The sequence below is a fragment of the Nuphar pumila genome, chromosome 4 (genome assembly GCF_984573655.1).
Source record: "Nuphar pumila chromosome 4, dmNupPumi1.hap1.1, whole genome shotgun sequence".
NCBI lineage: Eukaryota > Viridiplantae > Streptophyta > Magnoliopsida > Nymphaeales > Nymphaeaceae > Nuphar > Nuphar pumila.
The window spans coordinates 144516371-144660549 of record NC_143252.1 but is presented as its reverse complement, the minus strand read 5'-3'; the positions used below and the strand labels follow the sequence as shown (position 1 = coordinate 144660549).

The 144179-nt window shown below is 38.3% G+C and overlaps 5 protein-coding genes and 1 pseudogene across 5 annotated transcripts in view; 3 read left to right on the top strand and 3 right to left on the bottom strand.

The window, feature by feature from the left end:
• The first annotated feature begins 67159 nt into the window (after nt 1-67159).
• LOC149841485 (transcription factor TGA2.3-like) lies at nt 67160-76735 on the top strand. The gene is made up of 11 exons (XM_090003873.1): nt 67160-67546; nt 67803-67903; nt 68022-68077; nt 68175-68345; nt 68488-68565; nt 68654-68713; nt 73572-73649; nt 73787-73838; nt 75383-75654; nt 75802-76050; nt 76179-76735. Exons 1-11 carry the CDS (start codon nt 67521-67523, stop codon nt 76323-76325), a joined length of 1290 nt encoding a protein of 429 aa, XP_089859999.1. The 5' UTR covers nt 67160-67520; the 3' UTR covers nt 76326-76735.
• A 979-nt stretch (nt 76736-77714) lies between these two features.
• LOC149841484 (uncharacterized) lies at nt 77715-78425 on the top strand. The gene is made up of 2 exons (XM_090004812.1): nt 77715-77976; nt 78078-78425. Exons 1-2 carry the CDS (start codon nt 77823-77825, stop codon nt 78233-78235), a joined length of 312 nt encoding a protein of 103 aa, XP_089860938.1. The 5' UTR covers nt 77715-77822; the 3' UTR covers nt 78236-78425.
• A 7422-nt stretch (nt 78426-85847) lies between these two features.
• LOC149841483 (uncharacterized) lies at nt 85848-86264 on the bottom strand. The gene has a single exon (XM_090005278.1). The coding sequence runs from the start codon at nt 86262-86264 to the stop codon at nt 85848-85850; it is 417 nt and encodes a 138-aa protein (XP_089861404.1).
• Nucleotides 86265-93367: 7103 nt separating this feature from the next.
• LOC149841482 (putative carboxylesterase 17 pseudogene) lies at nt 93368-94401 on the bottom strand (annotated as a pseudogene).
• A 7531-nt stretch (nt 94402-101932) lies between these two features.
• Nucleotides 101933-124338, bottom strand: LOC149841481 (aluminum-activated malate transporter 9-like). The gene is given in 6 exon segments (XM_090003872.1): nt 101933-102857; nt 122658-122804; nt 122888-123024; nt 123160-123429; nt 123522-123659; nt 124157-124338. Coding segments are annotated over 6 exon segments (1554 nt in total). The 5' UTR covers nt 124335-124338; the 3' UTR covers nt 101933-102173.
• A 19829-nt stretch (nt 124339-144167) lies between these two features.
• LOC149841480 (dihydrolipoyllysine-residue acetyltransferase component 4 of pyruvate dehydrogenase complex, chloroplastic-like) overlaps nt 144168-144179 on the top strand; it is a 4071-nt gene continuing 4059 nt past the window's right edge. Inside the window, exon 1 of the mRNA XM_090004811.1 lies at nt 144168-144179. This exon is cut by the window's right edge and continues 1045 nt beyond it. The gene's annotated coding sequence lies outside the window, so the exon portion shown is untranslated.

The window sequence follows — 144179 nt, the reverse complement described above, 5'->3', positions numbered from 1 at the left end:
TGGCCCGATACGAGGACCCAAATCCCTGATCTTTGTAGCCTCGGATCGTTGTAACCCAAAATGTGCGAAAACAAGCAAATAAAAGCAAAGTGAAAGAAAAGAGTAAAAATGGAAATTGTGTGATTGTGTGCATTGCTCAAACAGCCCCATGTACCACCCTTGGTACCGATGGTGCAAGATACAAAACTGCATTTATGGCCCTACGAGACGCAGTTAGAGTTTCAGACACTTTGGCACTCGTTACGCCGTTTTACTTTCGCATATCGCATGGTCGGTCCGAAATGACCACCATGACCTTCACTACCTCTGTCTTGGCAGTATTGAGATGTTTAGTGTGGCGAGGGGTATGCTGCCCACGGGTCAATATATGACTCTTATGTTTTGGGTTTTTGACGTTTTGTCAAAAACCATCATTTTGGCATTTTTGAATTTTGCGTGCACGATGACACCTCGCGGATGTGCTATTGTAATTCCCCTACACATGGGATTACATTTAACTTTCTTTTCTCAACACTCGTGGGTGTTGACATCAACGAATTTCCCTAAGCGAGTGGCCTCACTACGCATAATGAGTTGATGTATGGTGTTTTAAATATACAAACTTGGGAAATTCATTTTCAAAGCTTTGGGCACTTGTTGCACATGCGATCCTGATTGAATATGCATTTTGAGCCTCGTATCACTCAAAAATACTAATATGTGTTTGTATTATTGCTTTAGCTTTGATAATTATGCTAAAGGCTTGAAAATGTGTGGCTTGTGAATATTGGCAAATCTTGGCACGTTATATTGTTTAGTGTGTACCTCGTATGGTACACTATCGCCTCATGCTCGAGACATTGAAATGCACCAAAGGCGTGCTATACACTTGATGTGACTCATGAACGAATTGGAACACCATCTGGGTATTGGCACAAAACCCCTATTGAGGGTTGCGACTCGGCTAGAGTCATTGGGCGATGGCCCCATGATCGTGAGAGAGCCCACGTACTGTGATACCCTAGAGACGAAAATGGTCGTGGTGTGAGATCGCTCTTACCGACGTGCTCTTTCTTGGGTCATGTGAGGCCGAGCACATGAAAGATATAGCTAAGTCCTCGCTGCGTACCCCATGGGGACCATGAGGCATTTGTGAAGTTTTAAATTTGTGCAAAAAGGCACGTGTTGGACACGCTTGCATTATCATAGTGCGAATATCATAATATGATCACTCGTTATTGCTTTGTTGAAAGCCACTTAGCCCTTGCACGTGTTCGCACATGAATAGTAATGAGATACACAAATATTAACATTTACGTTGATGGTTAAGCAATTATACCTTGCTTTTATTGACATGTATGTCATATGGATTGTATACGATATCGGTACACGTATGTATGCGGTAATTCACCCTCTTGGCATTAAGTAAATGCTTGTCACATCTCTGATTGTCATATATGGTTATCGCCTTCGCTGGCAAGGCTCTTCACTATGCTGGTAGTGCTGGAGCACGTAAATGTTCGAGTGTGACCTCGACAATTCTGCTTGTGTTACCCTGCAGGGAACACCGGGTCGGATGGGCCTTAGAACCTCGAAAGGAGGAATTATGACTGGATACGCAAATTATGCCTAATTGTGGTTTGGTGTTCACGATGATTTTCATCATCGTAATGGCTCCTTTAATTAAGTGCTTTACTGCTTAAATGCTTGAATCTCTTTGTGTACGTTTGCATTGGGCACACGGTTTACCCTTGATACTTGATTTGTCCCGTAAGTACAAAAGGGGACTTGAAGCACATTATAGAAATATGTATGCTTGTCTTCGAGACTGGACTGAATGCTAGAAACTCTGTGGCGAGTTTGTGTGGGCAATGGACCCATTTTGTGAGATGAGCTCACTTGTGCTAAATACGTGTGGTTACACGTATCTTCCTTCGTAGCATATCCTGTGTGCTTGAATATATAATTGATGAAACATTCATTGTTGCCCTCGAACGCAAATGCTAATTCCATAATCCTGCTAATCGTGTGATCACGATAATACCGCTTATCTTGGATCATGATGCTTGAATTATATCTTCCTTGTTCACTTACTTAGATGTTTGATATTATTGTCTAAGTGTAATAATGCTTGACATTATCGCTTATCGCTTAGTATTATTTTTACTTCACTGTTTGTGTTAGTACTGTTCTTGCGCTTGTCTCGTGCTTAGTTCCGTAGTTGCTTGTTGTTCAGCAGTGGTTTCGCTCAGTTCCTTGCTTTTGCTAGTTTCCTTGTTGTACTCGCTACTTTCATTGTTGCTTAGACTTGTAGCACGTGCACTTACTTGACACATGCACATATATCTGTCACTTTACCTGTTACATGCTATACGATTTTTCCTTGATAAAATGGATATATAATGTGGTTGTTCTTTATCAGCTCGCAAGAGTACTGGCCCCGTGTTATGGGGATACAGGTGTTTGGCTTGTCGTGGTGCGATGGAGCTCAATGTGCGGTGGAGGACTGAACCCACACTCTAGAACTTGAGATCTTGGCAGTTGTATTTTGAAAAGGGATGATGTATATTGCTCACGTATCAATTTGTAATAAATAAAATGTTTCTTCTTGTTGTTTCTTCCTATGACCCGCTCAGAATTTCCAATTGTTTTCCCTTGCTAGTTTTCCCTTTTGCGCAATGCTTTCAAAAAAAAAATTTACTCTGAAAATTTAATGATTTTCCAAGTTGGGATTTTGGGGCGTCACAGGGGCAAAGGAAACAAAGAGCTTAAGTGAGGAAGAGACAGTCGAGGTGCTCGACCCGCCGTGAAAGGCGACAGCCCGCCAAAAGGGGCATCGGCCCACTGTGAGGGAAAACACTCAATCAGAGAGGGCTTGATTCATCGGAGATCGACTGCAGCTCCGTCAGAGCGTGTCATTGCCAGAACCCAGCGCCTTTGCCGGCCAATCTAGCCACCTCCACTCTAGCGGGTCATCGTTGGAAAAACCCTCAAAGGTGGAGGCAAGAGGTCAAGGCAAGAGGGGTTAGGGTTTTTTAGTTATGAGAAAGAAGAAAGGTAGAGTCCCTTCTTCAGTTTTCTTAAAAAAAATATAATATGTTTTATTACATTTTCATTTCAGTCCAGTTTATTATCAAAAATTACATTTAAGAACCTAAGTTATTTACTGATTCTATGGTTCGGTTTCTGAAATTTCCAAAAACAATATTCTAACCTTTCTAATAATTACAAAAAAGTGGTTAAACTAAGGAAATTTCATAGTTTGCTGAATAATTACAAAAAGGCACTGATCTTTTCTAAAATTATAGAAAAGGGGTTGTATCTTTTTGTTTAACTTAGAAAAAAAAAATTTGAGGCTTCCATTTTGTTTTTGCTTAAAAAAGTCTCTGTCTTTCTAAAAATCACAGAAAAGATGTTTATCTTTTCTGTTTAACTCAGAAATTTAAAAAAGTGTTCTGTTTTATTGAGTTTTTACAGAACAGGGTCTCTAAACTTTTTTGATATTACAGAAAAGTGCCCAAACTTCCTGATTGACTCAAAAAGTTATAAAAATAGGTCTTTGTTATTGTTGTTTACACAGAACATCTAACATTACTTTTTGAAATTATAGAGAAGTGGTTCTGGATTTCAGAAAACCACTTGCTACTTATCTCTGTCAAAAAATATTTAAATTTAACAATTTTTATGAGTTTCATGCATACTTAAAGATCGTGTTGCATGCTAAAAAGGATCAAAACTAGTTATATTTATAAATATTAGTTAAAAAAAAACTTTATTAATTCTAATATTTGTTTATAATTAGGAATATGGCAAATCGAATTGTTATGGTTGAGTTATCCAAAATTGAAAAACTCAATGGGACAAATTTTAGAATGTGGAGAAGAAAAATGAAATATCTATTGACACATGACAAGGCCCTATACGCATTGAACAATGCAAAATCTTCACTAAATGATAAATCGACTGAAGAAGAGAAGAAAGTTCATAACAAGTTTATTGAAGATGATCAACTTGCTTAAGCAACTCTTCTAACATTTATATAAGATATCTCATCCAAGTATTTGAAGATTTTGACACTGCGAAGAGAATGGTGGAAGAAGTCAGGAAAAACTATGATATGACTTCAGAAACTCATATTCAACTTCTTCTATAGCAGTACAACTCCTGTAGGATGAAAGAGTCAGACAATGTGGTCGATCTTGTGAATCGAATGCTGGTAATGGCTAAGGACTTATTCATAGCAGGAAATGATATTCTCGAGTGCATGCAAATCTCCACCATATTAAATAGCCTTCCTCCAACATGAAAGATGGTGTTGATTGCATGAGGTTAAACCAGAAAAGCATTTACTCTAAGAGATCTTCCTCTGTAATTAGCTCTTGAGCAAGAGCACATGTCAAAAGATAAAAATGGAGAAGTTATGAATACTCAATAATCCTTCTCATGAACTTCTCACAAGTTCAAGCTTAAAGGCACATTCTTCAAGAAATTTATGAAGAATAAATTCAACAAGAAGTGTCTAGTGCAAATCAAGAACTCTAAGACTGCAATCAGATGTGCATGTTTTTCTTGTGAAAAAGTTGGGCATTTCAAGAATAATTGCCCAAATAGAACCAAGAAAGAGACTCCAAGAAAGCAAGTAAATAGAGAACAAGAATTAGTATGCATTGTATCTAAATCATTGATCACAGATAGTGATCTCCCAGGGTGGTGGATAGATTCAGGGGCGACGTGACGTATGTCTAAGACAAAAGAAGGACTTGTAAAAATAAAGGAGTTGAAGCCTGGAGATCATAAGGTATATATGGGAAATAACACCTATAGTGATGTGGTTGAGATAGGGACCTACAGGCTTCAGGTAGAAGGGACATGTCTCCTACTAACAAATATACTTTATGTACCTTTCATGAGAATAAATCTTTTAGCAGTGGGAGATTTTGCTAAAAAGGGCTTCAAAATCCACTTTCAGGGTGACAATGTCACTATTGGGAAAGATGGAAAAGTGAAGCTCAGGGATCGCTATGATGTTGACCATGGTCTCTTTAATCTTAATGTAACTCCTTCTATAAATAATACAATGAATATTTTTTGTTATATTGATTATGCATTTAATGTTGATGCATATTTATGATATTTAAAGTTAGGGTATGCAAATGTCAATAAAATGAAAATAATAATTCGTATGAGATTATTACCTTCTCTTAAAAATGTAGAGTTTAAAAAATGTGAATCATGCATATCAAGGGAAATAACAAGAAAATCTTTTTTCAAGGGAAGTAGGTCATGTGATTTGTTAGTTCTGGTACACACAGATATCTATGGACCTTTAATCGTAAAAACATATGAAAGAAAATTATATTTCATCACATTTATAGATTATTACTCTAAGTATGGATATATATACATAATTTCTAAAAAAATTGAAGCTCTAAAAAAATTTAAGGCATACAAACACGAAGTTGAAGAATTACTAGGAAGAAAAATTCAGGTTATCAGATCTGATAGAGGAGGTGAATATAACTTTGATGAGTTTATAAACTTTTGCATTAATATCTATACCTTATACACCATAACAGAATGGTGTAGCAGAACGAAGGAATAAAACCTTAATAGATATGACAAAATCCATGTTGGCACATGCAAATCTTTTCAAGAAGTTCTGGGAAGAAGCAATTTGCACTGTCATGTATATCCTGAATAAGGATCCTTCTAAGGTTGTAGAGCTTACTCTCCATGAATTATGAACTGATAAGAAATCAAACTTGATTCCTTTGTGAAAGTGGGGGTCACTTGCTCATGTGTTGATTCTTAGTCAAATAAGATATAAGTTAGATAGCAAGACTATCAAAATGCATCTTCATAGGATACCCAAAGGGATCAAAGGGATATCAATTATATAATCCTGAAAAGGGATTTATAGAGAGGTAGAATTCTTGAAAACTCAAGAAAATATTTTTTATCCTAAAGATGATGATGTCTTTCTCGATATCATAAGTGATCCTGGGATGCCCATTCAAGAGTTAGAGCATAAAGATCCAGTTGTGAATAATGAACAAACTTCACAACCAGTAATTGGACAGAAAAGAACAAGAACTCCTGCATCCTATTTGTATGATTATTATACATTCTTGAGTAAGGAATTATGTTATTTCATGAATTTGGATAAAACTCTTGATAACTTGAGTTTTGAAGATACAATTGCTTCTAATGAGTCTGAACTCTGGAAGGAAACAATGAAAGATAAGTTGGACTCCATAACAAAGAATGGAGTTTGTGAACTAGCTATTGTGCCTAATAGATATAGGAAAATTAGTAGCAAGTGGGTTTTTAAGAAAAAACTCAAGGCAAATGGATCTATTGATAGATTCAAGGCAAGATTAGTAGCAAAAGGTTATACTCAACGAGAATGGATTGATTATGAAGAAACTTACACTCATGTAGCCAAACTGACATCTATTCGCATTATTTTGGCATTGATAGCTTACTTTGATCTTGACATATATCAAATGGATATGAAAATGACCTTCTTAAATGGTGAATTAAATAAAATTATTTGCATGCAGCAACTAGAAGGTTTTGAAATTAAAGGTCAAGAAGATAAAGTATACAAGTTAAATAAATCCTTGTATGGACATAAGTAGTCACCAAGATAGTGGTATTTAACTTTTTATAATGCTATAACCAAATTGGGTTATGAGGCAAATAGTTTGGATCACTGTGTATATGCCAAGAATAGTGGGAATAAGTTTATTGTATTATCCCTCTATATTGATGATATATTAATTATAGAAAATGACATAGACGTGATAAATATGACTAAACCATGGTTAAGTTCTTGATTTGAAATGAAAGATATGGGTGAAGCTTCATATATTCTTGAAATTAAAATCCACAGAGATAGAAAATCAAGATTGCTATGTTTGAGTCAAGAAAAATATCTTGACCATATTCTAAAGAAATTTAGATTGGTAAGCACCAAGGCAAAAGGTACTCCTGTAGTAAAATGCCAAAAGCTAAGTAAGAATGACTTTTCAAAAGGAGGACAAGAAAAGTTGAATGTTCCCTATGCTCAGGCAATTGGAAGTCTGATATATGCAATGCTTTGTACTAGACCTGACTTAAGTTTTGATGTAAGTCTAGTAAGTAGATATCAAAGTAATCCTGGACTCTCTCACTGGGAAGCAGTGAAGATAATTTTTTGATATTTAAATGAAACTAAGGAACTTAAGCTATGCTATCAGTCAGATAGTTTAAAGCTTGTAGGCTACTCAAATGTTGACTTTGCTGGTGATAGAGATAAGCAATGTCCACTTCTAGTTATTTATTTATGTTAGGAGGTAGGGCAATTGCATGGTCATGCAAGAAACAAGGGTGTGTGGCACAACATACCGAGGAAGCTGAGTATATTGTCTATAACATAGCAGACACATTTGATGTGTGGATAAATTATTTCTTAAATAAGTTGAAATTGGACATTCTAAAAGATTTAGTTCAACTATATTGTTATAATAAAGTTGCTATAAGACTAATACAAACAGGAACTGATATCTCTAATATCAATATATTCATGATATGCTTATGAAAAATGAAATAGCAGTGGATTATGCTCCTTCAAGTGACATGGTAGTAGACCCGCTATCCAAGGCAGTCAATAAGAATGTTTTTACTGGACATGTAAGTCAGATGGGACTCAGGTATGTCTAAGTGGTAAATGAGTAAAGATTACTCAAGAAGTGTGTATGCAAGGATCCGGTTGAGAACAATCATATAAACACAGGGTGAGTAAAGATTAGTCGAAAAATGTGTATGCAAGGTTCATGTTGAGAACAAGCATATAAACACATAAAGTCCCTTATGGCCAAGTGAGAGATACAAGGTTGTATGGCCATAAGGGACTCTTGGAGGCCATTCCAACAGTCACAATACAAAGGACATGTCTTTTGAGGAATAAAGAGATTTCTCCTAGGGTTGTGTCTCCAAACTTGAACCCTTTCATATCTATAAATGCAGTGAAAAAAGAGTATGAAAATATATAAACATACATTCACAAAAAGTAACAGTGGTTACTAAAGCATTGAGATAGAACAAGGGTTCACTACAAGAAAATTGTTAATTAGCGACGGACATTTGCGACGGATTTTTTTCGTCGCTAATTAGCGACAGATTAGCTAGAGAAACCTTTCTTCATGAATCTGTCGCTAATTAGCGACGGATTAGCGACATCATTTTGTTGTCGCTAATTCTTAATACAAGAAAACTGTTTTAGCGAAGGATTTAGAGAAGGAATTTTGCCGTCGCTAATTAGCGACGGATTAACGACAGAATATATTCTGTCGCTAGTTTCATATTTTGATTTACGACGGATTAGCGACGGAATTATTTCGTCGCTAAATGTCGCGTAAATCCCAAATCCCATCCCTCTTTCTCTTTTCCTTATTTGCTGTCTTGCTCCCGCCCGCCGCCCTCTCCCTCCCGCCGCCCGTCGGCGTCTATCCGGCCCCCACCGTCCACCGCTCGCCAGCCGTCGCTCCCCGTCAACCTCTCGCCACCGCCCGACGACGCGCAGGTAATCGCTTCCGTCGGCAGGGCGTCGACCCCCCCGCATTTCCGGAAGGGGGTCGACCCCCTTACATTTCCGGCAGGCAGGGGGTCGCCCCCCCTGCGTTTTCGGCAGGGGGTCGACCCCCTGCGTTTCCGGCAGGGGGTCGACCCCCCTGCATTTCCGGCAACAGGGGGACGACCCCCCTGCATTTCCGGCAGGGGGTCGACCCCCTGCGTTTCCGGCAGGGGTTCGACCCCCTGCATTTCCTGCAGAAGGGGGTCGACCCCCCTGCGTTTTCGGCAGCAGGGGGTCGCCCCCCTGTGTTTTCGGCTAGGGGTCGACCCCCTGCATTTCCGACAGGGGATCGACCCCCCTGCATTTCCGGCAGCAGGGGGTCGACCCCCCTGCGTTTCCGGCAGCAGGGGGTCGCCCCCCCCCCCCCCCCCCTGTGTTTTCGGCAGGGGGTCGACCCCCTGCATTTCCGGCAGGGGGTCGACCCCCCTGCATTTCCGGCAGCAGGGGTCGACCCCCCTGCGTTTCCGGCAGCAGGGGGTCGCCCCCCTGCATTTTCGATAGGAGGTCGACCCCTTGCGTTTTCGGTACCAGGGCGCAGGGGGTCGCTCCCCCTGTGTTTCTGGCAGGGGGTCGACCCCCTGCGTTTCCGGCAGCAGGGGGTCGACCCCCTGCGTTTCCGGCAGCAGGGGGTCGCATCGCCCCCCTACGTTTCCGACAGGGGGTCGCCCCCCTGCATTTCCGGCAGCACGTCGCAGGGGGTCGGCCCTCCTGCATTTTTGGCAGGCAGAGGGTTGCCCCCCTGCATTTCCGCCAGGCAGGGGGTTGCCCCCCTTGCATTTCCGACAGGGAGTCGCCCCCCTGCATTTTCGGCAAAGGGGTCCCCCCCTGCGTTCTGTGAAACTGCATCTGCCTCTTGTTTTTTTTTTCGGCAGGTGGTGACTTCATTTTAACACAGTGTTTTTTGCAGATTTCTCAACGGAACTCGCTTGTGCCCCGCCACCCGTGGTAAGTAAGTGACAAAAACAATGCAAATCGGGTAAATACCCGTGGTGAGTAAGTGATGCAAGCGCATCAAATGTTATTTAATTTATTGAATGTAACACTTTATTGCTCACACACTCACTTAGTTGTTGATATCTAGGACTGCTTTGTTGGAGTTCGGAGATTATGTTGAGCATGATTTTAATGTATGAATATGAAAGTGTTCTTATTTTTGGAGTATGGAGTCCATGCTAGGCATGGTAGTAGTTAGTGAGATATTGAAGTGTGTTTGATGCAGGTACATGTTTGACATTTGTTTGATATGAATGATTTTGATGTATTGCAATGTTTAATGTGATTGTATTCATGCTTGCATGTAGTTACTTTCAATTTGATTATATCTTCCATGTGAAATTGTATACTGAAAGCATGCTTCAAATGAATGTATCGTGTCATGAATAGTTTGCACATGAAAATATGAAGTTATCAATGCATGCATCATAATTCTTGTGATTGTATGGCATTATACATTGCATGATAAATTTGATATTTTCTTCATCATAGCATTCTGATGGTTCTCTTTTAACTGGTTAGGATACTATTCGTAACATCATACGACAAAATGACTGCAAACCGTGAATGGATGTACTGTAGGATAGTGGACAATGAGTTATCGCATGAATATATGGATGGTGTTGACAGTTTTATTGAATTTGCAACGGCAAGTGTCAGTACAGTGGATCCCACAAGTTGAATTAAGTGTCCCTGCAAGATTTGTAAGAATAATCGATTTGTAGAACCTCATGGCGTTAGACATCACCTATACAGTAAGGGTTTTGTGAGTGATTATCAGAACTGGACGTTTCATGGAGAAGAATTTAGAAATGATTTTGATGCATGGGTGAATGTGGTGCACGATAATCCATATACGAATTTGATATTTGATGCCGCAGGAACAGAACTGGGTTCTGCTATGAGTTCTAGTGATGTAAGAACTGCCGTAGATGAAGAATCACCAAACGATGCAGCTAGTAGATTTTATGATTTACTTAGAGATGCTGATGAGCCACTTTGGAACGGTTGTGAGAGTCATACTATCTTGTTTGCAGATCTTCAACTAATGAATTTGAAGTCCGAGTATAATTTGAGTCAATCATGTTTTGACCGTTTGTGCATGATTGTGAAGAGTATGTTGCTCAAAGATGAGAAATTGCCACAAAATTTCTATCGTGCGAAAGTTATGGTCAACGCTCTAGGTATGGGTTACAAAAAGATTGATGCTTGTCCAAATCACTGCATGTTGTATTTCAAGGAGCAAAAAAACAACATATCATGCCCGTCATGTGGGCATTCTCGGTTCAAGCCAAAGACAAGAGGCAATGGTAGCACGAGATCAAAGGAAGTTTCATACAAGTCGCTCTGCTACTTTCCTATCACTCCTAGATTGCAGCGATTGTATATGTCTTCAAGGACAGCTAAACACATGAGATGGTATGCAAATAAAGTTCGACACGATGAAAACAAGATTACGCATCCTGTTGACGCTGAAGCTTGGAAGCACTTTGATCATACTCATCAGAACTTCGCAATGGAAGTGCAAAATGTTAGACTCGGTTTATGTACAGATGGATTTAATCCATTTGGGGGTAGATCAACTCCATACTCATGTTGGCCAGTATTTGTAACTCCATACAACCTTCCACCAAGCTTGTGTATGAAACGTCTGTAAACACCCCAAATTTTGCTCATCCATTCTCAAATAACCCTCCTCGTATAGTGTCAACCCTGTCAGGTCAGTGTAGGAGTCAAAGCCCGAGTCAGTTTCAGAAAATCATCATTTTACCCATTTTCATTAAGAAAATTACCATTTTACCCCTAGGTCATCCCAGACCCCAGTCAGTCGGAGTCAACCAAGCTCATTGGTCAGTTTAGGACAGTTAAAATATCAGTCATCTCAAGCTCATCTGAGCTCACAATGAACATACCATTTTCATTTCTGACCATTCCTGCCAAAATGGGATCATTTCTTCAAAAATGAGCTCATTTCTCACTCGAATCCAAGCCAATTGTCTCCAAGTCAGTCATTCCCAGTCAGTCATGTTCCCCAGAGTCTAACTTGAGCTTACCAGAAGTTCAAGTGCTCCAGTTTCAGTTCAAAACCATTTCCAAGTGTCTAGGAGCCCATTTTAGTCCATTTTAGCTCTTTCAGCTGAAATTGAGCTGAGTTCAGTCAATTGAGCTAGTGTTCAAGCTTTGATTTTAGTTCATATCAGTATTACTGACCTTTGTTCTAGCTCAAACCCAACTCAGGTTCGTAATTGACTTCGCTCCAGTGATCATTCCGTACCATTTCTCTAAAAATGGCAACTTTTCTTGAAAATTCAGTCGGAAAGGTCAGTTGAGTCAATATCATTGTCTGCTCATTGGAGTTCTGAAACTCTAAAACCCAACTCAATCTAGCTCATCTCAGTTCAATCCAGCTTGAACCCCAATTTTCAGTGTCACTCTGCCCCAGTAGAGTCCCGAAAACCATTTCTTGAGCTATTTTGCAAATTTTATCAATTTTAATGCTTTTTAAACTGGTACAAGTGTCAATCGGGGTCTGACATCCAAAATTTCTTCATTCAAGGTCTGCATTTCGCATGTCATTTCTCATCATTTCATATCATTTCTCATCATTTCATAACATTTCATAACATTTCATAACATTTCATAACATTTCATCACATTTCATTCCATTTTCGAAGTCCAGAACTCCAGTTTTATAAATTTCAATCCAGATCAAGTTTCAAAAGCTTTTAGAAATCAATTTCAAACCCCGGGTTTTTAAAATTAACATTTTTACCCCCAAGAGTCTAAATTTAAAAATATTTTCTCAAGAAAAATAATCTGGATTTATTTCAAACTCAAAATTTTGAATTCTACACTGGATTTGCTTCGCAACGGGGTATTGAACTTCAAAATCCGAGCTCGTTTCAAAAACTGCCAAAAATAACTCATTTTGTCTGAAAATAGATTTGGAAGCATTTTCTCGAGAAAAACAATTTGGATTTCTTCCAAAATTAAATTTTTAAACTCTACATTGGATTTGCTTCGCAACGAGGTATTGAACTTCAAAATCCGAGCTTGTTTCAAAAACTGCCAAAAATAGCTCGTTCCGTCTGGAAACTTTCTAAAAAGACTATTTTACCCCTCTAATCGTCAAAATGAATTTCAAAAGTGGAATTTGGACCCGCTCTGTGATGGCCCATTCATTTACTTTTCTATTTTATAAAAAAAAATGTTTCTTTTTATTTGTTTGTTTTTGTTTTTGTTTTTATTAATTTTTATTTATTTATTTTATTTTAGAGAGGTGGGACCCACAAGATGGTCACCCAAACCTCCAGCCCCACTTTCCATTTTTTTCTCATTTTTTCTTTCCCTTTTCCTTTTTCCCTCCTTTTCTTTCTTTCCTTTTCTTTTTCTTTTTCTTCCTTTTCTTTTTCTTCTTTTCTTCCCTTTCTTTCCTTTCTTCCTTCCTTCCTTTCCCTCTTGCCCAGCCATTCACGTAAAGGGTTCTCTCCCCCTTTCCCCTTTTCATTAAACCCTAGGTAAAAGCCAATTAAAACCTAAGTTCTAAAACAAAAAAGAAAAAAAGGAGCAAGAGGCTACGGCTGACCCATTTTCCCCTTAACGCACCTCTCTCTCTTTTTCTCTCTCTCTCTCCCTTTAGCTATCTTCTTCTCTCCTTGGCTGCTACAGCCACAGCAGCCTTCCAACCTCCAGCAGCACCTTAGCTTCAGCCACCACAGCAACCAAGCTTCCTCCTTCACCCCCATCTTTCCCAGTCGGTGCTTCCTTGGCAGCTCCTTTGGATTCAAGCTATCAACAGCAACCTCCATTGCTCCACCTTCACCACCTCCACAACAGCATAGCAGCTCCAACATCTCCACCACAGCTTCAACACCCCCAGCACTTTGGAAGCCTTCTCTGCAATCGGTTCCGGCCACCTCCACAGCAGCCATCATCGAACTCCATCTTGCAACAACCACCTCTTCCAAGAGCTCCTCTAGCCGAACCCCTACCCAACTTCAACCACCTTCACGCCCAATAGTTGGTCCAGCATATACAAGGAAGCATCCTTTTTCAGTTGGTGTCATCTTCCTTCAATTGATCCAAACTAACCCAAGGTAAGATATTCATTTTGTTTTTTTGTTTTTTTTATTATTATTATTTTCATTTGTTTTCCTTGTTTCATGTTGTTGCTATTGAGGGAAAATGATCCATCCAATCAATGGACCAGATCCTCCCTTCTCATAGCCATAAAAATAAATATGATTTGTGTCTCTCTGAATTTTTCATGTTTCATTCCATGTTTTAGATAAATTTTATGTTTTATGTATTGCATTTAGTCTCATTTCTCCGTTTCTTGTTATTTAGCTCAATTTAATTGATAGTTCATCATGTTTTATTTTAGATATCCACTTTAGCTATGATTTCATATAAAACTTTTCGTTCAAAAATCCTAAATTTTTTGTGATAGTTACAATTATCTGTCTGTGATATCCTGCAAAAAAATTGAAATCCATTTGAGCTTTACATCTTTATTAAACAAATCAAACCCTATATCGGGTTTTCTGTCCTTTTAAATTTCCAGTTTGAGCTTTAGCAGACAAGAACCTCCGACACCACCCTCGTGGGAGATCCGGATTGTTCTAAAAAAATCACATTGGATTTACAATTGAATCTACTTATGATCTGGAAATTTTGAGGATTTTCCTGACAATTTTGACCTCTGTAAAAAATCGGATTTCTCAGACCCCTGGGAAAATATCGATTTTCTTTCGTCAGGGTATAGACAGACTTTAATGCACCAAGTCCACCCAATCGGTAATCCTTCTGCAAAAACTTTCAACATAAAAGTTTTTCCTAACATAATTTCCTGTCATTTCCTAAAATTTGAGAATTTTTGGATCTGTTTCATTATTTTTCCCGAATTTTCTCTTTCTGTCTAACAGATTCCAATGTCCAGAAATTCCAGAGATTTAGGTCTCTGATAACAGTATGGGCTTTTCCAAACCGTAACCCGAATCCCAATGGTGTAAAAATATCAAATCTTCCTACTTTTGTCAGGGACATTTTCCCACAATTTCAGCCATTTTCCCATCTGTATGCTGTTTTTCCTACATTTTCTACCGAAACCTGTCTGTTTCCTTCATTTACTAGAGTCGCCGGATTCCGATCCGACTTGCCGGAGTGGCACAGCTCCGACCATAGGTCAAAAACAGAAAGTGTAAAAAGCAAAAATTCTTGCCTTACTGTCCTCTGTCACCCCATAAAATTTGGGAAATTTTTTTGGAAATTTGATATCCTAAACCCCCTTTAGAATCAACATTTTAGGCAAAAATCACAAAATTTAGGGTTTTTATTTGAATTTCTATATTTAAAAATATAAAAAAATTAGATTTTAGAGATCTATTATGTTTCTAGGGTTATTTTAGGTGTCCATGCCAAATTTGGCTTAATTCCAAGTTCATTTGCTCCATGTGTTAGTTTATCTTTAAATTCAGAAGCGAAAATCAAGTGAAAATCAGGTTAAATTTGATATTTATGATATTTTCGCCATTTTAGGGTTTTTATCATGTACATAAGCATGTAGAATCATATTAGGGTTAATTTTAATGTCATTTTCATTTCATATTTTTCAATTTTACAAAATTTATTTCAGAAAACCCTGGTTTCAAGGCCATAGTCTTGTTATCGGGGGTATTTTGGACATTTTGGGCTAAATTTCGAAATTTCAATTTCTAATTCTCCAAAATTTCATGAATATCATCATATTTTATCATATTATGTTTGATTTATTTCATTTGATTTTCAAATTTCCAAAATTTACAAAAAAATCTTTCAGAAAACCCTGATTTCAAGGTCATCAGGGGTATTTTGGTCATTTTGACCCCAATTTCGAATTTTCAAGTTTATTTTTGAAATTTATTCATTATTTATCATGTTTATATCAAAGGGGGTATGAATCTGGGTTTATATCTGAATAATATCTGATAATTTTTCATATTTTTGGATAAATTCAGAAAAACCTACATTTTTGTGCTAACTTTATTTTCCCAAGTTTTGCAGGAATATTCAAGAAAAAGACTTAGCCATTTTATTTCTTTTATTTCAATTCAATGTAAAAAATCAATATAATATTTGGAATAAGAGTTACATTTCTGCTTAGAATAGGGTTGCATTGCATATAGTTTAATTTCTGCAAAAATTAACATGTGATGTATGATTCATGCACATTATTTCAAATTCACTATGGTTTACACGAATGGCACGTGCACAAGCTTTTATGGAGTTTATAAACTCGGTGGGATTCGTATTTATGGCCATAGTCAGAATACGAAGAAAACCAAAATTTATGATCTTCGTATTAGCCACATTCAGCCTACACACTTAGGCTAACTTCAAAATGCACTGCATTTTTTAAAGTTTTAAAAGGATTTCCCAATTCCTCAATGAAATTCCCTTTTCAAATTCATATTCATTCATTCATATCATTCAAATTGCATTATTCTCAAATTCATTTTCCAATTTCAATTTCAGAAAATTCAGCTTTCTCAAGAATTCCCAAGTCTTTCTCAGGATCTGATTTTCTCAAAATCCTGAGTTTTCAAAAGAGATTTCAAAGCATTTCCCAAGTTCAAACCAAGATTTTCCAATGTTTTAAAATTCTCAAATTTCAAAATCCCAAGTTTTCAAAAATCGATTTTCTCAGATTTCCTATTTTCCTGAGAACCCAGTTTTCCTGAGAATTCATTCTCCTTTTCAGAAATCCTTTTCCAATAAATTTCCTGATTTTCCCAGCATTTCTCAAATCCATTTTCTCATAAAATCAATTCCAAGTTTCCAATCTCAAAACCAATTTTCTCAGATTTTTAAGCTTTCCTGAGAAATCACTTTCCAATGCAAATTTCTGATTTTCAATGAACTTCAATGATTTTCCCAGGAATCCCAATTTCAAGTACTGTTCCAATCATTTTTCCAGCATATTTCAATTTTCCAAAGCAAACATCATGTTTCTCAAACTTGCATTATTTTCAAAATTTCATAGCACAAGCCTGATTCTTTGTGCATTCTAGGAAAAATAGAGCATAATTTAGATATTTGAGTCGAGTTAAAGCACATAATTGGTCCTTGGTTCAATTACCCCTGGTAAAGGCGCCAGGAACGGTTGAACCTCGTACCGACAGGCGGATCCCATTCCACGGAATTTTCCCGCAAATTTTCAAAACAGAGGCGAGTAATTTTTAAAACCATTTTCAAAACTTTGGTCGAGTTTGACTCGCGAAATTCGTTTCTCTCTCGCAAGGGAGGAAAAAAATTTTGCGATGATAACAGGTTTGGCGACCGAGATGGGACCTGTCTTCGTCTGATCAATTTTGTGCTTTGACTTAGTTCAATTATCAAAATCTTGCTCTACAAAATGTCAGCTTTATTTTCTGATATCATGTGAACCTAGGAGCCTAGACTTGAACCCAGCTGACATGGATTGCATGTAGACTAGGCATGGTTTGGTAGGACCATATTGAGGAGAATTATGCACGCTCACATAGACTTAGGTCTGAAATACAACACTCCTCAATCTAGGACTTGTATGAAAACAATGTTTGCTTCTTCAAAAAATTTCAAAATTCTATCTCTTTAGGATTTAGAGCCCCCTGTTTGTCTGCATGTGATCATATTTCAAAAACCACCCCACCTATGTCTACCCGGTCTTCACGTTGCTGGGCTCTCTTCCAGAACCATAGTTCGGGACAGAGTCTCACAACTGGGCCACTTATTTGGGCTAACGCCCACCTGCCACGTACCAAGGGCCATAGTCCAACGTATATCAACAGGTGCTCAAGGATGTTGGGAAAACACAAGCCTAGAACCGGAGATGAATTTTTATGCCACGTACATCGAGCCTCGTTTCGAGTATATCGGCATAGCATGGTTGGACACAGATGATCTGAGCCTAGAGTCAGGATTAGGGTCCTACAGATCTTTCAAAATTGATGCATTTAGAGTCAGCTTCTTAGGGAATGTTGTATGTGCATAATTGTTTGTGTAGGATGTGATTGAATGCATTCTTCTTTTATTTCTCAATTCTCTTTTTTTTTTCCTTTTACAAATTTCATCTATTGTTCTTCAACAATTTTATCAAAAACCCTGGACGATTTTCAAAACCTCATATTTTTCCTCAAAAGTCCAGGCGATTTTCCTTTTCCTACCTTTCCTCTGGACTTCGAATTTCTAACCTTATTTTGATCCTGCCTGCAATTTTTCAAATGTTCAAATCTTGTCAAACTTCTCTTCTTCATATATGTCTTCCAAATTCTATTCAGAATTTTTGTCTCTTTCCAAGTCCTTAGACATCTCCTTCATCATCTCTATTTTTCCCAAGTCTAAACTATTCCTTTATTCTGCAGAAAGTATTGGCATTTCACTATAGTTCAAACAAGGTCGGGAAAGAGAACAACACCAAGCAGTATCGAAGAGATGAGTTCTTCAAGGCCAGTCAAGAAGCCAAAACATGACGGTTGGGGTTACGATCGCGAATTTACCCCTCTAGATCAGCCCCTCGAAGAGGTCCTTGAATACATGCTGAGCAAAGGAATGGTTAAACTTCCAAGAATTGCTAATCCTCCGGTCGCCCTAGGGAAATGGAAAGATCGCTTCTGTAAATTCCACCGAGCTACAGGGCATGATACTGAGCGATGTTTCGTCTTCAAAAATATCGTTCAAGACTGCGTTGACAAGAATTTCCCTATTAAAGAGGAAGACCAGTCGACCGTTCTGACCGAGCCTTTCCTTGATCATTCATGAAGACGACAAATGCCAATGCTTTCTCATTTCCATCATTTCTGCTTTTTGCTTTTCTGAATAAATGTAGTCTCCAGTTGCTTTCTTTAAATTTGTCATCCTTCCTCCAAAACATCAATAAAATCATCAGTTTTCCTTATATTTGGAGGTCATTTTCTTCATAATGTTATTTTCTGAACTCTCCTGCAATATGCCCTTTGGGATGAATGCTTTTCCCTGAAAAAATTCTTCCTTCTCAGATAACCTCCCAAGTTCATAGGGAAGCTCATTACCAATTATGCATTACTTTGTTATATTCCTTTAAAAATGTCTTTTTCTTCATGGTTGACGGCCTCTCCTAGGTAACAAGACATATCTCGGTTGTTTATTTCCTCGCATGGAATAACAATGCAATTGTCGCAATCCCAGCAATAATCCCATCCCTGGTAAAGGGATATCCTTCAAACTGTCAACCCAATTTCAGATCTTCATCCATTATTTTCATTCTATTCTCCAAGTCATTGCCTTCAAGAATTTTCTATCATTCTAATCATCCTATTTGTCTTACAGAGAGTTTCGGCATCGTGGAATGGTTCAGACCAGATCCAAGAAGAAAATAGTGTTGCTTCAGTACCCTAACAGTAGCAGCGAGCAAGAGATGGATTCTCCGCGATCTGCTAGGAACCAAAGTCAACAAGCCAATGATGATATCGATCCTCAGATGTATGCCATGTTTCGAAAGATGTTGAATAAGATAATGGCAGATCAAACAGGGGACAGTTCCGACAAGATTCCTACCAAGAAAAAGATCAAGGGCCGAACATTAGAGAAACAACTGAAGATATCCAAGAAGTGTATCCAACATGAGGATACATCTGATGAAGCAGAATCAGGAGGTGGCACCGATGAAGAGTGTGAGGCTCAGCAAGCTTTTCAGAAGATGACACAGGGGCAGGGGTCAGACAATAAGCTAAAAGATCATTATGCTAATAACTCTGACCAGTCACAACTCAGAGATGTGGTCAAAATGGTTAAGGATCTGCAAGCCCGCGACAAGGGCTAAAAGATTTTCACAAGCGAAGATTTCTATGATGGTTTAGATGGTGATGACAGCCTAGAAGATCTCCCCCATAAATTTGTCAAATTTGATGGGACTGACGATCCCAAGGCTCACCTAACTATGTTCTTTGCGGAGTGCAATCGATTCAAGAGAGACAATCGTGCTTTATTTAGATGTTTTCCTCACAGTCTGGAGGGCACCGCCGCCAAGTGGTACTCAGAGCATATCAATCCCATCGAATTGAAGGAATTTGATAAAGTGGTTAATCTGTTCATTGAACGATTCCTTTTAAACACCAAAGCGCCGCCAACGCTAAACCATCTCTATAATACAAAGCAAAGAGATAATGAGAAAGCCAGAAACTTCATCCGCAGATGGAGGGGCACTTGCAATAAAATGAGAAATCCCATCTTAGAGGAGCACGCACTCCAGATTATTCTAAACAATTTCTCACAACCTTTGAGAGGTCTTATCTCCACCTCACCCTCCAAATCTTTTATTGAGCTTACTGAACGGGCCGAGTGGCTCGAGATGGGAATAGAGAATGGGGTCTATGATGGCATCACCCTTGTCAAGAATAATCAAGATTCAAAGAAGAAGGAAAATTTCATCTTCTCTGCCAATGTCGGCCGCAGTGGCCACAAAAACAGCAAGAGCAATCATGCAGGTCAGAAAGAAAAGTCTTCAAAGAAGAATGAAAAATTGAGTCAGCAGAAAGAAAAGATAAAACGGGATGGTTGGGGTGACGATCGTCAGTTTACTCCTCTTGAGCAACCTCTCGATGAAATCCTTGAATATATGTTGACCAAAGAAATGGTAAAGCTTCCAAGAGCCACAGATCCTCCCATGATCATGGGAAGGTTCATGGACCAATTCTGCAAATTCCATCGAGCAGTAGGACATGATACTGACCACTGTTTTGTCTTCAAGAACATTATTCAAGATTGCATTGATAAGAATATCCTCGTTGAAGATAAAAAGGACTAGCCATCTTTCCTCGATTACTCAAAAAGCCGACGATGCTAGCATTTTCCCATTTCTCATTTTGCCTTCAAAGGATGATGTAATCCTGTCTATCTTTCCTTGATTTGTCATTTTCCTTCAATGCATCAATAAAATTATCAATTTCTCCTTCTCTGCACCATGTCCTTCTGCGAGAAGTGATATTTTTTAGAGTCTCTCCTGAATCAATCAAAAGTCAGAAAGTATTCTTCAAATATCAATTACTTATCCTTTCATCCAACTTCTCACTCCCCAGTTATACTGGGGCATTATTTTGAAAATTGTCTTCAAAACATCCTGTATGCAGGCAGGGTCAAATAAATCTCTCATTTTGCATGCATTTGCATTCATTTACATACATTTGCATTCATTTGCATACATTTGCATTCATTTGCATTTGCATGCATTCATTCGCATTCATTTGCATCCATATGTACCATTTTCATTTTTTCCCTTCAGGTTAAGGGATAAACCAGAACTTCCCCTTCAGGTTAAGGGATAAACCTGAGTTTCCCCTTCAGGTTAAGGGATAAACCTGAACATCCCCTTCAGGTTAAGGGATAAACCTGAACTTCCCCTTCAGGTTAAGGGATAAACCTGAGTTTCCCCTTCAGGTTAAGGGATAAACCTGAACTTCCCCTTCAGGTTAAGGGATAAATCCTGAGACCCCGACAGTTGTCCAAGTCGTCGTGAGGGTGAAGACTGAAAATCTTCTATCAAAATCAATTAGTAAATTCTCAAAAATCCAGTGTTCGTGCTGGAAAGATTTTTAAAATCCAGGGTTCGTGCTGGTAAAAATTTTCTAAATCCAGTGTTCGTGCTAGTAAATTTTCAAAAATCCAGTGTTCGTGCTGGTAAGATTTTCAAAATCCAATGTTCGTGCTGGTAAATTCTTCTAAATCCAGTGTTCATGCTGGTAAATTTTCAAAATTCAGTGTTCGTGCTGGTAAATTTTTTTTTAAATCCAGTGTCCGTGCTGGTAAATTCTTCAAAATCCAGTGTTCGTGCTGGTAATTCTTCCAAAAACAGTATTCGTACTGATCTATTTTCAAAATCCAGTACTTATACTGGTTCATTTCCAAAATTCGGTATTCAGACTGGTACATCTTTCAAAATCCAATTTTTATTGGTCAAACTTTCTAAATCTGGTTTTACTGGTTAATGTTTTCAAACCTAATTCATGCTGATCTAGTCTTCTTGCGGGATTTGAGTTCCGACTTGAATTTTCTTTCCTCTGGGATTCGAGTTTCAACTTGAATTTCTTTCCCTTCTGAATTGGTCTAGAAGATTAGAGTTCCGACTCGAATCTTCTTCCAAATCCAATTCAAATGTCCTAGAATTGGTCTAGAAGATTAGAGTTCTGACTCGAATCTTCTTCCAAATCCAATTTCAAATATCAAATTTCAAATTTCAAAGTTCCAAATTCTAATTTCGGCCCTCGGGCCACCTAATTTCCAAATTTCCAATTTTGACCTTCAGGTCAATCAATTTCCAAATTTCTAATTTTGACCTTCGGGTCAATCAATTTCTCAATTTTCAATTTCAAAGTTTCAAATTCCAAATTTCCACATTCGACTTTCGGGTCAATCAACTTCAATTTCGACTTTCGGGTCAATCAATTTCAAAATTTCCAATTTCCAAATCCAAAATTTCCAATTTCCAATTTTGACATTCGGGTCACCCAATTCTCTATTTCAACCTTCGGGTCACTCAATTTCTAATTTTGACCTTTGGGTCATTCAAATCCTCAATTTCGACCTTCGGGTTATTCAATCCTTCAATCTCAACCTTTGATTTCCCATTTCGACCCCTTGTGTCATTCGACTCCCAATTTCGACCTTCGGGTCATGTAATTCTCAAATCTTGACCTTCGAGTCATCCAATTTGATCAATCAGGCCTCTGGGCCGTCCACTCTATCAGATTCTCAATTCAAGCCTTCGGGTTACGATCTTACCAACATCAATCATTCTCCTGCCTTCGATTTACAACTTTGTCAATATTTATCACTTTCCAAGCCTTCGGGTTACAATTTCATTAATGTCTATCATTTTCAAGCCTTCGGGTCACAACTCTATCAATGTCAACTATTTTACCAAAAATAGCAAAATCCTGCTTTCGAGCTGGTCGGTCAACAAATCCTGCTTTCGAGCTGGTCGGTCAACAAATCCTGCTTTCGAGCTGGTCGGTCAACAAATCCTGCTTTCGAGCTGGTCGGTCAACAAATCCTGCTTTCGAGCTGGTCGGTCAACAAATCCTGCTTTCGAGCTGGTAGTTCAACAAATCCTGCTTTCGAGCTGGTCGGTCAACAAATCCTGCTTTCGAGCTGGTAGTTCACCAAATCCTACTTTCGAGCTGGTAAATCAAAACAAAACCTAACTTTCAAGTTGATCTCTTACTAAAGTATTTTCAGGATTCAGTTTAGTCATGGATGTGTTGCGTTGTGCTTCAAATACTCGCTTCCACAAAGGATTTCAAGAAAATTTTGCCAATTTGCCATTAAATATTTGTTGATTACAAAATTTTTATTGCACAAAAACATTACCTCAGAATACCTTCAATATTATTTTCGAAAGGTCAAAGCTTTTGTGAAAAAGGATTCAAAATTCAAATTCTTTCTATTGGCCAACCAAAAGGATGAAAAATAAATCCTCGATATGGCCAGCAAAAGGAAATTTAATGTTGTTGCAAAGCCATAAGTGATCGGTATTGATCGCAGTCAATGACACATTTTTAAAGATCATTCTTGGAAAATAAAGCAGTCAAAATATCCTGGGTGATACAGAAAAATCCATTAAATCCCTATATCTCCTCAATCACCTAAGCTGCAATTAAATATCTGCAAAAGGGATCTCTCAATTGTCGTCAAGATGAAGACGAATTAGGCGAGTAGACCCCCGGGGCCAAAGAAGATTTGAATCATCTCCAAGATGACGGAGTTTGTGACGGATCCTTCCAGGGAAAGTTCAGAGCACCGTCAAGATGAAGGCGACTGCGATGAGCCTCCCGACAAACCCTAAAGGATATTTAATTTCTGCTATCATCAAGAGATTTCCAACCAAAGAGCCAATAACCCTCAATATAGTCCCTGAGAGAAAAGAAGGATCGGAGCATCTCTGAGATGAAGGAGTTTGTGACGTACCCTTCCCCCCAAAAAAAAAAGAGAGAGAAAAAAGTCAGAACATCTCCAAAATGAAGGATGATGTAATCCCCAAAAAGCCCAAGAGAGCTCTAATTCTGCCAATAAAGAAAAAAAGTGGGCAGAAAGATCATCATGAGAAAAGAATCCCAGGATATCAGACTGCCAAATTTGCCAAAAAATCTTCTTTAATTTTGTGAAATTCTATTATCAATATTCTTTCACCAATTGCTCTCACAATATCAAGAATACTCTCTTTTCTGCTCATATCAAGGAAATTGATAGCTTCCTTGAAAAAAAGCCAATTGCAAGCAATTTGAATTCGAATCTTGATTCTATGGAGTTAAGCCCAATCGGAGGTAATACTTCAGGTAGAAAAGAGGAAAGATTTTCATACCAATATACATCAATTACAAGCATTTTGAATCAACAAACAATTTTTAACATTTTGGCAATATTTTCTTACTATCTTGACATGAAGTGAAGAGCTTGATGTCCATCTTAACACATCCTGATATCACCTTTTACCTCCTTGAGAGAGTAACATTTATCATCTTTCGCGTTGTTGAAAGATTAGCCTTTTCTGTGAAAGGATCGCCTTTGTTATCTTTCGCGTTGTCGAAAGAATTCATCTTTTGCGTTTTCAAAAGAATCGCCTTACTCCTTTGGATCGCCTTATCGTCTTTTGCGTTGTTAAAAGAATCGCCTTGTTCCTTTGGATCGCCTTTTCCATCTTTCGCGTTGTCGAAAGAATTCATCTTTTGCGTTGTCAAAAGAATCGCCTTACTCCTTTGGATCGCCTTATCGTCTTTCGCGTTGTTGAAAGAATCGCCTTGTTCCTTTGGATCGCCTTGTCATCTTTCGCATTGTCGAAAGAATTCATCTTTTGCGTTGTCAACAGAATCGCCTTGCTCCTTTGGATCGCCTTATCGTCTTTCGCGTTGTTGAAAGAATCGCCTTGCTCCTTTGGATCGCCTTTTCCCATCTTTCGCGTTGTCGAAAGAATTCATCTTTTGCGTTGTCAAAAGAATCGCCATACTCCTTTGGATCGCCTTATCATCTTTCGCGTTGTTGAAAGAATCGCCTTGCTCCTTTGGATCGCCTTTTTCCATCTTTCGCGTTGTCGAAAGAATTCATCTTTTGCGTTGTCAAAAGAATCGCCTTACTCCTTTGGATCGCCTTGTCATCTTTCGCGTTGTTGAAAGAATCGCCTTGTTCCTTTGGATCGCCTTTTCCCATCTTTCGCGTTGTCGAAAGAATTCATCTTTTGCGTTGTCAAAAGAATCGCCTTACTCCTTTGGATCGCCTTATCATCTTTCGCGTTGTTGAAAGAATCGCCTTGCTCCTTTGGATCGCCTTTTTCCATCTTTCGCGTTGTCGAAAGAATTCATCTTTTGCGTTGTCAAAAGAATCGCCTTACTCCTTTGGATCGCCTTATCATCTTTCGCGTTGTTGAAAGAATCGCCTTGTTCCTTTGGATCGCCTTTTTCCATCTTTCGCGTTGTCGAAAGAATTCATCTTTTGCGTTGTCAAAAGAATCGCCTTACTCCTTTGGATCGCTTTGTCATCTTTCGCGTTGTTGAAAGAATCGCCTTATTCCTTTGGATCGCCTTTTCCCATCTTTCGCGTTGTCGAAAGAATTCATCTTTTGCGTTGTCAAAAGAATCGCCTTACTCCTTTGGATCGCCTTATCATCTTTCGCGTTGTTGAAAGAATCGCCTTGCTCCATTGGATCGCCTTTTTCCATCTTTCGCGTTGTCGAAAGAATTCATCTTTTGCGTTGTCAAAAGAATCGCCTTACTCCTTTGGATCGCCTTGTCATCTTTCGCGTTGTTGAAAGAATCGCCTTGCTCCTCTGGATCGCCTTGTCATCTTTCGCGTTGTCGAAAGAATTCATCTTTTGCGTTGTCAAAAGAATCGCCTTACTCCTTTGGATCGCCTTGTCATCTTTTGCGTTGTTGAAAGAATTGCCTTGTTCCTTTGGATCGCCTTGTTATCTTTCGCGTTGTCGAAAGAATTCATCTTTCGTGTTGTTGAAAGAGTCACCTTATTCCTCTTCAAGAAAATTGTCTTATTCACCATCCAACTTACCATTTTCATTTCACTTCCCAATCAGGATAAGGGTACAAACCTGAGCCTCCTTTGATGAGGTATTTCATTTTCTGCCCAATCAGGATAAGGGTACAAACCTGAGCCTCCTTTGATGAGGTATTTCATTTTCTTCCCAATCAGGTTAAGGGTATAAACCTGAGCCTCCTTTGATGAGGTATTTCATTTTCCGCCCAATCAGGATAAGGGTACAAACCTGAGCCCCCTTTGATGAGGTATTTCATTTTTCTGCCCAATCAGGATAAGGGTACAAACCTGAGCCTCCTTTGATGAGGTATTTCATCAGGTTAAGGGTCAAACCTGAGCTTCGTTTCTACACGAGGTATTTCCCGTCCCATCCAGGTTAAGGGCAAAACCTGAATCTCACTTCTTTTGAAGTAAAATTTTCTTCTTTATTCTTCACTTCATATCTACCATTTTCATCAGGGCTAATTTCTTCATACCCAGTCAGATCCTTCAAACTGGGGCATTTTTATAGCCAAAATTTGGTGTGTTTTTCTTTGCCACTAAGCTCGTCTTCCAGCCGGCTTAGTAGCAAAGAGGGGCATCTGTAAACACCCCAAATTTTGCTCATCCATTCTCAAATAACCCTCCTCGTATAGTGCCAACCCTGTCAGGTCAGTGTAGGAGTCAAAGCCCGAGTCAGTTTCAGAAAATCACCATTTTACCCATTTTCATTAGGAAAATTACCATTTTACCCCTAGGTCATCCCAGACCCCAGTCAGTCGGAGTCAACCAAGCTCATTGGTCAGTTTAGGACAGTTAAAATATCAGTCATCTCAAGCTCATCTGAGCTCACAATGAACATACCATTTTCATTTCTGACCATTCCTGCCAAAATGGGATCATTTCTTCAAAAATGAGCTCATTTCTCACTTGAATCCAAGCCAATTGTCTCCAAGTCAGTCATTCCCAGTCAGTCATGTTCCCCAGAGTCTAACTTGAGCTTACCAGAAGTTCAAGTGCTCCAGTTTCAGTTCAAAACCATTTCCAAGTGTCTAGGAGCCCATTTTAGTCCATTTTAGCTCTTTCAGCTGAAATTGAGCTGAGTTCAGTCAATTGAGCTAGTGTTCAAGATTTGATTTTAGTTCATATCAGTATTACTGACCTTTGTTCTAGCTCAAACCTAACTCAGGTTCGTAATTGACTTCGCTCCAGTGATCATTCTGTACCATTTCTCTAAAAATGGCAACTTTTCTTGAAAATTCAGTCGGAAAGGTCAGTTGAGTCAATATCATTGTCAGCTCATTGGAGTTCTGAAACTCTAAAACCCAACTCAATCTAGCTCATCTCAGTTCAATCCAGCTTGAACCCCAATTTTCAGTGTCGCTCTGACCCAGTAGAGTCCCGAAAACCATTTCTTGAGCTATTTTGCAAATTTTATCAATTTTAATGCTTTTTAAACTGGTACAAGTGTCAATCGGGGTCTGACATCCAAAATTTCTTCATTCAAGGTCTGCATTTCGCATGTCATTTCTCATCATTTCATATCATTTCTCATCATTTCATAACATTTCATAACATTTCATAACATTTCATCACATTTCATTCCATTTTCGAAGTCCAGAACTCCAGTTTTATAAATTTCAATCCAGATCAAGTTTCAAAAGCTTTTAGAAATCAATTTCAAACCCCGGGTTTTTAAAATTAACATTTTTACCCCCAAGAGTCTAAATTTAAAAATATTTTCTCAAGAAAAATAATCTGGATTTATTTCAAACTCAAAATTTTGAATTCTACACTGGATTTGCTTCGCAACGGGGTATTGAACTTCAAAATCCGAGCTCGTTTCAAAAACTGCCAAAAATAACTCATTTTGTCTGAAAATAGATTTGGAAGCATTTTCTCGAGAAAAACAATTTGGATTTCTTCCAAAATTAAATTTTTAAACTCTACATTGGATTTGCTTCGCAACGAGGTATTGAACTTCAAAATCCGAGCTTGTTTCAAAAACTGCCAAAAATAGCTCGTTCCGTCTGGAAACTTTCTAAAAAGACTATTTTACCCCTCTAATCGTCAAAATGAATTTCAAAAGTGGAATTTGGACCCGCTCTGAGATGGCCCATTCATTTACTTTTCTATTTTATAAAAAAAAATGTTTCTTTTTATTTGTTTGTTTTTGTTTTTATTAATTTTTATTTATTTATTTTATTTTAGAGAGGTGGGACCCACAAGATGGTCACCCAAACCTCCAGCCCCACTTTCCATTTTTTTCTCATTTTTTCTTTCCCTTTTCCTTTTTCCCTCCTTTTCTTTCTTTCCTTTTCTTTTTCTTTTTCTTCCTTTTCTTTTTCTTCTTTTCTTCCCTTTCTTTCCTTTCTTCCTTCCTTCCTTTCCCTCTTGCCCAGCCATTCACGTAAAGGGTTCTCTCCCCCTTTCCCCTTTTCATTAAACCCTAGGTAAAAGCCAATTAAAACCTAAGTTCTAAAACAAAAAAGAAAAAAAGGAGCAAGAGGCTACGGCTGACCCATTTTCCCCTTAACGCACCTCTCTCTCTTTTTCTCTCTCTCTCTCTCCCTTTAGCTATCTTCTTCTCTCCTTGGCTGCTACAGCCACAGCAGCCTTCCAACCTCCAGCAGCACCTTAGCTTCAGCCACCACAGCAACCAAGCTTCCTCCTTCACCCCCATCTTTCCCAGCCGGTGCTTCCTTGGCAGCTCCTTTGGATTCAAGCTATCAACAGCAACCTCCATTGCTCCACCTTCACCACCTCCACAGCAGCATAGCAGCTCCAACATCTCCACCACAGCTTCAACACCCCCAGCACTTTGGAAGCCTTTTCTGCAATCGGTTTCAGCCACATCCACAGCAGCCATCATCGAACTCCATCTTGCAACAACCACCTCTTCCAAGAGCTCCTCTAGCCGAACCCCTACCCAACTTCAACCACCTTCACGCCCAATAGCTGGTCCAGCATATACAAGGAAGCATCCCTTTTCAGTTGGTGTCATCTTCCTTCAATTGATCCAAACTAACCCAAGGTAAGATATTCATTTTGTTTTTTTGTTTTTTTTATTATTATTATTTTCATTTGTTTTCCTTGTTTCATGTTGTTGCTATTGAGGGAAAATGATCCATCCAATCAATGGACCAGATCCTCCCTTCTCATAGCCATAAAAATAAATATGATTTGTCTCTCTGAATTTTTCATGTTTCATTCCATGTTTTAGATAAATTTTATGTTTTATGTATTGCATTTAGTCTCATTTCTCCGTTTCTTGTTATTTAGCTCAATTTAATTGATAGTTCATCATGTTTTATTTTAGATATCCACTTTAGCTATGATTTCATATAAAAAATTTCGTTCAAAAATCCTAAATTTTTTGTGATAGTTACAATTATCTGTCTGTGATATCCTGCAAAAAAATTAAAATCCATTTGAGCTTTACATCCTTATTAAACAAATCAAACCCTATATCGGGTTTTCTGTCCTTTTAAATTTCCAGTTTGAGCTTTAGCAGACAAGAACCTCCGACACCACCCTCGTGGGAGATCCGGATTGTTCTAAAAAAATCACATTGGATTTACAATTGAATCTACTTATGATCTGGAAATTTTGAGGATTTTCCTGACAATTTTGACCTCTGTAAAAAATCGGATTTCTCAGACCCCTGGGAAAATATCGATTTTCTTTCGTCAGGGTATAGACAGACCCTAATGCACCAAGTCCACCCAATCGGTAATTCTTCTGCAAAAACTTTCAACATAAAAGTTTTTCCTAACATAATTTCCTGTCATTTCCTAAAATTTGAGAATTTTTGGATCTGTTTTATTATTTTTCCCGGATTTTCTTTTTCTGTCTAACAGATTCCAATGTCCAGAAATTCCAGAGATTTAGGTCTCTGATAACAGTATGGCCTTTTCCAAACCGTAATCCGAATCCCAATGGTGTAAAAATATCAAATCTTCCTATTTTTGTCAGGGACATTTTCCCACAATTTCAGCCATTTTCCCATCTGTATGCTATTTTTCCTATATTTTCTACCGAAACCTGTCTGTTTCCTTCATTTACTAGAGTCGCCGGATTCCGATCCGACTTGCCGGAGTGGCACAGCTCCGACCATAGGTCAAAAACAGAAAGTGTAAAAAGCAAAAATTCTTGCCTTACTGTCCTCTGTCACCCCATAAAATTTGGGAAATTTTTATGGAAATTTGATATCCTAAACCCCCTTTAGAATCAACATTTTAGGCAAAAATCACAAAATTTAGGGTTTTTATTTGAATTTCCATATTTAAAAATATAAAAAAATTAGATTTTAGAGATCCATTATGTTTCTAGGGTTATTTTAGGTGTCCATGCCAAATTTGGCTTAATTCCAAGTTCATTTGCTCCATGTGTTAGTTTATCTTTAAATTCAGAAGCGAAAATCAGGTGAAAATCAGGTTAAATTTGATATTTATGATATTTTCGCCATTTTAGGGTTTTTATCATGTACATAAGCATGTAGAATCATATTAGGGTTAATTTTAATGTCATTTTCATTTCATATTTTTCAATTTTACAAAATTTATTTCAGAAAACCCTGGTTTCAAGGCCATAGTCTTGTTATTGGGGGTATTTTGGACATTTTGGGCTAAATTTCGAAATTTCAATTTCTAATTCTCCAAAATTTCATGCATATCATCATATTTTATCATATTATGTTTGATTTATTTCATTTGATTTTCAAATTTCCAAAATTTACAAAAATTCTTTCAGAAAACCCTGATTTCAAGGTCATCAGGGGTATTTTGGTCATTTTGACCCCAATTTCGAATTTTCAAGTTTATTTTTGAAATTTATTTATTATTTATCATGTTTATATCAAAGGGGGTATGAATCTGGGTTTATATCTGAATAATATCCGATAATTTTTCATATTTTCGGATAAATTCAGAAAAACCTACATTTTTGTGCTAACTTTATTTTCCCAAGTTTTGCAGGAATATTCAAGAAAAAGACTTAGCCATGTTATTTCTTTTATTTCAATTCAATGTAAAAAATCAATGTAATATTTGGAATAAGAGTTACATTTCTGCTTAGAATAGGGTTGCATTGCATATAGTTTAATTTCTGCAAAAATTAATATGTGATATATGATTCATGCACATTATTTCAAATTCACTATGGTTTATACGAATGGCACGTGCACAAACTTTTATGGAGTTTATAAACTCGGTGGGATTCGTATTTATGGCCATAGTCAGAATACGAAGAAAACAAAGATTTATGATCTTCGTATTAGCCACATTCAGCCTACACACTTAGGCTAACTTCAAAATGCACTGCATTTTTTAAAGTTTTAAAAGGATTTCCCAATTCCTCAATGAAATTCCCTTTTCAAATTCATATTCATTCATTCATATCATTCAAATTGCATTATTCTCAAATTCATTTTCCAATTTCAATTTCAGAAAATTCAGCTTTCTCAAGAATTCCCAAGTCTTTCTCAGGATCTGATTTTCTCAAAATCCTGAGTTTTCAAAAGAGATTTCAAAGCATTTCCCAAGTTCAAACCAAGATTTTTCAATGTTTTAAAATTCTCAAATTTCAAAATCCCAAGTTTTCAAAATTCGATTTTCTCAGATTTCCTATTTTCCTGAGAACCCAGTTTTCCTGAGAATTCATTCTCCTTTTCAGAAATCCTTTTCCAATGAATTTTCTGATTTTCCCAGCATTTCTCAAATCCATTTTCTCATAAAATCAATTCCAAGTTTCCAATCTCAAAACCAATTTTCTCAGATTTTTAAGCTTTCCTGAGAAATCACTTTCCAATGCAAATTTCTGATTTTCAATGAACTTCAATGATTTTCCCAGGAATCCCAATTTCAAGTACTGTTCCAATCATTTTTCCAGCATATTTCAATTTTCCAAAGCAAACATCATGTTTCTCAAACTTGCATTATTTTCAAAATTTCATAGCACAAGCCTGATTCTTTGTGCATTCTAGGAAAAATAGAGCATAATTTAGATATTTGAGTCGAGTTAAAGCACATAATTGGTCCTTGGTTCAATTACCCCTGGTAAAGGCGCCAGGAACGGTTGAACCTCGTACCGACAGGCGGATCCCATTCCACGGAATTTTCTCGCAAATTTTCAAAACGGAGGCGAGTAATTTTTAAAACCATTTTCAAAACTTTGGTCGAGTTTGACTCGCGAAATTCATTTCTCTCTCGCAAGGGAGGAAAAAAATTTTGCGATGATAACAACGTCCAAATCTTTTCTTGTCTCTGTTGATCCCTAGTCCGACCTCACCTGGCCAAAATCTTGATGTATATCTTAGGCCATTGATTGATGAACTAAAAGTATTGTGGGATGACGGTGTTACCACGTATGATGCCCACAAAAAACAAAATTTCAATATGAAGGTCGTTGTTCTATGGACAATCAGTGACTTCCCTGCATATGGTATGCTATCTGGTTGGAGCACACATGGGAGGTTGGCTTGTTCGTACTGCATGGAGGATTCCAAAGCTTTTAGATTGAGGCATGGAAGGAAGCCTTACTGGTTTGAGTGTCATCGTTGATTTCTGCCAAGCGATCATCCGTTCCGACGACAAAAGAATGTGTTTAAAGCAGGCACAACTGAAACAGAAGGTTCATCCTCAAGATTGTTCGGCATAGAGATTCTAAGAAGATTGCGATACTTTTCAAATGTATTAACAGATGCCCGCAGTCCTACACCCTTCCGTGGATTTGGGAAGGATCACAATTGGACAAAAAAAACTATTTTTTGGGAACTACCGTATTGGCTGACCCTATTGATACGACATAATTTGGATGTGATGCATGTAGAGAAAAATGTGTTTGATAATGTGTTCAATACAGTAATGAATATTAAAGGAAAAATGAAGGATAATCCGAAGGCTCATATGGATTTAAAATTAATATATAAAAGACCAGAATTAGAACTCAAAGAGTATAATGGCAAAGTACTGAAACCAAAGGCAAAGTACGTGCTCAGACCTGATCAAATAAAACATGTATGTCAATGGTTTAGACAATTGAGATTTCCAGATGGATATGTCTCTAACATTGATCGGGCTGTGAAGATTGACGATGGATAGTTATATGGGTTGAAGAGCCATGATTGTCATATCTTTATGCAACGATTGATACCCCTAGCATTCCATGATATGTTAGACAAACCTATATAGGGGGTATTGTCTGAGTTGAGTGGATTTTTCAGAACATTGTGCGCATCGGAGGTCGTTGTATCAAATGTAAAGAATCTCGAGGACTCTGTCATCACCACTGTTTGTCTGCTAGAAAAGATATTTCCGCCAGCATTTTTCGATGTTATGGAACATTTGATCATACATCTGCCATATGAACTAAGGGTTGGTGGCCCTGTGCAATATCGATGGATGTACCCATTTGAAAGGTATATGTTTTTTATATTTGTCTCTTTAATGTCAGATATTTAAAATTTGAAATATATATTCTTGTCAGATGCATGTTCGACCTAAAAAAAAGGGTTCGTAATAAAGCAAGAGTAGAAGGCTCTATTTGTGAGGCGTACACTTTAGAAGAGATTTCAAATTTCTCATCTATGTACTTCAAACCTCATATTTCAACACGTTACACATGCCCGCCCCGTAACGATGATGGAGAATAAGTAACTGTAGCTGACAAGCTGTCGATATTTCAACCACTTGGGCATGCATTTGGTAGTTGCCGATCAAGGCTATTGACAGATCGAGAGCAAGATGCAGCACACATCTATATTCTTTTTAATTGCTCAGCGATCGACCCATACATCGAGTAAGTATATGTATATGCAACTCAATTATAAATCCTTTTATGTTCTATATGTGGATACATGGCTCGGTAATATAAGTATTTGTGGTTTGCAGACGATTTGATCTGGAGTTGCAAAGCAAAGTTTCACATCTCACTGATGCAGAAGTACAAAAAAAAAGTGAAACTAAGTTTGTGGAGTGGTTGAAACAGTTGGTAAAGAAGCTAACATAAATTTTATACTTATAAACAACACTAAGTTACTTAATTGATCGTGATCACAATCATTGTTTATGTCTGTGCGTAGGTTCGCCATGGTGATGTTAAAGATCAAGAAATATGTGATTTAGAAAATGGTCCGACCAAAGTTGTGCAATGCTACAACGGGTATATCGTAAATGGTTATCGATTCCATACAAAAGACTACGGTATAAACAAATCAACGATAAATAGTGGCGTGTGTGTCAAGGGTAGCAGCTACGGTGAAAATGAACATGATTATTACGGTGTTATAGAGGAAATAATGGAGTTGACTTACTTAGGCATGAATAATAGGGTAACTTTATTCAAGTGTCATTGGTTTGATTCAACTGCAACAAGACTCGACAAAGCTTCAAGCATTGTGGAGGTGAATCATAAATCCAGGTTTGGAACATATGAACCATTCATATTAGCCTCGCAAGCTCAACAAGTTTATTATACTTCATATCCGAGTATAAAAAAGTCAGATAGAAATGAATGGTGGGTAGTTTTCAAGGTGAAGTCCAAACTATATCCCAAGTATGATTAGTTACAGGAAGATGAGTTAGTTGAAGACAGCGATTACTATCAATCAGATGATGTTTATGACTTCGCTTATGGTCACGATGTTGCGCATGATATGCATGTCATATCTCCATTGGCCGATGAAACATTCATAGAGGAATGTGATCCAAATGATGTACCAAGTGGATGGGCAAACAATGAAGAAGAAGAAGAAGAAGAAGAAAGTCAAACTAGTGACAAGGAAGAATTCTCAAGCTAGTGAGCAAAATCTTATACTACAAACCTCTATTTAAATGCATTGCAATACTTGATGTGAGTTGTATTGCAATACTTGGTGTGAATGATTAAAAATTTTATTTGAATGTATTGTAATACTTGATACGAATGATTCAAATGCATTGCAATACTTGGTGTGAATGATTAAAAATTTTATTTAAATGTATTGTAATACTTGATACGAATGATTCGAATGCATTGCAATACTTGATGTGAACGATTTGAATTATTTGAATGTATTGTAATACTTGATGCAAATGCATGAGTTGTATTACAACACTTGATGTGAATGATTAAAAATTTTATTTGAATGTATTGTGATACTTGATACGAATGATTTGAATGCATTGTAATACTTGATGTGAATGATTTGAATTATTTGAATGTATTGTAATACTTGATACGAATGATTCGAATGCATTGCAATACTTGGTGTGAATGATTTCAATTATTTGAATATATTATAATTTATGCAACGAATGATTTGAATGCATTGTAATACTTGATGTGAATGATTTGAATTATTTGAATGTATTGTAATACTTGATACAAATGATTCGAATGCATTGCAATACTTGGTGTGAATGATTTCAATTATTTGAATATATTATAATTTATGCAACGAATTATTTGAATGCATTGTAATACTTGATGTGAATGATTTGAATTATTTGAATATATTGTAATACTTGATACGAATGATTCGAATGCATTGCAATACTTGGTGTGAATGATTTCAATTATTTGAATGTATTATAATTTATGCAACGAATGATTTGAATTATTGCAATACTTGATGTGAATGATTTGAATTATTTGAATGCATTGTAATATTTGATGCGAATGATTTGAATGCATTGCAATGCTTGATGTGAATGACTTGAATGCATTGTAATACTTGATGTGAATTATTTGAATGTATTGTATGACATATGTTATTTGTTAGAATATGGTTCATGGAGGTTATAGTGGTCACTCATCCAGTAGTAGTCAGGCTCAGCCTTCATCTTCACGGGCTCCTGTGATAGGTATAACATATAACTAATTGGATGCTTGATTAGTTCAAATGCGCATTCTGAGAATTTCTAACGTATTTTTTTACAGATGATGTTGCGTCTGTACACGACCCACCTACACCAGTTGATCACACAAGTCAAGAGCCAACACAGGAAACAGGGTCTTCTCAGGCTGGCACAAGAAGACTCATTCGAATAGTGTATATCGATAATCGACCGTAAGTATTTTGTTTTCAATTATTGCATATCTTATAAATATTTTATATTGATATTTACTGTGTAACAATTCATGTGCAACACGAGGTTTGAGCCACAAGAAGTAGTACGGGAGATTAGGAATTCACTTCTTCAACATCTACCAGGACTGGTTGCTCAATGGAAAGAGTACCCAAAGGAGGTGTTAGACAGATTGTGGTCCTCATTCATGGTATACAGTTGTTCCTCATAGTTAATGTGTTTCATATTTAATTTATTTAAGTAATGTCTACTAACTTTCTGAAAATATTTATAGGCTTCGAATCGCTTCGCAACTACGGTGGAAGAAAATGATGCAAGGAAGGTGTGGCAGAAGGTGGCTGTCAATCGATTTGCAGACATGTTGCACACTATGAAGACTGCAGCAAAAAAAGCATCTGGCGTAGTAGATGATCCATTACTGTGGAAGGGCCATGGCCCTATTACTATCAGGAGAAATTACTAGGATGAAATATGTGATAAGTGGGCGGGAGATGCATTTAGAAATCGCTCTGCGAAGGCTGCACAAAATCGATCGAAGATGCCCGAAGCCCATCTACACACAGGTGGATCTAAGATATTTGGGAGCTACCTGAAGAAAATGATAACTTATCAATATATAATATTAATTTTATAAGTATTGTTGCAAACTTGTGTACTAAATCTTTTGTCATTTAACTTCGCAAGAAGCAGAAAAAGGAGGCAGTGTACCATATAAGGATGTGTTTGTTGAAACACATAAACGGAAGACCACGGGAGTCTTCGTATCAGAGAAGGCGAGAACGACAACGGTATGTATTTATTCTATTAATAATCATTGCAATATATATGCAAGTTATCATAATGTTATCATTAATTATTAATGAATACTTTAAACATTATTTTGTAGGAGGCATATGAGCAACAGATGGTAGAGCAATATGGCGATGACGCTACTCAGCATCCATCATTTGATCCTACAGCATGGGTGACTGCAGCAGGTGAACCCAAAAAAGGTCGCGTGTTCGGGTTTGGGAGTAATATGAACACTTCACCAGTTATTGCTTCTTCCAGTTACGGCTCATCGACTTCTTGCGCCGACATAAGCTCCAAGCAACAGACTATCCTTTCTGGTGATGATGTACGCCAGATCGTTACGGAATCACTGAATAACTACTTCCATGACACTGTCGCCCCCTTTCTTCGAAATGAGATCAACAATCTTGTTCTGAACAGGGGATCTTCGACTCCAGGTCCCTCTCAGGTATAATCACATATTCAGTTTTTTGTCTGCCTTAGAATACATATGAGCATAATCAAATCACATATATAACTTTTTGACTGCCTTAGAGCACATATGAGCATGATAGAATCAGATATAGAGTTTTTTGCCTGCCTTAGAGCACATATGAGCATGCTATAATAACATATAGAGTTTTTTATTGCCTTAGAGCACATATGAGCATGCTATAATCACATATTCAGTTTTTTGACTGCCTAATAAGAACACATATGAGCATGATAGAAACACATATCAAGTTTTTTTTACTGCCTTAGAACACATATGAGCATGATAGAATCACATATAAAGTTTTTTTGACTGCCTTAGAACACATATGAGCATGCTATAATCACATATAAAGTTTTTTTGACTGCCTTAGAACACATATGAGCATGCTATAATCACATATTCAGTTTTTTTGACTGCCTAAGAACACATATGAGCATGTTATAATCACATATTCCATTTTTTGACTGCCTTAGCACACATATGAGCATGATAGAATCACATATAGAGTTTTTTTATTGCCTTAGAGCACATATGAGCATGCTATAATCACATATAAAGTTTTTTTGCCTGCCTTAGAGCACATATGAGCATGTTATAATCACATATTCAATTTTTTTACTGCCTAAGAACACATATGAGCATGTTATAATCACATTTTCAGTTTTTTGACTGCCTTAAAATACATATGAGCATGTTATAATCACATATTCAGTTTTTTTGACTGTCTTAGAACACATATGAGCATGCTATAATCACATATTCAGTTTTTTGACTGCCTTAGAGCACATATGAGCATATTATAATCACATATTCAGTTTTTTGACTGCCTTAGCACACATATGAGCATGATAGAATCACATATAAAGTTTTTTTATTGCCTTAGAGCACATATGAGCATGCTATAATCATATATAAAGTTTTTTTGCCTGCCTTAGAGCACATATGAGCATGTTATAATCACATATTCAGTTTTTTGACTGCCTAAGAGCACATATGAGCATGATAGAATCACATATAGAGTTTTTTTATTGCCTTAGAACACACATGAGCACATGATAGAATCACATATAGAGTGTAATTTATTTCATTATATTTTGTTTATCAATACTGACTGTTCTTTTCTTGTGTAGGCTGCTAGCGATAATCAGCGTAGCGGAGTTGAAGGGACAGATAAAGACAATGAACAAGAAGACGCACAAAATCTTGGCGATGATTAGAGAACTGTGTTGAAGAAGTTCTATTTTTTTATGTTTCCTAATTGTAATTGTTGAATTGTAAATAATTAAACTTGTTAATTTTAAGGTGGAACGATTAATTGTTGTAGATTCTTGTTATATAGAATTTTTTGTGTGGTTTGTTTTTTATTTACAGGAAATATAAATTGTACAGTTCTCGGTATTTAATTTTCAAATAAATTTTTTTAAATTTTTTTTCGTGTTTGCGACGGATTAGCGACGGAACCATCCGTCGCTATTCATATAAATCTAGCGACGGCATAGCGACGGAAGTAAATCCATCGCCAAGCCGTGGTCGCCGTTTAGTACCGGCGGATTGGCGACGGAATACAGCGCTCGTTAGTCCGTCGCAATTAGCGACGGACCGGGCAACGGAATAAATCCGTCGCCAGTTAGCGTCGAAAAAATCGTGACATAATCATTCTGTCGCCTCGTTGTCGCTAATCCGTCGCTACGCCTGTTAGCGACGGATTAGCGACAGAATGTGGTCGTTGCTAATCTGCTGCTTTGTTGTAATGGTTGAGAGTTCGGATTCCCTGGCGATTTCGAGCGTAACTGTGAAGCCTTCATCCCGCTACAAATTCGGCCCCGTGCAAGGTGGCTTCCCAACACATGGGTCCATTAATTAGGTGGAAAACTTCTAAGACTAATTTATAAAGCATTTATGAAATCTTGAATTTACATTTTCAAAATCGTTACTACCCAAGGAAAAGTTTAACTCAAGGAATAAGCTCAAGAACCAAGGAAACTCTACTGCTCAGGGGACTCTGTTTTCATTCAGTTATTTCTAATTGTTTTCCCATATGTTTTAATTCATATTCTGTCGTTGCTCTTAACTATTGTTGTTCCTATTACCTGATGGGTAGTAACGATTTCGAAAATGTAAATTCAAAATTTCATAAATGTTTTATAAATTCGTCTTAGATGTTTTCCACCTAAAATAGCTTATGTGGAGCATTTCAGCCTTTGGCAAATTATTTGTGATGTGTGTTAAGAGATCTATCAACTCGTTGATTGTTTGAAAGTTTTGTGAAGTTGGAATTCTAGATTCTAAATCTTTCTAATAGTTATGGTATTCCATTTCAATTTTATCAGGTCTCAGAGGGAGAACTAGCTATTGAAAGCCATACATTTCCCAAAACAGAGAGCTACTGTGGGACTTGTGCAATTTGTTTGCTAGAGATATTGCTTGAAGAAACTGCACATGTAAAAGGTTGCGATCATGCATACTGGTTTGTCTAAGCATCTCAAACTCTGGTGACATGATGCATGCACAATGTTGCGTTTATTCATTTATTTTCCTCTTTTAATCTTTTTTTTTCTTAAAATGGAATATGGAGGACATGGATGAAATGAGATTGCATCTTAAGGTTAAGGATCATGGTTCAGCTCCCATTAACATAACAAAAGATTCTTAAATCAGAATCTTTTAATATGTAAATTTGTAAAGGAAGAGTAAATTCAGGGAAATATTGGGCAATGAATGCACAGCAGGTGCGTGCAATATGTTTCGTATTAAACTGTTTCAATACCACTTAACAGTTGTGAAGATCATTTGATTATATAGCTATTTCTGCTTCAAGCATCTCAAATAAGAAAAGGTATTAAATGCATTTTCTGTTGTTTGCACGTGAGGATTTAGATCTGTGGCTTAAAAGACGCAGGAAAATGAAAGAATCAATGGACCCATTCACCATGGTTCCCAAATTATGTCTCTTTTCTCTGGCATAATGTTCCTTTCTGGTCTATATCATCATTTTTGTCCTCACAAACCTGTAGTTGGACACATGGTGTCTGGATGTTTTTTCTGATCATTCTTTTGGCCTGTTCAGGTAACTTATATTCTTTTTATCTCTTCTAACCTGTGCGTGCATATGACATGCTTATTTTAATAAAACTATCAAACCCTGATGATCCATTTCTAAGATTGGTTAAAGTAGTTTCTTGCTCTCCTTGAAAAATAAAGCTCTTCAAGGTTGAAGTTGAACTCAAGTTGCTGTTCCTTAATTGTATTTTTTTGTGAACTGATATTTGTGTTTGTTGGAAAATCTATGATTATATTGCTTCAATCTTTAGTGTCAATTGTGGTTGGATTATTAATTGATGATTTTTTTTTTGGTACAGTTTTTTAAAAAATGAGTACAATTGCTGCTGGTTCTAAGTAGAAGTAGGAAATATCTCAATTCAAAACTTTGAAACAACAATGTGATACATGTCCCTGTTTCGTCTGCAACTAGGAAAAGGAGTAAACTAAGGACTTTCTTCTTCACTCTTCGTTTTCCCTCTTATTTTATACAGTGTGGCATCACTATGCATTTGTGCCCACCCTGACTTAAATCCCGCCCCTGGGTTGCGGGAAAGGCAGAGAGGGGACGACAGTGGGGTCGCGGGGAGGGGCGGAGCCGCGGGGAGGAAGGAGAAGGGGCCACAGTGGTGGGGGTCGCGGGGGAGGAAGGAGGGCCGGGGAGAAAGAGAGCACAAATCAGGGCTGGGCGTTGATTTGGGAAAGGGGAGGTCATCGGCCCCCTTTGGGTTGGATCGAGCACCCGTGCCCCACTGGGCACTGCCCATGTACCCTGCGGGACAGTGTGGGCACTGCCTACCCTGACCCATATACCCCTTTGTGGAGATGAGCATTAGCTTCTGACCATGATGAAACAGCGATGGCTCCGAAATAGTTATCATAGGCTTCCTCCCTACGTAAATGTGTAGCCAAACTGAGGCTTAGCTTCCTTTCATACAAAAGTTATGTCACAAACATAGTGACAAAAGTTAAAAACTGCAAAATATCGGCAGCCAAATTGCACATTTTTTTTTTTAAATCTCATGTTCTTTTGGCAAAATCTCAGCAATAAAAAATAATTTTAAAATATAAAAAAATATTTTTTATAAAGAAATAGAAATAAAAAAATATTTAAAAATAAAACCACAGTTTTTTGCATGTTGATAAAAACATAAATATCATGATTAAAATGCGATATTTATGTTTTTGATGGAAAAAACTTTCGGGTAATTTTTCACAAGATTTTCATAAATAAATCTCAGAAGATTTTGTCAAAGATACATACATGTATGATCGGACACATGCTTCGAGTTCGAGGCACTATTTTTTTTTTTTTTTTATGAAGAGGGACCCTCATCGAGAACTGTGCCACTTAATGAACCCACTCTCCAACGAGGCAAACCTCTGGTAGAGCCCACAACCACCTTACTTCGCATGGCCTGCCTTCGATATTCGCAAGCGGGGTTTGATCCTGCACCTCCATTTCAACACCTTCACAAATCACAACCACCCCGCTGGCCATGCAGGCAACCCCTACAGCGGTGATACTAGTTAGAGGGATAGTTTATAAAAAAATTAAAAAGTAAGACATGAGGGTCCAGAATTTTTAATTTATTAATGAATAAAAATATTGTTTTGATATTTTAATATGTAAAAATACATTTTGTTTGAAATACGATAAAAATTTTAAAAAGTAATTACATAATGTGTTAGGTGATATTTAGGGTTGAATGAAATGTCTGGATGGTTGGGTCACACTATCATAACCGTGGGTCTCACTCAGGTTCGACTCTTACAGGGTTTATCCTCCAGCTTGCGTATAAAATAACAAATAAATAAATAACCAGGTTGATGTTGTCAAACAAAGAAATGTTCATGGAAGAAATGCTCCATCTCATCATCATCATCAACTTGGCAATGCTTCACATGAAGCCTGAAAGTAACTAATAACCACAAGACTCTGTACTTGTTGCTCCAATGCGTGAAACTTCTGACCACACGTTTACCAAAGGTTTACCTATTGAAAAATAAGCTTGATCTTTTGTCAATTGTTGAAGCCAATAAATTTCACATATTATAGACTAAAGCTCGTCAATGTCATTGGGTAATTGCAGATTATGGAATACTGTAATAAGATGACAATTCGAGGATAAGAATATAGCTTATAAGACCCATTAAAATGTAATAAACATTTGTAATATATTTAGTTAGTTATTCTAGCTGCATAGTCTAATTAGGATTAGGTTGTCTTTTTTAAGTGTTTTTTGACCAAGTCAAAAAGCACTTACTTCATTAGAATCGTTGGAGTCCAACTACTCCCTCTTGGCTCCTTATTGTGAGCATTATAAATATGGGGTAAAACTCCTTTGTACGTACAGTATACTTTTGTGTGGGCTTTATCCCACTTTAATGAGAAATATTTTTCACTCTTTCCTGTGTGCACTCTTTTATGTGTTTTGGTTTTTGTAAGTGTGTTGTATGAACCATTGTGTTCATTGTGAAAGATCATTTGTGAGCTTCTTTTTGAAGTTTCATTTGTGAATTTGATCTTCTTACATGGTATCAAAGTGACGGCTGTGATCAAGTCATTTATCTCGGTGCATTGGAAAGCATGTCACTCAAGTTTTGTAGAAGAAGAGACGTTCTTCCTCAAGTATATATAAAAGTGTGATCAAGTAACGCTTAGAGGTGTGTTCGTATCTATCATTCGTGGTAGAGTGCATATTCTTTTTCTACTCTTATTATTATTTTTCTTTTTTCTCCTTATTAAAACCTCATAAAATAGATGACAATAATAATGTCACAATTGAATCTATCAAGCTTAATGATTCAAACTACGTCACATGGGCTTCAATTATGAAGCACCTCATATGAAAAAAGGGGTTGTGGGGATTAGTAGATGGAGTCGACTCAGAACCTAAATTATCCTCACAAAGATCGAAGGTGAGAAAGAAATACATCTTACGACGGTAGAAAAGACTATAGTTATTACCACTTACGAGAAAAAGTAGAAAGAATGGAGAATAGGACATGTCAAGATTATGTCTTGGCTCATAAGTAGTGTGGATATAAAAAAATGTTCAAGTCTTGTAAAGTTTGAACATGCAAATGATGCTTGGGACTATCTTAAGAAAATGTATTCTCTTAAAGACATTGCACATGTGTGCAATCTACAACATCAAGTTCGGAATATGGTTCAAGGGGATAAAAGCATTAAAGAATACTATAATGGTTTGTTCGAGTTATGAAAAGATCGGATTTTGAAGCTACCAAGTTCATTCTTCTTCATCGAGGAAAGGTCTTTCCAATTGAAGATACAATAAAAGAATTGAGCATGAAGCAAAATCGGCTCAAAAGTAAAATTATCAAAAGTGATGATGACTCAATTCTAGTTGTATCTAGACCGAGAAATCATGTTCGCACTTACAAACCTCCAAACTATGGAAGAACGAATGATGAAAATGATTTTGAGAAGAAAAAAGTAATTTGTTACTACTGTCATGAGCCAGGACATGTAAAAACTTACTGTCCAAAACTGAAGAAACCATATAAAAAGAAAGTTGCCTCTGTCGGACCTCCACAAACATCCAATGAATCTTCTATTTGAAGCATGTCTCTAGCACAACTAGTGGAAGCACTTCAACCACTGCTCAAGGAGGCATCTTCCTCTACTGGAGTCGTGGTTTCTTCCATTAGCACCTCAGATCCAAATAAATCTCTTTGGCTTCTTGACTCAGGTACTTCTTTTCATATAACCCCAAATATTAATGTTTTATCTAAATGTTATAACTCAAATGGGTTAAATGTGTTTACTGCTGATGGAACATCTCTTGAAATTAAAGGAATAGGAAATTTTGAAAACTCTAAAACGTTTTGTATTTCACAAGTTAGATATATTCCTAAACTTAATTTAAACCTTTTATTCGTTTCACAATTAACTGTCCATGGATGTAAGTTTCCTTCTCCTCTCATGAATGTCGAGTGCAGGATCACCAGTCAGGGAAGCTGATTGGGGAAGGTCATAGAGAAGGAGGCTTGTACTATATGAATTTTTTGGATATATTTAAGAATACATTATGTTGTAGTGTTCAAAAGTTGACTTAGACTTATGACACAAGAGACTTGGACACCCTAGTGTATCCAAGCTCCAGTTATTTTTAAAGATAATTTTTTTTTATAATTTTGAGACCTTTAAATGTGAAAAGTGTATTTTGGGCAAAATAAAAAAACTATCATTTCAAAAGAGAACCTTTGTCTCTTCTTGACCATTAGAATTAATAAACTCAGATGTGTGGGGCCCCGCACCTATTAGCTCAGAAGGTAGCTTCATTTATTATATAATTTTCATAAATGATTTCACAAGACACACTTGGATCTATTTTCTTAAACACAAATCTGAAGACTTTTCACACTTTCAAATATTTCATCAGTTAGTTAAAAATCAATTCAAAGTTGATATTTTAATTTTTTGCACTGATTCAGGGGGGAGGATTTTTGTCCAAAGAATTTAAGGATTACTTAAACTTGAATGGCATTATAGATCAAAAATCATGTTCGTATACTCTATCTTCAACAAAATGGGTTAGCAGAAAAAAAAACATGGGCACATCATAGAAACAACAAGAACCTTATTAATCACACATCAAGTACCAAAGGTTTTTGGGTTGAAGTCACGTTAACCACAGTTTATCTTATCAACAGGATGCCATCATCTTCCTTAAACAATATATCTCTGGTTGAAAAACTTTTTAAAAAAATCCCAGATTACTCCATATTAGAGTTTTTTAGTGCAAACGCTTTGTTTTTTCAAACAAAATGATAAATTCTCTCCTTGTACTTTTTTAGGATATGCAAGTCACCAAAAAGGCTATAAATGCTTTGATCTCAAAACTAGAAAATTATATTTCTCAAGAAATGTATCCTTCTTAGAAAAAGAAAGTTTTTTTGAAAACATAAACTCTAAGGAAATAGATGAATATTCTTTTCTATTGGATCTAGTTCCAAAAATTGTTGAAGATGATATCGCAACAATCCAGAAGAACAACTCGATATGACAAATTTAGAAGCTCTTAATACTTCTTATTGCATTCAGTACTCTAGGCGAGGTAATTTAGAGACACCTTGTGCTCTCAAAAAATACACTAAAGAATAAGTATCCACTAGAAAGTCATCGAGTCTCTAAAGTTCCCAGAAAATTTATGTCGTATGAGTCTTTTTTACCAAAGTATCAAGCTTATATTGCATTAATATATTCTTATATAGAACCTTCTAACTATGATACAACAAAAGAACAATCTGAATGGGTCGAAGCAATGTTAGTAGAATTAAGAGCCTTAGAAAAAGCAAATACTTGACTATCCAAGATCTTTCATTTGGAAAAAAAGTCTATCGGATGTAGGTGGATGTACAAAGTAAAAACCAATAGTGATGGTACTCTTGAAAGGTTTAAGGCTTGTTTAGTTGTCAAAGGCTATTCCCAAGAATATGGAACAGATTATGAAGAAATATTTGTTTCAATTGCTAGAATGACCATAGTTAGGATCCTAATAACCCTAGCATCTTCAAAGAAATGACATATATATCAAATCGATGTTAAAAATGTATTCCTCAATGGGAACCTAGTTGAAGAAGTATATATGGAAGCACCACCACCTGAAACTAATATTTTCAAAGAAAATGTTTTTCGATTAAATAAAGCTTTATATGGACTTAAGCAAGCCCCAAAGGCTTGATATGATAAATTTAGCCAAGTTATGATTGATTTTGGTTTTTAATTTTATCTTACTGACACTGCGTTGTTTGTTTAAAATTTTAATGCAGGTATCATCATTCTTATTCTCTATGTAGATGACATCATCATCACGGGAAGTAACAAGCAAGGAGTTGCTAACATTAAAAATTTTCTCAAAACATTTTTTGAAATTAGTGATTTGGGTTTTTTAAAAAAAAATCTTAGCATAGAAGTTGCTTATTCTTCCAGAGGCTATTTGCTGACTTAGTCTAAATTTGCCTTGAATATTATTGGCAAGTCTGGTATCATGGTTGAAAAAAAGGTTGACACTCCTGAAGTTGTAGACATCAAAATGAAGATTGGTGATGGAAAATCACTTAAAAATCCAACATCTTACATACAACTTGTTGGGGCAATGTCTTACCTCTCTATTACCAGACCTGACATTGCATATGTCGTCCACACAGCGAGTCAATTTCAGCATGCCCCTACCACTGTTCATATGGGAGTTGTGTTACACATTATTCGATATATCAAAACTTTAATTTTTCGGGGATTTTTTTTATTTGCTTCTTCTTTCTTTGATTTAACTGCCTATACTGATGCAGATTGAGGAGATGATCTCAATGATTGATACTCAACTACTGAATTTTGTGTGTTTTTAGGTGAATAATTGATTTCATGGAGATGTAAGAAGCAACAAAATGTCTCTCTCTTGTCAACTGAAGCCGAATACAGAGTGATGGCTACAACCACTATGAAAGTGGTCTGGCTAAGGCATCTATTTCATGACATGGGTGTTGGAAGTACAGCAGTATCAAGACTATGTTGTGATAACAAAAATTCTATTTATATTGTCAGCAATCAGACATTCCACGAACGCACCAAGCATATCGAAATGGATTGTCACTACGTACGAGAGGAGTTCCTTCATGACACCATTGATCTACCATATGTTACATCAGAATATCAACTGACAGATTTTTTTTATCAAACCTCTCGTTGCTCCTCTGAGGGGGAGTGTTAAAATGTAATAAACATTTGTAATATATTTAGTTAGTTATTCTAACTGCATAGTCTAGTTAGTTTGTAATTAGGATTAGGTTGTCTTTTTTACTTTTTGGACTTTAGTGTTTTTTGACCAAGTCAAAAAGCACTTGTATCATTAGAGTCTTTTTGGACTTTAGTGTTTTTGACCAAGTCAAAAAGCACTTATTTCGTTAGAGTTGTTAGACTCCCAACAGCTCTATTAAGAGCCATTGGGAGTCCAACTACTCCCTCTTGGCTCTTTATTGTGAGCATTATAAATATGGGGTAAAACCCTTTTGTACAGTGTACTTTTGTGTGGGCTTTATCCCACTTTAATGAGAAATATTTTTCACTCTTTTGTGTGTGCACTCTTTTGAGCATTTCAGTTTTTGTAAGTATGTTGTATGAACCATTGCTTTCATTGTGAACGATCATTTGTGAGCTTTTTTTTGAAGTTCCGTTTGTGAGCTTCCTCTTCTTACAAGACCAAGCAAGCTGCACTACCTTAAAGCATGTTTCAACCTTTAAACAATTATTGAACAGTATGTTGGCAGCCCATGGATTTCAACCCAATCAAAATGAAGCTGTTTAAGGGCTGCTTAGTCTAACAATATTGGCCTAAAACGAGCTGGCATTGAGTCGAAACTTCACTATATGTGGACCATTATTCCACTCCATGATGGCAAGTTGACCCGCAAAACTCTCCTACGCGCTTATAATATCTTAATTTACCCTACGTCAAGTCAACTGCATGCATGAAATTTCTTACTCTATAGTCATGGTGATGTTTGAGCCTATAAATGCATATATCAATGAACTTTATACATGTTCAAGCTTGGAGTCGCAAATTGGTGGAAGAAATGGGACGTCCCCAAGGTGACCCAAATGCAACACCAGGGAATCCATCTTATGTGCCAGACAACCTGCAGCAAAAGAGCCCAGCCCCTTACCCTCCCCCATCTCCCCAGGAACCCAGCCAACCTACCTACCAGCCTCAAGTCACACCTTTCCCACCCCCACAACCTCAAGCCACACCTTTCCCACCACAGCCTCAACCTCAACCCACACCATTCCCACCACAAGCTCAGACTCAAGCTACACCATTCCCACAACAATCTCAGCCTTACAAGTCTCCGGCAAACTACCCACCGGGTGGTGTGCAGTACAACCAAGCTGTGACGCCGGCACAAGGGGTCCCTTACCAGCAACCATATCTGCAGACACCACAAGTGGCTCCGGTGGTTCCGTATGGTTTTGCGCCATGGACGACTGGACTATTTGATTGTTTGGAAGATCCTACCAATGGTACATTTTCTTTATGCTCTCTTTGTTATATTATGGTTTTAGAACCTCTGGTCCCTTTAGACTAATACCTGGTTTTAGGTACTTGATCCTGCTTAGATGGAACTTTTGGTGTTTCAACTCATTGGTTTTGTTCTGAGTTCTGAAAACGGACCTGCTTGGCTTGATTTTTTTGTTAATTTACTTTCAGTCAGCCTATTATTGAATCCGAACGGCAAGTTTAGACCAATCCTGTCAGTATCCAACAAAATAGCAGCCTTTGATAAGATGGTTATTTCAACCAAAGTTTTGCATTGTACTAACTTTTGATGTCCTTACAGAATAAATTACTATATATATCTAGAACTGATGCAGCTCTATAAACACCATATTGAGGACAGGGATGATCAGGTGCAATATGATTGCACAGTTTTAGTGTGCTGCTGCACCTGATCACCCACCATCTTTGAGATACAGCATGTCAGCTGTGGGACCCAACAGCAGATGGTGGGTGATGAGGTGCAGCAGCACACAAAAAGTATGCAATCACATTGCACCTGATCTGCTCTCATATTGGGGATTGCTCTTGTATCCTTTGCATTTATTTGACAGATATTTATTTCATATCTTTTGAATAAAGATAACTCCCTCTTGAACAAACTCACAACTGAATCCCTTCTATGATTACTACCCTTTGCTAAGGTTTCAAACTCAAGTCCTTCTTTTTGTTTCTGCAGCTCTGATTACTGCTTTCTTCCCTTGCGTGACATTTGGACAAGTAGCCGAGATCCTGGACAATGGCCAGACCAGTAGTTTTCTTTTGAGAATTACTCATGTAATTTAACCACCAGATTTTCACAATATGCACTAAACTACTGTTTTGAAATTGTGCAGCATGTGTCAGTGATGGTCTGATGTATGGGGCAATAGCCTTCTGCATTGGCATGCCATTCATATATTCCTGCACTTACAGAACAAAGCTGAGAAGCATATATGGTCTGATGGAGTCCCCTGCTCCTGATTGGATAATTCACTTGTTGTTTGAGACGTGTGCTCTCTGTCAAGAGTATAGGGAGCTGAGAAACAGAGGCCTAGACCCTGGGATAGGTAAGTGATTATATATATGAAACAAATAAAAGCCACATAAAAATAAATTAAAAAAGACGAAAAAGGGCCGTAAGTTGATTGTCTGATGGCTAATAAAGAGAATGAATTTTTTTCATATTCATTCTTACTTGCAATTCTGGAGACTTGTTTTTCAAACTCATCATGCTTTAAGATATCATTTACTTAAAATTTTAAAAAAAAGTGCAAAAACTGGCATGTTTGTCAATCTTTTGCTGGAAATGGGGATCCCATGTGATGATCTGAGATACCTCTCCAGTACTTTATACATGCACCACGAGCACGATAGTCTTTGGAATAATTTGACATGCTGGAAAACAGTGTGTGCATGATGGAGTTGACATACGAGTATCCTTCTATATTTCTTCCGTTTTTTTTTTTGAGGGGTGTATTAGGCATACGAGTATCCTTCTAATTAACGAAATTGGCCAACTTTAAATATTTAATACTGTATGGTTGGTGCAGGATGGCAAGCCAATATGATGCTACACGCCCAACAACAACAAGTGGCCATGACACCCCCAGTGAATCAAACCATGAGAGCTTGAAATCTGCAACAAAGAATTTCGATTCTTCGATTCGTTTCCTTATTCCATGTAAGTTTGGCAGTGTGGAAGACAGAGTTTGAACCTATGGTTCAAGTACACCAATCATCCTGTACGCTTGTGATTCTCGTCAATCTTCACCAAGGAAATGACATATATGTCATGAAATAATATTGGTCTCGGATTTCAGTGTCGTGTTCTCGGTATATAATTTTTTAAATGTATGACTTCTCGTTTTCCCTTGTGGTTTAATCCATGGTTGCCAAAGATAGGTACGGGTACCTAAGACCCTCAAAAGTTTCTGCTACTTTTTCATTGAAATTACAGGCATCTAAAAATTTTGGTACCTGGTTTGTTTGATGATGATACAGTTTCTAATGAAATTGATGCGAGTTTGTGAAAATTCGATCTCATCATTGTGTTGTAAAAATAATGACATCGTATATGTTGAGATAAAAGAAATGCTAGGAATAAAAACAAAATTACCAACTTTAAAAATCAAAATATCACACAACTTCACCATGTATGGATATAGCGAGGGGTGTCAACGGGTCGGGTTGGTTTGGACCCAGGTAAAACTAGACTTGGACCAGATTTTTTGGTATGGTATCAGGTCCGGACCCAGGTCTAATCAGGTCTACTATAAGAAAAATCATACCCGGACCCGATAAGAACTACATGAACCAGACCCAAACCATACCCGGTAAAATAATATTTTTTATCATTTTACATTGAAAATTTGTGTGGAAATACAATAAAAGATAAGATTCGGAACGAAGAGATACGTAAGAAGGTAGGTGTTGCACCCATTGAAAATAAGATGCGAGAGAATCGTTTACGGTGGTTTGGACATATTCGGCGAAGGCCTAATGATGCTCCAGTTAGAAGGTTGGAGAAATGGGAAAATATATTAGTTAAAAGAGCCTAGGAAGACTTGGATGGAGATGATAGGAAAGGATATGAATGCTTTGAACCTCACCGAGGACATGGCGTTGGATAGAAATGATTGGAGGAAAAGGATTCATGTGGAAGACCCAAAATGAATTTCTTTTTTGGTTCATATCGCTGACCCCAATTGTTTTGGGATGAAGGCGTAGTTGTTGTTGTTTGTTGTTTTACATTGAAAATTTGTGGGTCTTAAATCGGAACTCTGGTCAGGCCCGGGTCTGGTATAACTTTTACAAACTATATCCGGATCCATGTATTAATCGGACCTTTGGGTCCAGACCCAGGTCTTAATCGGGTCGTCTTATTTGTCACCATACCCGGACCCTATAGGGTTTGGTCAGGGTCGGGTCTGGGTAAACCTGACACGTTGGCCCCTATGTCTCAAGCACGGTTGGCCCACTAGGTGACTCGAGTAAAAACCATGTAGGGTCTAACTTGTAACTCAGCGAGTCAACTCGGATGACTTGGAATATTAAAAAAAAAACTTAAAAAATAAAAATAAATAATATAATTGACATTTGATGGGTGTAATTGAATCCAGTTCATTAATACTCCTATTTTAGAAGTAATATAGTATGGATACCCGGATCCAGGTTTCAATGCCTGTGCTTTCACTCAACCCGAATTCACTGCATTCGCCTGCTGCTTTTGCATGGCACAAGCCCATAGCTACTCTCTCTCTCTATATATATATATATGTATGTATATATATATATACGTGCATGTACTGGGAAACGATCAATAAAACCATTCTCATGGTTTGGCCAAAAGAATTCCACATTTAATAATCCCCAAATTATTGGTCTCTCAGCTTTCCAAAATAACCATCTCTCTCTCTCGTCCATATGCACTGTACTATCTAGCAAAGCGCCATGGTTGTAGATAATATTTGTTTGTCTTGATTTGGATGGTAAAAGGCATCTTTTAAGTAAAATTGTTTCTTTATTGTCAAGTTTTGGTGCACCGTAGTCGTAGTCCAATGCTATTTTTTGTCTTGAAAGCTTGTATGCACATCAAAAACCTCTTAATTTAGTCCATGTTCTTCACTAAAAAAATAGCGCAAATCGTATGACTGTCAGATCCACAAAACATTTATTCCAAATATTCAGAAATCAATGACATCATTGGAGAGCATGGCACCCTTAGGCCATAAGGGTACCAAGTAAGATCTATCTATAAAAAGCTTTTTCTCCTTTATTTTGGACTTAAATTTCAATTTTCTAGTCGATTTCTTTCAAAAAAAATCTAGTTGATAACCTTCCACATATTTGGTCATGAAACATGTCTAAGCAACCAATTCATCGGATCTATTAGGGCATATGCTCAAATCCAATTCGGGTTCAGTATGAGCCCTATGCATCCGTGTCCAAAACCAACTTTGAATCCGATTATCTTAGAGTCCTCCTCAGTCCGACCCGTTTGCACCCAGAAGTACACAACCTGATCCACTCTCCTACATTAACGTGTTTATTACAAATTCTCTACATATTTAAGATGGTTCCAATCGGTCCTGAACTGAGACAAAGACCTTCCTAGTTCCTATGGCTTGAAATGACTGGAGTTTCACAGGTTCTATAGTATGGGTATGGGCATATTAGCCACTCCTAAATGTGAGTTTAGTGGAATTGAACATGCACTTGAAATTTGAAAACCTAAAACCAGATCTGGCCATTTAGCTATTTGGATCTAGAATGTGCTTACCCGATTCTAAAAAAATGGTGTCGGTCGGATACTTTTTCTTTTCAATAAATTGCCTTCAATCATGCCCTACATTTCAAGTTCGAATCGCAGCATATGTGTTCATGCACAAACTGAAACTGGGTGTACCTCTTGGGGTCCGGTTGGACATAGAAGGTTTTACCAGTGTTTTGTGGAGGGGTTCATCACAAAAAATAAAATATCCCATCCTTTGACATAGCCATCCAACTGAAGCATCTGGACGGCTAGGATCAGTCCACATCCAGGTGCAAAATTGAACCAATCCTAGGCATTGATTAGATGGCTAGGATGCAACTGATCCTATGTCAAATGAAGGGATCCGTGCTCCTTCATGAATGGGTTTTCTCTTAGCTTAACCCTCCCAAAAAAAATGAAAGAAATTGAAAAAGGCACATGATTTTTGGCATAATCCAAAAATGCACCTAAAGAATTAAAAATTATGAAAAAGTGAGCTGGACACGTTGATGGGAAAGGACGTGACTTATCTATCCGCACTAGTTGGATTGTTAAAGAAAAAAAAAAAAAGAATGACCAGTAAATGCATCTTTTAAAATAAAAAATGTAATAGAGAGATGTGCTTAATGGATAAGCTTAACAAAATGATGATCGAAAAGGGTCGTAATTTAGTACATTTATTTTTCACAGTTTTTTATAGAGTAATTTATAAAAAGCCACCACCCAACGTTTTAATTATTACATTTAGTGGCATGTTTCATCTAAATGCATTTCAAATAGATGGATGAAGTGTAGAATGATAGTTTTGTCCTTTTCTGATCAAATAATTCAATTATGCTCTTTCGTTAAAGCTTCAATGCAATGCAAAAATCAGCTGGTTAAGTTTAATAATCAAAACATTTGGCAGTTTTTTGTCAATTACTTTCTAAAAAAAAAAAATCATGACGAAGAGAGAGGATCAGCAACAACTGCAAAGCTATAATACGAATTCAGACTTGGTTCAGTTACTCTTTCTCCACTATAAGATAAGGGTCGGATTCACCCGAGCTTATACATCTGCCTACTCCTCAACCATAGCTTACCGATAACGAGAGACCTATGACCACGAGACCCTGCCCACCTTTGAAAGATATGTTGCATGCTCGTGCCGCAATGGGGTTTGATCTAGCGCCTTCATCTCAGCACCCTTACAGCGACCCTACAGGCCACGCAGGCGACCCTTCTGTGGTTACTCTTTCTAAAAAGTTAACCACAAGAATCAAGACATGTTAAAGGAATCAAGATATGTTGCTGCTTACGAGGAAACGCACCTTTTGAATATGATGTTCACTTTTTCTTTTAAAATTATGTTCACTTTTTCACGGTAGCAAGCATACATTTTTGTAAAACGATTGAAAGGGCACAACAATTTTAAAATTTTACCATTATCAATTAGAATATTATGTTATTTGAAGAAAGTGATAGAGCAATTTTTTTAATAATTTACAAAAAACAGCATTACTAATCCGCTATTTACTAAATCCTTTCTTCTGCTATTACATTTAGATGCTTTAAGTGTAAAATTAAAGAAAACAACAATAAGAACATTTTTTCTCTAAAGAAAGTATTAAAGCACTTTAGCCTTTCTTATCAGAGTAAAAAAAACAAAGTCAAACTTAATGATTTAAAGCAAGAAAAGCAGGCAGCTAAATGTAATAACCAAAGTATAGGATGGATTCCTATAAAAAGCTGATACTCTAGCAGCTCATAGTTGCCCATAGCCGGTACGAGAAAGCCCTCAAAAGATTCCAGTACGTTTTTATTAAAACGTGTATCTAAGAATTTTGGTATGAGTTTCTAATAGACATTAATAAAAGATTTTGCCACGTAGTTTCTTTGACAATGATACGAGTTTATGAAAATTAGATTTAATCGTTTATGTTATAAAAATAATGACATCATATATATCTTGATAAAAGAAATGCTATAAAAATAAATGCACTAAAAATGGCTAATGTATCAAGCTGCATGTAAAAGCAAAAATGTTTTAAGACAATAACCAAATAAAAAAACATAAAACAATCTCAAGCTAATATGATCAATGATTGCCTCTTGAAAGAATTTACTAAAAGTATATGCAATTATGAGCATGATATCTTGCACGTCTTCGCAAATCTCATTTATGAAATTGATATAAAAAGTATAAAAATCATATTTAGAGTGAAGAAAAAAAAAAGCAACCTCTCATTGCAGTCTCAATGAAAGTGAGAGAAGCCTGCATATTGTTATAATGGAAGTACTGTGGAGGACCTATTATACAATGTGTTAACTTATTTGACAGAAATACAATGATTATTACCACCATAAATGAAACTAAGTTTGGTACTGGTTTCACTTGTACAAGGGATAACTAGTTTCAGTATTTTTGAAACCATTTATGTACCAGTACCATGTCCTGGTACTCCTAAAAAGAAAAATGTTGGGTAAGATAGAGTTCTTATGCAACTATGCTTTAGTGATGTAAATAGAGAGGGCTTGATTTATGAAAAATTCTAATCACTATGATCATATCTAGAAAAAACTGAAAATATGAGAAATCGCTAGAAAATGAAAGAAATTAACACAAAAGTAGAGAATATATCAAATAACTGAAAATACTAAAATCAATTCTCAAATCTCAAATTTTTTTTACTGCTTCTAATTCTAGATCTTCGCTATATTCGCAGGAGAAGACTTCTAATCCTATTAGACTCCCTAAACTGATAACCCACAAAACTTATCCTAATCTATAAAACCTAAATCTTGGGTCCAAGATCCGCTCCAACATCATTCTCCCTGGGTTAGAGAAAAACTTGCCTTAAAGTCTTCATCCTGCATATGCTCCTTCTAGTTCCATTGAATCCTTTAGCAGGCACAGATCCATTAGTACTGGTGTGATCCACTCTAAAGAGTGCTCACATAAGTGCGGAATAAAGAATCGATCACCCAGTAGTAACTGGTGTAACATGTAACCAAATGGGTCTTCATGTATAACATCATTCAAACTAGAAAGATCCATCTTAAGATGCACTTGAATCCAAATAGGACCAAGCAGATCCATGTTAATCTTAATAGGTTCCAAATAGGTTAGGGTAGGTTCAGGGTCAAATGGATAGGTTAGGTCAAGTCAAACTTGATCTGATAGGATTTGGGATGAGTAAGAGTTATAAATGGAGTTCAAGGACTCATATGGGTAAAAAAACTAGATTTTAGTCAAATATTTTGAAGTAAGACTCAAAACAAGGATTTGAAACTGAAAAAGAAGAGATTTTGAGACAAGATCATGGTATTGGACCCAATATGGAGGAAGGACCTCTAGGACTGAACCCACAAGACTCGAAACTGAGGTGTTATGGGTCATAATCGGTGGAAACCGGCCCAAAACCAGAAACAAAACACCTGAATCTGGGTTGTTAATATGGGAGTTGGGTTGGAACCCAGCCCCTATCCTGAAATGGTTTAAAGAACTGGTGTGATCTCCTGTTTCACGGGATATCCATCCCGCAGCAGGAAACCCTGCCAGGGTTTCTTGGTGTGCCACAGATGAGCGGTGGACAACTTCCACCGCCACCGGCCCTGTCGGTGCCTAGACTAGGGATGGGTCCCACCGGCCTACCCCATTCGAAGGCAACCCACCAGACGACGGTAGTCCGACGATGAGAAACCTAGGCACAGGCGCAATGGGTGGTTCTCGTGCACATCTTGGGTCCATCGCTCGTAAGGGGGTAGCCCATGGTCGGTCGTTGGAGGTTGCCCCTCGCCAGATTGCCCCATCTAGTTGTGGGACGTCAGGTGGGGGTGGGCCAATGATGGATCCTCCCCACTCGAAGGGAGAGGGCAGTGGCCCTCCATCGCAAGCAAGGGGCGGGGATGGGGGACCTCCCGTTGGTGGGTCATGCTTCCACCAGTTGGCCCCATCCGCAAAAGATTATCGAATGTGTTGACGCCATATCGACTGGGTCCTGGCCTATTAAAAATAGACGAAAAGAGGAAGGAAGGGGGGGGGGGGACAATGATGGTCATCCCTTCCTCCCTACCCTCCTTCGTTGAACTAGGGAGCATCGACAGTGGGTGCGCATGGAGTGAAGGTGGTGGAAGTGGCAATGAATATTCTGGCAATGTCAATGGCAGAACAGACGATGGCTGAAGGGAGAAGATATGAGAATGATCAAGTGATGGTGGAGGAGAGGTCACTGGTGGTGTCGTTGGACTTGGCGGTGATAGGGCAGGGAGGGTCAGTTGATTCAGGTTCTTGCCATCCTTCCTATCGTGCGTGATCTTCTTTCAAGTATCTGCACGCCCGTCTTAATTATGTAATCAATTGTTTTGCCTCTAGAGATAGTTGCTCCACCTCCCTTCGTAGCTTCTCGCATTCTTGCCTAAACAACTATGTACTCATTTTCGTCATTTGTTGTCTTCAAATTGAATGCTTTAAAACTGAAGAAATCAACAGGATCTTCCCTCAAATGGGATCAAGGCGATAATCCAGATTTTGATACCAATTGATGTAAATCGATATCTCTCAATCTATGAGAAATTCTAATCAGTATAATTATATCTAGAAAAAGCTGAGAAATGCAAGAAATTAACACAAAAACAGAGAATAAATCAAATAAATGAAAATCCTAAAATCAATCTCAATTATGAATTCTCAAATTTTTTTATTGCTTCTAATCTTAGATCTTTCCTATATTTATAGAAGACTTCTATTCCTATTAGACTTCCTAAAGTGATAACCCACAAATCTTATCCTAATCTATAAAATCTGAATCTTGGGTCTAAGATTCATTATAATGATTCAAATATTGAAATATGCACACTAAATAATATAGATCTCAAATTATCCAACGAGTGATATGAGCCCAAGTATATATCAGATCCAACAAGAGATGTGAGCAGAGCTATAGATACCCGGGCCCACATCTCTCATTGGATCATTTGAGATTCATAGTATTTAGTATGGATATTTTAGTATTTGAATCATTGTAATAGATCTTGGACCCAATATTTAGATTTTATATATTAGGGTAAGTTTTGTGGGTTAGCAGTTTAGGGAGCCTAGCAGTTTAGGGAGCCTAATAGGATTAGAAGTCTTCCCTTATAAATATAAGGAAGATCTAGGATTAGAAGCAGTAAAAAAATTTGAGAATTCAGAATTGAGATTGATTTTAGTAATTTCAGCTATTTGATTTATTCATTACTTTTGTGTTTTTTTTTTTTTGCAATTTCTAGCGATTTCTCATATTTCTCAGCTTTTTCTAGATATAATCGTAGTGGTTAAAATTTTTCGTAAATCAAACCTTATCGATTTACATCATTTTAGCTAGTTTTTTTTATGTAAAGTACTTTTTTTCATAAGGCCTTTTTTGATTACTTTATGATACAAAGTCTAAGGCTCTGTTTGGAAACTAGCAGTTCGATGGAGTTTATGCATTTTAAAAGTGGTAGCTACCAAATCCTTTCTTTAATGCAAATATAAAGGGGAGACAATCTCGACAATTCCAGTTCCTCTCTCAAACCTGTAAACTCCCATCCCAACTACAAGTTTCCAAATGCCCACCAACAAAGTAGTTTGACAATGTATAGGAATGGCAATGGACCTAGGCGGAGGCAGGGGACAAGGTCTCCTCCCCCGCCTCGTCTCGAAAAGTTAACCTCCATCCCCATGGTGGGGGGTGGGTGTGGTGGGGGGGGGACTTTGGACCTCTACCCTCGCCCCGTCTCAAGCAAATTATTCCCATCCCCGCCCCTACCTTTGCCCCGTCCTCGTCCCCATCCCGCCCCGCCCCACCCCACCATGGATCTCACCACCACCCGAACTCCTCAACTTCTCCATCAAGCTCCCCACCATAGGAATCACAGTCGTCTTCGTCGTCTGGCCGCCACTAGTCCTCTTCATCCTATGCAGAAAGTTTGTCGAGGCCGCGCTTCGCTTCTTCGACGGCAACTCTGTCTTCTCCCCTCCACCAGGATTCATCACCCCCTTTGAAGTTGTCGTCGTTGTCGCTGTCGCGATGCTCCGACTGGGGTTGGAGCCTGAGTTCGGGTTATGGTGGTTTGAAGAGCTTGGTGGGTTCTTCGCCTATAGCATACTCGCACGACTCTTGTTCATCCTTGACCTCTTCTTCGATTCGGTCTCGGCTTCCTTCACCTCGGTCGAACTGGGTCTTTCTGGCTCCTCCCGAGGTGTTGGTTCGGGTTCCGCTTTAGGTGGTTTTGCGGCCTTCGATTGAGACACAGAGAGGGCACTGCGCTTTATACTGACCACGACCGGGGGGACGGGGTTTACTGGCTTTGAGTGATGCGAACCAAAGACAACCAATCTTGCATCTCATCCCTTGCAAAGCTGGTGGACGAATCTGGCACCGACGATGATGGTTGTCGATGGTGGACAGAGAGAGAGGGTTGAGGGCCAACGAACCTGGTGTTGCTGCTGCACACGATTTAGGGTTAGTAAGTTAGTATATATTAATATGGTTTTCTTATAATTTTATTAGTTAGGTTTAAATATTTTAGTAATTTTATTAACGGGGATGGGGTGGGGATGAAGCGGGGTGGGGTGGGGCGGGGCAAAGTGTAAGTCCATCCCGACATGAGGATGAATTTTGACCTTCATCCCCGCCTCCATCCTCGTTTCATGCCCTTCATCCCCGATCCATACAGGGCGGGGCCCCGTTTTTCCCCGGTCCACTGCCATCCCAAACAATGTACCTACCAAATGCATAAACTCTCTTCTCAGCAGCCAATTTCCAAACAGAGCTTACATGGTACAACACTACGACCTATGTCATATGCATACAATTGGAAAAAATATTGGCTACTAATGAAGGTAAGGAACTATTGAGCTAGAAATCATAGGTGCAAGTTGTATCTACTCAATCTAACTACATAAATGTGTTGAGCATGGTTTATTTGTTAAAGATCAAGCCTTGATAAAAATGTGATTTTTTGATGTAAAGATGTGATCTTTTGAATTGTGAAATTTTGGCACATTGTGCTGTTGATTTTTTTATTTTTTTAAAAACCTAATTATTTGTCATAATCACGTGATTCAAAACAAGATGCAGATAACATCCCTAACATTTTACTACAAAAGATTAAAAAAAAATTTACTTTCGTACCTTCATTGGTAGGCGGCAATGTTTACCCCCCCCCCCTTTATAAATTATCAACCGATACCTCGTTTGACTATGAAATGAAACAATGTGTATGTGCAAGTTGAACCTCTAGTAAAATCATGAACCATCTCACATCTGAGGACTGTATCACCGGGTCAAGACGGACCGAATCCATTTGGATAAAACTTTGACAGTCCAGATAGCCCATGATCTGCCCCCGTCAAGTCACATTCTCAATGGATCTGGATCTGGACCAACCAGGGTCCTGAAAGTCCGACCGTCATAAATTGCCTTGCATATATATTCAACACAGACAACTTCTTGATTTGACAAATTGACCTGATATTGACACTCTTGTCGTTCACTGCACTAGTAGGACAAGGAGAATCAAGATAAAGAAAAATGACCTAATTGGAGCAAGATGGGACCCAAATAAAAGAAAATGGTGAGAAGACATTTCTTCTACTAGAGAAAGTAACAAAGGACAAATTGCTTCTAGCTTGTGCAAGTCTTGTTTAATGAACTCAAGACTTTGGGGTTCTTTGGGGCCACATTCATTGTTTTTTTGTTGATAATGGATTGAGCATTAATAATAAAAATGAGAGAAAGCAAAAACTAAAAAGAAATTTTGAAAGGATTATTCTATTGAAAAATCCTTGTTGGTGACCAACGAAACGAGGACCTCTTTTTTTTTTTTTTTGTAAGGCAAGATGTGTTAGGCAGACCCTAACAGATATCTCTTAAGCCCTATGTGGTAGAGGGATTCGAACCTGGGGCACAGGACCTGCTTACCACATGGGATACCACTAGGGGTGGCAATGGTGTCGGGTTGGCGGGTCAGTATACCTAAACCCGAACCCGACCCGTTTATTAAACGGATCGGCTGTGGCAAACACGAACCCGGCCCGTTTGATAAACGGGTAACCCAACACGACCTGCCAACTCATTTAATAAATGGGTTGGGTCGGGTAAACGGGTTCTCAGGTTGGCGGGTCGGGTTGACAGGTCAGGTTGGCAGATGGGTTGGTGGGTTGACCCACCCGCCTAACCCGTTTATTAAACGTGTTGGCGGGTTGGCATACCCCTAACATGAACCCGACCCATTTAATAAACGGGTTAGGCGGGTCGACACGTTTATTAAACGGGTTCGTTTTTTCCAAACCTGAACCCGCCTAAGAGGCGGGTTGGCGGGTCGTGTCAGGTTTTGCCACCCCTAGATACCACCTCGGTGGTGAGACGAGGACCTCTTTTAAATGGAAGGATTTCTTCCCTAATACCTTCTCAAATGGCTACAGATTCCAACACCCCCCCCCCCCCCCCCCCCCCTCTTTCTCTATCTGAACACACATGTATCTATATAGGACCACTAGAATATGAAAACTTTTATATGAACTATGTATGTCTGACCTTATAGATTTATTCGTCATGATCTATTTGCTAGGAACCAACTGTTGGATGGTGTTTTCAATAAAAAATATAGTTTTAAAATGCTTGAATATTTAAAATTTTGTAAACCGTTAATTTCAAGCCTTAGCAGATGCCAAGATACCGTCGCTACAAAGCCAAGCATGTAAATCATATCTCTCTCTGTAGTTATATATAATAACTGTCAAATCGCATAAAATCCAGCTAAAACAACTTTAAAGGTTGGTTTCAAATCGCTGCTAAAAGTTGGGTGGCATCACTTGCCGCATGGTCAAAGCTGGGTTTACTCCCTGTCTGGCAGGGGGACCTCAAGGGTTTTACCAACCAGAGGTCTTCCAATGTGTAGTCAGTGATGAAAGGGTTTTTCCCTTTAACTATCAACAAAAAAAGTTGTTTGTGTATTATTTCTTTTATAACAATCCTCACTTTGCGCCAGTTCGCACTAGTTTGTACCTAATCAGGTTCACAGGGATGAATTTACACACGCTCGTTGTTTGGTGCATAGCATTGTGACAACTATAATGAGTCTTTTGAAGAATATCATGATATTTTTTAAATATCATGACCTTGTTATGATAATTATTTGTATATCAACTATATATTAGAAAAGGAAGACTTGTACTTTTTGTATACTTTTTTTTTATTCCTTTTGCATATATATTCTAGGCTTTTACATTCATTTGTTTATGCCAATATTTAGCTAAAATGTGAAAAAAATATACAAAAAAATCAAAATTGTAAGAGATTTGCTGCTATTATTTTCCAACTTTAAACTTTTCTCACTCTTGTGTAGGTGCTTTGCCTCACTTAAGCCATTAAATCATTATTCCTCTCTTTGATAGATTACATCGTTGCAAAGCATATAAAAAGAAACAATTTTTTAAAAAAAATTGATTTCTCTACTCTATTAGCATGCTAGAATTCTCTAATCTTAATTGATCGTTGTCCAATGATATTCTAGTTTTATTGTGTTAGTAGGAAGTCGGTTATTCCAACAATGGCATTGAACAGAAATTACCTCTGGTTGGGATGCGGTAAGTGATTTTTGTCTTGTAGTGGTAATTAATCTCTTATCTTACTAAAAGCGGCAATTTATTTTTTTAAATAGCTATAACGTTCATGCAATGTTTTCAATCAAGATTTCTATTTTCATTCATGAATGGAAAACTTGTTATTCATGCACAAGTTGATACATACAATTATTATCTATATTTAAATAATTAAATTATTTACATTCATTTTTAATTTAAGCATCATTTAATTGCTCTTACTATGCTTACGCATCACAAGGCTTTGTTTCAGTAACGCATGAAACATGAGTTCATGACTGCACAAAATTCACTCTTAAGCTTTGTTTGAGAGCCTTGCATTTAGGGGTGGCAATCGGGTCGGGTTGGCGGGTCGGGTTGGTGGGTTGGCGTGTCAGCATACCTAAACCCGAACCCGACCCGTTTATTAAACGGGTCGGCTGTGGCAAACACGAACCCGACCCGTTTAATAAACGGGTAACCCGACACGACCCGCCAACCCATTTAATAAATGGGCTGGGTCGGGTAAACGGGTTTTCAGATTCGCGGGTCGGGTTGGCGGGTTGACGGATCGGGTTGGCAGGTAGGCAGGTTGGTGGGTCGGGTTGGCGGGTTGGCAGACGGGTTGGCGGGTCGGGTTGACCCACCCGCCTAACCCGTTTATTAAACGGGTCAGCCGGGTTGGCAGGTTGGCATACCCCCAACCCGAACCTGACCTGTTTAATAAACGGGTTACGCGGGTCGACCCGTTTATTAAACGGGTTGGCTTAAGCCCAACCCGAACCCGCCTAAGAGGCGGGTTGGCAGGTCGTGTCAAAAATTGCCACCCCTACTTGCATTAGGATAGAAACACTGTTACCATGTGCGGCCAAAATGTGGTGTTGATGATAGAGTTGCCAAAAACATCCTCCTCTAAGGCTCTCTTGGGGATGACAGTGGATCGCAGAAAACAGGCCCCTGCCCCACCTTTCCTCGTTTGAATTGGAGATGAAGGACATAAAACGGGGAATGAACTAGGGATGAAGGTTAAAATCAAAACTCGGGGTTGAACTTACTCTTTTCCCACCCTGTTCTTGATCCCTATAAAAGAAATCATTATTATACCTTTATACATATTATAAAATCACACGCACACACACACACACACACACACATATATATATATATATATATATATATATATATATATATATATATATATATATATATATATATATATATATATATATTCTTAACCTTAACATAAAACCTTTTCTCGAATCTCTTGTATTTTCTTTCTTTAACAAGCCATGAAAACTCCCATTTCTCTCATCTCCTTCCTCTAACGACGTAAGGTGACAGTGATGGAAGGACCGGAAAATGGGTCTTGCCCCGCCTCACTCTATTTGAGCCGAGGATGGAGGACATGAAACAGGGAATGAACAGGGGATGGAGGTTAAAATCAAAACCCCTACGGGGATAGGGGCGGGAATGAATGGCAGCATTTTGAGACGGATTGGGGGTGCAGACCTTGTCTCCTGTCCTGATCCGCTGCCATCCCCTGGCTCTCTTTTGAAATCCTATATTTAGTGCTGAGATGTAAAATCATAGATTTTAGAAGACAGTAAATGGTGTTGAAATGTGGTGTGAAATCTGTCAACTCTATTCTCATTGCAATGTTTTGGCAACAAACAGTGCTCCTAATCAGTAGAGATCATTACTTAAATCGCAATAAGCTTTTAATTTAAGGCACATAAAGAGTCTTGATGAGTTTGACCATGTCAGCTTAAATGCTAAGTGAATTTCAAGAATTTAAAGGTGTCTTTAATATGTGGGACACACCCGTGCAAGAACTGATCGGCTCCTGCCCAGTTGCTGTCTCGCGTTTGATGTGTAAGGGGTGCATTGTTGAAGACAGCACAAAACCTGGGTGCGACTGGCAAGTCCAGGACAAACGCCACGCGTTATGAGCCCAACGTTTGAACTGCCATGCAAACACGACCTCAAGGTTGGCACCACCCATCCAGACATTCTGATTCATACTACTCATGGATATTCCATATTTGAAGAATAATGCGGAGTTTTGGCTCTAATTGAATAAATAAAACAAATCTAGATTAATTTTGGCTGAATTAGGACACGGATCTACTCACCCATACTTTTATGATTTTTAAAAATAAAAATGAAGAAAAAAACGGCAACATCGACTCATAATCAAATTCTAAATTGAATTGTTTTTCAAAAAATAAAATAAAAAATAAACTGAATTGAATCATTTTGACTGTTTTTTTAAAAGTTGTTTTTTAAAAGTTCTGATCCATTAAAAAAAAAAAACTACCGCAGTGATTACCCATGTGGTCAGCGGGTCCTATGTCAAGCTGAAGGCCCAGGATCGAATCCTGCTGGTGCATGGGGGCTGTCCTTGGTGCATGCCAGTCCAAGTGGTTGTGCCCTAACCACAGAGTTTTACCTTGCATGGAACTGGGGCCCGACCCTATTTTTGGTGAGGGTTTTCCTTTATCATACAAAAGCAAAAAATAAAAATAAAAGTTATCTAAAATATGAAAAATACAAATCAAAGAAAATGATGACTTGCTGGGTCCTGCCAATTCCAAAATTCACATTCAAGACAATATAATAACGAACAAATATAATATTTACACGAAAATTCTAAAAGAAATCCATTCAAACCCATTTTGCACTTAAACGATTGAAGCTGATTCAATTTGATTTTGGCAACACTGCTCTTAGCCATCTAAAACTGTTTTAGGTTGGCTCAAACCAACCTGAATCAGGTTGGTCTTTTGGTCCAGGTTTGACTTGACTCGTTCTAATCCAACCGAGTAAAAAACCCAACCCATCCCGAGCCCACTCTCCACCAACTCCGTTCTGGACCCAGTCAAGGCAAGATGATCAGAATGGTGACACCCATCACATTGACCCATCACATCTGTCCTGCCGTGTCATATGTACGGACAAAAAAAGTCGTCATCACTCTCGACCTCTTCCCCCCGTCCGTAGGAGGTGCTCATTAATTATGAGCGAATAAAACCAAATCTTTTTTTTCCTTCCTTGTCCTTTTGCTCGTGGTTATCTCCGGTTCCCCACGCCCTGGCGTTCCGTACCCTCCCTTCCTCATCAGATCAGGATATGGTTCTGTCCGGACCGGACCGATCCGATCCGCCCCGCCGAAGAATCAGCCGGACACGACTGACACGGCTGCTGACTCACCTGGCTCGCGTACTAAGCGAGCGTTCGCAGCGTCACATTACATCGGAGTTGACGCATCATCCTGACACGTGGAAATGTGGTAGACCCGGGTCTCTGGGTCCGGGTCCAATTTGGTATAGCATCAATAACTCTATCCTATTCGCAAACTGAAAACAAACAACTGGGATACGTTAGAACACTTGTTGAAACAAGCATTGGACTCGGTGGACGCATGTTTGGAATGCCCTTTCACTGTTCCTGTTACGAAAAGACCAGCCCAAAGGAACGGTGAGGTTAAAACAAAAAACACCAGGAGGGGATGTCTCCTAGGGGTGGCAATCGGGTCGGGTTTGCGGGTTGACCCGGCAGGTTGGCGGGTCAGCATACCTCAACCCGAACCCGACCCGTTTATTAAACGGGTAACCCGACACGACCCGCCAACCCGTTTAATAAACGGGTTGGCAGGTCGGGGTCGAGTTCGGGTAAATAGATTGACCCGCCCGCCTAACCTATTTATTAAACGGGTCAGCCAGGTTGGCGGATTGGCATACCCCTAACACGATCCCGACCCGTTTAATAAACGGGTTAGGCAGGTCGGCCTGTTTATTAAACAGGTTAGTTTAAGTCAAACTCGAACCCGCCTAAGAGGCGGGTTGGCGGGTCGTGTCAAGTTTTGCCACCCCTAATGTCTACCCCCGACCCTCTCCCATTTTCTCATTCTCTCTCGCACCCCCCGACGATGAGTAAAGATGACACCGGTGATGAGCGAGGTCTTGTTTCTTCACCTTCTTCGTTATTCTTTCTCTCTCTTCTCCTTCTTCGTTATTCGTTCTTCATTCTTTATATTTTTTCTTAAGGCTTTGATTAGGTTTTTTTATTAATTAAGATTTTTATTTTAATTGATTTGGATTTTTTATTTATTTTTATTGATTAGGGTTTTAAATAAAATGTCTTAAATTAGGTATTTTGTTAGTTAATTTGTTTTTTTATGATTAGGGCTTTAAATCAAATTTTTTAAAATATGGATTTTTTCAGTTATTTTGATTTTTTATGATTGGGACTTTGAATCAATTTTCTTAAATTAAGGTTTTGCAGTTAATTTGATTAAGGCTTTTTATTTGATTTTTTATAATTAAGGTTTTGAATCAAAATTTTTTAATTAAAACTTTTTATAGTTAATTTGATGAGGGATTTTCTTGTATTTGATTATGGCTGTTTTTTCTTTGATTAGGGTCTTAATTACAGTTTTTAATTTAATTTTATGTTTAATTTTTTATAATTTAGGGTTGTTAATTTATTTATGATGTATTTTCTTGCATTTTAAGGTTTTATGATTTAATAAGGTTTGATATTTTTATGATAAACTTTCATAATTAGGTGTAATATAACATTGATTAAATCATTTATATATTAATAAATATCATTTTTTTAATTTACTTAAATTTTAAATATTTTTTGTTTTTAAATCCAATCCGAGATCCATATCTAAGGTTAAAATCTATAATGAACATGTCCAAACACTCGTATGGTTGGGCAAATTGAGTCATACTATCCAAGTAAAGGTATTCAACCCATTATCCTTTAGACGGAAAGATCACATCTTCTTGTATGGTCGAAACTAACATTGACCTTAACGCAGACATAACATGAGTCATGTTTGATATGTTATCTTAGTTCTGTCCAATCTTGGACGAAAACATCAAACAAGTTCTAAAGGTCATGCCTTAATCAAACCTCGGAAGATCTCAATATAGAGGTTTTTGAGATCCCTGTTTTAGGCGCTCCCTTAAAAAAAACCACGAATTTCAAGTTTGATGCCATTGGGAGTTGGACAAAAAAACCTCGGATCTTAGGTGCGAGGTAATCAAAGGCACCCTTACGGATACGGGTTCAGAACCCTAATCCAAACTCGAAAGTTAATCTAATCGGGTCGGCCCGAGAAGAGAGGAAAAGAAATCCCTTAATCCATTACCCCTTGACAACTCAGCGAGCAGGGTGTTGCCTGACTTACCGTACGGTGGGGGGCGCTCTCGCTCATTGGGTACTCAAGTTTCCAAAAGAGGCAAAGCATGAAAAGCGAGCGTTTTTTATCCTTCCGAGTCGCGATCTTTTGTGCTTGCTTCGAAGCAATGGGTTTCCTCTCTCTTTTTTACCGCAGTAAAAATCAGGGGTGGGGGGTTAAAAAGGGATTTTACTGTTCGTCGCCGTAGAGAGAAGAGTGGAGGAGCTTCGGGAAGCTAAATTTCTGGGGAGGCGGTGTCGCGTCCGAGAGAGAGGTCGCAGGGGCGAATCGTCAGGTTGGGAAATTTATTAGAAGCCAGAGCCTCTCGTTTTTTCTTCCTCTCTCTCTCTCTCTCTCTCTCTCTTTGCGGATATCGAAGATTTCAGAGAGTGCGAGAGCGGGCGGTGGATTTGGATGATGCTGGCGATGGTGATGAGGACGGTGGTGAGCGCTTAATCATGCAGAGTTTCGATTCTCTCCCAATGTACTCTCTCTCTCTCTCTCTTTCTGAAGTAATTTGGTGGGGTTCTTCTTCGTTGCTGTTTTTTGGGGGTGACGGTTTCGTCTCTGTGTGTGGTCGGATTCTTGAGGAAATGATGAAAAGAGGAAGAAAAAGAATCCTTTTTGGGGTTTAGGGGTTTCAGGAGAGTGTGATTCGACTTTGCTCTCTTTCTCTCTCTCTAAGCGCGGAAATTCTGGGTATTTGATTTTCCTGTGTTGTTGATGATTTCGTGGAGCAGCGATGCGGAAGCGAGCCACATGCACTGGAGGGTTTCTGATCTGGGGGAGATTCAGCAGGTCGCCGGGTTCCGCCTCGAGGATGCCATGAACCTCACTCGAAGTATATGTCCCTTCTTCTCAATCTCCTTCTTTGTTTCTTTAGATCACTATTTTGTTACAGAATTTTCAGAAACTTTTTATGTTCATTAATTTGTTTGTTTAATTTGTTAACGATGAAGGCGCTATGTTTAATGCGAGATCCGGCGGGCAGACGGTTAATTCTGGTGCTTTGCAGGTTAGGGTTTTGAGAGATGTGTATGGATTTAGCATTTGAATTCGTAGTGATCTCATTTGTTGTTCTATCTCGGTGTTTTTGTTGGTTTGGTGACCAGCATATCGGTTCCTCCGGGAACAGAGTGGCGAGTGTGCAGCAGTACCCTTCCCAGAAGGGGGCAACTCTCGCGAATAGTCCTTTCGAGAATTGGGGAGAGTCTGGTGTGGCGTCCGCTAGCCCGCGGACGGATACTTCAACCGATGTTGAAACCGATGATAAGAATCAATCGGTGAATTGCTCAACTCCTTCCACTTCTACTGTATCTTTAATGGCTGTTAACATGCAGTTTTGGTTGGTTATGGGATGTCATGCCTCTAAAGGTGCTAATATGATATTGCTATTTTCTTCTTGTGCTGGTGCTGGTTTTTTAGTCCGAAGGCGGTCACAATCAGCCTGTGACAACTGTGGATTCATCCGATAGATCAAAGGAGGGAACAATGGATCAGAAGGTTTGAGCCAAAACATCACATTGTTGCTTGATGTCTTTTTCTGTATGAATAGCCTTTGTTTGGTAAATATGTTGGACTTTTCATGCAGACGCAGCGTAGGCTTGCCCAAAATCGAGAGGCTGCAAGAAAGAGCCGCTTGAGGAAAAAAGTAATATGGTTTTGTTATTTTCCTGCTTCTGTACAGCCTGTTGGGAATTCATATGCAGTTTTATAATGATCTTTGATGTTAATGAGAATTTTTTTATTGTTGCTGCTCTTGATTCAAGTAGATGCTGATGCGTTTACTGAAGAATTGTTGGTATATGCATTTATAATTCTTAACTTTTTATTCAGTCTGTTGCGAACTTGGATAACTTTTGAATTCTCGCGTTCCTATCTTTCTTCAGAATTATTCTCCCTTATATTGTTGCTTGATGATATGTCCATATTTGGCGTCTTTCTCTCAATTGTTGATTAAGTACTCGGTTTCTTCCATTTGCAACGAAAATCCGGCTACTCATTTATAATTCTACAATTTCCGTTCAGTCACTTTGTGAACTTGGATAAGTTTGGAATTCTCAGCATCCTGTCTGTCTTCAGAATTTTTTTGCCTTGATGTGTCTGCATTTGGCCTCTTTCCAGAAATTGTTGCAACAATTTAGTAGTCAGCTGCATTAATGTGACAACCCATCAGCTGGACGGGATTTGTGTTTTGACCTGTCATATTCCAATGAAATGATTGGGGATTTTGGTGAAGATGCATCCAATGCTTCAAGAACCAATGAAATTATCTTATGTTTGTTCTTTTATTTTAGTTGTGGGTGGCAGTGGCCATGGTCTTGGGGTTGGTGTCAGGAGAGATGGAAGAGGGGTGTGGGTTGGGTCTTTTGGTGTTGATGTTGCATTGTAAGATTTGTTTGGAAAGCCTAAAATAAAACCTTTATGGTTGTGGTGCAGTCTCACCTACTAAATATTTCTGATCCTTAAAAGGTCCCTGGTGTACCAGAAGATCAAGTTAGGAATATTTGATGTGAAACCTAATACAGATCCTTAATCTAAGTGCTTGTCTTTACTCCATATTTTGGAAGTTAATGCATCCAAAACAATGTATTTGTTTTTTCATATATTAAAAAACTGCAGTCAAATATTACCAGGGTTTTTAGCTACCTTGGAGGCACAGTGAGTCTCATGGTTGGCATTTTTGGTGACTATGGTTTTAACTTGTAGCATTGTTAATCATCATGCTGCTTTAACTGATGATTATGTTTAGAATTTTTCAAGGATGCCAATAATGTGTTTAAACCCCAGCATGGTTATTTGCTAAAAATCTCTGGCCCGACAGCATGGTGCCCCATTCTAAAATAGTTCTGAATGAATTTTTATGGAAATTTACCCAACTGGTGACCGGTTGACCCAAGAAAAGTAGTCCAGTCATATCAGTTTGATCAGTCTGATCCAAGCATGTATGTGTTTTCATGTTCTACCATGATTTATGGTGTAGGGTTCTTTCCCCTAAGACATGATAGTTTGGACATCCCGTGGTAATGAATGTGCAACATTCGCCCCTCCTGTTTTGAATAGAATCTGCATCCTGATTTGTTAGGTAACCAGTGCTTATCTTGTTATCTGGCAAATCTCTGGGTCACTCCTAACCGAACAAGTCGAGCTCAGTTCAGAGCTCACTCCTAACCTAACAGGTAGAGCAATTTAATGTAGTTACTGTTTATGTTTTCTCAGAGAATTGCAATTTGAGTTCTTCAGCCATAATTTATGCATGCGTACACCATCATGCTGCTTTAACTGATGATTATGTTTAGAATTTTTCAAGGATGCCAATAATGTGTTTAAACCCCAGCATGGTTATTTGCTAAAAATCTCTGGCCCGACAGCATGGTGCCCCATTCTAAAATAGTTCTGAATGAATTTTTATGGAAATTTACCCAACTGGTGACCGGTTGACCCAAGAAAAGTAGTCCAGTCATATCAGTTTGATCAGTCTGATCCAAGCATGTATGTGTTTTCATGTTCTACCATGATTTATGGTGTAGGGTTCTTTCCCCTAAGACATGATAGTTTGGACATCCCGTGGTAATGAATGTGCAACATTCGCCCCTCCTGTTTTGAATAGAATCTGCATCCTGATTTGTTAGGTAACCAGTGCTTATCTTGTTATCTGGCAAATCTCTGGGTCACTCCTAACCCAACAAGTCGAGCTCAGTTCAGAGCTCACTCCTAACCTAACAGGTAGAGCAATTTAATGTAGTTACTGTTTATGTTTTCTCAGAGAATTGCAATTTGAGTTCTTCAGCCATAATTTATGCATGCGTACACCAATGTACATGAGAGAGAGAGAAACCCTAACATTCCACATTGAGGTTCTGTTTTGTTTCCAGCATAGTCTCTGATATTGCTGATAATTTTGAAAATATTGTGATATTATTGGCATTTTCAGATAGGCCAATAATATCAGCAAAATATTGTGATATTTTTAAAATATTGCCAAAATGAAAATATCATGCTATTATCGTGATATTATCACAATATTTTAAAAATATTCTTATTTTTATATATTTTAAGTTCAGTTTTCCTATTTTTTGGTTTCTTTTGTATTTTAAAAACTTTAAAAACTGGTTTCTTTATATGTTGTGCCAGAAAAATAATAGAAATCCTATTATTTTCCTATCTTATTATTATTTATATTTTTCAAATTTTAAAGCTTTCGAGATTTTCCAAGGAAAAATCACTTTGTGAAAATATCTCTGAGAAAAACCATGTCTGAGAAATTACCTTGAATGAATACAGATGACTATGGTTTCCATCAAATAAGCTGCTTAACTTGGAAAAGGAAAAAAATGTTTTTTTCAAAAACATACTTTCCTTTTTCTTGATAATTCAAATTCATGGCTTAACATAGTTATGATTCAAAATTGTACCCAGTTTTATTTTCAGTTATTCAAATTCATACTCCTGGTAACTATTCTCCCTTCTAACAATAGTTAATAAATCAATAAATTCAAAACTATATTAGTTTGACTCTCGTTAAATATGCTTCTCTTTGCCCATTTCACCCTTATCATTCTCTCTCTCTCTCCATATATATATATATGTGACTTTTTAGGATAAATTCATGAATCATGAATTTGTGCGAAAATAGAAAAGGCCAACTTACCATAAGCATGGTTTTGGGCAATGTTGTCTCTATCGTATCAATACAATACACACCCGTATCTCGATACGAGTGTGTATCATAGGTGTATCACATGTACCATACTGCAATGTACGATACGGTGTTTGCGGACTTAAAAATGGGCAAAACCGTGCTTTTATGTTTTGGGGTTTTAAAGAGCTTTTGAGGGGCTGAAACCCTCATTCATATAGAACATACTGTATAGTTTTTCACGCACTCTGGGAGCCGTGAGACTTTTTTGGGGGCTGATCTTTGTGCCAGAGAGAGGGTTTCATAATTTCGTCAAGAAAGAGTGCATTTCCACCATTTTTTCACCCAAAAAAGTGGGTTAAGGTAAAGAAAATGCATTTTTACTATTTTTTCACTCAAGAAAATAGTTTAATGTAAACAATCTTTATTATGAGTAAAATTACAAAGCTACTTTCCAAAAAAATTCTACATCTGAAGGCTTTGCCTCCCTACAACCCTCCGCCAACTTACCGCGAAGTTGAATCCGCAAAAATTAAAGATTTATATCAAGATAGAAATCAGGCTCAATACTCTTCCAACAAAGATGGCATTGATCCGGCGTGGCAATGGGACACTCAAGTAACGAGTGAAAACCGATTGAAAATTGAGTGCAACTATCGCCATAATATTTTTGTTTATGTAATATGAAAGTATGGGTCTTGTGGCATGTTCTTAATTGCAAGATATTTAATAATTTGCATTGTTCGTGTGATATAGTTGATGTTTGATGATGTCTTATGCAGCTCATAGAGACATAAATGCTTCATTTGTGATTTTATGGTTGCATTTTGTGCATTTCATCACTGTTTCATGTGATATGATTTTTTAGAATTTTTGCTAATTTTTCTGATTTTTTTCAAAATTTATGATTTTTTATGATACTTATCTTATTTTGGGCCCAACCGATGCGGTTTACGATATGATACTTACAACCTTGGTTTTGGGAATCAATTTGGATTGTAAATTTTTTTTGGGTATATTTTTGTAAGTAACCCGAAAAAACACATGTATAAGTGTCCATTAGAATTTTACCAAGAGTCGTCAGAAATCATTTCCTTTGAGTTAGTCTACAGAACTTGTTTTGTTGACTCAATGGCCCAATAGGACTGATAATTCCCAATACTCTTTCTAGCACTATTAACCTGATTGGTGATTCCTTTCATCTAGTCTTATAATTTGATAGTGTGTGCATTGTATTTCATAGAATCTGTCACCTGGGTACTGGTGGGGGTACGGTGGGTACGACACGGCATTTTAAAAAAAGGTGGGTACGGGGACACGGCTATATATATGTTTATATATATATATATATTAAATATCACATAAATTCAAAATAAACTTGATATAATCTAAATATATATGCTTTATCTAAAATATATATTATATACTGAAAATATAAAGTTATAAGCTGAAAATATAATTCTAAACTATAAATTGAATACAAACTTATATGTATGGAGAGTAAAATGGCGTGTTCGGGTACCATAGCATAGAAGTGATAATAGCTCTTTTCTGTGTGTACTCATTTTTATTCAGCTTGCCACTAGAAGTGATTTTGCTTTTTTGTGAGTTAAAATTTTCCCCTTGGTGAAGATTGTATCTGACGTTCAAGTTTTCGAATCACCTTCGAATGTTCCGCCTTAAGATTTTTGCATTCATTTGGAAAATAATCTCTTTTTTACAGTTATTGATAAACCAACCATTCCCTGCTTTTCCTGTTTTATGTAGCCTGTGAAGATTTGCAACAACATGAATTTCTTCTGTTTTCTGTTATACAAACAGAAGTGCACGTCAACTTAATACTTTTTGATCTTTTTCTGCTGTGAAACAGGCATATGTCCAGCAGTTGGAAAATAGCCGGTTGAAGCTAACTCAGCTTGAGCAGGAGCTTCAACGAGCACGCCAGCAGGTTTGTTGCCTGAATTAAGTAATTATGCTGTTGCTTTGCTACACTTTGAAGTGGCACATGGAACTTTGATATATGTTGATCATGTCATCCGTTCTTACCTTTTAACGCTAGTAAAATTCCTGCTTTTTCTCCTGCAGGGAATTTTCATTGCAGGTGGCGGAGATCAAAGTCAGACTATGGGTGGAAATGGTAGGCTTAGAATATGTGGTTAACTTGCCATATGTATGTGTATCACATGTTCTTGGAATAAGCTTATCAATTTTTCTGAACACTTCATATGTTTTTTCAATATGTTTCTTTAATAGAAATCCTGTTGTTGTAGTATTCCCTCTTTTGTGCTTCTGATTTTCAGAGTTCAATTGTTACAGAGTTGGTTTGTATTTCATCTTGTCCATACATGTTGCTTACATGCTAGGCTACAGCTACTATCACATTAATCAATTATTCTGAAAAACTTTCATGATAAGAGTTTGATTTTTTTATCTCTGCTTTGCTAAACTTACTCAAAACTTGAAATTAATTCAATCAAAAGTATTTATTTGCTTTATTTGAAGCTGTTTTGCAGTTAAAATTGGATAATAGCTTTTTCTGTATTGAATGATAAGAGAGAATTACACCTATAATTAGCATTGGTTTTCAAGATAAAAATTTGCTTCTGTAAATTTGACGACCTACAAATATGGGGCGCAATAGTACAGATTGTGGGTTCTCAATATCGGTGGATGTCTTCACCAAACATTTGTTGATGTTGATTCAGGTTTTCTAAGTGCCTTGGGTATTATTGAAGACACAAGCAGCCAACCCAATTCTTGTCTCTGCATGGTAGATGTGACACCTTTGTTTGTTAAATTTGGTCAGAGCAACCCTATTGTTGATACTGTTTAGATGGCTTGTAAGCCATATCTCTTCTTTGATGTCTTGTTATGAAGTGAGCTACTTACTGTTAAAAGGATATTCTGAATTAACAGAGAGTGGGCTGGTTTTCCCTTCTTTTTGGTTCTCTAGATCCATTGCCAGTTTCTTGTAGGACTTGTGCAGAGAAGGTTTTCTTTAACTGCACCTCGAAGGGGTTAGCGTAGTTGGAGCGGGCCTCGGCTGTCATATGGGCAGTCGGGGTTCGATTCCCTCAGGCGCCACCCCCTTGTGTAAGCCAATGCCCAGCATAGGCCCTGGGGGTGAGGATCCTAGCCTTGGAGTGTCTCTGTGCCCGAGTGGAGTTTCTTCAGGTTATAAACGAAAAAAAACTTGTCCTCAACTGGTTTGTCTTTCAAGTCTTGGTTCTTAACTTTATTAGATTTGCATGCATGGAGGTGGAAAAGAACATTGGTTATAATTTGCATTAGCAAGTGGTGCAACATGCGACATAATTTGTATCTGGTGCAATATTCCTTGGTGTCATGTTCATGGACGTTGATTTTAAATTTGAATAAGTATTTTCATATTGCTATATGTATTTACTACAATGGGCTTTCACTTTCAGTCCATGTTTGCAATATCCTCGTTGGGGTTGGAGCTGGATCTTGAGCTGTCTATACTGTACATTGTATTCATGGTACTTGAATGATCAGAGATGCTTGTCAGAGTCTCGTGCCTGTGCTTGTGCATTTTGATGGGGTTGTACACTTTGAACATTGTTCAGTGTCATGTTAAACGGTACAGGGTATTAGAGGCAGGAGCTGTCGACATGTCTAGGACATTTTAGAATGCGAAGAGACTGATGAAACCTTTTGCAGGTGCGCTTGCATTTGACATGGAATATGCTCGATGGCTGGATGAACATCAACGGCAGATCAGTGACTTGAGAACAGCTGTGAACTCTCACGTGGGTGATAATGAGCTGCGGCTTCTTGTTGATGCAGTCATGGCACATTATGATGAGATATTCAGACTCAAAAATGTGGGTGCAAAGGCTGATGTCTTCCACATGCTTTCGGGAATGTGGAAGACCCCAGCTGAGAGGTGCTTCATGTGGTTGGGGGGTTTCCGATCTTCAGAGCTTTTGAAGGTGAAAGTTCACCAGATCTTTTCTTCTTCTTCGAGTTTAGAGTTGCTTTTTGGTTTAAATTTGGTTTTTGACTGCCATCTTTCTTAATATCTAAGTATGAAGTTGGGACATTTTATTTGATAGTTAGGTTGCTCAACCATGTTGCAGATCCTTGTAAGACATCTTGAACCTTTGACTGAACAGCAGTTAGTGGGAATATGTAGTCTGCAACAATCCTCCCAGCAGGCTGAAGATGCGCTATCTCAAGGGATGGAAGCTTTGCAGCAATCTCTTGCAGAAACCCTAGCATCTGGATCTCTGGGCGCTCCTGGATCCTCTGACAATGTTGCCAACTACATGGGTCAAATGGCAACCGCTATGGGGAAACTAGGTACACTTGAGAGCTTTCTTCGCCAGGTAAGAAAACTCAAGCCACCTATCCACCCACCCCAAACAACAGTTTCACCCCCCCCCCCCCCCCCCACACACACACACACACACGACGTGAACAATCAGTATTGTTAAAGTGTTTGATATGGTACCAGGCAGACCATCTGCGGCAACAGACTTTGCAGCAGATGCACCGGATATTAACAACTCGTCAAGCAGCACGTGCACTGCTTTCCATAAGTGACTATTTCTCTCGTCTGCGTGCACTTAGTTCATTGTGGTTGGCACGCCCAAGAGAATAAATTGCCAGTTTTTTATGGGGCTCGTCATACAAAGGCCACCCGCAGCACCAGCCACATCTGTGAGTACATCCCACTAAGAGTTAGGGCTGGGAGGATGGAAGGAGCAAGAAGAAGAAAATGTGTGGACTTGGCCACTGTATCCATGGGTTGGTAGGGAATAGCATAGAAACTGTTGGTTTTAAGGTCTTGCAACCCTGTACAGTAGTAGCCCATGTTGTATTGTCAAGGCTGTCTTTGTATATACTAGAAAGAAATTTAGTCGTTAATTGTTATTGTCCTTATGTTTGCCACCGTTTCTCTGGTGAGGCTGAAAAATTTAATCACCTATTCTTGTGATTTACAAACACATGATAGTGAGCTATATTATGTTGTGAATAAAGGGGTCGGGGAGGACAGTGGACTTCACCAAAGCCGAGTACATTTTGATATTTTTCTTGATCTGATTGATCTGTGTTGTCTAAACCACTGCATTCATCTTGACTTCTTTACTTTTTACCACCCTAACTCGAGAATCGACAGTAGCATAAAAATTGGTTAACTCATTAAGGTCCACTGAAAGTTGTAAGAGTAATGATTGATGGGGCAGTTTGCTATATCTCCTTGGCTCCTGGACGTCTCCCGTATGATTGAAAATGTAAAGCAATGAAAGTAATGAGAGGATTCATATTCTGTTTCTCATCCCTTCACATCATGTTCTTTGCGCCAAATCAAGCAATATAATAACGTGTCCTCTGTATGATATAAATATGGTGTTGTCATGGGGTCGTTCTTTCCTTTATAGCTGTTGGTCTAACAAGCTATACAGTAGCCTAAGCAGCTTTAGAACAACTTTAGATTGAAATTAATATCATGTCAGCATATGTTTAGTCCAACTTAAGATTAGAATTGAGATCATGTAATCAGCAGTTTTGGGCAAATCTAACAAGCACCTTTCTAGCAGTTGGTTCAGTGTCATCTTAAACGGTATTGAGTTTTGCATCTGTGCGAATCTGAATCCGAATCCATGTAGCTGAAAATCTGATATTTACAGTCTGATTCGGATTTTGTTGGATTCAGATTGGGACTCTAATGCAAAAACTCAATACTGAATCCAGATCCGATTATTCATTGAATTCAGACTTCGGGTCGGATGTCGGATTACATCTGCCCCGTTGACATTCTTAGCTAATCATAAACACAATGTCTTGAAATAAGTGGCGACTTTCCTCATTATATCAGTTTTTCAAAGTTATCGACGTTTATCATGGTATTTACACGAGACCACCGATATTTACTTTGGTGGTACTGAAGCTCCTACTTACGCGGCAGAGTGGGATAAGCTGGATATTGCACGACAATAGCACAACTTATACTTATCCCACTTTTCTGGATAAGTAGCTGCCTCCAAAATCCAGATATCCTCTATGAAATAAAAGGGCTGGTAGTAGGAGGGTGAATGGTGCAGCAGACAGGCGGCGGCAATAAGGAAGAGGAAGGGAGAAGGAGAAGGAGAAGGAGATGAACACAGATATCACCGCGTTGGCTAAGCCGGAGTACCCGGTGGTAGATCGGAACCCTCCCTTTACGAAGACGGTAGCCAACTTCAACACTCTCGACTACCTCCGCCTTCTCACGATCAGCGGGGTCTCTGTTACCGTCGGATACCTCTCGGGTGATTCTCTAACACCACCCTCTCTTTTTGGGTTTTCGTTTTGTGGGAGTTTTCTCCTTCTTTTGATGGGTTTTGATTGTTTTGTGGTTTTCGGGATTTAGGGATCAAACCCAACGTCAGAGGCCCTTCCATGGTCACCGGTGGCCTAATCGGTTTAATGGGTGGATTCATGTACGCCTACCAGAACTCTGCGGGCCGGCTGATGGGTTTCTTCCCCAACGACGAAGAGGTAGTTCGGTACAAGCAATATAGGAACTAAGATTTCTTTGTATGGAGTGATTAGTGGGACTCTTCTGGGGTTTTTGACCATTGAACGATTAGGTGGCTTTTCTTATTTCTCAGTTTCATCACTTTCTTTTCTCTCAATCACATGATTGTATTTCATGGTGTATCTTGAATTGAAAAACGGATTTGAATTCCTTCTTTTAATAATGCTAATGTTTGGGCAATCTGCATCTTGTATGTCTTGCTTTCTTGTAGATTTCTAATGGTTTCTGTATCAGGATTAGGTTGTAGATGAATGCCTGGTTTTGAATTTTGCGAGAAATAGTAGATTTTGTGATCAAATTTATATTCATTGGTTGGATTCACTTTCTTTTTTATTCTTTCATTTAATGGTCTGATTGACCCCAAAATGAATTTATTTCACTTTGCTGTTCCTCACTTCCTGGATCTTACTGTAGGATTTTGGGTTTATTGGGGTTTAGAAAGTCACCCCAAATGGGCTTCCATTTGGACGTTCCAGTTACAATTGTACCATCGTTAAAGTTATGGACCTTATTCCTACTTTTTTTTTTGTTCTCTTTAAGCATAAGAAGCTATACAGACGTAAAAAAATTTAGTCTGACGTCTTGATATTATCACAGAAATAAGGTTTTCTATGTGAGAGACCACTAGAAATAGCTAGTATCTTTCTCTTATATTTTTCTTTAAACCCCAGAATTCCTGGAAAACATAGAAAGCTATATATGTTTTACTAGTCTTGTTTCTTTGCTCCTTTCTATATAAATCTGCAAGGTGAATCATCCTACGATCTTATCCCTTCTCACAACCTTCATACAAGTAATTGGTTGATCTTCTTCTTTTCATAATCCCTTCTATTTGCTTCTTGTCTACTTTTCTCACCAGTACTATGACAAGGCCTCTGTTAAACCATCTTAGGCAATATTCTTGAAGATTTTATCTTTGTTAAACCATCTTAGACAATATTCTTTAAAATTTTATTTATCTTGCATGTGTATTTCTCCTAAACACATTTTAATGTATTTATTTTTAGCTATCTTCTTTCTTTGTTACTCTGTACATCTTTCTTAGCATATGCATCTCAAGTACTTGCACTATCTCTTTCTATTACCTATTAGTTGCTCAACACATTGTTAGTTTTATTGTGGTCTTATAGTAACATTTTTCTCTAGTCTGAAAAGTATTCACTTATCATCTATTACTTGACTAGCTTTTCTTCACTTAGACCGGCTAGCATAAAGCGTACTGCTAATGATATTCTCATCGAACCCCTGCCTTGTATAGAGCTTAAATATTGAAGTTTTTTTGCCCTGTTGTATTACAAGGTCTTTTATTTTAACTATATTGTTCTTCTTACTACACTTGCATTTTGTATATCCTCATTCATTCATCACAAAACCTACTATTGGTATCTTCGTCAGGCCCACTAGCTTATGCACTATGTTACTTGGACACTGACATGGGTATGAAGTGTCGGACATGGCAGCTTTTGAAATGCTAGATACGTGGACACAGCTATATATATTTATATATATAAGGGGAGAGAGAGAGAGAGAGAGAGAGAGAGAGAGAGAGAGAGAGAGAGAGAGAGAGAGAGAGCTTTCTCTACAATAGGAGTGTGCTTACTAGTTTTCTTGGAGTTAGGCCCCAATAAAATATATGGACAGAAAATAAGGTTTAAACAAGATTCACATAAAGTGTTCGAAGTGTTCGTCATCGAATACTTTGTGTCAAAAGTGTCAGATATGCAACACGGAGTGTCCATTTTTTTCTTGGACCCTTCTATGTTGAAAAATGAAGTGTCTAGGAGTGTCGGTGTCGGTATCCAAGTGTCCAAGTGTCCAAGTGTCTGATACTGACACGTTGGCCCTCTAGAAGTCAAGGTAACATAGCTTATGCATAGTAGAGCCTAAATAACAAAATATTTTGTACTATTGTATTACAAGTGCAATATCCACATTATTTAAAGTTACAAATGCCTATAAGTTTCCAGCCCTACTCAACCAGTAAACTCTATCTACATGAGGAACTTTCCTCCTAAATTCTTTTGTAGATATTTTAAAATGTTATATAGATAATGGGCTTAGACTTTTAGAAGGAAGGTTCCCCTCAAAGCGGCCTGTATACATAAGCACCCATTCCAGGTTTATATGAACTTGAGCATTCTGCATACAAAAGAAAAGGCAATCTGTATCTTGAAGCTATCCTTGCCCAAATCTATTTTCTTTGACCGCATGCCATGGGGTGTGGAAAACAAAAAAGGGGCGGCCTGTATACATAACAATTTATTTTCAGGGGAATGGAATGAGGTTCTGTTGAAGGACATCATAATTAAACATGCATGGTTTTTGGGCCAACTAAATCAATGACACACAAATCCATAGCAGTATGCATTTATTTGCAGTGGCATGCCACTTAGATGCTAAATACTGTCACATTGTGATGAAAGTAAACCATGTTTCGACCAGAACTCCCATACTCAATATTGTAATTAGCGTATCGGAATTCGTATTGCATGAGCCTGAGATATGAGTGTATCTTACCAAAAAATCTGAATTAAAAATCACAAAAAATCTGGAAAATTACAAAAAATAGAGAAAAATCTCTAAAATTTTAAAAAAATCAGAAAAAATTCTAGAATGCAACAGAAAAAAAGGAACATGAATATATGCATTATGGGTAACTAAACATAAACATTGGATACGATATATTCAAAACACTCCTAACAAGCATTTAACAAAAGTCACAAATCACAAGCATGAATGTTTGATATCAAAGTTATATATTACATAACAAAATAAAAGAAAAAGCATCCTAATCTATCAATCATAATGAAAACGATATTCAAATGATGTATCTTCTTCACCTCATTCACCTATATTCATCTATGGGCCAACATAATCATTGTCATCATCCACCTGTGCCTCCATCTCAGCCTCCAGTTGCCTCCAATCCTCATTATCATCCAAGACATCGGGCTCTTCTTTTGCACACTCATCCAATATATTGAGGTTGTTACTACTGATGGGATCATATATGCTCCTCTGTCGTCTTCTCGATTCTCTTTGTATTTGTTTGCAATATGCAGATATTAATTAGAATACAAGTTGTATTAAAGTAAATCCACTAACATATATCTTAATGTTACCTTTGCTTCAATCTCATATTGTAGGTGACAAGTACAAGATAATTTAATCATAGTGTTTTAATATATTCCTTTTCTTTGTGTGGATGCACTAAAAGAACTCCAATTTCTCTCGCATCCACTCGCGTTGCATCCTTGACTCAATATACTATGTGCAAACCTAGATAATGAAGGATCATCTCCACCAAACCTATTCCACTATTGATATGAACCAAAAAAATAAAAATATATCATGAGAGAAAATCCTTGCAATACAAAAAATACATAATAACATTGAATTTCAAATGCATACCTGACCGTAATGAGCTACACAATTGGATTGTGTTCCTTCGTCCAAAGTCCCCCTTGTTTTATTCATACTTGTTTAACTCCACATGAATTTGTCTTTGGAGACTATGATCTACGGAGTTCAAGACGCCCATTTGTACTTGGCTATCATATACCAATGTGGGGGAGAATTTGATGGCAAGATTGAAGTAAGAGGCAACAATATAAATGACTTAAGGGAGTTGGTGAGTCCATCTCTTATCAATCAACCCTCCAAATTGGCATATACTAGTTTTAATTGTTGACATTTTCTCTAATATGCTGTTTTGCCTTATCCATATCATCATGCAAGTAGGGCATAGCTGGAGCCTCATCATTGTCCACTCTCCTCAACACTTTCACAAGTGACATTCTCATCCTCAAAAACATATTGCACCTCTTCCAAAGCTCCATAGCGAAGACTATCTCCATTATCTCAACCTCAATAGGTGTCTGCGTAATCTTCATTGCAAACCACTAATATGAAGCAAACATTTGCTTTAATTCATTTTGATGAATGATTAGGCTTTGTACAATCAAAACATTCGTGACAAACTTTGTCAATGCATGGTGTATCAACTTGGCTCCCTTGGTAAACTTCCTCGTCAAGTTTAAGATGGCCGAATCATTATAAATGAATGTTGTTACTTTTTTGCACATTTCAATGCATGAGACCAATGCAATGCGTTGTGCATGGACACCAAAGAAAACATTTTTATTCTTTTTGCAACATTAATCCAACAGTTTTAAAGTTTGTTGTATTATCAGTAATGAATTAGACCATATTTTTCAGGCTTAACATCCTCCACCACATCTTTAAAATCACAAACAACTCTTCTATTGTCTTTTATCAATTAGACATCAACAAATTTCAAAAACATAACACCTTTAGGACAAGAAACCAAAAAAATTGCCAGATTTCGTTGTCTCCTGTTCGTCCATCCATTTTTCATGATGGTGCAGCCCATAGTCTTCCAAGACTCTCTGAACTCAACACATCACTGCTTCATTTTTGCAACAACTTGCTTTAAAATTCTGCCCCTCAATACATGATAGGGGGCATCTTGTAACCAACTCTTATATTGGTTATTGCATTAGCCATAGCCTGAAAATGATACGAGTTTGCAGCATTGAATGGTGTGTGAGTCTCGTAAAAAGGATGCTTAACTGCTAGATATGCTTGCTCAATCATTTGCTTGAAGGCCATGGCAGAACGTATATCCGGTTGGGGCTCCAGGGGTTGTTCTAGGTACCAATCCTATGTCCTTGACTCATAAATCCCCTATCTCCTCCCTTCCCCTACTATTACCACCAGGTCCGACACAAGTTGGTGCATGTCCAGTACCACTGTTGTCTGTCTCCACCTCTACTCCCTTGCCCTTCTGCCACAGTAAATTCTTCAACTCCTTAGTGGGGCCGGTTACACTGTCAGTTGCTTCCCTATATGCCTCAAGTGTCACTTCTGGGTTTTCCTAGGGCTGGGACATATCGTAGCCCCCAATTTCTGTCTACTCCTATTGTTTTTTTTTTGCCTCTTTCTTTCAGATTCCTTCAATAGCTCATGCATCTGTCATTTCACAGTATCTAACACATGCTTAGAATTATATGCGACCACATTAAGCCTTGTTCCAGCTAAATGATGCTTCATCCTAGAAATGCCTCCATGAATCTCCCTCTTACAATAGTTGCACCAGTGGAGCAACCTATTTTCTTCATAAATCGGTGCATATTGATCCCATCACGGGTCTCTTGATGCAGCCATGCTCCAAATACATTGAATCAAACCCTCTAGGGTTTGGATTTGAAGGTTAGATAGCACGAAAATGTGTGTATGATGGAAATGGTGGAATTTATGATAAATCACACCACTATGATTCAGTTTTAAGGGCTAGAAGTCAAAAAATGAGCGTAGGATGAAAATGAAGGGTTTTAGGATAAAAGAGGGGATTTAGGATTCGATTTTGAGGGTTGGAAGCCAAAAAAAAGGTTGGGTAGGATGGAAATTGGTGAGATTTGAGGCAAACCATACTTCTAAGGCTCAGATGTAACAAAAACTTCATTTTTTAGGTAGATTTGATCTCAAAATAAGGTGGGTAGGCTTAAAAAAGGGGGTTGTGAAGGGTGAACATGCAAAACGGGGTCAAAACGACCCTTGGGGGCTAAAATATGGCCTCCATAAGTGGTCGGTCGCTACTTTTTCGGCATTGAAAAAGTAAAAAAAAAGGTGTGTCAACTCGTACGATACGGTACGATACACTCACATATCATACGATTCATATCATATCGATACGATAAGCATACCAAATACGATATAAGCCCTAAATCATATATGTTCCCTTTTCGATACTATGATATATCTTATCGTATCTACTGATAACACTGGCCTGACTTGGTGATTTGCCGCTTAACTCATTCATAGCCAGGATTAGAAACCTCGGTGGCTTAGTGTCTTGTGACTGAGTTGGAAACCTTCAGTTACATCTTTTTTTGAGTTAATTCACTCTGATGTTTGTGAACCTTCTCTATGAAATAATATTCTAGTCTGGATATTGTTAGAAACCCGATCCTTGGAAGATCAGATTCCTAGGGATGCGTGCTGGTAGGGGAGAAGAAAGAAAGAGAGATCGGTGGGGGAGAAAAAAAAGCAAGAAAGAGAGGGAGAAGGGAATGATAGAGAGAGGGGGGAGAGAAAGATAGGTGACCCACGAGGGAGAGTTGTCCCTCTTGGATGGCGTCGTCCTAAAGAGAGAGAGAGAGAGACGTCTCTCTTCCCTAGGCCTAATCCTCACAGAGGACAAGAATGAGGGAAATTCATCGAATCCTTCATTAAGCTTTTAGGGTTCCCAGGCTTACATATTTATAGCCCACATAAGTCCAAGTCCCCTCCCCAGTATATTCAATTCCCTCAACCCAAACATAAAATGAAAGCAAGGAAACGACTAAAGCAAGCACGGAATCAGACTCTTCAGTGGCATATTCAGATCGGTCCATAACAATCCACCCCTCTTGAAAACAACCTTGTCCTCAAGGTGAGAACTCTGAAAATCTGGTCAACAACTGATCCTCCTCCTCCCACGTAGCGTCATCCAATTCTAACTATGTCTATTGCACTAATACTTCCATGATCAGCCTCCCATCCTTGCATTGACGCCACTTTTCAAAGACTTTTGAGTGATTGGGTTTGAGTTATTTCTTCTAAAGTTGACATCTCTGGAGTGAAAAAAGGTGGTTGCCCCTTATATGGATTGAAGCGGGACATGTGGAAGACAAGATGAATGTGGGAACCTTCGAGCAAATCCAATTGATAGGCCACAGTCCCAACCCGCTCCACTACCAGATAGGGTCCAAAATAGCGAGCCATCAATTTGTGTTGACGGGCCCTGCGCACGGTGAGTTGGCGGTGAGGTGGAACTTTCAAAAGAACAAGATCTCCTACTTCAAAAAGCTCGTGGTCTATGGTGTTGATCATGAGCTTGTTTCGTGTGGTTCTGGGCCACCGCCATATGTTGTCTTTGCAACTGTAAGGGCTGATCTCGCTCCAACAAAGATGACTCTCGCTACCCCTCCAACATAAGCAACTATAATGGGGGGTGTTCTACCGCACACAACCTAATACGGGGTTATCTGTATGGTGGAGTGATGGCTGGTGTTGTAGGACCACTCAACCCAAGGAAGAAGTCGAACCCAAGACTTGGGTCGGTCCCCCACGAAGGTCCTCAAGTAATCTTCAAGGCAGCGGTTAAAGACCTCAGTATGCTCATCTGTCTACAGATGATAGGCCGTGCTCATGGCCAATTTCGTATCTTGTTGGTTGAAAAACTTCACTCAAAAAGTGTTTATGAACATTGGGTCACGATCACTCACTATGGTGCGAGGCATCCCATGCAATCGAAAAATCTCTTGGATGAAGAAGTCGTCCATTGTCTTGGCGGAGTACAAATGTGATACGATTATAAAGTGACTATGCTTAGAAAGTCGGTACCATAATAGTAGACTTGCTTTGCACCGAAGGTAGTCCATCAATGAAGTCCATCGATATGTCCTCCTAAACTTGGTCTGGAATAGGCAAGGACTGAAGCAACGTCGTAGGAGAGGCAGCCTCATACTTGGTGCACTGACAAACATCACATCGGCCCACAAACTCCTGAACATGTCGTTTTATTCCCTTCCAGGTGAATTAATGGCTAAGGCGGTGGTATGTCCATTCCACCTCTTCGTGACCAGCGGTGAGGGTGCAATTGAAGTGTTCTATTAAAGTGGGAATGAATTTGGACCCTTCCAGAACCACAATCCTTTCGCGATGCAAAACAAGATCCTTGCAAATCCCATTCTTCGGAAGTTCAACCCTCTGGATTTGACCCCACAATTCAGCCATGGTATTGTGGCTGATGTATTCCCATTTTAGTCCGTCCATGAAGGGAAAGGTGACGACGATCATACTAAAGAGTGACAACTCTTCCTCGTGGCCCCTATGCGAGAGCCCGTCGACGACCTGATTGGTAGTTCCCTTGTGGTATTGGATCTCAAAGTCATATCCAATGAGCTTGGAGACCCATTTCTGTTGAGTAGGTGTGATGACCCTTTGTTCCAACATGTATCAGAGACTCTTGTGGTCTGTGTGAACCACGAAGTGCTGCCCAAGTATCGATGCCATTTGCCCACGACAAGTATGATTGCCATGAATTTTTTCTCATATGTAGAGAGTCCCCTCTTCCCTTCTGCAATCACTTACTGAAGTAGGCTAGGCAGTGCCCTTGTTGGATAAGGACTGCACCCACACTCAAACTGGAAGTGTTCGTGTCAATCATAAATGTCTTGGAGAAGTCCAGTAAGGCCAATACAAGTGTGGTACTCATGGCGTCTTTCAGGTACTCAAAAGCCCTGGATGCTTCCTCCCTACAATTGAAAGAAATTTTTTAAAGTAATATAGTGAGCAGGTGAGCGAGCTGGGCATAGCTTTTTACGAACTTTTGATAATATCTAGTTAGACCTAAAAATCCTCGTAAGCCCTTGAGGGACTTGGGAACTGGTTAACTCATCATGGCCTCCACCTTCTCAGGGTCGACCTCCACACCTTGTTTGGAAATAATATGGCCCAAGTATTGGACCCTGGTTTGACTGAAACTGTATTTGAACCACATAGCATACATGTGATTCTTGGCAAGAGTCTCCAATCTAATTCGGAGATGATCCCAAGTACCGCTATACACCAGGATGTCGTCAAAAAAACACCAAGATAAACTGCCACACAGGGATTCGGCTAGCAGGGTGCCGCACCCGCGTCGACGCGACTCGATGCAGGTGCGATCAACCCGATCCTGGGTGCGTTATTTAAGTTTTTTTTTTTATTTTTTAAAAATTTGCCCTGCTATAATTTTTTTTTAAAAAAAAATTCTGCTGGCTGCTGAAGGTTGCTATGAGTTGATCCTTTTTTTCGTAAGGGATTTTCTCTCTCCATAATAAATGATAATGATGGTGGTAGCCTGCTATCCTGCAATGAAATTTGAAAAACCAGGGGAACCCAACCCCCTATATATATATTTACATTTTTGCCCCTATCACACCCCCTCACCGGGGTTTTTTGGAAGTGCCGAACCCCCGCACCCGCACCCATGTGACATAGTCAGGAACTCATAGTGACTATCATGAGTCTCCTGAACTTATGCACACATAAGGCATCATTTGGATCTGGTGATATTCAGATATGAGATCCAATTTTAAGGAAAATCCTGCCCCGTGAAGTTGATCTAACAACTTGTCAATCATCGGAATCGAGTATTTGTCCTTCACAGTGATTTGGTTTAGGGCCCCATGATCAATACAAAACCACTACGACCCGTCTTTCTTTTTCACCAACAATACTGGTGAAGAATAAGGACTCTTGCTTGGGCGAATGATACCTGAGTCCAACATGTCCCTCATTGGCCCTCTCAATCTCCTGTTTTTGCGCATGGGCATACTCGTAGGGCTGAATATTGTTCGGTTTATCCCCTGGTTTGGTAGGGATGGCATGGTCATAGCTTCTCGGAGGAGGCAGGCGATCAGGCTCTTTGAAAATCGTGTCAAACTCCTGTAACAAGCCCTCCAAATCAGGAGGCAAGTCGTCTTTGGGTGTTGGTCGCCTCTTCCATGTACATTTGGGTTACTACCTTCCAAATCACCCTCGCCATTTGCTTTGATTCGGCCGTGGAAGGAGGGGATCTAAAATTGGCTAGGATCTCAACTCTCTTCCTTTTGTGCTCAAATTCCATTTTCATATCATGAAAGTTTAATGACACACCCCCAAGGACTGCAGCCATTTCATTCTGAGCACAATGTCGACTCCCTTCATGGGAAAACGAGCATATCAATCGTGAAGTGCCTGCCCTAGATGTCCAGTTGCACACTTGGGCATCAGGCCTCACATCGAAGTTTGCTTATGTTGCCCACAAGTACCTCTAATGGGGATTGAGGAGGGGTCAAGCATCTGGCCCTCTTGGCCATTTTGGCGGACACAAAGTTCGTGTCGACTTGGTGTCAATCAGAACTGATATTTGAAGTTTGCCAATTTTACCTTGTACCCGCATGGTTTGGGGTGCCTCTACTCCGACAAGGGCATGATATGATATCTCCGGAGGGTCTTTCGTTGTCTCTTCGGCCTCTTCTTCTTCTTCTTCTTCACTCTTGTCTGCACTATCACATACATATAGGTTTAGGGCCTTACAATGATGACCTGACCGCCAAACCTCATCACAATTATAACAAAGACCCTGTTTGCGGTGCTCATTTAGGCGCTTGCGTTGGGCCTTTTGAATTCAAGCTTAGACACCGACCTAGATACATTTTTATAGGTTTTCAACTGTTGTCCTTCCTTTTTCTCATGTGTCTTGTCTCGGTTGAAGCTCACGTTGTTGCGATTACTCCCTGATCTGCACCCATCGTATTCCCATCTTTGCTAATTTTTCCTCGGCTATGCGAGCCAACTCAAATCATTGCAAGAGGGACACAGGTCTGGCAGCCTGCAATTCTCCCTTGAGGCTGGCTATGAAGGTGCCAATTAGTGATTCTTGGGACCATCCTGTCACCAAGTTGCTCAAGCGTTCGAACTCCCCTTGGTAATCGACCACACTCCCATGTCGGATTTTGGAGAGCGATACGTTTTGGTTCACATACCCGGAAGGGCCGAATCTCACCACCAATGCCTTCAAAAAAGTCTCTCTGGAAGGAGTTCCTAGGCTGGTCTCAAAGCAGTGGTACCATCGGATCGCTTCCTCCTCCATGTGGATCGAGTCTTAATATTGGTCTGGTGTTTGTGCGATTTTGAAGTACTTCTCGGCTCAGAAGAGCCAACTGGTTGGATCTTCTCTGAAAAACTTTGGAAACTCCAATTGGGGCTGACAACAATGGTATGGTCCAAGGTTGAGTCCAACAACTCCCCCATGGTTGTCGCTTGATCTAGAACCACCCGGCAAGGTCATATGCCCGACGAGGATCCGACCACCCACATGTGTTCGAGCGTGGGAATGCACACGGCACTCTACCAATCTAAAGAAGACCATGCCCTATGTAGCATCGGAATTTCAGTTGGCTGACTTCTTTAAGAAATCGCTTTCTTCTTCTCGGTTTCATTTTTTGCTTGACAAACTTTTGGTGATTGCACCGTAAGTTTGAGGGAGTGTTAATATATATATATATATATATATATCTTAGTTGTCATAAGCGCTAAGCGGTATCCCAAATAATTTTATTTTTTTTAAAAACATAATAAGAAACATGTATACAACATAAAATCAATTAGCAATAAGCAATAGACAAATAATATGTCGTTGAACACTCTAAATCAATTATATTACATAACCTTAACCTACTCAAACAAATTAAGAATAAATTAACAATTTGAATAAACAAACCATACAACTAACAATATAAATGAACAATACACAAAAAATAAAATTATGTATACAAAAAAACTTAACAACAATAGACATAATACAAGTAATATACAAATAATGTGTTCTTATTCTTCTTCTCAACAATAGACATAATACAAGCAATTTGTTCTTTTTTTTTCTTGACAATAAACATAATACAAGCAATAGACAAATAACATGTCTTCTCCTTCTTCTACATCTTCTTCTTCTTCTTCTTGAAGAAAACAAATGATGTCTTCAAAAAAAAACTAGGCTCTATAACCTAGGCAGCAATATAGGGCCCCACTGCTCAAATGTGGTTGCCCAGGCGGTGGGGCTGCGGCTAGGCCACCTAGGCACCGCCTTTGACAACTAAAATATGTATACATATAAATATCTGTATATATATTATATAATTGTAATAGATAATACCTATTAGGGGTATTTTTATCTTTTTACATTATGTAATAAGTTGTGCTCATTAGGGGCACTTTAGACATTTTTATTTTTTTTTATTTTGCTTCTTTATTAAGGGTATTATAGTCTTTATAATGCCCTTGACTCCAAGAGTCATTGGGAGTGCTACCAATGGCTCTTTGAGCCCTCCTTTGTCTATATAAAAGGGTTGAATCCCCTCTGGTAAGTATACTTTCTCAAACATTTGATTCCTAATAAAATCCTATATTTTTTTAGTTGTGTTCTTGACACCTAAGTGGATTATGAGCATGTATTCTTGTATTGACCCTTAAGTGGTTTTTTGTGTTTTTGCTATTGTGTTCTTGTAAGCCCGTAAGCACTCTTATATTGTTTTTCCCTCTTTCATTACAATCTGCTCACGCCACCACTGTTAGAAACCCGACCCTTGGAAGATCAGATTCTTAGGGATGCGTGCCAATAAGGAAGAAGAGAAAGAGATCGGTGGGGGGAAAAGAAGAAACGGAAGAGAGAGAGAGGTGGCCCATGAGGGAGAGAGTTGTCCCTCTTGAGTGACGTCCTCCTAGGGTTAGAGAGAGAGAATGTTTCTCTTCTCTAGGCCTAATCCTCACAAAGGCCAAGAATGAGGAAAATTCACCAAATCCTTCATTAAGCTTGTAGGGTTCTCAGGCTTACATATTTATAGCCCACATAAGTCCAAGTTCTCTCCCCAGTACATTCAATCCCCTCAATCCAAACATAAAACGAAAACAAGGAAATGACATCGGTCCGTAACATATATCGTATGATTTTATTGATGATTTTGGGATTTACTGTTTTCATGAACAAGATGTTCAAATGTTCTCTATTTTTGTTAAATTCCATTGTTCTGCTAAACCATGACCGGATTCACATTCACTTCAGTGCAGTAAGGCCCTTTATACTTCTCTTCAAAATGTGGACCTATTTTTATCATATAATCCCATCAATACAGAATCTCTTTGTCTTAATTTGTGCCAGCAAAGTGTTAGAAAATGGAATTAACTGGCATATTAAAGAATCTGCTATGATGATTCACCTTGAGTACCAAAGTGCCTTTGAAATGAGGCCTGATTTGGCTTCATAAGCCACTGCTTCCTGCAATGAACTAGATACTGTGTTTCCTGTAATCTCCTGCATAGACTGCATCTATTCGAATTTCTTGGCTTCTGGATTCCATTGTTATGTTCAACTAGGCAGCTCAAAGAGGAACAGGCTAATCCTCGAGGCTGAAGAATGTGTTTTGGTTGTCACTGACATGCAAAAGGTTTACAAAGATGGCTCCCAATGAAGAACTGCCGTATCACAGCATATGTAGCCTTCCTTGAAATAAGAGCATGAAAATATCTGAACATAAGAAATTATATAATCAGAATTTGATGATGATTTTAGCTGTTGATGAAACAAAGTCAATAGGACCTTGATTTTGAAGCTAAAGCTGTTGGTATGGTTATTAATGATTGGACTTTCATTCTGGAGTAATCAGTTGATTTGGTTCTACTTTTGTGGTTGAAAGGAGTTCATTTGGTAGTTAGCTTGCCTTGCTTTCCTTCCCTCAAAAGAAAGCTTATGAATTTTCTAATTTTCAAATGATTTTTTTTCTTTCACCACAGCAAATCAATTTCTGTCATGATCATGGCTCCACACTGATGGTTCTACTTTTGTGGTTGGAAGGAATTCATTTGGTAGTTTGTTAGCTAGCCTTGCTTTCCTTCTCTCAAAAGAAAGCATCTGAATTTTCTAATTTTCAAATGAATTTTTTTCTTTCACCACAGCAAATCAATTTCTGTCATGATCATGGCTCCACACTGATGGCTCATCATGCAAGTTTGGCATTCTTATTAAGTATTTTCATGTCCATTTTGGTTTCCTAATAAAAATGTCAACTCTGAACATGCACTAAATCATTGATTCTCACTTTTTTCCATTGCCTGTTTTTATCTATCATTGGCATGTGAACACTTGTTTAATACTTGCCATTTATTTTTCCAAATGGGCAGCTCTTCTTGGATATCATGATATCCCCCAGTTTTCTTATAAAAAAAGGACATGGTCTTTTGTCCAATACTTGGTCCAGGAAACCTCCGAACCTATGAAGATGTTCCCTACCGACTTCTTGTCAACGGTTCTTTCTTATTTTACCTTTTGCAAACTTTGAACATCTAACTATTTTTTACTTGTTTAGTGGGGTATTTAATTTGGACCAGGGTCTGACTGCATGTCTTCCTTGATCATTTCATTTTCTTTTAAACATTACAGTTTCCTTTAACGTGGCCAAACTGGGAGCATTGTGACACCATTGGTTCCCCGTATGATGTGGATTGTTTAAGATGTTGGTGATCAAAACCTGTTTTTTTGCCGGTTCTTCTGATTGAAGATTACCTTGGGAATTTTGGATAGAATTTCTAATTAATAATTTCTGCTGGTTGTTTCCATGCTTGTGTCCGAGGAATCAATTTTGCTTATGTTAAAAGGTGAAAGAAGATTTCAAGGAAAAAGCTACGTGATTTTACCTTTTTAAAGTGACAGGAAAACTTTATTTTTGAATTTATCATTGAGTCAAAATATCATTTTGGTTTGGTGCCATTTGCTGCTGAAAAGTCAGTAAATGCATTTTTCAGAGCCAACCAACACCAACTTGGTCTTCATAAGTTAATGAACATAGCCATGTAAAGTTTGGCATGGTTTGTTTACTAAGAAGCATGATTTGGATTTAATTGTATTCATGCAGAAATTTGTTTTTTTTTTATGAAGCTTTGCATTGTAGGCATAATTAAATCAGAAATTTGCTTTTTTGTGAAGCTTTACATTGCAGGCGATTGATTTTCAGATTCTTTTGAAAATCTACATATATTTCTAAACCCCTTACTCTAATGCATGTTTTCCATTGAAAAGACTATAGGCATCCTATTTCTTAGCACAAATCAACAAAATATTCAGTTGAAAGGTTTCAAAATCATCGGATCATACCAATAAACAATGTGGTCCCGTGATGGCATGAACATGGACCACAATGGACTACATATTTGCTGTAGATCCCATATTCTATTCCCAACATTATTCTGGTTGCTGGATGGAGTGGGAAATATCACTCTTTTTGCCTTCCCTCAAAAGTCAAACTGTGTGTTGTCATCTGAAAACGTCACAGATGTTGATTTGGTGCCACTATCTACAAGATAAGTCAACTGACAAGGATGGACAATGGCCTCATCATTTTTCTATTCCCAACTCAAAATCTGCAAGGTGGAATTGGGCCCAAAAGTGAACTGGTCAAATAGCTGCAGAGGAAAATAAGTAGAAAACTTTTATATTAATCTAGTAAACAAGCTCTCATCACAAAGTCTACGATGGATTGTTATTTGTTGGTGAAGGCTGAAATGTGGGATAGCATCTCAGTAGCTCTCGTGGGAGATATGGAAGAATTGTTAATTTCTTGGAATGCATGACCCACTCCATTGTAAGCAACATGGTCCACTCTCTTACCTGCCCTTCTCATGGCTGCACATTTCTCCAAGTTCCTGTCCTTCAGAATATCCATTTCTGATATGCAAACTAGAATTTTAGGCAGGTGCAGTTCGTTAAGCTCTGGCGAGGTTTTGGCCAAGGGTTGCACCATGGATGGTCACGGTTAGCAGCAGCACTCGGTGGCAACGAGAGCTGCCAGAACATGTCTGATGCAGCCAAGCTCAGTGCTGTGTTAGCCTGTTGGGTTGTGCTTGTCTCCGAGCCCAGTCGGCCTTCCCCACCAAAGAATGGTTGTATCAGAATGACCCCTCTCAAAGACAGTGGTTTCACTGCTGAGTGGGAAAGTCTGGCCACTACCTTGTGCGCAATGTTTGCACCTGCGCTGTCTCCTGCAATGTACACCCTTGAGAAATTACACAGACCATGCCACCAAGAATTCTCGCTCAAGTTCTCATCCAAAGCCTGCCTCCTCACCCACTCTACAGCACTAAGACCATCCTCATAAGCTGCTGACAGATGGTTCTCGGGTGCGAGCTGGTAGTTCATTGATATGATCACATTATTGGCTTGAGAAGCAAGCTTGGCCAAGAACTTATGGTAGCATTTCCATGCTGCCGAGCCAACACAGAACCCACCACCATGAAAGTAAACCACAACTGGCAGCTTTGCATGGCGACCTGCAGCCTGTCTTGGAGCATACAGTTGAGCCCATTGACCAGTTAATTTGCTGGTTACCATGTCTCTTGAGATTGTGTCAGTATCGGAGAAGTAGCCAGACAGTACATCAGCAACAATGGGAACCCGGTCGACATGGCCATCCTTGTAAACCCTAATGAGCCCTTCAATTTCAGCAACCAACATCTGGGGTTGATCCTTACCATCCAGCTGGTTGAGTCTGGGCTCAGCAAGGAAAACAGACCCCATAGCTCCTTTCCTTGAGCTTCTTAATTGCAAGTTCCTAATCCCCACTATTGTATTATCACGTTATTGTTTTTTTACTCTACCGATGTGCTACCTGCAAGTTGTGAGTCCTTATATAAACAAACAAGAATAACCCGCTTGTGTGGAGGGGTCATGTACCTACAATTGCCTGAAAAGTGGGAATTGGGTACCCATCAAATATTCTCGCATGGGTGTGAGCACCCCATGACTTCAGTTCTTTCCTTGTCATCTTTTGGCTAACTGGAGAAGGCAGTCCCTTCCTAAGACGTTTCTTGGCCTCTTGGGATAGCATGTAATATCTCTGTCTGGTAAACGAGCTTAAAGTGTTCAAGCTTGACTCATTCTTGTGGTGAGCCAAGCCCAGTTCGAGTTAAACGAGCAGAGTTCAAGCTGGCTTGTTTATAGAAAAATATATTGTTTTGGAGCTAGAAGAAATATGATTACAGACATTTATACATGTAAAATATATTCCTTACTGCCTAATGAATTTATATGAGTCGAGCTGAGCAGAGTACCTATTGTTCATGTTCGGCTTTTCCAGCCTATTTTACGAGTTTGAACGAGCCTCTTTATGAGCCGCGCCAAGAGAGTCTCATCAGCTTGTTTCCCAGCCCTAGTGATGTCTGAAGATATGAGGCTTGCAGTGGAGATCTTTAGTGGATCCTTTGCTTGAATTTTTCACCACAATCTTAGTTCGCCCTTGAAGGGAAAAGGTGGTTTAGAGAATAGGATGCCCAGCATACAAAATCCTCTTCTCCTTCCATTTGGATCTTTAACCTACTTTGAATCCTATAATGGGACACCACTTATCTTCATTGCCTCGTTTAAGATGGAGACCAAACATGGTGGCATCTTAGTTTGTCATTCAAGATTCAGGGCCCACGAGAGGAGCCCAATAGATGCCTGGATAGTTTGTGCCTTTGTGGGACCAGATTTCTCATGGGTTAGGTTGCTAGAAGGTTCCAATATAAGTTCATTTGACACCTGCCAGCGAAACTTTTGCATAGATTCAGGGTCGACTATGTCAGGCAAGAATTATGATGTGTAACATGATGGTGGCAGTTAACTGAAAAAGAAAAACAGGTTTGATTCGTAGAATTTTGGGTGTGCAGTCCACAAACAATAGCAAAGCCCATGTGACGGGGTACCCCTTTTGCTAAGTGGTTGGCACAGTCTATAATTATCACCAAGGAATCAATGAACCTGATGCTTGGAAAAACTAGAGCTTTATCAGGTTTTTAATGTTGTATTCTTGTTTTTTTTTTGTTACTAATGTGATTTCCTTTTCAGATATATTCAATTTACACAGTGATTGGGAGAATTCATTCGATTCCTTTGGAGGTTTAAGATAATCTTTTGTTGATGGATTGGACTTTGGACTTCAAACGTCCGAGATAAAGACCCCAAGGTTGACATAGAAGCACGGTCACCAGGAACAGACAAAACTGTAGAAAAACACATTTCTCCTGCAGAAATATGTTAATAAACATATTTACTGCAAAGTGAACAAAAATAACCAGAAAGAAAATCAACCTCTCATCATTCGTCTTATGACCGACATTCCCCCCAGTGCATACTTTATCTTGTATCCATCCTCAGTAGATCCCTTCAACTGAAGAGGTGAAGATATAGATTCATCATGAGATTCCATTGATCTGGAATGAGACAACAGAACTTTTTTCCATATCAAGAAGCCCAAATGCATATAAGACTGTCTTGGGAGACTTGAATCAGAGGTTTGTTGCGGGTTCCCCCAGTGCTCCCATGTTCTCTCCTGCTTGGGAGCAGTGATGTTGTCAACACTGCATTAGGAATGGAGTTGGCAGCCCAACGCGACATTTAACACCTTTCACAAGAGGATGTTTTTGGCATCTCCATCCTCTACACATTTTGGCAAAACCATATTTTTGTAACTCATAAAAATGGTGTTTCCATCTCAATGCAGAGCTCCCAAACAAAGCCTGAAAGTTTGGACCAACTAATCATAAGAAATTTCTAATGATCAACCGTGAATACTTTGCTAGAAGTTTTGCAAAAAAAGAACAAGGAATTATTGTACAAGTAAAAGATTCTCGTGCCAAATAGGACTTGTTCCCAGATTATACAGAAAAGTTCGTAGGTCTGTCTCAGAGTTCCGTTCTGTGTCAACTCATGATTTACCTTGAAGATTGCCTGTTTCATCGAATTGCCTTCAGGCCTCCAGGGAACACTAAATGGCAGAACAAAACTGCTCCTATGACAATACCCTTGGTATACTAGAGAACCAGAACATTGAGTACAGCATCATCAACACTGTAGCAGAAGCCTGTGAAATGAATCAGACCGATTTTGCACAAACGCTCACAAGACTAAATCAAGTCTCAAAGGACTTGATAAAACAATTTCTAGTCACAAAGGACTAGACAAGAGCACACTCAGCTGAGAAAAACAGTCTTTTTATTGAGAAAGAACTGAGTACAAAAAGATACCCAAAACCATACATGAAAGCAATATTTATAGAGTTCTTAAGGAACTCAAGAAAGCCACAAAAGACTAGCCGTTGGGAGTTCCAACTGCTAGTTCAGCTAGCTGTTGAACTAGCCGTTGGACTCCCCAACAGCTAGTTAACGGCTAGCTGAAAATAATAGAAAAACAAGAAAAATAAAAAAAAGATACAAAATAGACACCATACGTATATATATAATTTATATGCATATACATATACATATGGACAGAACATTACATAACACATTTTAATACTCTCCCTCAAACTTTATGGGATAACAATGGAAAGTTTTGCTAAAAAAAACAAGAATCTAGGTGATGGTAGTGCCTTGGTGAAGAAATCCGCAATCTGATACTCGGTAGGTACATATGGTAGTTCAATATTTTCGTGGAGATACTCTTCACGAACGTAGTGACAATCCATTTCAATGTGATTCATTTTTTCATGAAACATATAGTTACTTGTGATATAAATTTCACTTTTGTTGTCACAACACAGTTTCGATAGTGAAGTTAGATATACACCCATGTCCTCCAAGAGAGCTTTAATCCATACAAGTTCTGTAGTGGTTGTAGTTATTGCTTTATATTCTGCTTCAGTGGATGACAATGATATTTTTTGTTGCTTCTTGTATCTTCACAAAATCAATAAGTCACCTAAAAAAACACAAAAACCAGTAGTTGACTGTCTGTTATCTGGATTTTCTCCCCAATCTGCATTTGTATAACCAATTAGATCGAGAGCAGAGGAAAATGATAAAAATAATCCCTTGTTCATAGTATTTTTGATATATCTAATAATCTAGAGAACAACACTCATATGGACCGAGGTTGGTCGTTGTTGAAATTGACTCGCTTGATGGACAACATGAGCAATATTAGGTCTGGTGATTGACAAGTATGGTAGTGTTCCAATAAGTTGACGGTAAGGCGTTGGATTATCAAGGACTTCACCATCTTTTGCTCTCATTTTGGCATTAATCATCTCTGGTGTTTCCACATGCTTATCATCACTAATTCGAGACCTGTCAATAATATCTGCAGCAAACTTTATTTGAGACAATAAATACCCTTTGAGAGAATAAGCAACTTCAATTCCAAGAAAATATCTCAAAAAACCCAAATCAAACATTTCAAAAGTCTCTTTCAACACCTGCTTGATGTAGTTTATACCTTTCTTGTCACTACCTGTAATGATCATATCATCTACGTACAATAGTATAATTACAATATTTGTACCTGTCTTCTTAACAAATAAAGCAGTGTCAGTAAAGCATGATATAAAGCCTTGATTATTAATAGTTTTACTAAATCTATCATACCATGCTTTTGGAGCTTGTTTTAAACCATAGATTGCTTTATTAAATTTCAATACATTTTCTTGTTCAACAATATACCCAGGTAGAGGTTTCATATAGACTTCTTCCTTAAGATCTCCATTAAGAAAAGCATCATTTACATCTAACTGATAAATAGGCCAACATCTAATAGAGACAATGGCTATTAAAGTTCTTACACTGGTCATCCTAGCAACAGGAGCAAAGGTTTCTTTATAATCTACTTCATACTCTTGCGAGTACCCTTTAGCTACAAGTCTAGCCTTGTATCTCTCTAAAGATCTGTCACTTTTAGTCTTAACTTTGAAAATCCATCTGCAATCGATAGTCTTTTTTTCTTTGGGAAGATGTTGAACTTTCCAAGTGTTGGCTTTTAAAAGAGCATCTATTTTTTTTTCATAGCATCCTCCCATTCTGGAATTCCCTTAGCTTCTTGATAGGTTGATGGTTCATAGAATGAATGAATGGAACTTAAACATGCTCTAAATTTAGGTGTAAAGGTTTCATAGGACACAAATCGGCTAGGTGGCCTAGACATCCTGCTATATCTTCTAAGAGTAGGTTCCTCTATTGGATTCTGAGAAGTTGTTTCACCTATTTCCATATACCTTTCTAGAGCACTGTGAGGTGAAAAATCACTCCTATGAGTATATTGTTGAACAATTTGTCTTTCATTAATGTTATCCTCACAATTTACCTCATTATTATCATTACTAGTGATGTTAAGGTTATCATTATCCTTTTCAACTAAGTCATACAAAAAGACATTCAGTTTCATCAATTTTTTCATCAGTTTCAAAACCATTTTCGTTTTCTAGAAACTCAACATTTCTAGAAACATAAAGTTTATCATTTTTAACATCATAGCATCTATATCCTTTTTTATTTTCAGCATACCCCAGAAAAACACATTCGACAACTTTTGGTGATAATTTATCTTGTTTGTCAATTAACACAAAACACTTGCATTCGAAGACTCTTAATCTATTTAAATCCGGAGCAACTTTATATAGTTTTTGAATAAGAGATATCCCTTTAAGGGAAGAAGAAGGCATCCTATTTATCAAATATACAACAGTCAAGGCAACTTCAACCCAAAAATTTAGGAATGCTCCTTAAAATGAGTAAAGTTCTAGTTGTCTCAATAATATGACGATGTTTGCGTTCAGCAACTCCATTTTGTTGTGGAGTTTTTGCACATGAAGTCTGATGAATGATTCCATTATTCTTTAAATATTTTTGAAACTCAAGAGACATGTATTCTCCCTCTAAATCTGAACGAAACACTTTAATATTAGTTTCAAATTGTTTTTTAATTAGTTCATGAAATTCCTTGAAGTAAAAACTTCAGACTTAAGTTTGAGAAAATATATCCATGTGAACTTAGTGAAATCATCAATAAAGGTTACATAGTATGTACAACCTCCTTTTGATATGACCGATGTCAGTCCCCATACATCTGAACGTATCAAGTCAAAAGGTGCTTGAGAAACAAAAGTTCTATTTCCAAAAGGTAGAACCTCTATTTTTCCAAGAATACAATCCTTACATGCAAAATCTTTTCCTTTACAATATTCTTTTAACAAGGGATACAAAGCAAGTTTTTGTATACTAGGGTGACCTAATCTTTCATGCCAACCTTTTAGATCAATATTTTTGGCATAGTTACAAAAAGTTTGACTAGGTATTTTCAAGTAATCCATGTAGTAAAGATCTCCATGTCTATGGCCTTCCCCAATCAGCTTGTCTGACTGGCGATCCTGCACCCAACATGTTATAGATGAGAAGAAGACTTTATAACCGCTATTAAAAATTTGTGAAACATATAGTAAATTAAGGTTTAGTTTTGGAATAACCCTAATATTGGGAATTTCAAAAAAATCATTTTTCAAAACTCCTATTCTCTTAGTTTTTTAAATAGTCCCATTAGCAGTGCAAACATTCGAACTAGATGACATGCTTTTACATTCGGATAGTATGTTCTCGTTAGGAGTCATATGAAATGATGCACCAAAATCAAGGATCCAAGAATATGTACCAGGAGGAGAAGGTGAAGCAATGGCAGCTCCAAAAATAGCCTTTGATGAAGATGATGAGTTGTTTTTTAATAATTGTTGAAGAGCTTCTGTGATGAAGGACATATCATTTATTTACTTGGTCTTATCTTCATTTTCCAAGTAAGCTACTTTCTTCTTAAACTTGTAGCAATCTGGTTTGATATGACACGATTCTTTGCAAAAATGACAAATCACATTTTTCTTCCAACCTTCACTTTGATTTTTGAAGTGAGGAGGTCTATATGTTTTAGTGTTGCTCTCAGGCCTTGAAACAACTAGAACCTCCTCATTCGACTTGGTCAAACTGAGGCGAGTTTCTTTTTGACATACTTCAGCAAGGGCCTCGTCTATAGATGGTAGTGAGACTCTGAATTATGGAAGCCCTAACTTGCTCATACTCCGATCTAAGACCAAGGAGGAAGGTGAACAAGTTTTGCCTCTCTATTTGTTTCTTCCTCATTTATATGGATCCTCCTTCCCACTTGGGTTCCAACAAGGTCAATTCATCCCAAAGTGAAGAAAGGGTATCACAGTAATCTCTTACTTTCTACTATCTTTTCTTGAAGATAGTACTCCCTTGCTCCATCTTTTTTAACATATTGACTCTTAAGAAAGATCCATGCTTCAGCCGTCGTCTTGAATTTCACGAGATGAGATGTTATCTTTAAATCCATGGTATTCATAAACCATGAGATTATTTGACAGTTTGTAGCATCCCAATCTTCCATTTTTCCTTCATACTCTTGAAGCGCTTTCTTGCTATTATCTTACCATCCACCTCCTTAGTGAGCTTCATTCTTGGTTCATTGGTTCAAGTATCATGCCACTAATGTAACCCCAAAGTCGTTTGCTACGAAGGTGTTTCTCCATAGCACCCAACCAAGTGACATAATTGGAGTCGTTAAGCTTGAAAGATATTACGCAACTGGTTCTTTTTCAGTCATTTCTCGAACAGTTGGTAGGCAGTCACCAGCTACCAGAAGACAGCAACAACAGTCTTTTCTCACGGTCAACGGTTGATGGCAGCAAGTACTGAACTCAGTTCAGTATGCCCAAGCAACAGCGTAAATGCAGGAGCAAATCAGTAAATAACCTGCCCTTGAACAGAGGCAAAACACCAAACAGTTGGTGTACATATGGCAACAAGCGGAGGTACTTCAAGAAGGCTGCTCGCAGGGGAACCAAGCTCTGATACCATGAAATGAATCAGACCCATTTTACACAAATGCTCACAAGACTAAATAAAGTCACAAAGGACTTGATAAAACAATTTCTAGTCACAGGACTAGACAAGAGCACACTCAGCTGAGAAAAATAGTCTTTTTATTGAGAAAGAACTGAGTACAAAAAGACACCGAAAACCATACATGGAAGCAATATTTATAGAGTTCTTAAGGAACTCAAGAAAGCCACAAAAGACTAGCCGTTGGGAGTTCCAACGGCTAGCTGAAAAAAATAAAAAAACAAGAAAAATAAAAAAAAGATACAAAATAGACACTATACGTTTTATTTATATATATATATATATATATATATATATATATATATATATATATATATATATATATATATATATATATATATATATATATATATATATATATACGTTTGGACAAAACATTACATAACACGTTTTAACAGCCTGTACCACGCTTCACAAGCTACTTCCATCCTTAACAGAAACAGCTGCCACTCTGCATCTCTTGGCATTGCTCTCGGTTGAAAAAATGGTATGGACCACAATTATCAGCATCAGAATTTTAATGAGATCTGCCTAGACTGGTGCTTCTCTACATTTTGTATCTTCTGACAGTAATTCAGCTGAAGTCGCAATGTTGAGATGTTCAATAAATTTTCCACATGAACTCATGTTGTCCTACCTCTTAAATCTCAAACAGCTTACCAATCTTGTCCACAGTCCTATAGACTCAGTATTAGGTTCATCAACCGGCTCCTTAAAATTGGCTTTTATGCTTAGTTCTTCAAACGAATTAACCAGATTTTAGAGCCTGGCCACAAATTCTGTCAGAAGTGCTGCAAATGTGGCCAAAGAAAGAGCACTTGCACTTTGAGAAGTCTTTGATTCTTCCACACAAGGCACACCTTCAGAAGTGAATGATATCCTTGAAGGCCATGAGATCTGCTTGACAAATGCAACTTTTTGGGAATTATTTATTGGTGCAGTAAATTTGTTGGAAGAGCGCATATCCCAACTCTTTGAGAGATCCATACTTCCAAGATCAAGCATAGTTTCACTGAGCGACTCTGACCAAGGGCGACTGAATGGCTCACTCTCTACTCCAATACCATCTTCACTAGATTCTACAGCTTCAGGCCGCTTTCCTATCTCCCAATTCTCACAATCTACAAGTAGATATGACCGCTTATCTACCTTCTTTTGCAGCTCTTCAGCTGCTTCATGAACTTCGAAAAGTATATCCCCTGGGCTTAGCTTCATCATTAACTTTAGCTTATCTGTAAGTAAATACAAAACTTTAGCACCCTCGGTACCAACTCTCTTCAGTTCTTTTCTAAAAACTTCTCTCTTCTCTGATGGAGCCTGCAATGTGAAGAATAGATGAGAAACTGGGTTTCTTCCCAAGTACTATATGCGTAACCTTTAAATAATAAATAAGCAAGTAATAGAGAGGAAAACTCTTAACATCCTACCACTATGACTGTCTTAGTATCGTTTTTTTTTTTGAGGGAAAGCATAAACATTTCATTCATAATCAAAATGTCTCATACAAATGCTGTGGTTGAAGAGAAATCAGCCAACAGAGAGTTCAGTAATGGCAGATTAGTTTTAAATAGAGGCGCAAGCCACCCCAGAGTATGAAAGACCCAACGATGGCCTTGTTAAATTATGTAATCAAATCTTGTAATCCAATATATATTTTATATATATAAGGTAATACATATATATAATATATGTGTATATGTATCTACCTATTATATATATAAAATATATATTTATTTCATTTCAGCCGTAAGGGTATATTCATCTTTTTACACATTCTATTTTGAGAATATGTATGTAATTTTTGCTTTTTGTTTTCTTTTCTTTTAATTTTTTTGTCTTATTCTTTTTGGTTTTAGCACTTGTAGGGGCCCACTCAATGTGATCGTTGGGCCCTCCAACGGTTATAATTACAACCGTTGGAGGGGTCCCAATGATCACATTGGGAGCCCCTCCAAGGCCTCTCATTATGTATAAATAGGGGAGTTCCCCCTTGTGTTTCGAAGTGCTTTTGGGTCAAAGCTCAAGTATTCAATAAAGCTTTTATTCATTTTTCTTAGTGCATTTGTGAGATTGATTGATTTATGCTTTTGTGCACAAGTGTTCTTTGTGTTCTTATTGTGCATGTGTGCACTTGTCTTTCATCAAGAGCATTGGGTCTTGAACATAGTATCTTGTTGAAGATACTTTTACATGGTATCAGAGCAAAGGTTTTGAAGAAGGAAGATCGTGTGTTTCTCCACCTTCTTGGGTACCTCAAAAAACGTACCTTCAAGCTATTGGAGATTGGAGTAGATCATTTCCTTTGGCCAATATTTTAGAAGTCTTCCTTGACAAGAAAGACTTAAAAATCTTTTGAGGCACGTATTCCTTTTTTATTTTTATTCTTTCTAATGGGCGAAAAAGACTCCCATTTTTTCCTCGGGTTTAAACTCAATGGTTCAAACTGTCATGTTTGGGCCGGTAATATGGAAGCCCATATTAAAGGAAAGGGGCTTTGGGGGTATGTTCAAGGTTCGATACCGGAACCCGAACTAAAAATTACCATTATGGAAAAATGAAATATAAAGATTCTTGAAGGAGAAGAGAGGCAAAAGGCTTTTGAAGATTATTCAAAGAAACATGACGAATGGGAAATGAAAAACTTCAAGATTTTATCTTGGTTTTTCTCATCCGTTGAAACTAAGATCAATGCCAACATTATCAAATTCAAGAAGGCTTTCGAAGCTTGGTTATACCTTGAGAAAATGTATACTTCAAGAGATTTATCCCACAAGTATTACCTTCAAAAGAGGGTCTTGACCTTACAACAAAATGAGATGACTATTCGGGAATACTTTGCCGAATTATCTTTCATTTGGGACGAGCTTGCTATGCTTAAACCCAAATGGAGTGGTGAAGCTATCGAGCTTAGACACAAACAACTTGAGGAAGATCGCTTTTTTAACTTCCTAAATGGTCTTAGACCCAAATTTGAACAAATTCGGTCGTCTCTTCTTTCTTCTTTCACATCTTCCGCTATTGAAGATGTTATTACCAAATTGAGTGGGGAAGGAACCCGTATGAGCATTAGTAAAAGCAATCCTAACATCCTTGCCACCTCCACTATTCAAAAAGAAGGTGAAGGAGTGAATGTCATTTCAAGACCGGGTAACCACGTGAAGACTTACAAACCTCCTCATTTTAAGAATCAAAATCAAGGAAGAAATAGGCAAAGTGGAAAAAGACATTATAGCAAACTAACTTGTCATTTTTGTAAAGAACCGGGGCATATCAAACCTATTTGCCCAAAATGGAAGAAATTGCTTGCAATGGCTACCACATCACATCTCAACCGAAAGAACGGTCATCCTCTTTCAATGGGTCTCTTTCTCTACAACAAATTATGAAAGCTCTTCAACCTCTTCTCAAGGGAGGAACTTTCGGAGCCGCTATGACAACCTCTTCACCCCCCGGTAAGATATCTTGGCTTTTAGATTCCGGTGCATCATTTCATATGACCCCAAGTGCTTGTTCTCTTTTCGAATATTCTAAATTTTTTTTTTCATCCTTTGTCTCAACGGCGGATGGAACATTCCTTGAAATTAAAGGAATAGGTAATTTCGAAAAACAAGATTTTTTTATTCCAAAAATTAGATTCATACCAAAACTAGGAGCACGAGCCCCTGCCTCTGTGGCTTTTTGTCGGCAAGGGTGAGGCCCCTGCCTCCTGCACCCTTGCTGGCAGGGTGCAGTGCCTCTGCCCGTGCCTTTGCATCTCTGGCGTCTGGGAGCAGGCCTCCCTGCCTCTGGCACCCTGGTCAGCAGAGTGTAGAGTTCTTGCCTCTGCAGCCTGCAGGCAGAAAGCCTTGCTGCCTCTGTTGCTCTTCTGCATTCTGTAGGGAGTTGAGCTCCCTGCCTACCCTCGTATCGGGGTCCGGTACTGTTGTAGGCCTTACCGGACGCACTTCTCATTTGTATTTTGGCATGCTAACCTTTTTAGCATCACAGGTTGAACGGTGGATCTTGCTCGTCCTTTGTGGCTTGAGCTCGTGCTTACCTACGCCGCTGGCATACAAGGACCGCAACCCCTCAAGGTAGGGAAAGATTGCACGGAAGACTTGGATAATTGAATTAAGTTCAATTAACTAAAAAGGGACTATTAAATAAATATATATATCATATATATTTATACGAGTACGCATTAAACTCAAGGACGCGGTTTCACGATCCTTGTCCTTTACTTTGTCGTCGCGCATCGCGCAAAGGTTCTGCGTTGCACTCCTGCTTACAGTCCTTTACTTTGTCGTTGCGCATCGCGCAAAGGTTCTGCGTTGCACCCTTGCTTACAGTCCTTTACTTTGCCGTCGCGCATCGCGCAAAGGTTTTGCGTTGCACTCCTGTTTACAGTATTTACCTTGCCGTCGCGCTTTGCGCCCAGGCTCTTGCTTTTGCATATGTGTCGTTACTGCTTTGCTATTATAGATGACGCTCAGGTTGTTGCTCATTGCATACACGTTTGAGGCATCCTCGTGGAGGATGCAAGAGACATCTACCGCTCTCCCTCTTGCGACAAGAGTTGAGTCAGGAGCTTAGTGATTCATCATCGTCGAAAGAGAGGGATTCCTAGCAGGGATCCAAGTTCTTCGAGTATGCAGTCTTGCAGACGAATTGGGATTCGAGCGAACTTCATAGCGGGGGTTCTCTTGAGAAACCCGTATCCCGTCTATCGAGGCCGGTATCGAGTTATGCGAGACATGTAGATACCCCGATAGCGGATGAGATTCGAGATAATCACATGCCAATTGTTGGCATAAGTTGTTGGTTGTTTCAAAAGATAAAGAATGTTGAAGTATAGTTTGAGAAGTATTACATCTTTGTGAAACACTTCTGCTGAGGCTCCTATTGAGGAGCTATACCCCCTTCATCCTAGAGTACTTGTAGTCGTGCACGACACGTCTAGTACTGCGATGATCGGATGAGATGGTCGTGCGACCTCGAACAGTGCTAAATACACAATGTTGTAATCACATAAAATGGCCTCACATTCGCCTTCACAGGCAAGATGCTCGAGTGGGTTAAAGACCACAACATAAAATGAGTCGTTAGTTAAGCAACCCCTAACGTACCTATTCGCTTCTGGTTGTCTGTCAAGGGAGAGGATAGAGCGGTACAAAACTCCAATGGATAGGTTGTTAACAACCACCCTACGGGCAGATGATCCGACCTCCCCAGTCATTGGAGTTAGGGAAAAGGGGCTACAATAGTTAGCTCAACACTTCTGCAGAAGTTGGATGCATCCGTGGCACTGCTTATCAGCCTCTTGGGAATCCTCTCTCGGCTAAAGCCGTCCCCTTTGGAGCAGACTCAACTAGCTATTCGTGTTATTGAAAATACATAGAATAACAGACGCCCGAACTAGTCTCAGTTGTTTCTACATTTTGCCTACGCGTACCCGCAGACCAGTAATATCGAAACATAAAGTCTGTTCACACGGGTCGATTGCTTGCTTGCTCGGTAGTTCAGTATGATACTCGTTGAGCTGTACCCGCCTGTCGAGGCGTTACTCTAGTTTGTTAAATTGCTTATGCAGTTCTTTGCTAAGTAACATCTAGCTTCTCATACTAGTTAAATGCTTATAATAATAGCATTATGACAGTTGCTACATATTAGCATGTGACTTGCTTTACCCCTTGGTCGAACTGTTTGGTGCTTATTGTAGCGTAGCACTTGTTGGCTTGCATCCCTTATGATTAATGTGATTGCATACAGCTCGTAATCTACGAACTGGTGGCAACTAGGATTGATGTGCCCGCTTGTCTTATAAGTTGCTTACATATTGTGATATAACTGCTGCCGTATGATTGCTTATGAATGGCTTGTGATGCAATGGTTTATGCCTTACGATTAATTTAATTACTTGCTGATGGACTGAGTCATTTGATGGTAATTGTATGTCTTACGAACATTGTTATGAGTGCTTGTCTTATTCAGTTATTTTGTTTGGCTGTCGGATAGAGTTAGTTACTCTTCGCCTATAGAATCAGATGGATTGCCATATTTTCATGTTCTCATGTGTCGCTTACGCATGCTTTGAGGTCCTATTTGAGGATTGCAATGTTCCGTGTGGCAATATTTCGATGCGTAGTATTATATGCTTCTGTGTGATGTGATTGATGTGCCACGTGATAAGAAATGTTGAGAGTATGCGATAATATGTTTATGGTTCATGGAGCCTTATAGGAGGAATGGGTGATCGTGTGTTTTGTTTTACCATGTGCAGTGATACGCTACATATTGCTGATATTCATGCTTGTGCCCATATTGGTGGCTACTGACCCAAGAGCGGTCAATTGTTTGGAGCAATCGACTGTATTGATGCATGTATCACAGAGTAGGGTGTCTGTTGAGGACCGGATCTTCAAAGGATTATCTGTGAGGGCGTGTATGATCAAGATCAGGTAACCGGCTAGAGTAGTAGATTCTCTGTGAGGATGTATACTGTCCACGAACGGGTAGCCGCAAAGACGGTGAACTCCTGTGAGGAAGTGTATGATCCAAGACCAGGTATACCATCTAGGGCGAAATTCCTTGTGAGGTTATACATTTCCCAAACCAAGTGATTTGGCATTGATCTTGTTGATTGTAATAGTGGCTATCGACCCTAAGAGCGGTCATTTGTGTTGATGCGTGTATCGCAATGATTTTCATTGGATATGGCATGTGTTGGGGACCGACTTCCCAAAGGTTTCGCTGTGAGGGTATGTATGATTAAAACCAGGTAAATCGGCTAGAGTGGTAGATTCTCTGTGAGGATGTAAACTGTCCACGAACGGGTAGCCGCAAAGACGGTGAATTCCTGTGAGGAAGTGTATGGTCCAAGACCAGGTATACCATCTAGGGCGGTAATTCCTTGTGAGGTTATACATTTCCCAGATCGGGTAATCCGGCTAAAGCGGTAGAATCTCTGTGAGGATGTACACTGTCCACGAACGGGTAGCCGCAAAGACGGTGAACTCCTGTGAGGAAGTGTATGGTCCAAGATCAGGTATACCCTCTAGGGCGGTAATTCCCTATCAGGTCGTATATTTCCTGAACCGAGCGATCCGACGTGGATCTTGTGTTTTTGCTTATCATAAAAAGTTATGGTGAGCTGTCATGATCTTCTGAGATTGTTTGAGATAGTCAGTTATAAATCTATAGTTTGACTTTCTGTTTTAGCATAATTACATGCAGGACTCAGATGTGAGAATCAAATCGTTAGCGATTTTAGATAGTGATCATGTCTTGGACCTTCTATGGAAGGGTGGGTTTTTCTGATAAGTATGACGCCTTAGGTGAGTCATAACCGGTGGCAGTTGGCCGCGTAAGGCCTTGGAAGATGAGAATAGATTAAGCTTGTTCAGGACAAAGCGTTTGTTAGAAGTAGCGAGAGCGACAAACGATGACTTGATGATGATTAGATGCGGAAACCCCGTTCTAAAAACGAGAACAAGCTAGTTGTGTGGTGGTTCACAGCCTACGATCAATTGAATCGTATGCTACGTTTTGACAGTTGCGCTGCTTACTTACCCGTTTGCACTACTTACGCGTTTGCACTGCTTACTCGCTTGCACTGCTTACTCGCTTGCACTACTTACCTGTTTAACTACGTGACCTGTTGAATTAAATGTACTTAATTCAGTTTCCTATAGTCTCTCTTGTGCACCTACTAGTTTTTCGCGAAACTAACTCATTCTATGGGTACAAGTGATGATTAGGTACACTACGTGCGATGGCGCGATTGCAAGATGGCTTAAAGACTTCTTCTTCCTGCTCTTAGCTCGCGTCTTGGACGCTTTGGGTTTGTAACGGATTTTCTTTAGGATACCCGAATTTTGTGAGTTTTGGTTCATTTAGCTAACGTGCCCAAAGTTGTCAGCTTGCCTTCTGAATTAACGGAAGAATAGTCTTCCGCTGATTTCATAAATAAACTCTGAAGGAAAGAGATTTTTTCTAGTCTCTTGCCTGTTTTCTGAAAGGTTCGCAAGTTTGAAATTTTGGGGCGTTACAGCACGTGACCCAAAAAATGGAAAAAAGAGACGCGCTCCTGCTCTCTCCCCGCTCTTGCTCTCTCCTTGCTCACGCTCACCCAGCTCTCTCTCGCTCTACCACTACCTCTCCCTCTCGTCTCTCGTCTCTCGTCTCTTTATCTGCATAAAGGAAGAAAAAGGTACGCTCTTGTCTCTCTCTCTCTGTTTCTCATCTCTCATCTCTCTCTCTCTCACGGGTCTCAGCTTCAATGAGGAGAAAAAGAAGGCTCGAAGCCTCGACCCCAACCAGGTACGCTCTCTCTCATCTCTCTCTTTGTTCTCCCTCTCTGATCTCGACTGCAGCGAGGAGAAGAAGAAGAAGGTTCGAAGCCTCGACCCCAAGCAAGTACGCTCTCATCTCTCTCACTCTCTATTTCTCATATCTCATCTCTTTTTCTGTCTCTCATCTCTCTCTCTTTGTTCTCTCTCTCGGGTCTCGACTGCAGCGAGAAGAAGAAGAAGAAGGCTCAAAGCCTCGACCCCAACCAGGTAGGGTCTCATCTCTCGTCTCTCTCTATGTTTCCAATCTCTTATCTCTCTCTCTCTCTCGGGCCTCGGCTGCAACGAGGAGAAGAAGAAGGCTCGACCCCAACCAGGTATGCTGACGCTTTTTATCTTTCTTCCTTTCTTTTTCTCTCTTCTTCTTCCTTCTATTCTTATTTTCTTTTTTCTTTTTTTTTTAACTTCTCTCTTGAGGGTGTGTAGGCGTACTTTTCAAATATATTCAACTGTCTGTACTTGTTTTTTGTTGACAAACTGGGGTTAGGACCCCTACCAGTTTACTCCAAATGAGCGCATATACAACAAGGACTACAAACCTTTAATTTTTGAGGTTAAAAAAAAATTTGAGACTTATGCTTTACGTCTCGCTTTAGTTTTTGGTGGAGCACTATGCTACGCCTCAACGCTTTTCACAACATTGGTGGGATGAAAAGATTCTTTCTATGATTTGGGCTTCTTACAATTATCCTAACAAAGTTTCACGTGTAAAAAGTATAAAATAAGATCACTTTCAAGTTTAGCCTGAATTTCAAATTTTTACATTCCCCTATTAAAAATGTAAATGTATATACATGTAAATGTATATATATATATATATATATATATATATATATGTGTGTGTGTGTGTGTGTGTGTGTGTTAGGTTAGTACTTAACTAGTAAATAGTCTAACTAGGTTAGTTTTCTTTTCTTTGATTTTTAGTTTCTTTTCAACCAAGAGAGGCATTGGAGAGAGAGCCCAACGGCGCTATTGGAGCCATTGGGACCTCTCCCAACATCTCTTTTAGGAGACCTTTGTTTGTATATAAATAGGGGTCAATTGTAAGCTTCTTTTATGGGTTGAAATCAATAAGAGTATTATTTTTTCATTTCTTCTTCTTGTGCCCTTTAGTGGGTGTTTGTGAGTAAACCCATTTGTGGTTCTTTGTGTGTTCTTGTTGGTACTTTGGTGGAACTCTTTTGAGTGTCCACTTTTGGTGATTTAAGTGTATCTTCGGAGAAACTCATTTCCTTACATGGTATCAGAGCTTGGTGATCAAGCTGAAATCATTTTTGGTACATTTGGAAGCATGCCACTCCAAATTTGAAAGTGTTGAAGCTCTCTTGCAATTTCTATTCAAAGTGCTTGTGATTGGTGTCGTTTGCTTGGTGGTAGAGTGCTCGTGACTTCCACCTTTACTCTCGTTCTTTTCTCTCATTTTTCTTTGACTTCTCACTATTCTTTTCTTTTGTTTTTACCCTTATAAAAATAGATGACAATGAAAATGTCACCATAAAACTCATTAAGCTCAATGATTCAAACTATGTAACATGGGCTTCAATTATGAAGCACCTTATATGGAGAAAAAAGTTATGGAGACTAGTAGATGAAATCGATCTGGAACCCAAGCTAATCCTCACCAAAGTAGAAGGAGAGAAAAAGGTATTTCTTACGAAGGGTGAGAAAAATAAGGCAATGACCACTTATAATAAGAAATGAAAGGAATGAAAAATGAGGTATGCCAAAATTATGTCTTGGCTAATTAGTAGTATAGACATTAAGAAGTGTTCTAGTCTTGCTAAATTCGAACATGCAAACGATGCATGAGATTACCTTAAGAGAATGTATTCTCTTAAAGATATTGCACATGTGTGCAACTTGTAAGACAAGATACAGAATATGACTCAAAAAAACAAGAGTATTAGAGAATACTATAATGGATTGTCCGTATTATGGGAAGAGTTGGCTCTTCTTGAACCAAAGTGGCATTGTCCCGAAGATATTAAACTTCGCCAAAATCAAATAAACGTGGAGCATTTTTACCAAATTATCAATGATTTGAGATCGGTTTTTGAATCCACTAAACATGAGTTCCCTTAATAGAAGACGTCATAGAAGAATTGAGTGTGAGAAAATAGGCTTAAAAAGTGTATTTCTAAGAGTAATGATGACTCTGTTCTAGTCGTATCTAGACTGGGAAACTATGTTCGTACCTACAAGTCACCACACTAAGGAAGGCCAAATAATGAACATTATGGAAAACAAGACAATGAGCATGAGACAAAGAAAGTTATTTGTTACTATTATCGTGAATCGGGACATGTGAAAACATAGTCCTAAATTGAAGAAACCTTATGAAAAGAAGGTTGCCTCTAATAGGACCTCCATAAGAGTCAAGTGATACAAAAATATCACAAGATCCATCCATTGAAAATATGTCCTTTGACACAATTAGTGAAAGCTCTTCAACCTCTACTCAAAGGAGCATCTTCATCAACTGCAGTCGTGGTTTCTTCCTATGGCTTCTCCGATCCCAGTAAATCTCTTTGGCTTTTTTACTCTGGTGTCTTTTTTCATATGACACCAAATGGTGATATGTTATTCGAATGTCATAACTCAAGTGAATCAAATGTATTTACTGCTGATGGAACATCTCTTGAGATAAAAGAAATAAAAAAATTTGAAAACATTTCTCAAAACTCAAAAAAAAAAATTTATTTCAAAAATTAAATATATTCCTAAATTAAACTTAAATTTTTATCTGTTTCTCAATTATCTGATTATGGATATCATGTTTCCTTCTTCTCTCATGGTTGTCCAGTGCATGATCGTGAGTCAGGGAAGCTGATTAGGGAAGGACATAGAGAAGGAAGATTGTACTACATGGATTTTTTAAAATACCGAAGAATACATTTTATTGCAATGTCCAGAAATTAGATTTGGATTTGTGGCATAAGAGACTTGGCCACCCTAGTATATCCATAATTCAATTTTTTCTAAAGATGAATTTTTTTTGTAATTCTGAAAATTTTACATGTGAAAATTGTATTCTTGACAAAATGAAGAGATTATCATTTCAAAAAAGCACTTGTTTCTTCTTGGCCATTTGAGTTAATACATTCGGATGTTTGGGGCCCATCACCTGTTATATCTAAGAGTGGTTTTGTGCATTATGTAATTTTTGTGAATGATTTCACAAGACACTTTGATTTATTTTCTTAAACACAAGTATGAAGTTTTTTCACATTTTCAAATATTTCACAATTTGGTCAAAAACCAATTCAAGAATGATATTTTCATCTTTCACACTGATTCAAGGGAGAGTTTTTATCAAAAAATTTTAAAGACTACCTAAACTTAAATAATATCACACATCAAAACTCTTGTCCTTACACCCCTCAACAAAATAGTTTGGCCGAACGAAAGCATAGGCATATTATAGAAACAACAAGAACTTTGTTTATTACAAACCAAGTACCCAAAGAATTTTGGGTTGAAGCCACATTAACTGCAGTTTATCTTATTAATAGAATGTCATCCTCTTCTTTGAAAAATATATCTCCTATTGAAAAACTTTTCAAACAAGTCTCAGGTTACTCTAAATTGAGAGACTTTGGGTGAAAATGTTTTGTTTTTATTGATAAAAATGAAAAACTCTCTCCCCGTGCTATTCTTTATCTCTTTTTAGGGTATACAAATAATAAAAAGGGCTATAGATGTTTTGATGTTAAAAATAAAAGGCTATATGTTTCAAAAATGTGTCCTTTTTAGAAGAAAAAAAGTTTCTTTGAAATTGAGAAAACTAAGAAAATAACTGAGTATTCTTTTTGTTGGATCTAACTCCTAAGATTGGTGATTCTGATATTAATGTAGATCAAGAGGTTAGTGAATAAAAACCTCATGATATGAGTGAAGAAACATTTCATAAGGATCAAGGTTGTATCAAATATTTCAGGCGTAGTCATTTTGAACATCTATGTGCTCTTAAAAAATATACCAATGATAAAAAACATGTAGAAACACTAACTAGAAGATCGTCTAGAGTTCTTTTTCACCTAAGTATTAAGCCTACATTGCATTGATATATTACTATATAGAACCCTCCAAATATGTTAAAGCAAAGGAACATCCTGAATGGGTAAAAGCAATGAAAATAAAATTAGATACCTTAAAAAAAATACTTGGATTATCCAAGACATTCCCCCAAGAAAGAAACCTATAGGGTGTCGATGGGTATATAACATTAAAACCAAGAGTGATAGAACTCTAGAAAGGTATAAAGTCAAATTAATTGCCAAAGGATACTCTCGAGAGTATGGAATAGATTATAAAGAAACTTTTGCACGAGTTGTCAGAATGACCACTCTTAGGACCTTAGAAGCTCTTGCCTCTGTGAAAAAATGACATATATATCAAATGGATGTTAAGAATGCATTTTTAATGGAAACTTGAAACACTGCCTGGTATAATTATTCCTAAAGAAACGACTCTTCGTTTAGATAAGGCCATGTATGGTCTTAAAAAAACATCAAAGGCTTGGTATGACAAGTTTAGTCAAGTTATGCTTGATGTTGGATTTCAATCTTATCTGACAGATTTACTTGCTTATACTTATGTTGATTGGGGAAGTGATCCAAATAACCGACACTCAACCACTGGTTTTTGTGTATTTTTAGGTGACTCGTTGATTTCATAAAGGTGCAAAATGCAGTAGAAAGTTTCTCTCTATAACCGAAGCATAATATTGAGCTATGGTTACAACTACTATGAAGGTGGTATGGCTAAGGAGATTGTTGGTTGACATGAGCGTTCAAAGTACAAGAGCATCACAATTGTGTTGTGACAACAAAAGTTCCATCTACATTGTCAGCAACCAGACTTTTCACGAACAAACCAATACATTGAGATGGACTGTCACTATATACAAGAGGAATACCTACATGACACTATTGATCTTCCCTACATTTCTTCAGAATATCAATTGGCAAACTTCTTTACCAAACCTCTCACTGCTCCTAGGTTTCACTTTCTCTTGGACAAACTTTCAGTTATTCAACCGTAAGTTTGAATGGGAGTGTTAAAAATGTAAATATATATATATATTAGGTTAGTCTAACTAGGTTAGTTTTCTTTTCTTTGATTTTTAGTTTCTTTTCAACCAAGAGAGGCATTGGAGAGAGAGCCCAACGGCTCTATTGGAGCAATTGGGACCTCTCCCAAAATCTCTTTTAGGAGACCTTTGTTTATGTATAAATAGGGCTGAAACCCCCTCTCAATTGTAAGCTTCTTTTGTGGGTTGAAATCATAAGAGTATTATTTTTTTGGAGGAACTCATTTCCTTACACCCCCACCTAAGAACTGTGCTTCTTGAATTTAATGTTCCCACATGCTTGTGTGTATAGTGTTTATAATTAGAAAATAGACAATTAACTGTAAAATGCATAAGGTAATTCATAAACCAAAATAAATCATAAAGGTAAATTCACTAAAAGTATCGTTGGAGTCTAAAAGGGGGGGAATGATATGTCAAACATCCAAAGGTGTTGGCAACCAATCCAAACCGTGAAATTTGGAAAATAACAACTTTAAAAACATCACGGAAACAAGACAAACCCATTATGATGGAAAATTCATATAATGGAACTAAGAGTCACATCCCACCATGAATCAAGGCCACTAGCGATCCATGAAGAAAATTAACTCTCAAAACTACAAGGACGCAAAATGCATGACTTTGGTATTCCATAATCTTACAACTCTTCCAAGTAATTACTAAAAGGATAAAAACCATCTTGTAGCCTTAAAGAATGAGGCTCAGAGTTCTGTGAACTCTACCATATTATGGATATGCTTGCACTAATAGTTAGTTTGCATGTGCAACCTTAAGGAGTCCAAGCCATAGTTGAAAAGAAAGAGATCAAAATAAAGAAGCAAGTAAGAAAGTGGAAGAAGAACCAAGGATTTTAAAGATCCAAGGGAAGTGTGAAGAAGTCAGCTAATGAAATCAAATCAAGAAGAATCCTGGAGGTGTGCTTCCCTTATGTTTTCATGGAAGGGGGAAGAAAAATGTCATGTTTGGAAATGCCGAAAAATCAATTCTACAGTATCCATGCAGCAATTCATTATCACTCACTCCTTTGGAAAACATTGTACTTCCTGTAAAGAGAGTGCAACCACCAAACGAGAGCAAATGACCACCAAAGAATCCAAATGGACACACACAAAGAACCACTATGGGCACTCACAAAGGCCACTAAGGGCACACATGAAGAGAGCTCACAAAATATAAAAAATATTATTTTATTTACTTCACAAAATGCATGCAAGATGCATGTTTACAATGGGGTTAACACCCCTTATTTATACACAAAGAAGTGGGCAGTCCAGCCATTAGACAAGCTCTAACAGCTAGATTATCTAGCCGTTAGAGTCAACTCTAGTTAACTACAACATAAAAGGAAAATTAAGATAAATAAATAAGAGAATAAAATACAAAAAAAAAGATAATATACATATATATGTATATATGTGTATCTCTCTCTCTCTATATATATATATACATACATATAAATAAATACATATACAATGTGTACATTTTAACACTCCCCCTCAAACTTATAGTATAATTACCGAAAGTTTGCTATGAAGGAAGTGGAACCTAAGAGCTCAGAGAGATTTGGTCAAGAAGTCTGTCAGTTGATATTCTAATGTAACATAGGGCAGATCAATGTTGCCTTGAAGATAAACCTCTTGAACATAGTGATAGCCTATGTGCTTTGTTCTCTCGTAAAACGTATGGTTAATGGCGATATAAATAGTGATATTGTTGTCACAACACATCTTTGAAGCTCTTTTTACGTGAATCTCCATGTCAGCCAACAATGTTCTTAACTAGACCACCTCCATTTCTGTTGTTTCTTGCACCACCACGAAATCAATTACTCACTTATAAAAACAAAACTTGTGGTTGAATGTACATTGTTGAGATCACCTCCCCAATCAGTATCAGTCTAAGCAATTAAATTTAATGTAGACGAAGACAAAAAAATGCCTCTAGAAATAAAAGTTAGTGTATCTAGTAATTCGTAAAACTACTCACATGTGAACTGATGTAAGAGCATGCTCAAATTGACTAGCTATGTGGATAACATATGCTATGTCTAGTCTACTAATTGATAGGAAAGAGAGTGCTCCGATCAACTGATGGTAAGGTGTTGGATCTTCAAGGGGCTCTCCATCATCGATTCTCATCTTTAAATTAGTAACCTCGAGAGTATCTACTCCCTTATCATTTATAATTTCAGACCTGAAAATAATATAAAAATTAAACTTAGACTGAGACAACACTACCCTCTAAGGGAATAAGCAACCCCAATCACTAGAAAGTATCTTAGAAAACTCAAATCAATCATTTCAAAATTGTTTTTAAGAAGCTTTTTAATATTTTTAATTTCATGTTTGTCTCTAGTGATGATCATATCATCCATATACAAAGTAGAATGACAATACCTGTACCAGTTTTCTTAACAAACAAAGTTGTGTCAGTCAAGCAAAACCTAAAGTCAATATCAAACATAACCTTTGTCATATCATGCCTTCGATGCCTACTTTAAGTCAAAAAGTGTCTTATTCAAACGAAGAGCTTTTCTCTCAGGAATACTCACACTAGGTAGTGCTTTCGTGTATCCTTCTTTAACCAAATCCTCGTTAAAAAAAGGCATTCTTTATGAGCCAATTCCTAATGGAAGCAACTACTACTAGCAAGGTTGTAAGTATCGAATCGTAACCCGCATTGGTCGGGCCCAAAATAATATATGTATCATATCGTAAATTGAAAAAATATATAAAATTATAAAAAAATCAGAAAAAATTAGAAAAATAGCAAAAATTCTAAAAAAATCATCACACAAGAAATAATGATGAAATGCACAAAATGCAACCATAAAATCACATATAAAGCATTTATGTCTCTATGAACTGCATAAGACATCATCAAACATCAACTATCTCACAAAAACAATGCAAAATATTAAATATCTTGCAATTAAGAACATGTCACAAGACTCATACATTCATATTATATAAACAAAAATATTATGACAATAGTTGCATTCGATTTTCAATCGGTTTCCACTCATTACTTGAGTGTGCCATTGCCATGCCAGATCATCTGATGCCATCTTTGTTGGAGTGTGTAGCCAGATTTTAACCTTGATATAAATCTTTAACTTTTATGAGTCCCATGTTTTTGGGTGAAAAAACGGTGAAAATGCACTCTTACTTGATGAAATCACGAAAGCCCTCTCCTTAACGCAAAGATCGGCCCCCAAAACGGTCTCACGACTCCTAGGGTGAGAGGAAAGCTCTCCAGTATATTCTATATGAATGAAGGTTTCGGCCCTCAAAACATCTTTAAAACCCAAAAACATAAAAGCACGATTTTGCCTATTTTTAATTCTGCAGGCACCGTATCGTAAGATTTGCATCGATACGATACAGACAACATTGACTACCAAGGTCCTAACAATGGTCATTCTAGCAATAGGGACAAAGGTTTCTTAATAATATATTTCATATTTTTGTGAATATCCTTTGGCTACTAACTTAGCTTTATATACCTCAAGGGTCTCATCATTCTTGGTTTTTACTTTATACACTCACCTACATCCTATAGACTTCTATTCCTAAGGAAAGTCTTGAAGTGTCTAAGTTTTGACTTTTTCTAAGGCCTCTAATTCTACTTTCATGGCTTCAACCCATTCAGAATGCTCTTTAGCTTGAGCATAGGACGAGGGTTCTATATAAAAGAGTGAATAAGTGCAAGACATGTCTTGTATTTGGATGAAAAAGATGTGTAAGAAAGACAAACTTTTATGAGGGCTTTGATATTCTAGATGATCGCCTAAATTGCTAGTCATCTTCACTTACAATATTTGAATACCTTTCAAGTGCACATGGAAGTTTTTTATCCTTGTGTCTAGTGTATTGCAAGTAGGTTTTATCACTATCAGGTTGCTCTTCACAAGGCATTTCGGTTCTTGACTTATTGACATTATCTCGACCAAACTCATAATCACAATCATCAATATCATGCTTTAAAATAAAATCAAGTAGAAATGAGTACTCAATTACTTAGATTTCTCACAATCAATTTTTTTTTTCAAAAAAGACACATTTCTTAAAACATACAACTTTCCATTTGTTGGATCATAACATTTATAACCTTTATGGTTGTATGCATATCCAAAGAAAACACAAGGGATATCCCTAGGAGAAAATGTCATTTTTGTTGGTTAAGACAAAACACTTGCATCAAAAATTTATTAATCTTAAATAATCATGAGTAATATTGAAAAGTTTTTCGACAAGGGAGATATTTTGTAATGATGAAGATGGCATTCTATTTATAAGATACATAATAGTCAATGCATCTTCGGCCCAAAAGACTTTAGGTACATGGCTTGTAATGAGTAGAGTTCTTGTAGTTTCAACAATGTCTATATTTTCTTTCAGCTAAACCATTTTGTTGTGGCGTGTGCGGGCAAGATCTTTGATGTGTAATGTTGTGTAAATTAAGATAATCTTTAAACTCTTTAGACAAAAACTCTCCTGAATTAGTGCAAAAAATAAAAATGTTATTATTAAACCTATTTTTAAACAAGTTATAAAAAATTTAGAAATGCATAAAGACTTCAGATTTATGTCTAAGGAAGTAAATCTAAGTATACCTAGAAAAATCATCCACAAATATCACATAATATGCATATCTACCTTTTGATGTGATTGGTGTTGGACCCCAAACATCTGAATTGACTAACTCAAGTGGTCTAGCTGAAACAAAAGCTCTTTTATAAAAAGATAATTTCTTCATTTTGCCAAGAATACATTCATTATAATTAAAATTGTCAATATTGCAAAAAAAATTCAATCTTGAAAATTATGAAATCTTGGATAAATTTTGATGTCTTAATTTTTTGTGTCACAAATCTATATCTAATTTTTGGACATTACAAAAAAATGCATCCTTGGGTATTTTCAAAAAATCCATATGGTATGGGTCTCCTTTATGGCCTTCCACAATTAGCTTTCCTGCCTAATGATCATGTACTTAACAACCATTTGATGAGAATGAGACATTACATTCATGGTATGATATTTGAGAGACAGATAAAAGGTTTAAATTTAGCTTAGGAATATATCTAATTTTTTGTAGTAATTTTTTTGGAGTTTTCAAGATTTCTTTCAAAATTCTCTATTCCTTTGATTTGAAGAGATGTGCCATCAATAATGAAAACATTAGACATGATTAAATTAACACTACATTCATATATGATATCAATGTTTGGAGTCATATGAAATGATGTACCGGAGTCAAGGAGCCAAAGAGACTTACCAAGATCAGAATAAGATGAGACTACGGTTCTGGTTGAGAAAGATGCTTCTCGAAGAAGAGGTTGAAGCACCTCCACCAATTAGGATAGAGACATGCTTCTGATGGATGTATCTTGAGAATTGTTCATGTCCTTAGTCTCTTGACGTTGACCAGCCAAAGCCACCTTTTTTCCTCCATTTTTCTTAACTTGGGACACAAAGGTTTAATATGTCCCAGATCATGACAATAGTGACAAATGATCTTCGTCTTGTCGTATTCATTGCCTTGTCTCCCAAAGTGAGGTGGTTTATATGTGCAAGCATAGATTCTTGACCTAGATACGGATAAGACAGATTCATCATCATCCTTGGAGGTGTGTCTCAACCTATTTTCCTCCATACTTAACTCTCCAGTTGTACCAACAATAGAGAGTATCTTTCCTCTATATAGGAGAGCTAACTTGGTGGCTTTAAACTCGAGTCACAATCCATTAATGAATTGGTAGAAACACTCTGCATCTATTTGTTTTTTGTTGGATTTCAATATCCAAAGGGTAATGTCACTTTGGTTCAAGAAGAGTCAATTCTTCCCAAAGTTCGAATAGAGGATTAAAGTATTTTTCATGATTGCCAGTCGAGGAAGCGGAAGCAGGAAGCGATACGAGAAGCGAGGCACTTTCAAAATTTTAGGAAGTGGGAAGTATGGGACAACTTAGGAGTGAATCAGGAAGCGTCTCGAAAGTGACCTAGGAAGCGAACCAGAACTGACCTAGGAAGCGAAAAAAGAGAAAAAAAACAAAAATAAAAATAAAAATACAAAAAAAATGAAAAATGAGGGAAGCGAGGGGGGACTCATAAATGGGAAGTGCACTTCCCAGTGCGTTTTGGAAGTGCGACATTTCGCGCTTCGAGGAAGCGCGCTTCCCCAGTTACCTAGGCGTTTCCGGTAACTTTGGTATTTTCTAATGCTCATATCCTCTGGAGTCATGGTTCTAATCCTATCTTGCAAATTGCATACATGTACAATATCTTTAAGTGAATATATATTTTTAAGATAGTCCCACGCATCAATGGCATGCTCAAATTTTGCTAGACTAGAACATTTTTTAAAGTTCACTCTATTTATAAGCCAAGACATTATTTTTGTGTCTCATTCTTCACTCCCACTTTTTTTCATATTCGGTTATAGCCTTAATCCTCTCATCCCCTTGAAGGGCTACATCTTTCCTGTTTTCAACTTTAGTAAGGTGAAGTTTAGGTTCCGTATCGGACCCATCCACTAATCCCCACAAACCCTTGCCCCAAATATGGTGCTTCATGATAGAAGACCACATTGCATAGTTAGTGTCGTTGAGCTTGATTGGCACCATGATATTACTCTCTTTGTCCTCCGTGAATGAATACAATAAAAAGGTAGGGGAGAGAGAGAGAAGTTGGTGTGGAGAAGAAACACACCCACTTGAATCACCACTAACACCGCACCACAAGCACACAAACGATGAGATTGTTGACTTCAAAGATCAAGAGCACTACGGCTCTGATACCACATAAAGAGAGTGCAACCACCAAACAAGAGCAAATGTCCACCAAAGAATCCAAATGGACACACACAAAGAGCCACTATGGGCACACTCACAAAGGCCACTATAAGAGCACACACCAAGAGAGCTCACAAAAATATAAAAAAATATGATTTTATTTTCTTCATAAAATGGATGCTTACAATGGGGTTAACACCCCTTATTTATACACAAAGAAGGGGGCAGTCCAGCGCTAATGGCTAGTCAACTATAGTTAACTACAACAAAAAAGGAAAATAAAGAAAAATAAATAAGAATAAAATACAATATGTATATATGTGTATATATATATACACATACATGTAGTCAACTCTAGTTGACTACAACAAAAAAGAAAATAAAGAAAAATACATAAAAGAACAAAATACGATATGTTAATTAGTACTAGCCAGCTTTGTTATGAACTTGCATTCATGCGTCTGAAATAAGCACCCCTGTTGTATTTCTAACCATAAAAGTCAGTAAACTAAAAATGCGAAGTTATAATTGCTTTTGAAAAAAGGTAAAAGTTCTGTCAATATTCATTTCAACTTATTGCATGTGTACATAAAAGGATTATGAGTTTGCAAATGTCTTATATATAAATATAAGGGAGTACAAGATAAAGAATAAGTCAAACGTAAAACATGTTTGTGGAGGGTTCAACGTGTAGTACTCAAGATACAAATATTAGATAATGATGAACAAGAAGAGATTGGATGGACATGCAAAAACAAAAGGAGTGTGGCATACAAATTCCCCTTATGCAAGAGAAAATAGCAAAATCAGCCGCTGTAAAGCTGCAAGAAAACTAGATATGCAAGTTTATGTTAGCAATCTTCAATTAGTATGCTTTGAACATTGAATTGTCAAAGTACCTGAATTTCCGAAAGTATACACCCATGCAGTGCCATGACCATGAAAGCACAATGCCTAAGAGCACCACTGAGCTGCACACAGTTTTTCCAGGGATAGTTTTTACCCCTGTAAGGGCCATGATGAGGCTCCCACTTGGCAAAACCTACCTGTGATGATAAAGAGGCACAAGCTGAAGAAAAATGATTTGTAACAAAACATCATAACATGAATAACCAAGATCAAGCCATACCAGAGTCTGTTCTTGGCTTGTAGACTCTACAGCTGACCCATAGCCGCTATACAGGGGATCATCAGAAGCCTGGTATGTAAGTATTTTTGAAGGAATTCTATCATACGCTACAGAATGAAGGTATTCCTCAACACAACCTACACAAAAGGCTTTCTGAAATTAGATAGGCTTTCCAATAAGAATGAGGAATGATTTTGTGCATTAGTTATTTTAGGGTTAACAGGTTCAAATAAAAATTTTGCGGGCAATACTATGACAAATTTTCATCATACCTTCAAGAGACTTGGCAACACCTATGAAATTTTTAACAATCAATTTGTGCAAATCCTCTCCAGCCCAAATGGGGTAGATAAGTATGTTGATAACTAAACAAACAACAGCGCCACAAACAATGAGCAGAAAGCGGGATATAGCTGTTTGAACAAACTCACGTGTCCTATTGCCAGATACCATTATGGTACAGTATGTCAGCAGGAATACGCGAAATCCATATTCAAATTCTTTCATTGTTGGATACAATTTGATGTAGCTGGCACAGAAACCTGAAAGACATGAAAACAAAGAATCAATTGATTTCAGTTGAAGATATATGCATCTCTAGTGATCCTTCATGTGAACAGCTCCGAGAGAACACCTGCAAAGAATATGCTGATGACTATAAAAACTTCCTCTAGTGAGCCGGTCAGCACACATAGCTCTGCGATTCCAAGTGCTAGCCCTCCTGCTGATAATGTCCCTATGGAACGGTTGAACCCCTTGTTAAGTGTTGCCCCTGACAAAATCAACATAATATATAAATTTAGTCCCCAAAAAAGAAGACAAAGAAATCAATGAAGATCACATTATTGCAGCAAAAAACATAAAAAAGAAAAGAACAGTTTAAATTTCCATCAGAAGTTGAATCACATGACAGTGAGAAAATATGAGAACATTCTCAGCTTAAAGAACATGTTAGTTGTTCTCCTTCTTCACAGCAACCCTTTAAGTAGGTTTTACTCATGGCCAGTCTTAAGAGTTGGCTCCCAGTTTATGCCCGTCTGGTGCAAGTTCAGGAAACAACTGGTTCTTGGCAAAAAGGAAAATTTGCTCATTGGAACTACAGCAAGAATTTGTAACCAGAAAAAATAACTATACAAGATAGCATAGGTCAGTAGGAGCAACTAGAATGATACCTAAGGTGCATGAAACATAAAAAATCAGTATACATACTTTTTATTAGTTTTTTTTTTCTATCAGTATCGGCACAACAGTGGAAGATTCAGGGCATACCTACACTGAACTCGAACAACACAACCACAGTGAGGATCGCCCAAACTGAATTCTTGCTGAGATCCTTCAAGGGCACCTTCAGAAATACGAGCATCGATATGAGCATCAATGCCAGCCCCATCTTTGCAGCAAATATAACCTTCCGTGGGTCTGACCGACCGAATTCCCATGCATACATTGCATTCTCTTTCAAAACAGTCCAAATCCCCCCAAGCATATTGGTGCACAGCCGGCAACATGTACACCCCCCTCCATCACTCCCTTCCATATAAAATCCCAATTCTGCATCGCTTTCCTCCTTTTGAGAAAGAAGACTCTCCCTACTCTTCTGTATCAAGCTAAACGACCCTGCTTTAGGAATCATCTGCCAATTTAACCCAGAAAAACAAACACATCAAAAAATACAGAACCATTGGAAATTAATCACAACATTCACATCGCTGCATCATCTATTTCTTCAATGAGTTCATGTTAAGATGTTAAAATTATTATGTAGTGGGTGTTTGGGTGAATCCATTTATCTAGATAATTGCATCTTTTCCACAATGAAACGTCACAGTTTACCATCCGACCCAATTCTCACTGCCAGGTGATGATTGGATGCACCCATTCATCAAAAAAAGTGGGAAAAGTAGAGAATTCGCATATAAAGTACAACGCAATCTCTTAACTGATCCCATCTTCCTGGATAAGTAGGTTCATCCATCCCATCCATTCTAAAAAAAAAGGTTCATTCATCCCATCCTCCAAAAGAAAAAGAAGGAATAGCATACATATTTAGGCTTCCAATTCTTGGATTTCAATCCAAGTATACCCTAAATAACACCAAACTAACTAAGAAATCACCCCCACATTTTTTTTTTTTTGGGATAAGCAGAGAGAGAACTGCCGATTTTCGGTTCGCCCAAAGGCGGAGCTGTGTGGGGTGGGGTGGGGGGGGGGGGGAGGGGGGGCAGTTAAATTTTTTTTTTTAAAAGCCCAGTCCTATTCTGGCTTTGGGCTGGCACACGTGTGGGTCTATACTTCCGTGTGGGTCGATGCCCATACTTTGGGGAATCGGTGCCACCGTGTGTTGGTGTGTGTGTGAGGGTTCAGATTTGAGCCGTGTGTGGATGTGTGTGAGGGGTTGGGAGAACTCGGATTTGCATTTTTCCCTCTTGATTTTTTTTTCCTTTTATCGGGGTGTCAACGGGTCAGGTTTGATTTGTACACAGGTGGAACCAGACCTGACTCTGATTTTGGGGGTATGGTACAGACTTCGAGTCAGATTCACCATAAGAGAAACCATACTTGGACCTGATAAGAACTACATGAACCAGACTCGATAAAATGCTATTTTTATCATTTTTACATTGAAAATTTGCAAGCCTTAATAGAAACTCGTGTCGCTGGATTTGGTATAAAATTTCACAAATTATACCTGAATCCATGTACTAATCATACTTTTGGGTCCGGATCTGAGTCTTAATCGGATCTTCTTATTTATCACTATACTTGAACTCTATAGGGTTCGGTACGGGTTGGGTCTGGGTAAACCCAACCCATTGATATCCCTATCGAGTACGGGTAAGATTCGGATTGGATCATGCTAGACCAGATCTAAATCCAAAACATGAACAATAGATAGAGAGTCATTCCAGCAGGTAATATTGCAATACAAGCAGCTTCAGCTTCTGTTAGATTTCTGAAAAAAAATGAATTATTTTCTTTAAATGTTTTAAATCCTAAAGTGTCGAACCATATTTTTTTTTTCAAATTATTACATGGCGTTATCCTGATACTGTAAAACTCTATGGCCTTTGCTCCTCGTCACCTTGCTTAAGCTTGCAGAAAGAGGTGACACCCATGAGATCTCTCTCTCTCTCTCTCTCTCTCTCTCTCTCTCTCTCTCCTCGTCACATTGGCGTCTAAGGATTCTCTTTGCCACTCGGCAGCTGCATCATCCTATATTTCGTTTGCTTCGACCTATGGGGCATATGAGTTTGGGTCTTTCTCGCGTTACAAGTCTCATCTCTCGGAGGACTCTCTCCTTGCTCGGGCCCACAGGTCGCCTATTATCGGAGTCCCGATCCGACAGTGTTTCTTCTTCAAGCTGGTTGATGGCCTTTCAGTCTTGGTTTCGTCTTTCTCAACAAAGTGCATCGTATGTCCGATTCGCCTGGTCTCCATCAGCTTGGTAAGTACCCCTCTGTTAGCCGTGTTTTGCAGGGCTCCGTTGGCATTGAACTCCTCCTCTTTCATCCGGGAGGGCGACTTCGCAGACCTGGAGGGCTCCCCAAACTTGGTCTATCCGTCAATTGCGGGTTCGTCATCTTTGAGTGGTCAACTCTCATCCTTTTTGGGTCTGTCTGTGGACGATGCAGCTCGGCGGCTCAAGCTTGCGCTTTCCCAAGCCCAGCTCCTCAACGTTGATTCTGTTATGCGTGAGTCCTTGGCCGCGATCGCAGATCGTTTACCGACCTTGGTCGCGGATGCTGGGCGTATCTCGTTCATCAACACCACTTCTCCTTCGGTCGAGGGGTTATCTCCTCCTGGGTGGGGTGGTCTCCCTATTAGGAGACGTCGTCGACATTCGCTATCTCCATCCGGCGAGTCTGGGGTCTCTCCTAGGCGGTCTGTGAGGATCCGCACTCCTCGGGTATTTCCGGACTTTCAGTTATGAAGATCTTGTGTTGGAATATTCGGGGACTGAATTGCCCCACCAAACGTCTTTTCCTGGCGAGTTGGATCCGTCAAGAAAAGCCCGATCTTATTGCTTTTTGTGAAACAAAGATGGCAGATATCTCGAGCTCGATCGTCTCCGAAATATGGTGTGGTGCAGATTCCTTCTTCAAGCCTGTGACTCAATATGCGGGAGGCATCCTCATCCTTGGGAAGCATTCTCTAGCCTTACAACAGGTGGATGAAGGTACGTTTTCCATATCCATCACTCTTCCCTTACCTACTCAGACTGTTTCAGTTGTGGTCACTATGGTGTATGGTCCTCACCGTCAAAGCCGTCGGGAGGAGTTTTGGTTGGACTTAAATAGGGTAATTGCTTCATTCGGGGATCAGCATATTATCATGGGAGATTTCAACTGCCTTATGTCTCCTATCGATTCTAGCTTTCCGGTTAATTTCTCAGCTTCAATGAGGGGCTTCCAAAATTTTATTCAGATGAACCTTTAGATTTGAGCAATGGTGGCTTAAGGAGGAGGGCTTCGAGTCGTTAGTCCATCAATCTTGGAGTAGACCTTGCTTTGCAGTCCGGGCGGCTACAAGATGCATGGTTAAGCTTTTTCGTCTATCTCGCGATATCAAATCTTGGCTTATCTCCAATAGAATAAGTAAATTCCAAAATCTGGGGGATTGGGAGCGAGAGCTGGCTTCTATCAATCAGTCTCTCTTGGATACGTCCTATATGAATGCATCAGATATTGAATGTCTCAATGCTAGATCGGCCGAGCTGACTCTTCTAGTACAATCGTGGCGTCTAAAGGATAAAATTCGTTGGAAGCAGCGGTCAAGGGTGAATTGGCTTAAAGCGGGTGACGGGAATACAAGGTTCTTTCATTCGTTAGCATCTCACAGGCATCGAAGACATGTGATTCACACTCTGTATATCAATGGTGTCTCCTTTTCGGGCGATCAGGTACTCAATGTTGTCTCCAACTACTTTTCTAACATGTATTCCTGCAACCAAGCTGTAGGTGGCAATATGGGTTCAACTTTATTTTTGTCCATGGATCGAGCGCTAGCCAACTCGATTCAGGGGTTGTTCACCGAAGAAGAAATCGTCTCGGCGGTGCGAGAGTCGTCTGGGTAGAAAGCTCCAGGATTTGATGGCTATCCTGTGGATTTCTTTCGCATATTCTGGCAATGCGTTAAGAGTGACATTCTTAGTGTCTTCGCCGAGTTTCATCGAAATAGCCGATTGCCGGTTCATTCTCACCTAGCAATTGTGTCGCTTATTCCTAAGGAGGAAGCCGCATCGGATATCTCGCGGTTTAGACCTATATCAGTGTTAGGGAGTTTATATCGCATTATCGCCAAGGTCTTAGCTAACAGGATGCGTTCAATTGATCATAGGATTTTCTCATAGGCTCAGTTCGCCTTCATTCCTAACAAAAGACTTCAACATTCCTTCATTTTGGCCACAGAAGTGTTGCACTCTCTCAAGATCAGCGGGGGGGCCTTTTTCACTCTGAAGCTTGACTTTCATAAAGCCTACGACTCGGTTCATTGGCCGTTCCTCTTCAACATGTTGGCAAACTTGGGCTTCGGTAGGCGTTTCTCTAGCTGGGTGCATGAGCTGGTAACCAATGCCCAATCACAGTTTCAGATCAATGGGGTCAAGGGAAAACAATTCAAACTTGGTCGTGGTCTTCGACAAGGATGTCCTCTGTCTCCGTTACTCTTTAACGTCGTCTCTGAAGGCCTGGTGGTCTTGGTTAAGAGGGCAGTGGAGGGTGATCTAATTGAATCTCTCGGTATTCAAGAGTGTCGTAGTCAGATCCTGACATACGCTGATGACATAATTATCTTCGGAAGGGCCTCCATCCAACAAATGTTAAGATTCAAGCTTGTCCTTCTTTTTTTCCAATCGATGTCAGGTCTATCCTTGAACTACGAGAAGTGTTGTCTTTCCATGGTCAACGCCCCTGCTTCTATGTTGGACTTGGGCCAGCGGATATTCGGATGCTCGGTTTCGGATAACTCTTTCTCTTATCTGGGTCTGCCGCTCCAAATCAGTCGTGTATCAACGGCAGCCTGGAGCACCACTATCCAAAGGGGGTTCAGAAAAAAAATTTGGGCTGGCAAGCGTCCTACCTTTCTATCGCAGGTAGACTAACTCTCATCAAGCACGTTCTTTCTGCTATGCCAGAATTTTTTATGTCGATGTTCCTGATGCCCATGGGGGTTAGTAAGAAGATAGCTCAGGTAATGACGCACTTCCTGTGGTCTGGGCGTGGTCACGAAAACAAGCGCCACCTAATAGGGTGGGACACTCTTCGACTACCCCAAAATAGGGGGGGTTTGGGAATCAAGGACCCCCGGCTGAGGAGTATGATTCTTGTCGTGAAGCAGAGTTGGCTTGCACACCAACCTGGGTCTCCGTGTGCAAGTGTGCTTCTAGCTAAATACGGTGGTGTGGAATCATTGGTGGGGGCCACAAGCGCGCGTCAGCGATCTATGTCAAAGCTTCGTCGATCATGGATCCAAGCATGGTCTGCAGTTCTATCTCATAATGGCAATGTTGAATCGCAGTCCCTGTTCTTTGGTCGTAACCTTGCTCCGAACGGATCTTTCCGCTCTAAAGAAGGCTACCTCGCTCTCCTTCCATCGGGGGTGGACCGGTTTCCGACGAACCTGATCTGGGGCAAGGGTCCCACTCTGAGATCATGTTTCCTGGCTTGGCTAATCTTACACAATCGGGTGCAGACTGACAACTTCCTCAAATCCATCGGTTTTCATCTGCCGAGTAAATGTGTGTTGTGTGAGGCGGCTGAAGAATCTGTCTTTCACCTTTTTTGGGAGTGCTCTGTTTTTCAAAACATCTTTAAGGTGACTTGGAATAAGCCGGGGGTCAGCGTGCGTCAGGAATCGTTCCCCAATGATTTGTTGTAGGGTCCTCAACCAGTTCGTCATTGCAACAAATGGCGTATTATTTGGCGAACTTGGCTTCTCTCGTCATGGTGGGCCGTATGGATGACTCGCAACAATGCTATTTTTCGGCAGATTCCGGCAGTGTTCAACAAAATGGTGAACCTTATTTTGGCGGACATATACGTCATTCTCCGCATCAACATCCCTGATCTGCAACACCATCTGCCTCCAGGGACCATTCATGATCCTGGGTGATGCTCGTCGCCTATCTGTATTGGCTTCTTGTTTCTTTCTTCCTTTTCTCCTTGCATCTCTCCTTTTCTTTTCTTTTTCCTTTTTTTGGGGCTCCTTGGCATGTCTTGGGCCCGTGTTTGGTTTCCCGGTAGGTTCAATGTTGGTTGAACCTGTTTTTGTTTCGTAATGTTGATGGTTATAGTTCGGCTCTCTCTCTCTCTCTCTCTCTCTCTCTCTCTCTGAAAAACAAGCAGAATAAGATAGCTCATGGGCTCTCTTGTAGAGCCCACAAAAAGGCTCTACAAGAGAAGAGTGAGGGGCCCATAAAAGTGGTTTTACAGAAATACAATAGGAAGTGATCTATGAACGCAACCTGAGATATTGTTTTTGCAAATCAATAGCGCACTCATCAGATAGAAGTCGAAGGAAGCCATTGGTGGTGGAGGTCGGATCGGAGCAAAGCAAGTCAAATGTAGAAGGGTGAAAACAGGTAAAGATAACAAAAAAGAATGTTGTAAGAAGAATAGGAGGTAAAGCTCTAAGGGTACTGAGACGCTAAACCAGACGTAGGAGGAAGGAAGCAAACTTGCTCAAGAAGTTGATAGACCCTGAGCCTTGACGTCGAGGAAATAAGGAGGAAAAGGAGTGATTAATGGTCAGCAGAAGAAGGCCAACAGGGGCCATCAACAGAGGGCAACTCTAGAGGGAGACATGCAAATGATAGGGAGTGGTCTGACATGGATGCATCGTGTCACTCTTAGGTCCGGCACACCATCTCAGGTATCGCTGAAGGTGGGAAAATTGAACCAGACGAGAGCCAAGGCTGGCACCTGTCAGAAAGGATCTGCTAAAGCTGAGAATGGGATGAACGTTGAGGAGAGCAGGGCCAGATAGGTCGTATGACTAGTGGTGTAGGGTCAGGTTTGGTTCAGACTCGGGTAAAACTAGACTTGTATCAGATTCTCAGGTATGGTATTCGGTCCGGACCTGAGCCTAATAGGCTTTACTATAAGATAAACCATACCCAGACCTCATATGAACTAGACCCATACCAAACCTGGTAAAATAATATTTTTTATCATTTTTATAATGAAAAGTTAACTTGGGTAAGGCCTGGGTCTGGTGTAAAATTTCACAAACTATACTTGAGTTAGTTAATCGGACCTTCGGGTTTGAACCCAAGTCTTAATCAGGCCTTCTTATTTGTCACCATACTTGGATCCTATAGGGTTTGGTCCAGGTCAGTTTCGGGTAAACTCGAATAAGGAGAACCTTGGACTAAGTCGGCCCAGATGTCTATATATATAAGATTTTATAATATGTATAAGGCTATAATAGTAATTTTCTTAACGGAGATCGAGGTCATGGTGGAAGCAAGAGTAAGTTAATCTATGTCTCCATTCTTGCTTTATTCTCTGTTTCATGTCCTCCATCCCCGGTCCAAACGGGGTGAGGCAGGGTGGTGCGCCATTTGCCATCGGTCCACTGCCATCTCTGCTAACGATTCGACAACACTCACTCATGAATCAAATAAACAAAAACCACAAACCACAATAAACTCAATATTTACGTGATTCTAAGACAAACATCTTATGTTCATGGAAAGAGCATAAAAAAGGACTTACCTATATATTATGAGAAAATACAGAAGAGGAAGATAGCCTTTACACCAAACATTCAGTTTTCCTTTTCATGGCACACAGACGTTGATAACAGCTATCAAATCTCCCTCCCTTTTGGACGTGACTCCCAACCTCTTATGTGTTACTCTCACTCATGTCTCTCATACCTTAACATCTTATAGGTTACTATCACTCATGTCTCTCATACCTTACATATCGCCTCTATTTATACAGGGCCAAAAAAGAAGCTCCAAGGTGTAGAGGAAGAGAGTGAGTTTTCTCTTGGAAGACTATTGTAATACCCCGATCTACAACCTTGAGAGTCCAAGTCCAGTTGGTATTACTTCCTAGAGATAAATAATGCAGAGTTCACACAAAGAAAACACAGTTATTTTTTTCTTCTTCTTTTTTCAATAACTTACTTTCATTCACAAAGTTCATCATTCATAACATAAAAAATAATAAGCACATGAATGATCAATGACAAGAAAATAAAAACTACGAAGTACTCTGCTAAAGTAGTCGATCACGTATTACCTGTGTTAGTGTGCCTATAACCTACAATTGTAATTATAGAGAGGGTAAGTGTAAAATCCAGTAAGGAATAATTATAAGCAAATAAGAACTTTATGTAACGCCACGAATATTTAACTCAAAAAATTTGGAATACATTTTTTTTAACCACAGCGAAAATATTCAATTAATCCCTCAGTTAAATAGTTTAAGCTATTATTAGGTGAATTAAAGTCTTTCAGGTGTACTCAGAACCCTGGGAAACCTGTAACATATACTATTTTCAGGTATACCCAGAATCTCGAAAAACCAGTAACATATACCGTCTTTCAGGTATACCCAGAATCTCGCAATTAGGTTATATATGCATATATTAAATCTTGTTTATTTCTTCATGCAAGTTATTGCACCACAAGGGATTTTCAAAATCCCAAACCCACACTCGGGGTGATCAAATGTATGTGCATTACCAACCTAGTGCACATTAGGCACCAATAAAAAATCTCAGAATCATAGGCTCATATATGAGTCGAGCACTTGTGCATGAAATATTTAATTTTATAAGTTTGGGTGTATGTATCGTACCCCATTGGTCTTTTTCGATCGCATGCCCAGTCATGGATAAAATGCATAAATACAGATATCACACCATTGCATCATAACACATGCATAACATGTCACACATATAAATCTCATAAGTGCTCATGTGACACTACAAAGGTTCTGCAGAATTACATGCTTAGTTTTGAGCTTTAGTATACTCATGACCCCAAAATTTTCATATTATGCAAATATCAAATACATGCATTTAACAGTAGGCAGTTTATACCCTAAACATGGTCATGACGTTCATATGTGAATCATGTACCAAATTTACAAGTGAAACCAATAGCATTATTGATATATCATTCTTTCGTAAAGCTTAGTAATAACATAACATTTTTTTCATGTGCATGAGATAAAAATTGCATTTGCAAAAATATACACCGACACACTCATTCCAATAACAAAATGGTCAGAATAATAAAATAACATTTTTGTATCATTTTATTGGGTTTACAAATGAAACAACCATCTAGTTGAGTACATGATAATACTTTTGAGGATTCAAACATACAACCAGTCCATACAGGAAATGAACAATTTATTTCAAATATATTATTCTAATTTTTCTTTCAGAACCTTGTGATTCAAATAGGTGATATATATATATATATATATATATATATATATATATATATATATATATATATATATATATATATATATATCAACCAGGCTGCAGCGGACCACCTTTGGTCCCATCGTGCGCCCGTCATGGATATGCATATTATGTCGACAACCGGTAATGAATGTTAATAGTTTATTATTTATTTATTTTTTTGAAAAGCAAGCTGGGTTACGGTAGCTAGTGGTAGACTTGTTGTAGCCACGAAATAGGCGCACCAGCAGGGTGGTGAGTTAGGGTCAGGCCGAGTTTATGTAGACGCACACCAGTTATATATATTTACACCATTATGATTATAACTTGCAACATCCCAACGCAAGGTGACATGCATTAACTGCTGCTACAGCACTGCTCGGCGTAGCCTGCCATAATGGTTGTGCTCAGCAGGGTGTTGCACCTATTGTGCAACAAGGGAGAGGCAATTGGCTGGGGGTCTGCAGACTCTAGCCAATTTGCATTCTTGGGCTGCATCCGACCCTAGTCATCATTCGGGTCTGCTACACCCAACATAACCCAGTGTTTTTTTTTTCTGAAAGGCGAGTTGGGCCTGCAGCAGGACCCATTAGAACAACTTATGGTGTGGTTCGGGTCTGCAACACCCAATAGTTCGCTCAACACTGCTTGTGCGTCAATTACATGGCAGCTCTGATATAATTCAATCATGCCTATTTGCACCAGCTTGAACTAAAATCAAACGTTAACACCATAGTGTATGTGCTCGATCCCAATGCTATTTGATTATGCATAGTTGTATATACAATTTTTTTTTATACAAATCTAAAAGAATTCACCCATAGCATGATATATATAAAATTTTATTCTATCCTTTCCATATCTGAATTAAGTCATAAAATACATGATGAACCACATGTCGAATCACCATATGCTTCGGTCATACACATTTACTTTTTGTTTATATATAGATCTAGAATGAATTTCTTGATAATATGACAAATCCCATATGTTCAGAAATTGAAAATTTATTTCAAAATGTGTACATACTCAAAATAAACTAGAGGATGAAATGATAATCACACTACGGTATGCATGCATGTTTATAAATTTTCTTTTATACAGATCTAAACCAAAAATCACATTGGCACTTGTTAATCACTATATGATTTAATATCGCGGATTTATTTCTTGTTCATACAAATTTAACACCTATCCCGATTGTACTTATTATTAATATATATACAATTTTCTTTTAAACTCAAATGGGAGACATCAAGAGAGACGATAGTGCCAGCTATGAGTGTATGTTTATGTGATTGAAACCACAAGCACACCACATAAACAAAACTGTATTCATATAATTTGACAACTTTTATGGGAGGAATCAAAACACAATCCTGTATGTTATGACACTAGATCATACTTACATATAGCATGGTTACAAATGATTTAAATCTAATTTCAGCATGAACAACATGAATCTAGAATCATGAATGTATTTTTTTTTTTTGAAAACTAACATAAGGAAAAGACTTTCTAAACAACGCAAGGTATGTACAACATATATTCTTAGAACTTAATTTCAATAATCACCCTACGGTATAATGCATGCAGCATTCATCAATATGAATGTATGCACCTTGTTGATAAACCGGTATATATATACTTTATTTTCTTTAGGGGAAACTTAATCTAATAGACCATCCCAGCATCATTCTAGGATACCAATAACCATATGCATCAATGGTTGTATGTCATGTTGAGATCTATATGCACCTACTAATTTTTCTTCTTCTTGTATTACACACATACATAAGTGAATTGGCTATTAGATTTATGCTATCAATCCTACCATCTAGGGTAGTCTGATACATATATTGAGCCATGTTCCAACACAATTCCATATGCTGCACATTTTTTTTAATTAGCAAGGATCGGTTTGATGTTTGATCCATCATGGTTGAGTAAATCTATATTTTCGTATCTACTTTCAAACAATATGCTGAATACATGTACTACATGTCACCAAGCATACACATAAAGATAAAATGCTCTTACCGCTCGATAAATAAAAAATATGAATAAAACGATAGGCTGGTCTTGAGGTATCATTTGTCCCGGTGCTTCCCTTCAACACCGGTTGGTGGTTTTTGGCACTATCGAACCTTCCTCCACCAATATGGTCACCAATGGAGCATTTCCCAATGTGGGAGAGAAGAATGAAGAAAAATGAAAGGTAAGAGAGAGATGTGTGAGATGAGAGAGAAAGAGAGAGATAGAGAGAAACACCAAAAAAAATCATGTACATATCTTTTTTTTGGCAACTCTGCACTTTCCCTTTTATCTCTCTTGGTTAAATGTCAATATTTTGGATTCTAGAAACCGTCCTCCCTTCTGATGAGGGTAATGGTGATAACAATAACTTGAGATTATCATTTTTTATAAAGTTACCAAAAATGATAATCACCATTTTGCCCCTCACCCCATTTCTTATTTTATGTCATCTTCAAAAAGAACGTGTGGGTATTAAGAGCAATTAACATTGCCTAGAGAAAATGTGAGGTTGTATAAAACGTGGGCTATACCATCCCATATTTATTCTTCCCAATTTTCATTTACATATATATGGCCACCATCATGAATCCACCAATGAAATTCATGGGAATGGAAGAGAAATTAATGAATTTCCCCAATTGAGTTTTTTTCAACCCTCCATTCTTCAAAAATGTTATATTAAACCTATAGGAAAGAAAAATGTGTTATATAAGGAAGGTCTTTCATGTCTTAAAAATTCAATACTTCAATTTCAAACCCTAGTTAAGTTTCCTATTTTGAGATTTTTGGTTGATCCATATCTTGCATAATTAGAAACATATGCCAAAAAGAACCACATGTATGAGGGGGAGGCAATGGACATCTCCACTACACTATCATTCATTCCATTACAAATCATGTCTTATTTAATTTACTTAAACACATTTAGACGTTAGGCTTTTTTGTCAAAAAGGAAAACCATGCCTTCTTATTAAAATTGTGTAAGTAGGGTTAATGGGATTTGAACTCAGGTTGCCTCACAACTAGGCAATACACCTCACCACAACACCACTGTGTATTTTGTTGCAAATTTTGTATATCTCAATTTATTTATATACTTACGATTTTCTAACGGATCTCACATCCGGGGTAGATTTTCCTAAAATTTTGGATCCTCGGAGACTTCCCAACTAGACTTCAGATCTTGATTGAGGTTACACCATATTGGATCTATTAAAGTCCAATTCAACTCCAATTGGGTTTTAGATCCATCCAGAATTCAAACCCACTTACCATATCCAAATCCTCATATTGGATTCGATATGCCCATATTTGGATCCAAGATATTTAATACAATATTATTTTATCCTTCATTTTAAAGAAAATTTCCTTTTTATTTATTTCTAAAATTCTAAAAATTTATGGGTTTTACACTTTAACTTACAACTGTAGTATGCCCTAAGCTCTTAGTCTGAGTTTAGTTTTCGACACATCACAAAAAGTTTATATGTTTTAATTATCTCTCATTTAACTGTCTCAAACACTTACTGACACCAAACTAAAACACTAGCAACCCGCGTAGAAAACCCCAATTCTACATATTGGCGAGACTATGAATCATACACTTTCAGTGATCCCCGGATCACCATGCACTACAGTGAAACAAAAATGAGATCCTATCCGTAGCTAGCCGAAAGGTCACACTCAATCTCAATCTCAGCATGATTCATGCTACATCCTAACCATGATGACTTTCAACCATCTATGGTTGTCTAAAGTCCCAAATACTGTGTGAATATAACCCTAAGACATATCTTAAGTTCATACATTAAACCATATTTTTAAGCTTGTGTTTCACTCGTTCTCTCATGAGTGATATCATGAAATGATCACGACAAAATTTCACTCTCAATCTCATAATCGCATTAGGGTTCACACTTATTTTATACTAAGCACACAATGATGTAGAGTCCCTATATCGTTAAATCACTGGTGACTCACTATCCATGGTGGTTGCACTCTAGCCGCGAACCAGATAACCCTTTTCAGAGGTCGCTACTTCCGAGATTTAAGAGGATATGCATATTAATCTCAATGTAAAAGTCACATAACATGACTAGAATAAAGGAACCCAAGTCTAATCACAATCTCATCATGATCCATGTTATTTATAATTTATAACATAGATATGCTATCACAAAAATAATTTCTTTTTTAATATGCATGACATATCATAACTAACGTGTGTATGTAATCATCTCATAATTTCATGCATGGTCATTTTATGCATATCATGTTCACACTCAACAGTTATCTTTCTAATCATGCAAATACACAACATCAACAATAATATACAACACAGTATAATTTATTCATATCAAAAATTACTTATAATATCTCTTACCTCGAATATGAATATTGTGCTCTAGTCGTAATCGAGTCTCAAAAGGCTCTAACAGTATGATCAGATTATAATACAATCAAGTTCATATTAATACACATAACTTCTTATATTTTGATAAAAATACCAAAATACCCCTCCTGAGTTGACTTGTTAGACCTCAATTTTTGTTTCTCTAATTTGACATGAACTAGAGAACACTTAGACTCCTCACTATAATATGAGTCCAACGCACCAAACTTCACTCAATTCTGAATTCAGAGTACAAAGTTATTCTCATTTTACTTAATCGGATCTTAGGTATACACAAGGATAATTTGGTCATTTTGACTTTTATGATTTGACATGGCTCATCATAGGTTAAAACATGTTCAATATGAGCTTAAAGTACTAGGTTTACTAAAACTAGTCTCAATCCATCTAGGTTTCGTTCGAACCTCAATTGGATTTTCAAAATTCGTAATTACTCACAAACTGGATCCAGTCCATTTCTGATCTAAATCCCAAAACTATTGATCTGGATCCAGACCCAGTTCTGATCTTATTCTAAAACCGATTTATTGAGTTAGATCCTGATGCAATTTTGATCTGGACCCAGTATTGATTTGAACAAAATCTGGTTCTGATATGGATCTAGATCTCTCATATATGACCCAGTTTAATTTGGATTGGTTAAGACTGATTGGATCAAACTGAATCCAATTGGTCTGATCCAGATAAAAATGAATCCAAACTAAGAACCAAGTCTCAGTCAAACCTGACTCAGTCTGGTTCATACCTAGACCAATTCAGTCTGATTGAGTCAGTCTGAACCGAACCAGTTTGGTCTAAACCATTTCGATCTAAACCAGTACTATTTTTTTTCTTAAACTTACCTGATTTGGTCTAGGTTGCACCCCGCCAAATCGACACGATCTTCATAAAAAAGGGGCAGAACGACTCAACCCCTTCTGCCTTTTCCCTCTTAGCTGCAAAGCGGCTGGCAACTGGAGCCGACCCTCTCTCTCTCCTTTTCTATTTTAGAGGGGCCGGCCACTGGCCCCCACCGATCGGCCCTCTCTCTCTCTCTCTCTCTCTCTCTCTCTCTCTCTCTCTCTCAAGGTCATATTTTTTTTGTTTCTTCCTTGCAACAAGTCGACAACCGTGGTTGTTGGCCCTATGATTGCCCAAAAAAAAGGAGGAGAAGAAGAACCTTACCTGTATCATCGGCCAAAAATCTAGTAAGTCTCCCTCCTCTCTGCGCTTTCTCATTTTTTTCTTACTGTTTTTTCACGCCCCTCTCCCTCTCTCGATCGATAGTAGAAGGGATGCAACGTGAGGGCTTTTTATAGCCCTCACGGTGGGTGAGGATAAACCCCACCCCCCCTCCCATAGATCGTGAGGGGTGAAGTTTATCCTCATCTCCCCCCCCCCCCCTCCCCCACCCCCCCTTCTCTACGCGATTTGGGAAAAGTGGTTTTCTGATTTTGGGGGAACCGCCTTCTCCTGTTTTTTTTTTTAATCTCTCCTCTCTCCAACAAAATCGTCGAGGATGGTTTTATAATTCTACAGCCCTTAAAAGCAGATTGGTCTCCAATCTTAAAAATAATTATAAAAATTATGCACGGATGTCTGATTCATGCTCACATGTGGCCTCATTTTTTTGTGATGACCCCATCTGACTAATACCACTGATATCTCTTTGTTTTTCAGCTTATGCACTTTCGCATCCAAAATTTTTATGGGTTTCTCAGTCGTGCTCAAATTATTCTGGATTTCTAATACTGACTCGATTGCATCCAATATGTGGGCAAGATCATGCATATACTTTCGCAACATAGAAACATAAAATACATGGTGAATTCTAGACAAGAAAGGTGGCAAAGCCAATCAGTACATTGTCTAACCAACCCTCGTGAGTATCTCAAGGTCTAATTTCACAGGCAACTCACGATTCTCTATTTTTACTACATCATTGTTATATACAGTGTCTACTAATGTGGACTCGTCTATGGGTGTTTCTATCAAATAAGAAATAGTCAATTGTGAAGATGCAACTGGTAATCGTTTCTCAAAGGTTCAGGTGATAAAACTATGTATAGATCTAGAATCAAATATATATTACACCCTTTGAGATACTCGCGAGTGTTAGTCAGACAATGTACCGATTGGCTTTGTCACCTTTCTTGTCTAGAATTCACAATGTATTTCTTATCTCTATGTTGCAGAAGTATATGCGTGATCCCTCCCACATGTTGGATGCAGTCGAGTCAGTATTGAAAATCCAGAATGATTTGAGCATGATTGTGAAACCCATAGAAATCTTGGATGTGAAAGTGCATAAGTTGATAAACAAAGAGATATCATTGGTATTAGTCTGATGGGGTTATCACAAAAAAAATAAGATCACATGAGAGCATGAATATGACATCTGTGCATAATTTTTAAAGTTGTTTTCAGGTAAAATTTGAGACCAATCTTCTTTTAAGTAGGTAGAATTGTAAAATCATTCCCGATGATTTCGTCGAAGGGAGGAGAGATTTAAAAAAAACATGGAAAGACGGTTCCCCCAAAATTGGGGAACCGCATTCCCAAACCGCATAGAGAAAGCGGGGGGATAAGGATAACCCTCACCCCCCACGATCTACGGGAGGGGGTGAGGTTTATCCTCACCTACCGTGAGGGCTATAAAAAGCTCTCATGGTGCATCCCCTCCACCATCGATCGAGAGAGCGATAGAGGGAGGGGGGCGTCAAGAAAAATAAATAGTGAGCAAAAAATGAGAAAGCGCAGAGAGGAGGGCGACTTACCAGATTTTTGAACGACGACACAGGTAAGATTCTTCTCCTCCTCCTTTCTTTTTTTGGGAGACCAGAGAGCCGGCAGCCATGGTTGCCTGCGAGTTGCAGGGAAGAAACAAAAAAACTGACCTTGTTATCGATAGAGAGAGAGAAAGAGGGTCGACCAGCTGACCCCTCTGCAATAGAGAAGGAGTGAGAGAAAAAAGGTTAAAGGGGTTACGCCCTTTCGCCCCTTTTTTATGAAGATCGGGTCGATCTCGATGCAACGTAGACCGAACCAGTTAAGTTTAAAAAAAAATGGTATCGGTTTGAACCAATTCAGACCAAACTGGTTTAGATAGAATCAGTTCAGACCAAACCGATCTGAAGCCAACCGGTTCAGACTGAACTGGTCTGGGTGTGAACTGGATCGAGTCAGGTTTGACTGGGTCTTAGTTATCAGTTTAGATTCAGTCTGATCAGGATCAGACCAAATCTAGATCCAGTTCGATTCAGCCAGTCTGGACCAATCTAAATTGAACTGGATCTAAACAAATCTGGGTTTGGATCTTGTCTAACATATCTGAATCCAGATCAAAACTAGATATGGTATGGATCAGTGCTGGATACATATCATAAGTGGATCTGGATCTAACTAAATGAAATAATTCTGGATCAAGATCAGAACTAGGTCTGGATCTAAATCAGAACTAGATTTGGATCCAGTCTGACAGTTCTAGATCTAGATCAGAGCTGGATTTAGATCCAAACTTGATGGATCAGTTTTGGATCCATATCAAGACTGGGTCTAGATCTAGTCTGACAATTTTGAGATCCGTATCAGAAATGAATCTGAATCCAGTTAATGAGCAATTACGAATTTTGAAAATCCAATTGAGTTTTGGACCAAACCCAGATAGATTGAGACTGGGTTCAGTAAACCTAGTACTCTAAGCTCAGACCGAACCTATTTTGATGTAAGATGAGTCAGGTCAAATCATAAAAGTTGAAATGACCAAATTACCTTTATGTGTACCCAAGATCCGATTAAGTAAAATGGGCATAACTTTGCACTCTGACTCATAATTTAGTGAAGTTTGGTGCGTTGTACTCTTATTATAGAGTGGAATCTCTATGTTCTTTGGTTCTAGTCAAATTAGTGGCACAAAAATCAAGGTAAGATGAGTCAACTCGAGATGAGAATTTTGATAATTTTGTCAAAATATAAGAAAAATCAAAGTTTAACAAGCATCTGAGAAGATCCTGAAGAAACTCCTCCTGGCCCTTTAGTTCATCGAGAGGCACAAATTTATACTTCTTACCCAGCTTCTTATAAACAGAGCTTGGAAGAACATCTGGATAAAAAGAAATAAATAAATGATGGGAAAAAGGTATGCACTAATCCAACTTTGCAAATGTTATGCAAGTAGGACATCTAGGTTATTGACTACTGTTTAATCAAAAGAAAATGAGAATGTGATAATACTCAAAGATTTAAAAGAAAATGCCTAATTCATCTAAATGCAAAATTAACACTCACATAAACCAAATGCATAAATCTTCAAGGATTTTACTTTGATTACTTTCATACTCCTTGAGCCCATTCCCACAAGTACCTGAATTAACCAACCAAAGTTACAAAAAATAAAATCCAGAGATTCAAGCAAACAGTTATACACTCATGTGATCAAATGGCTAGAAGCATAAACATATACCAAATAATAAATATAAAAAAATGTAAAGCATTTTTTTTCCTTGGCAGCATGATTCACAACCACACACACATATAATATGTGTGTCATGTTTCCAAAGGAGTGTAGGATATGAAAGTAGTTATCAAGAAACACATAGGCATCCATGCACACACCTACGGAGAGTAGTCTTCAAACCCATCAAGGGTTTGGGTCTAAACTAATATTACCCCACATTCATTCTTTCAAATTAAGCACGTTGAAGAATAAAGAGTGAAATTTGCATATGTCCATCAATATTTCAATTGAGATTTAACATTTCAAGAATCTCTAGATTGAAACACAACTTTGTTATGTGCAATATTGCATCAAAACCAATGAATATGATTGTGTGATGATTAGATTTTACTGTTAGAGCCTCTTGAAACTCGATTGCGACCAAAGGATGACATTCGTATTCGAGGTAAGGGATATTATAAGTAATTTTAATTATGAATAAATTATATTGTGTTGTATGTTATTGTTGATATTGTGTATTAGCATAATTAGAAAGACAACTCTTGAGTATGAACATGATATGCATAAAATGACAATACATGAAATTATGAGATGATTGCATACAAGTTAGTTGTGATATGTCATGCATATTAAAAAAATATTATTTTTATGATAGCATATCTATGTTATAAATTGTAAATAACATGCATAATGATGAGATTATGATTAGACTTAAGTCTCTTTATTCTACTCATGTTATGTGACTTTTACATTGAGATTAGTATGCATAACTCTTTAAATCCCGAAAGTAAAGACATGTGGAAAGGGTTGTCAGGTTCGTGGTTGGAGTGCAACCATCATAAAGAGTGAGTCACCGGTGATTTAACGATGTAGAGACTCTACATCGTTGCATGCTTAATATGAAATAAATATGAACCCTAATGCTATTATGAAATTGAGAGTGATATCTGTTTTGATCATTTCATGATATCACTCGTGAGAGAACGAGTGAAACACAAGCTTGAGAATATAGTTCAATGTATGAACTTAAGATATGACTTAGGGTTATAGTTACATAGTGTTTGGTACTTTAGACAACCATAGATGATTGAAAGTCATCATGGTTAGGATGTAACATAAACCATGCCGAGATTAAAATTGAGTCTAACCTTCCAGCTAGTTACGGATGGGGTCCTTTTTTTTTCACTGTAGTGCATGGTGATCTGGGGATCACTAAGAGTATATAGTTTATAGTCTCACCAATATGTAGAATTGGGGTGTTCGACGCGGGTTGCTACAATAGACGGTTATGACCGGTATAGCCGATCTAATATTTTAGTTTGGTGTGAGTGAGTGTTTGAGAGAGATAAATAGAAGATAATTAAAACATACAAACCTCTTGTGGTGTGTTAAAAACTAAACTTAGACTACGAGCTTAGAGTATACTACACTTGTAAGCTAAAGTTCTTATTTGATTATAATTGTTTTTTATTGAATTATACACTTACTCCCTCTATAATTATAGTTGTAGGTTATAGGCACACTAGCGCAAGTAGTACGTGATCGACTACTTTAGTAGAATACTTCATAGTTTTTATTTTCTTCTCATTGATCATTTATGTACTTGCTATTTTCTTATGTTATGAATGATAAACTTTGTGAAAGAAAATGAGTTATTAAAAAAAAAATTATTTATGTCGAGCACGCGCATAAGATGCACTATCCTTCCCTATCAGGACATGTTTTTTTTTTAGCAGTGGCGAATGCCAAATAATCGTCAGCAGAACGCACCAATATTGCTACCGTGCATTCTGCGTTTGCGTATGCGGGGCCCCGGACGCGCATGCCCGCACTTGGCGCGGACGGCGATTCAAACGCTCTCTCAACACCTGGCCACACTAGCGACCCCCGCGGTAGTTAACGAAGGAGCCTCCAAGATGCAAGATGCAAGGGCGATGTAAACAACCAACTCTCTGAAGCTGAAGCTCTCGACATCTCCGCCT

Bases quoted from the DNA above. Each gene is read 5' to 3' on its own strand.
- LOC149841483 (XM_090005278.1), bottom strand. From the start codon at position 86,264: ATGTTGGAACAAAGGGTCATCACACCTACTCAACAGAAATGGGTCTCC.
- LOC149841485 (XM_090003873.1), top strand. From the start codon at position 67,521: ATGCAGAGTTTCGATTCTCTCCCAAT. The intron at 68,566-68,653 runs GTTTGAGCCAAA...CTTTTCATGCAG, and splicing joins AGGGAACAATGGATCAGAAG to ACGCAGCGTAGGCTTGCCCA. The intron at 75,655-75,801 runs GTGAAAGTTCAC...ACCATGTTGCAG, and splicing joins GATCTTCAGAGCTTTTGAAG to ATCCTTGTAAGACATCTTGA.
- LOC149841484 (XM_090004812.1), top strand. From the start codon at position 77,823: ATGAACACAGATATCACCGCGTTGGCTAAGCCGGAGTACCCGGTGGTA. The intron at 77,977-78,077 runs GTGATTCTCTAA...TTCGGGATTTAG, and splicing joins TACCGTCGGATACCTCTCGG to GGATCAAACCCAACGTCAGA.